Source organism: Giraffa tippelskirchi, chromosome 13, assembly GCF_054371585.1.
Source record: "Giraffa tippelskirchi isolate mGirTip1 chromosome 13, T2T-mGirTip1v1.2.pri, whole genome shotgun sequence".
Classification (NCBI taxonomy): domain Eukaryota; kingdom Metazoa; phylum Chordata; class Mammalia; order Artiodactyla; family Giraffidae; genus Giraffa; species Giraffa tippelskirchi.
In genome coordinates this window covers 57,794,098-57,938,276 of record NC_137287.1, presented here as the reverse complement: position 1 = coordinate 57,938,276, position 144,179 = coordinate 57,794,098, and positions in this window count along the sequence as shown.

The window sequence follows — 144,179 nt, the reverse complement described above, 5'->3', positions numbered from 1 at the left end:
TATCAATAACTTTGAATGGAAAAAAACTCTTGATTTTAGAAATCCCAAATTTGCCCCTTCAGTAGAGAATGCCTTTATGTTGATGATTTCTAGCAACATTGTTGTTGTTTCAAATTGTATTTTTTTTTACCTGCATGATACTTTCTGTTCACAAAAAATACTGAGTTGGCCAAAAAGTTCATTTGAGTGTTTCCATACCATGTCATTTTATGGAAATTCTCTGACGGACTTTTTGGCCAACTCAGTATTTGTCCTATATCAAGTTGTTAAAAAATGTATTGATATTTATTTATATTGTTAAGTATAAAATTAAACTGTTAAAAGTGAACTCTTTCTTCTTTCTGGGTGTGACTGGTTTAGAAGATGATATTTAGGTCACATCCTATTTTACTATAGTAAAACAGAAAGATATTTCAAAGTCTAGTGTTGAGAAAGCACCATTTCCAGAAAAGCAAACTAATAGTACATAAGTTGAAATGCATTTATTTTTCTAAGGTGGCTCACAAAAGCTCCCCCCCCCACCAGAAATCGCTCTTATTATAGATGTGACAAATAAAATTGGTAAGCAAATCAGGATATGAAAGTGAGTGTATGTGAAATTTGAACTGAGATGCACAGAGAAATACATGTTATCTAGAATAATTATAATCAGTCGAAGTTTTATCCTAGAACTAGCTTGTGGTTTAATTAAAATGGAGTTTTTTTATAGGGAAGAAAACTCTCTTTTAGTTGAGATAAATACACATCTACTCCCTCAAGGAAAATAACTTTCATAAATGTAGCCCTTCTTTGGTTAGATCAGAGTTTCTGCCCTCAGTCAAAGGTGCATCCTTCTGTACTCTTCACCTAGAGACAGCCACTGACAAAAGCTGAAGTCGAAACAGAGATGATACTTTAAAGTAGATTTAATAAAACTAAGAGTGTACTCTTATAAAGGAGCTATTTAACAAACACAGCACAACAGATGCTCACCACAGGATGTAGCTGGAAGGGCTTTTTTAGCTCGTTATCTGATATTGAGTCTAGAAGGATTAATGCAGTCCTTTTTGGTATGTCATGTACATTTTTGATTGCAGTGATTAGAACCATGATTAAATGACCCCACACAAAGCAAAAGGAAGAAAAACAGAGCTTGCCCTCTGACTTACATTTCATCTGTTGAGATTTCCATGCTTTAAACGTCTCATGGCTATCTTTTAAATGTGTTTCAGTTGTCTGATCCATTTACACTAAAGCTGCATTAATATATTGCTAGTATTTTGATGATTTTACTTTAATATACTCAATGGTGTAAATCTCTTGGCATATAAAATTTTTATATGAAAAAATGTAGTGGAAAAATGCATAGGAGTTGAGATTTTTGCAAAGGAAACAGAGTGTTTGGCATGGTATTCTCTAAAGTTATTCTGAGATAAGATATGGCAAGTATACTTGCTGCTGCTGCTGCGGCTAAGCCACTTCAGTCGTGTCTGACTCTGTGCGACCCCATAGACGGCAGCCCACCAGGCTCCCCCGTCCCTGGGATTCTCCAGGCAAGAACACTGGAGTGGGTCGCCATTTCCTTCTCCAATGCATGAAAGGAAAAGTGAAAGTGAAGTCGCTCAGTCGTGTCTGACTCTTAGTGACCCCATGGACTGCAGCCTACCAGGCTCCTCCGTCCATGGGATTTTCCAGGCAAGAGTACTGGAGTGGGTCACCATTGCCTTCTCCAGGAAAGGATACTTACTAAAATGAAAAAAGATTGGAAATAATTTTTGTAGAAACCAATTCACTCTAGTATATTGCAGTGAATTATATGAAGCTCTATGACAAATATCAATAATATCCAATATTGTTTTTATTGTGTAGTTTAATTTCCACCAACTAGATTTCCAAAGACATATATGTACATGTTAATTAACCTACCTTTTAATATGATGGGCTGCATTTCATGACACATTTTCTTTAGGATTTAGGGAAATACGATTTATTTCCTATTACACAGAAATGCTGTTTTAATTAAGTTTTACAATATTTATTGCTATTCAGAGACAAATATTTAAGTTATGCATCAGCAGTATTTGGTGTAATTGGGATTAAGGTAAGAGGAACATAATCAGTTGACAAGTTAAGACACTTCATAATTTTTCTAAATTCTAAAATAATTTTATTTATTACTTCAGACTTATTAGTTTGTGTTAAGTGTTAGTCACTCAGTCATGTCTGACTCTTTGCAGCCCTGTAGTCTGCCAGGTTCCTCTGTCCATGGAATTCTCCAGGCAAGAATATTGACATGGGTTGCCATGCCCTTCTCCAGGGGATCTTCCCAACCCAGCGATCAGACTGGGGTCTCCTGCATTGACAGGAGAATTCTTTACCATCTGAGCCACCAGGGAAGGCGCCATAAAAACTACCATGTGTGAATCAGGAAATGATAACGCTGCTCTTTGGACAACAAGCAAGCATTGAAGCATAAGTGTTAGAAACCCACTCAAACAAACCCATAACCTCGTAGTGTCTCAGTCTTTGGCTTAGGAGAAGGTTTGGACAGACTTTGGTAATATCAATAGAACTTTCTAACAGATTGGAAAGAGAGGAATCAAGGACTACTATTTCCACTTGGATACCCAAGTTGATGCCAGTGCCTTTTGTTTGAGAAAGGAAAAATTGTCAAAAGAGAAAGTTTTCAGTCAAGGGATGGAGAAAAAGCAAGAATTTCATTTTGGAAATAGCAAGTTAGCTCAGTTCAGTTCAGTTCAGTCGCTCAGTCATGTCCGACTCTTTGCGACCCCATGAATTGCAGCACGCCAGGCCTCTCTGTCCATCACCAGCTCCCAGAGTCTACCCAAATCCATGTTCATCGAGTCGGTGATGCCATCCAACCATCTCATCCTCTGTCGTCCCCTTCTCCTCCTGCCCCCAATCCTACCCAGCATTAGGGTCTTTTCCAATGAGTCAACACTTCGCATGAGGTGGCCAAAGTACTGGAGTTTCAGCTTCAACATCAGACCTTCCAATGAACACCCAGGATTGATCTCTTTTAGGATGGATTGATTGGATCTCCTTGCAGTCCAAGGGACTCTCAAGAGTCTTCTCCAACACCACAGTTCAAAAGCATCAATTCTTCGGCGCTCAGCTTTCTTCACCATCCAACTCTCACATCCATACATGACCACTGGAAAAACCATAGCCTTGACTAGACGGACCTTTGTTGGCAAAGTAATGTCTCTGCTTTTAAATATGCTATCTAGGTTGGCCATCACCTTCCTTCCAAGGAGTAAGCATCTTTTAATTTCATGGCTGCAGTCACCATCAGTAGTGATTTTGGAGCCCCAAAAAATAAAGTCTGACACTGTTTCCACTGTTTCCCCATGGAGTGATGGGACCAGATGCCATGATCTTAGTTTTCTGAACGTTGAGCTTTAAGCCAACTTTTTCACTCTCCTCTTTCACCTTCATCAAGAGGCTCTTTAGTTCTTCTTCACTTTCTGCCATAAGGGTGGTGTCATCTGCATATCTGAGGTTATTGATATTTCTCTGGGCAATCTTGATTCCAGCTTGTGTTTCTTCCAGCCCAGCGTTTCTCATGATGTACTCTGCATAGAAGTTAAATAAGCAGGGTGACAATATACAGCCTTGACATACTCCTTTTCCTGTTTGGAACCAGTCTGTTGTTCCATGTCCAGTTCTAACTGTTGCTTCCTGACCTGCATACAGGTTTCTCAAGAGACAGGTGAGATGGTCTGGTATTCCCATCTCTTTCAGAATTTTCCACAGTTTATTGTGATCCACACAGTCAAAGGCTTTGGCATAGTCAATAAAGCAGAAATAAATGTTTTTCTGAAACTCTCTTGCTTTTTCGATGATACAGCAGATATTGGCAATTTGATCTCTGGTTCCTCTGCCTTTTCTAAAACCAGCTTGAACATCTGGAAGTTCACGGTTCACGTATTGCTGAAGCCTGGCTTGGAGAATTTGGAGCAAAAAATAGCAAGTTAAACACCCCTTAATTTAGATTTAGTTCTCTGGAGGCAGAGGCTGAGAAAGAGAGTCTTTTTTAAAATGCCTTATTGAGAAAGAGGTTTCTGGAGAAATCTCGAAGGAAGTGAGAGAGGAAGGATAGGAAACAGGAAGCAGGTGAGCAAGGATGTGGTTTTGTTGGAGTTGAGTCTCAGTGGGATCTATGAGTAGTTTTGAGGCATGATTTATGCCCAGAGTAGGTCCTGTCTTGAGGACATTGCCTCCTTAGTGGGTCATTGAGGTGCATTACCTGTATTAGTGGATCACTGACCTCAAGTATCTTTTGGGAGAGGTTTCTCTGGTGGCTCAGGCTAAAGAATCTGCTTAATCTCCAGAACTTGATGGCTCCCAATAGCTGAGATCACTTCCCTAGAGAAGAATGAAGTTTCTCTATCAACCGACAGCCAACACTCACAGCCTCTGAGATATGGATGCCGTGGCTTGGTAAAGAATAGGGCATTAATTGTAGCCTACTACAACATCCAAATGGCATCCAAGAGACAAACCAAAACTAGAGATAAATGTTTGCTACCTGCAGGTAAAAAGAATGGCAAAGTGGCCTCATAATTTCTAGTTTAAACTGACACCTGACTTTTCAACACTATTAGAAATAATCCTTCCGTGATTTTTACAAAAAGCCTATTCAGTCATTTAAAAGCCATTCAGTCATAGAATCCCCAAAACTTCTACTTGACTTGGGTCTTGGAGCTCACTCTTATGCTATATCATGGGCTGAAAGTGGGCAAGTGTTCCCATTTACATTTACAATTATATTTTTCAACCTTTCCCCTAAGATGCTCTATCTTAAGTCACCTGATTTTGTCTCTCTACCTTCATCATTGCTGTTATTACCAACCATGCAGCCAGTTGTAAGCATTTATTGGTATGTTGAGTTTTAGAGGTCATGATCTTGTTTTTCATTTCAATCTCCATTACCATTCGGTTATTTCAACCTATATGTCGATAACCCATCAAAACATAGGTCCCTCAACTTTAACAATCATTGTCTATACAATTCCCATAATTCTGCACTTGGCTTTGTAAGCATGGCTTTTAAAATCTTGACTAAAAATGTCCTCAAGTCTAACTGACACCTCCTGTTCTTCCATCACTTATTTTATGTACCCTTGATACTTTTTCATTACTTTTACTTCACTGAGACTCTAAATTAATGGACCCTGAATCTTTTAGTCTAGACATAATTATCCCCTTCATGACATATACTTAACTGTCATCTATTCTTCAAAATCCCTTCCTAGCCCAAATTTGTTTCTAGCTAAATTCCCATTTATTTCCCTGTATTCTTGGCAAAGCTTCTTGAATCCGTTTTCTATAGTAATTGTCCCTATCTATCCTTGCCATTCTCTTTTTAGACATCTTCAGACTTATATCCTCACCAGCATGCTAAAATGTCCTATAAAGTGTGCACATGTGTAGCATATTCAAAAATTATCACAAAGAGAGGTATTCCTTTACTTCTAGTGTGTTTGATTTCTTGTTTCTAAAATAGAATCAAATTAAATATACTCTTATATACTGGCATATGTGTTCACTGTGAAATTGGTGTATTTTTTTAAATCTGTAAAAATATCTTTTTCTCAGTTGGAAAAGGGATAGAGAGCCTAACCAGAATCTTAAGGTATAAACATGAGAAGTAATTGTCTAAAAAATTGATGTATTTTAACAAAATTAAGATGTGCTCAAAAGAACAAATAATACATATTCAGATTTCTATTTCCAGCTGAAGCTGAGAAAGAGGGGTTGGATTCTATCTTAATTTAACAAACACACAAAAAATATGAAACAAATGTGTCAGATAAAAAGGAGAACAACCTTTCAAATTAGGAAATCAAATGAGATGAGCCCGTTTCCTACACTGAGAGCATTTCCAGGCTGGAAAATCTAAGGAAAAGAATTCTCCCCTACAGACTCTGCCAAGGAATTCAGCCTAGCTGACACCTTGATTGTGAGACCTGTGTTAGACTTCTGACAGACAGACTATAAGATAAAAGATTTATATTGTGGTGAGCCACTGAATTTGTGATCATTTGTCACAGCAGCAATAGGGAATGAAAACACTTTGGTTTTATTGGGATTTGAAGAGGAAGCAAACGTAGACTCACATGTTGAATCTACCATCTTACCTGGAAACACTTCTTTTTTTTAATTAAAATTTTAATTATTTAGGCACAGGTAATCGATGTACATGATTTAAAATTCAGGATGTTCTAAAGTGTACATGTAAAATTTTTTTTTTTAATGCTCTTATCTTCTCTCCATGGAGATCACAAATGTTGGAAGTTTCTTGTGATTATTTCAGAAACAGTCTGTCAACACAAATAAAGATATCCTATCCAATAAGTTCATTTTTTCACACATTTACATGTATTCTTTTGTCCTTTGCTATTTAAACTTCTCAGTATATCTTAGAGTATGTTCCATGCCAGAACATAGTTTCCTCATTCTTTTTCCCTGCTTTAGACCTGAGTATAATTTATTCAACCAGTATTCTACCAATGAGCATGAATTCAGTTGCCAATCCCTTATGATCTTAATGATGAAACTAATATCCTTATAATAAATCAAATTATATGTTTCAAAATTCACATTAGTCAAATTGTAAGAAATGATGGATGGATTAAAAGGTGAGCACACATGTAATTTTGATAGATATAATCTTTAAACAAGTAGATGTCAAACTCTAGGTAACATAATAATAATGCAGTGTGAAATGATGCAAGCTGAAAGGAAATATACTGAATTTAAATCTAGAAAGGACAGAGATATCTCCTCCAATTCTGTTACTCTCAGACCAAGGCATAATCATTAAGACATCAAAGACAACTGTAGATATAGGGCAAATAAGGTACACTGCTTAACTAGTAAATTTATAGAATTTATTGTAGACTGCAAATGTAAGTAAATCAATAGTGACATAGCTGTGGGACACACATAAGAGCAAATGCTTATTAAATTCTCCAACAACATACAATACCAGGGGGGAAGGCCTGAGCTTTCTCAGCTATGCTTCATTGAAGGAAGTGCAGTGTGGCAGGAATTAGGGTAAGAAAAATGGTGGTGAGAGTGGAGAGGCCAGGGTAGAAAGATTAACCATTTTAAGGAAGTTGGACTTTATCTTAATAGTAAAGGGGAAACTTCAGCAAGTCTTGTTTGCTTTAGGTTCCTTTTTTTTTTTTTTTTTAATAGTGGGGTGGTTTGTTTTCTTAATAGGGTAAAATGTGGATTTTCCCCTATGAACTAAATTAAAAAATTCAAAAGACACTGATTCCTGAAATTAAAGTGAAATAAACTATAGAATCAAAAAAGAACCGTTTTCACTTAAATAAACCAAGATGCATCGATACCGGTAAAAATTACCTTGAAGAGAATATAAGAGATTTGGAAAGTTGGATAAAAGAAAGGACTGGGGAAAATACATGGATTGAAGTTAGCAAGCACAATCACAGTCAATGTTGAAAGACTGGTATTTTACTCAGGAAATGAGTGTGACCATCCTGTGGACAAATAAGATGAGGATCTGATCTAAGATTTCAGTTGTTTCTGTAAATGGTAGATATCACTTTGAACCCCTATTACCTTTAGCTAGTGTGCACTCACATTCATAATCAAAAATAATCCTTGACATTCACTAGATGTTCACAAACTTCTGGAAAAGCAAAGCAGTAGTAATTGTTTATTATCACTCTTACACATATAAATTTATATAAAAATTTAAAAAAATTAGTATACATAAAATTCATTAATTACGCAGTTTTCCTCTAGAATTTGAGTCTATCTGTCTAGATGCTTTTCTGTGTCTCTCTTTAAAATTTGCCAAAAAAACCCACATATATTTCCCTGCAATGAAAGCATCAAGCTCCTACACACAGAAACCCATTCCCACAGAACCCAAATAAAAACATAAAGAATATGTCGGTAGACTAAATACATTTTAAACCTTCACCAGGCTTCTATTTAAACATACATTCTGATTTTCACTTAGTTGACTCTCCTCTATTAAGCCCTGGTCATGTGGACCAGGATGCACTTTTGTGGCTTTGCAATAGCAACGATGACATTTAAGGCTAAACAGGCTCCCGTTAGATCTAGCAGTGCCAGGAAATGCAGGTTAGACAGATATTTTATTGGAATACCAAAAAATGGATACTAATAGAATCTTGCTCAGTACCAGCCCCTGGACTTAATGTGCACTTAATAATTGCTTGGTGCATTATGACTGAATGATCCCTGAATATTTATATATTCCATGGTTTGAACCTAAGGAGACACAGGAGAGTAGATAACAAAAGCAAGACTGAATTTTGTTTTAGAGTTAAGTGCATCCTAGTTTTCAAGCTTTTATTTGTATAGCTTCTGCCTGCTCTTGGTTTTGACTGACAAAAATGAAAATTATTGAGCAAAAATGATGCTGCATTGACTCCTGTATCAATTTTTTAAATTATATTTTAATAGTTCATTAAGACATCAAATTGCATTTGCTTTTGTATATTCTTCTCTTGGGGCTTCCCAGGTGATGCTAGTGGTAAAGAACCTGCCTACCAATGCAGAAGAAATTAGAGATGCTGGTTGAATCCCTGGAGAAGGGCATGGCAACCCACTCCAGCATTCTTGCCTGGAGAATCTCAGAAGAGCTTGGTGGGCTACAGTCCATGGAGCTGCAAAGAGTCTGACACAACTGAAGATACTTAGCATGTATACATCTATTCTTCTTTCTTGTTTTGTTTTTTTTTTGATAATGGACTTTGCCTATGAGATAATGTAAGATCTGAGATGAAATATAAACTTTAAGGTGAAGAAGAAGATGTATGAATGTTGAGCGCACATGTGATAATGTCACATCAAAAGAATTCCTGAAATGAGATGTTTGAGAAAATTTTCATTTTTTCCTCAATTCTACAGCCATAAAATGTGGTTTATTTAGAGGTTGTTAATTGGCTTTTGGAATGAGGGATGGTCTAGTTATCTTGATGAAATAAAAATCACATGACAGCTGCCATCAAATAGTCTACAGTCATGTGAGGAGCACTGACATTCAAGATGTGATTGGTAATGCTATTTAGGTGGTAAAATAGAGTTTAATGAATTCCAGAAGTGGGAGAACTTTCTGAGGTCCTTATATTGTGTGCAGTTCATGGCAAAGATATGGATGTTGTTGAAGAAGTCTCTAATGCTCAAAGAAGCAAATGATGCATAAATACTAGCAAAAAATTTAGGAAATCTGCAGTTGTGATTACAAAGGCTGGTTCGTTGCAAGCCCCAGAATAATACCTACACTTGCAGAAATCTTTGAGAGATCTGAATACAGAGCTGTTCCTGGAACTTATCCAAGGAAACCTGACATTCACCATCTTTTGATGCCTCTCAAAACCTCCAATTTATGTAAAACAACTATTAATATATGTGTGTGGAAGGAGGTATCAAATTTAATTTCTAGTTTAGAAATTATTAAATATATTTTAACCTTGATTAATTTAGTGAAAACATATATTTTAAATTTGACTTTCCATCTGAACTACCCCCATTCAAGACTTTTATTCAACCCCAAAATGTAGTTGTAACTTTAAGAATTTTTGATTCTATGCTAATGTCTCTTTGAACTCCCACCCATTTGTACCAAAATTCTAACAGACCTTTGACAATGGTGTAAGTAGACCTTTGGCTGAGTATTGCTGCAAAATTTAACTGAAAATTCTCCAAGTGTTACCCATATACAATCTAGAGCTTTTACCATGATTTTCATGCACTCTTGAATACAAATTTAATGATATGACCTTCCTGCCAGGTACTGGCCTGGACGTTGGGGGTAGGAACTTCTGTTCTAGAGGATATAGATAGTGAATACAATACAGAAGTATATTAAGCATTATACAAGGGCATACAGATGTAATGAAACCTGGGGTAGGGAGAAAAAGCAGGGAGAGGATAGGAAATAGTAGAAAGTTACTCAGTGTTAAATGGATAAGTCAGAGATTACTGAAAAGAATATTTGACCAAAGACTTGAAATAGGTGAAAGACAGCCATCCAGATATGTGGGAGAAAACCACACTATGCTGAGGAATATCTAAAGATAAATGTTCCTTGTGTGTTTGTAGAGAAACAAGGTCCTATTCTATCCACTCCCATTACCTCTCTGGCTTCATTTTCTACTAATCTCCTCTGTGATCTTTGCACTTTAGGTAATGGCAACCGATAGAGAAGAGGCTCATAATGTCTGGTCAAGACGTCTGCCTTTATTTGCATGAAATAGGGAGCAGTAGAGAGTTTCGAGTTGAGCAGTAATATGTCCCTAAGTAAACTTTTTTTTTCCCTCAAGGCTCTGATTTTTTATTTTACTTTTTTAACTTATTTATTTTAGTTGGAGGCTAATTACTTTACAATATTGTAGTGGTTTTTGCCATACATTGACACGAATCCGCCATGAGTGTACATGTGTTCCCCATCCTGAACCCCCTTTCCACCTCCCTCCACATCCCATCCCTCTGGGTCATCCCAGTGCACCAGCCCTGAGCACCTGTCTCATGCATCAAACCTGGACTGGCGATCTGTTCCACGTATGATAATATACATGTTTCAGTGCTATTCTCTCAGATCATCCCACCCTCCCACAGAGGGAGGACTCCCACAGAGTCCACAAGACTGTTCTATACATCTGTGTCTCTTTTTCTGTCTCGCATATAGGGTTATCGTTACCATCTTTCTAAATTCCATATGTATGCGTTAGTATACTGTATTGGTGTTTTCTTTCTGGCTTACTTCACTCTGTATAATAGGCTCCAGTTTCATCTGCCTCATTAGAACTGATTCAAATGTATTCTTTTTAATGGCTGAGTAATATTCCATTGTGTATATGTACCAGAGCTTTCTTATCCATTCGTCTGCTGATGGACATCTAGGTTGCTTCCATGTCCTGGCTATTAGAAACAGTGCTGCGATGAACATTGGGGTACACGTGTCTCTTTCAATTCTGGTTTCCTCAGTGTGTATGCCCAGCAGTGGGACTGAGGATCATTTTTAGATAGTTTATTAAGATGGGACTTTAAACGGACAGAGGTAGAAGAAGGGAGATGGTTGCTTGGACCAGAAAAAGAGCCCTGGAAGTTGTGACAAGAAGTCAGATTGTGTAGCTTTGCATGACAAGTATAATCCAGGGTCTCTGTGTGGACTTCATCTCCCATCACCACTGATTTCAGAAAGATTACCCTCTGTGTGACCATACAGCTTTTGAGTATCCCACTCCAGGAAATCTACCATGAGAAAAATGGAATTTCTATTTTCATTAAAATGTCATGGAAAAAAGTAATTGGCTCAGACTGAATCATATGGTCCTCTTCTAATAGGGCTCCTAAGTATAATAGAATGTAAATCCCTAAATTCCTGAATTCTCACCTGTCAGCAGACCTTATAAAGATATCACTGGTAAAACTCATTTATTTTGGTAGGCACCTTTCAAAAATCACTTGGACCACTTTTCACTCTGTCACCATGTAAGAGCCCATAAATTTTTCAGCTTACAGGCCTTGGAGGGACCAATTAAATAGACATTTCCAAAAGTAATTTTATAAAGAAATTGGCCGAGGAGTAGCAGAGCTCTCTATTTCATCCTGCTCCTCTTCTGCTCATGAAAGAAAAGCTATTTCCGATGATAGAGGGAGAATATCAAAGACTAGACCAAAACTGTGACTGAAAATAAGTTGTATAGTTTATTCATATGCTAATCTGCACTCCAGTGGTTGAGATGTAAAAAATCTAAACTCAGTTACTATTCTATAGTCTATCTATGTCTTGTTCACTAAGTTATTACCAGCACCAAGCCCTGTGCCTGGCACATCAGAGCAAAGCAATAAATCCTTATTGAATGGATAAGTGAATCTTACCACACTGGAAAATGATGAATTTTCAATTTACTCCTTTGTATGCCATTCTCTGGCAAAGACCATAACTTACAGCATGCCAGAGAATAGAGATGAAGGGGGAAAAACTGTATTGCCTACTTGTTTAAAAGTATGCCTTAGCATTGAAAAGATGATTTCAAATTACAATTCATTTTTTGTTGTTCAGTTGCCCAGTCATGTCTGACTCTTCGCGACCCTATGGACTGGAGCATGCCAGGCCTCCCTGTTCCACATCATCTCCTGAAGTGTGCCCAAGTTCACGTCCATTGCATTGGTGTTGCCATTTAGCCATCTCATCCTCTGCTGACCAATTCTCTTTATGCCCTTAATCTTTCTCAACATCAGGGACTTCTCCAATGAGTCAGCTGTTTGCATCAGGTGACCAAAATATTGGAGCTTCAGCTACAGCATCAGTCCTCCCAAAGAATAATCAGGACTGAATTCCTTTAGGATGGACTGATTGGATCTTCTTGCTGTCCAAGGCACTCTCAAGAGTCTGCTCCAACACCACAGTTCAAAAGCATCAGTTCTTTGACACTCAGCTTTCTTTATAGTCCAACTCTCACATCCATACATGACTACTGGAAAAACCATAGCTTTGACTAGACGGACTTTTGTTGACAAAGTAATGTCTCTGCTTTTTAATATGCTGTCTAGGTTGGTCACAACTTTTCTTCCAAAGAGCAAACATCTTTTAATTTCATGGCTGTAGTCACCATCTGCAGTGATTTTGGAGCCCCAAAAAAGAAAGTCTGTCGCTGTTTCCATTGCTTCCCCACCTCTTTGCCATGAAGTGATGGGACCAGATGCCATGATCTTAGTTTTCTGAATGTTGAGTTTTAAGCCAAATTTTCACTCTCCTCCTTCACTTTCAAGAGGCTCTTTAGTTCTTCTTTACTTCCTTCCATAAGGGCGGTGTCATCTGCATATCTGAGGTTATTGATATCTCTCCCAGCAATCTTCATTCCAGCTTGTGCTTCATCCAGTTTGGCATTTCTCATGATGTACTCTGCATAGAAGTTAAATAAGCAGGGTGACAATATACAGCCTTGACATACTACTTTTCCTGTTTGGAACCAGTCTGCTGTTCCATGTCCAGTTCTAACTGTTGCTTCCTGACCTGCATACAGGTTTCTCAGGAGGCAGATCAGGTGGTCTGGTATTCCCATCTCTTTCAGAATTTTCCACAGTTTGTTGTGATCCACACAGTCAAAGGCTTTGGCATAGTCAATAAAGCAGAAATAGATGTTTTTCTGTAATGCTCTCACTTTTTTGATGATCCAACGGATGTTGGCAATTTGATCTCTGGTTCCTCTGCCTTTTCTAAAACCAGCTTGAACATCTGGAAGTTTTCCATTCACATACTGGTGAAGCCTGGCTTGGAGAATTCTGAGCATTACTTTGCTAGCATGTGAGATGAGTGCAATTGTGCGGTAGTTTGAGCATTCTTTGGCATTGCCTTTCTTTGGGATTGGAATGAAAACTGACATTTTCCAGTCCTGTGGCCACTGTTGAGTTTTCCAAATTTGCTAGCATATTGAGTGCAGCACTTTCACAGCATCATCTTTTAGGATTTGAAATAGCTCAACTGGAATTCCATCACCTCCACTAGCTTTGTTCGTAGTGATGCTTCCTAAGGCCCACTTGACTTCACATTCCAGGATGTCTGGCTCTAGGTGAATGATCACACCATCATGGTTATCTGGGTCATGAAGATCTTTTTTGTATAGTTCTTCTGTGTATTCTTGCCACCTCTTCTTAAGATCTTCTGCTTCTGTTAGGTCCATACAATTTCTGTCCTTTATTGTGCCCATCTTTGCATGATATGGTCCCTTGGTATCTCTAATTTTCTTGAAGGGATCTCTAGTCTTTCCCATTCTATTGTTTTCCTCTGTTCCTTTGCATTGATCACTGAGGAAGGCATTCTTATCTCTCCTTGCTCTTCTTTGGAACTCTGCATTCAAATGGGTATATCTTTCCTTTTCTCCTTTGCCTTTCACTTCTCTTCTTTTCACAGCTATTTGTAAGGCCTCTTCAGACAACCATTTTGCCTTTTTGCATTTCTTTTTCTTGGGGATGATCTTGATCACTGCCTCGTGTGCAATGTCATGAATCTCCATCCATAGTTCTTCAGGTACTCTATCAGATCTAATTCCTTGAAACTATTTGTCACTTCCACTGTATAATCATAAGGGATTTGATTAAAGTCATACCTGAATGGTATAGTGGTTTTCCCTACTTTCTTCAGTTTAAGTCTGAATTGGCAATAAGGTGTTCCACAGCCTTGACTATGGACCTTTGTCGCCAGAGTAATGTCTCTGCCTTTCAACACTCTGTCTAGGTTTGCCAGAGCTCTCATGCCAAGAAGCAATCATCTTCTGATTTCATGGCTGCAGATTTCATTTCTGTCACTATTTCCCCTTCTATTTGTCATAAAGTAATGGGGCCAGATGCCATGATCAAGTTATTTTTAATACTTAGTTTTATGCTGGCTCTTTCACTCTCTTCCTTTGCACACTCCTTTCACTCTCATTCATTTTTTAGTCAAAGTAAATTTGATTCAAAAACAAACAATGTGCTTCTTATAACCCTATAGACAAGAACAGAAAAATAATTTTCTAGGCTTTATTCCTTTTAGATATAATTTTATATCAATTAATAATTAATGTGCATCCATTAGTTTTCAGCATACATTCTTCTTTCAAGTGTTTTCAAGCCAGTTTTGGAGACAAGAAACAAATGTATGTAAATTATATATAAGTGATATAATATTGCCGAACAAGGAAGAGTAAGATTATAGATAGAACATGATATTCTGTGAACATGTTTCTACTGTGGGAAAATGGAGCATGGATATTCACACCATTGGGAGCATAAAATACATATTATAAGCTGACTTATGTCCCCTCCAATTCACATATTGAATTCCTAATCCCTTATCTTAGAATGTGACTGTATTTGAAGATAGGGCCTTAGGGAAGTAATTATGTAAAATGAGGTAATATAGATGGGTTCTAGTCCAGCGCTACCAGTGTCTTTATAAGAAGAGTAAGTTTAGACATAGATATAGATATGGAAAGAATGCCATGTGTACATGTAGACAGCTACCTGCAAGTCAAGGAGAGAGTCTTTGGGAGAAATCAACTCTGCTGACACTTTGATCTCAGATTGAATCAATGTTTTTGAACTGTGGTGTTGGAAAAGACTCTTGGGAGTCCCTTGGACTGCAAGGAGATCCAACCAGTCCATCCTAAAGGAGATCAGTCCTGGTTGTTTATTGGAAGGACTGATGTTGAAGCTGAAACTCCAGTACATTGGCCACCTGATGCGAAGAGCTGACTCATTTGAAAAGACCCTGATGCTGGGAAAGATTGAGGGCAGGAGGAGAAGGGGACGACAGAGGATGAGAAGGTTGGATGGCATCACCGACTCAATGGACATGAGTTTGAGTAAACTCTGGGAGTTGGTGATGGACAGGGAGGCATGGCGTGCTGCGGTTCATGGGGTTGCAAAGAGATGGACACGACTGAGCAACTGAACTGAACTGAACTGAACTTCCAGCCAGCTGATTTGTGAAAAAACTGAATTTCTGTTGTTTAAGCCATCTGTTCTGTGGTACACTGTTATGGCAGTTCTAACATACCAATACAGAAAAAATGCTAAATAGATTTCATTCAGGGGAAAATTTTGCAGCAGAGAAGTAGCAGGACATAAAGCACTTTGTCAACTTTCATTTTTCCACAGAACAATGGTGAATTAAGAAAGCCATAGATGAGTAAATTCACTGTAAAAAGATCTTTAACAAAGAAACTCCCACTTTCATAATGCTAAATAGAAAAACAGGGAAGGAAGAAAAGGTCACATCTAGGCAACTCTTTAACAATGAAATCTTTTTGGTTCCCACTGTCCAGTGATCAATTTCAAACAGTTGTGTTGAAGTTAGCTCTTCTAATGGCAACCCACTCCAGTACTCTTGCCTGGAAAATCTCATGGGTGGAGGAGCCTGGTGGGCTGCAGTCCGTGGGGTTGCGAAGAGTCGGACATGACTGAGTGACTTCACTTTCATTTTTCACTTTCATGCATTGGAGAAGGAAATGGCAACCCACTCCAGTGTTCTTGCCTGGAGAATCCCAGGGGCGGGGTAGCCTGGTGGGCTGCCGTCTATGGGGTGACACAGAGTCGGACACGACTGAAGCGACTTAGCAACAGCAGCAACAAACAAGCTCTCTGCTCTTCAACAATGTATGAGACTCACAATTTGTTCATTTGGCCACCAATAAAACTCATGTTATTTAGTTTCCAGAAAAACATCTATTTCTGCTTTATTGACTATGCCAAAGCCTTTGACTGTGTGGATCACAATAAACTGTGGAAAATTCTGAAAGAGATGGGAATACCAGACCATTTGACCTGTCTCTTGAGAAACCTGTATGCAGGTCAGGAAGCAACTGTTAGAACTGGACATGGAACAACAGACTGGTTCCAAATAGGAAAAGGAGTACGTCAAGGCTGTATATTGTCACCCTGCTTATTTAACTTACATGCAGAGTACATCATGAGAAACGCTGGGCTGGAAGAAACACAAGCTGGAATCAAGATTGCCGGGAGAAATATCAATAACCTCAGATATGCAGATGACACCACCCTTATGGCAGAAAGTGAAGAAGAACTAAAGAGCCTCTTGATGAAGGTGAAAGAGGAGAGTGAAAAAGTTGGCTTAAAGCTCAACGTTCAGAAAACTAAGATCATGGCATCTGGTCCCATCACTCCATGGGAAATAGATGGGGAAACAGTGGAAACAGTGTCAGACTTTATTTTTTGGGGCTCCAAAATCACTACTGATGGTGATTGCAGCCATGAAATTAAAAGACGCTTACTCCTTGGAAGGAAGATTATGGCCAACCTAGATAGCATATTTAAAAGCAGAGACATTACTTTGCCAACAAAAGTCCGTCTAGTCAAGGCTATGGTTTTTCCAGTGGTCATGTATGGATGTGAGAGTTGGACGGTGAAGAAAGCTGAGCACCGAAGAATTGATGCTTTTGAACTGTGGTGTTGGAGAAGACTCTTGAGAGTCCCTTGGACTGCAAGGAGATCCAATCAATCCATCCTAAAAGAGATCAATCCTGGGTGTTCATTGGAAGGTCTGATGTTGAAGCTGAAACTCCAATACTTTGGCCACCTCATGCGAAGGGTTGACTCATTGGAAAAGACCCTGATGCTGGGTAGGATTGGGGGCGGAAGGAGAATGGGACGATAGAGGATGAGATGGTTCGATGGCATCATCGACTCGATGGACATGGGTTTGGGTGGACTCTGGGAGTTGGTGATGGACAGAGAGGCCTGGCGTGCTGCAATTCATGGGGTCGCAAAGAGTTGGACATGACTGAGCGACTGAACTGAACTGAACTTAGTTACATAAATGCTACATAATCATCTAGTTTTCATGTTACTAAATATAATACATATCAATTGCTGAAGTGTACTTGTCAAAAGAGTAGCTGTTCTGTTTTTTAAGATATAGAAAAAGATATTCCTTTGTAAACCATAATTTATAAATTAAAATGTGAATACATTTATAGCCCCATTTTATATATATATTTCCCTTATATATATACACATACATATTATATATATGTATATTTTCCTCATGAGTTACCAATTTAATTGGTTAAACACACCTTGTATTTGTAAGTTATCTGCAAGTTGTGTATATATTGCTTAAGTAAATACAAAAGAGAAATGTGAATGATAAAGTTACTTTATTTCCACCCTATAGACTCCAGTGACTCAAGTCACCCGAGAAACCACCCAGTCTGAGGGGAATTAGGAGGTGGAGGCCACTTGAGAATTCAGTTCTATTTGAATTTACTCTAAAGGGAGCTTGGCAGCCATAATTTTGCACTTGTATCTTACTGAATAAGTAGGTCAGCATCTAGCCCTGGCTCAGCATTTGGCAATCCACTGGCCAGATGCTGTCACACAGCTTGGCTTCTTCCTGCCAACAGCTGGGTTAGGTTTCACAATCATCTGCTTCATCCCTGTAGGTTCTGCAGCTCTGGATAGCTGTGACAAAGCTGCTTAAACCCATGGGGTTTTTCCACTTGAGTCTTCTGAACCTGGCATAGTAAGTGGAATTCACCTTTCTTATGTGGCAATGTGACCTAAAAAGACTCAGTGGCAGATAGTTTAGGTACATTTGCCTAAGGACTTTAGACAAACATATTACATAACATTAAAATAATGTTCATCTGATTTCCAGTTAGTTTTGGGAACAGAGCAAGGTGTTTATGTTACATAAGCAGCTGAATATTTAGTTAATTTTAAAAGGATCAGTGCTTATTCAGTCAGTTGCTACACATTTCATGTTTAGCTTACCTTGAAAACAGGGATATACTTAAAGAGCTGTATCATTTTGGAAAGAAAATGACCAATTAGTATGATAAATTATATTGATGGACATTTAACCTTGTATCATGGTATGTTACCTTCTTTATACTTTGCTCATTTCAGCTTGCTACTATTTTGTTAGATATCTTTGCATCTACACTCCTGAATGCTATTGATCTGTGTTTATTTTCTGCTAATGACAAGGTCAGGTTTGGAATCAAAGTTATTCTGGCTTCACAGAATGAACTGGGAAGTAATCCTTCTCTATTTTCTGAAAGTTTGTGTAGAACTGGTAATATTTCTTGGCTCACTAATTGTTTGAATTCACCAAGTAAGGCATTTGGGCCTGTGGATATCATTAAGATAAAAGATTTTTATCTATGAATTCAATTTCTTGTATAAATATAACACTATTTAGATTTTATAATTCTTGTCTTTGTTTGCTATGATGTGCTCATCAGTGAATTTGTTCATTTGTCTGTGCTGTTAAAACTGTTGATATTAAGGTCTTCATAATATCTGTATATTCTGTAATGATGTCCCCACTTGGCATTCCTGATACTGTATCTTCTCTCCCTCTCTTGATTGGTCTAGCTAAGGACTTGGTAATTTTGTTAATCTTTTCAAAAGAACCCATTTTTTATTTGTATTTTTGATTGTCTAGTTTCCATTTCATTCACGACTTTCACCTCTACTATTTTCTTTCTTCTATTTACTTTGAGTTTCATTGCTTTTTCTTATTTAGTTTCTTTAAGTGGAAGCTTTATCATTGATTTAAACTTTTTCTTCTTTTCTAAAGAAGCATTTAAACCTAAAATTTCCCTCTAAAGATCTGCATCCTACCACTTTGGGTATATTTTTTGTCATGAAAATTCAGTACAAAATGTTTTCTAACTTACTCTACAATGTTTTGACTGGTAAGTTATTTAGAAGTTATGTTCTTCTCTTATGTTCAATTTGTGTTAATCTACCCAATGAACTTTTAACTACTACATATATTGTCTTTTATAATTCTTGGGTTTCCATTTTATAGTTTTCAAATCTATTCTGAAATCCTCCATCACATCACTCATTTAAACAATATATCCCACTTTACACTTGTTAACAAATTCATCATAGTTACTTAAAAGTTCTTGTCTACTAACTTCTACATCCAGGCTCTTTGTAGTCTCCTTTGATTTTTTCTCTGGACCCCGTGTCATATATTCTGTTTTTTTCCTCATGTGTTGTAGTTTTGGGTTGCATACTGGACTTTATGGATGATGTGCTGTAAATATCCTCTGTGTTCCATTATCTGTCTCAGAAGAGTATTGAGTTTCACTCTAGCAAGTAGTTGACCTACTGCAGGTCACACTGAATTTTGAAATTGCAGTTCTAGATTTTGCTTATTTTGGATTATGGATTCAGAAAGCTTTTCAGGGGTGTGATGGTCTGAATATTTCCCCTCCCAAGTTCATATGTTGAAATCTTAACTCCCAAGGTGATGGCATTAGGAAGTGAGGCCTTTGGGAAGTCAGAGGTCATAAGAGTGGAGACCTCATGATGAGATTAGTGTCCTTTTAAAAGAAACCCCAGAGAGCTCCCTCCCCTCTTCCACCATGTGAGGACACAGCGAGAAGCACTATGAACCATTGTCCATAACCAGTGGCTATGAACCAGAGAGAGCCCTCACTACAACACAGCCCCACGACTGTGCTGGCATCATTGCTGCCATGATGCTGGACCGCCAGAAGCATGAGAAATAAATTTCTGCTTTTTATTAGCTACCCAGTCTATGTTACCCAGTTATGCTACCCAGTTATAGCATCCCCAAAGGACTAACACAAAGGAAAATGAAGAAAAACACATAGGCTCTTTTCATTTTACTTCTCTCTGTAATAAAAGTATATTTAAACAGTAGACTAATGACAATAATTTATTTTCACAGTGGTAAAAATCTAAGCAAGTACAAGAAAGGGTTGCTCAATGGGAAGCAGATGATTTTGAGATTCTTCAAATTCTTAAGCTATTCTATTGAAACAAAATTCTAACTGTTGTGTTCTTATAATAGAAACTGAACCAGGAATTATACAGCCTAAACATAAATAGCTTTCGGTATATTGTATTAAAAATAAAATGGCTTCAGAGTAGCTCAGAATGAATCAGAGGATTCCAAGTTTATCTCCCCATGGACTATCTTACATTCTCAAGGAAAGTTTTCAAATAAGTTCTGAGGAGTACTATTTTCTTAAAACAACAGAACTTCACATCTATTGATAATTTATTATGTTCCAGATATTATCCTAACTATTTGTAATATTAACTCACCTTACCTTCAAAACAATCTTATGAAGAATTTAACCTTGCATACTTTGTCTGTAACTTTGCATACTTAATAGAACTTTACAAATAAGGAATGTAAGCCACAGAATGGTTAAATAATTATTCCATTAAGGAATTAGCAAATGGCAGAACAAAGCATTGAACCCGTGTCATCTGGTTCCAGAACCTAAGTACTTGAACCACTATAAATACTGCCTATTTCAACTCTCCTCTCCAGAAGATCTAGAAAACATTTGGTTTAATAAATGTACTACTTTTTTGTAACTGTACTATTTCTCAGAAAGTTGTTTAATCTTCTCAGACATGTGTTAATATGTTTATGGGTCCAGCAGGTGCATTGGTTAAAAACAAACAAAAAACATCTCTCACTTGTAGTGCTTGCTGAGTAGTACAGAAACACTGAGTTCAAGCTACTGAAGGTTTAATGACTGGCTCACAGGATTTCTGAATATTTACCATGTGGCTTCCCGGGATAAGCCATCACACCACTATGACTTTCCAAGAAGAAGATACTGATAGTATAAGTAAGTCTATCTCTCTCTGTCTTCTCTCCTCCCTCCATCCCTGCTCACCTACCCTCTCTCAAAATTTCTCTTGACCAATGTAGAACACTTTATTTTTCAAGGCCTTTTGTTTTGGCCAGTTGGATGGTGAAGAAAGCTGAGCACCGCAGAATTGATGCTTTTGAACTGTGGTGTTGGAGAAGACTCTTGAGAGTCCCTTGGACTGCAAGGAGATCCAATCAATCCATCCTAAAGGAGATCAATCCTGGGTGTTCATTGGAAGGACTGATGTTGAAGCTGAAACTCCAATACTTTGGCCACCTCATGCGAAGAGTTGACTCATTGGAAAAGACCCTAATGCTGGGTAGGATTAGGGGCAGGAGGAGAAGGGGACGACAGAGGATGAGGTGGTTGGATTCCATCACTGACTCGATGGACATGGGTTTGGGTAGACTCCGGGAGTTGGTGATGGACAGAGAGGCCTGGCGTGCTGCAATTCATGGGGTCGCAAAGAGTCGGACACGACTGAGTGACTGAACTGAACTGAACTGAACATGGCATGTGGGATCTTAGATCCCCAACCAGGGATCGAGCCCACTGGCCCTTGCATTGAAAACACAGAGTCTTAACCACTGGACCACCAAGGAAATTGCCAGAATATTTTAGAAAAATATTTTCTGAAGATTCTGACTTTCTAAATATAACACTAATCAATAATAAAATATTTAGATGTTTGGGACCTAAAAATCTACTTTAAGAAACTTATGAAAAACAACAACAAAAAGTCAGATCTGATGAAACAAGAGTCCATATAGTTTAATCAGTTGAAGATCAAAAAGTATCATTTTAAAATCAATTATGGCAAAAGGAATTAATGAAAATATTTTACTTAGTAACAAAAAAGGCTATAATTGCCACAGATATTGAATAGAGATGCAGTGGATGAATTCCTCTGGTTTCCTTGACAGTAATCTCCAAAAGATAATCAATTACTTCTTGCTTTTGTAAATTATGTAGTAAACCTCCAAGGAGATATTCACTTATTGTTGTTTTATCCAGTGTGACTAATAGAATCATTCCTCAGCTAAATTTCAGGGACAAAATAAATGATAAATATTTCTCATTGTTTAGATTATTTTATTTAAAGAGATAAATAAGAGAAATCCTATTTCCCATATTAAGATACTAAGACTCATTTTAAATGTTTGGCTTAGTGTTATTTTAAAAAATAGAATCAAAATCATAACTCAAATTATACAAGATCCTATGGTATGAGCTCTCTCCCCAGAGCCAAGGATCTCCTGTGTCAGTGTGACCGGTTATTTATTTAAAATTTTTTCAGTATTTCCTTCTTCTTTGGCCCCTATATTTATTTCAGAGAACATGTGTGTGCACGTGCAGTCAGAGTCGTGTCTGACTCTTTGCAACCCCATGGACTGTAGCCTTCCTGTCCATGGAATTCTCCAGGCAAGAATAATGGGTTTTCCAGATGGCACAGTGGTAAAGAATCCACCTGTAGTGCAAGAGACGCAGGTTCTATCCCTGGATCTCTTGGATCCAGGCTACGGATCCAAGATAGAAATGGCTATCCACTACAGTATTCTTGCCTGGGAAGTCCCATGGACGGAGGATCCTGGCAGACTACAGTCCATAGGGTTGCAAAGAGTCAGGCACGACTGAGCATGCACATCCATTCAGAGAACATACATCTTTAAAATTTTTAAGTATTGTAATCTCATTAAATAAACACAGGTGTGGTGTTTAAATGTTACACAGTTGAAAAGCTATATCTGATTCAGATGAAGGATCCTTTCTGCAAGAGGATTATATTTACTCCGAAAGCAGCCAGACAATGATACAGTGCTTTTTTTTAATGAGCATTATCCAATCTGTTCATGTTACATCCTACTAAAACTGGTTTTAGCAACAAGAACTCCTCAAATTCTTCTGTATTAAAGTGCATTGTATAGTGATGAAAAATCATTCCCTTATAATTCTATTTCCATAGTGCATTCCTAATGATGAGAAATAGTAACTGATGTTTCTAAGGAAAGGAAAAAAAAACCCAAAACTTAAATCACAAATGGTTTCATTGTCATTTCCCAAATTGTATCCACTTTTGGAAGTAAAACTCAGTAACAGCTTGATGAAACCTTTCACGAAACATAGTTTGGAAACTTTAGGGCTTTAATTTCTTTTTAAATTTTCTGTGTGAATTAAACAAAAACATTTATTTAAAAATATATTTTAGAAGTTAAATTTAATAAAAGCTATAAAGCACTGGAATGTGAAGTCAAGTGGGCCTTAGGAAGCATCAGCATGAACAAAATTAGTGGAGGTGATGGAATTCCACTTGAGCTATTTCAAATCCTGAAAGATGATTCTGTGAAAGTGCTGCACTCAATATGCCAGCAAATTTGGAAAACTCAGCAGTGGCCACAGGTCTGGAAAAGGTCAGTTTTCATTCCAATCCCAAAGAAAGGCAATGCCAAAGAATGCTCAAACTACCGCACGATTGCACGCATCTCACACACTAGTAAAGTAATGCTCAGAATTCTCCAAGCCAGGCTTCAGCAATACATGAACCGTGAACTTCCAGATGTTCAAGCTGCTTTTAGAAAAGGCAGAGGAACCAGAGATCAAATTGCCAACATCTGCTGGATCATCAAAAAAGCAAGAGAGTTCCAGAAAAATATCTATTTCTGCTTTATTGACTATGCCAAAGCCTTTCACTGTGTGGATCACAAGAAACTGTGGAAAATTCTGAAAGAGATGGGAATACCAGACCACCTGACCTGCCTCTTGAGAAACCTGTATGCAGGTCAGGAAGCAACAGTTAGAACTGGACATGGAACAACAGACTGGTTCCAAATAGGAAAAGGAGTACGTCAAGGCTTTATATTGTCACCCTGCTTATTTAATTTATATGCAGAGTACATCATGAGAAACGATGGACTGGATGAAGCACAAGCTGGAATCAAGATTGCTGGGAGAAATATCAATAACCTCAGATATGCAGATGACACCACTCTTATGGCAGAAAGTGAAGAAGAACTTAAGAGCCTTTTGATGAAAGTGAAAGAGGAGAGTGAAAAAGTTGGCTTAAAGCTCAACATTCAGAAAACTAAGATCATGGCATCCAGTCCCATCACTTCATGGCAAATAGATGGGGAAACAGTGGAAACAGTGTCAGACTTTATTTTGCTGCTGCTGCTGCTGCTGCTAAGTCGCCTCAGTCGTGTCCGACTCTGTGCGACCCCATAGATGGCAGCCCACCAGGCTCCGCCATCCCCGGGATTCTCCAGGCAAGAATACTGGAGTGGGTTACCATTTCCTTCTCCAGTGCGTGAAAGGGAAAAGTGAAAGTGAAGTCGCTCAGTCATGTCCGACTCCTAGCGACCCCATGGGTCTGCAGCCTACCAGGCTCCTCCACCCATGGGATTTTCCAGGCAAGAGTACTGGAGTGGGGTGCCATTGCCTTCTCCGGACTTTATTTTGGGGGGCTCCCAAATCACTGCAGATGGTGACTGCATCCATGAAATTAAAAGACATTTACTCCTTGGAAGGAAAGTTATGACCAACCTAGACAGCATATTAAAAAGCAGAGACATTACTTTGTCAAAAAAGGTCCATCTAGTCAAGGCTATGGTTTTTCCAGTGGTCATGTATGGATGTGAGAGTTGGACTATAAAGAAAGCTGAGCACTGAGGAAGTGATACTTTTGAACTGTGGTGTTGGAGAAGACTCTTGATAGTCCCTTGGACTGCAAGGAGATTCAACCAGTTCATCCTAAAGGAGATCAGTCCTGAGTGTTCATTGGAAGGACTGATGTTGAAGCTGAAACTCCAATACTTTGGCCACCTCATGCGAAGAGCTGACTCATTTGAAAAGACCCTGATGCTGGGAAAGATTGAGGGCAGGAGGAGAAGGGGACAACGGAAGATGAGATGGTTTGATGGCATCACTGACTCAATGCACATGGGTCTGGGTGGACTCTGGGTGTTGGTGATTAATAGAGAGGCCTGGCATGCTGTGGTCCATGGGGTCGCAAAGAGTTGGACATGACTGAGCGACTGAACTGAACTCAACTGATAAAGCACTAACAGTGAATACAAAAGTGCATTTGTTTAATAAAGTATTTATAAAAAAGTTATACTGTTCCAGTGACTCTAATACTGCCCTCTATTTATTATCTTGGAGAAGGCAATGGCACCCCACTCCAGTACTCTTGCCTGGAAAATCCCATGGAAGGAGGAGCCTGGCAGGCTACAGCCCATGGGGTCGCAAAGAGTCGGACATGACTGAGCGACTTCATTTTCACTATTTATTATCTATTGCAATTATTAATGATATTTCAATAAAAGAGATCAACATTAGTGTTTGGAAAAGTATATTAAAGCACATGTGACATGAGAATTATTCCCCACAATCAATTTAGACACCTCATTGGATTATTTTAGATACATTAGGTGAGAAGAAAGGGACATTTATTGAGTACCTACTATATGCCCAGCATTATTATAGGTAGTTAGTAGTGCTTAGACACTGTTGTGTCCAACTCTTTGTGACTCCATGGACTGTAGCCCCCAGGCTCCTCTGTCCATGGGACCTCTCAGGCAAGAATACTGGAGTGGGTTGCCATTTCATACTCCAGGGAATCTTCTAACACAAGTATCAAACCAACATCTCCTAAGTTTCCTGCATTGGCAAGCAGATTCTTTACCACTGTGCTACCTGGGAAGCCCCACAGGTACTTAACATTATTCTTATTAAGATCAAGAAGCCCAATCACTTGTTGGGTTCAATCATTGTTCAGACATCCTTCGAACCTCAAAGCAGGTGATGACATGGCCGTTATGTGCCCTTCCCCCAAAATGTTTACCATGTCAGAGGGGCATATTGTAATGCACACATATTAAAAATAAGAAGTGCCATGAAAAGTTCAAAGTGCTAAATAAACTAAGAAGAGGAATAAATTATTTAAGATCAGCATGTATTATGGGTTATAGATTTAAGATAAAAAATATAAGATTATGGAGAAGGTCAACTTTGAGTGGGAGCTTGAAAGACAAATTCAATTTGGACAATAAAATCTGAGGAATATAAGTTTCCAGAGCAAGGTAATAATAGTGGCCAATGGGCTTCCCTTGTGGCTTAGCTGGTAAAGAATCCACCTGCAATGTGGGAGACTGGGGTTTGATCTCTGGGTTGGGAAGATGCCCTGAAGAAAGAACAGGCTACCCACTCCAGAATGCTGGCCTGGAGAATTCCATGGACTGTTTAGTCCATGGAGTTGCAAAGAGTTGGACATGACTGAGCGATTTTCACTAATAATAACAAAAAAAATGTAAGCACAAAGACAAAATATGTTTAAAAATTATCATATTGACAAGTTTGAAAACAGCATACAATTAAAAATAGTATTAGCATATGATCCAGCAATTCCACTACTGAGTATATACATAAAATATATGAAAGCAGGATCTCCAAAAGAGATTTGTATATCCATGTCGATGGTAACACTATTCATAGCAGTTGAACAGTGGATTCAATCCGTGTTCATTGACAGATGAATGGATAAGCTTACTATGGTATATACACACAATGGGGGTATTATTTAGCCTTAAAAAAGAAGGAGATATGCTACAACATGGATGAAACAAAGACAGAAATAAAAAAAATTATGAGAGTATTATGAACAATTATATGCCAACAAATCAGACAACCTAGGAGAAACAGATAAATTCCTAGAAACATACAACCTATCAATAATGAATGATGATGGAATAGAAAATCTGAGCAGACTGATTAGTAACAAGGAGACTGAATCACTAATCAAAAGCCTCACAACAAAGTCCAGGACCAGACAGCTTCATTGGTGAATTCTCACAAACATTCAAAGAATCACAACCAATCTGTTTCTAACTTTGGAGAAGGGAAACCTCTTAGAAGAGTGAGAACTCTTTCAAACACATTTGACAAAACTAGCATTACCGTAATATCAAAAGCAGACAAAAATCACACACACACACACACATACAAGTCAATATCCTTTATGAACACAGAGGCACACATCATCAATAAGATATTTGCAAGCTGAATTCAACAGTACATTAAAAGGCTCATACACCATGATCAGGGGCTTCCCCCATGGCTCAGCAATAGAGAATCTTCCTGCCAGGGCAGGAGACTTGGGTTTGATCTCTGGGTGGGGAAGATCATCTGGAGATGGGCATGGCAGCCCACTCTAGTATTCTTGCCTGGAGAATCCCATGGACAGAGGAGCCTGGCAGACTACGGTCCATAGGGTCGCAAAGAGTCAAACGTAACTGTGAAGTGACCACATACACAAAAAGATGGTTTAACATCTGCAAATCACTCAATGAGATACACCACATTACAATAAAAGAAAAAAAAAAGCATTTTCTGCAATGGGTCATCACAGAAAACTAATAGGTAAATATTTAGAAATTCTGTGAAACAATTGTTAAATCATTAATAGATTCAAAACAGTCTTATTTTACTACTTGGGGAGTACTTCAGATTAGGGCTTTTTTGCTTGTTTGATGAGTCATTTTATCAGCACTTTATGTACTTATCCATCAACAGGAGAATGAATGAATAGATTTTCATATTTTAATACAAGAGAACAACACAGAGCAATTTGAATGAAGAAATATCTCAAAAACATTTGTAAAAAATGATGTGTGTGTGCGTGCTAAGTCACTTCAGTTGTGTCTGACTCTTTGCGAGCCTATGCATGGTAACCTATCAGGCTCCTCTGTCCATGGGATTCTCCAGGCAAGAATACTGGAGAGGGTTGCTATGCCCATCTCCAGAGGATCTTCCCCAACCGGGGATCAAACCTACGTGTCTTATATCTCCTGCATTTGACAGTGGATCCTTTAACACTAGCACCACCTGGGAAACCTAAAGAATGTTGATATCAGTTCAGTTCAGTTCAGTCGCTCAGTCATGTCCAACTCTTTACGACCCCATGAACCGCAGCACGCCAGGCCTCCTTGTCCATCACCAACTCCCACAGTCCACCCAAACCCATGTCCACTGAGTTGGTGATGTCATCCAACCATATCATCCTCCATCATCCTCTTCTCCTCCTGCCCTCAATCTTTCCCAGCATCAGGGTCTTTTCAAATCAGTCAGCTCTTTGCATAGGTGGCCAAAGTATTGGAGTTTCAGCTTCAACATCAGTCCTTCCGATAAACACCCAGGACTGATCTCCTTTATGATGGACTGGTTGCATCTCCTTGCAGTCCAAGGGACTCTCAAGAGTCTTCTCCAACACCACAGTTCAAAAGCATCAATTCTTCGGCGCTCAGCTTTCTTTATAGTCCAACTCTCACATCCATACATGACCACTGGAAAAACCATAGCCTTGACTAGACGGACCTTTGTTGACAAAGTAACGTCTCTGCTTTTTAATATGCTGTCTAGGTTGGTCATAACTTTCCTTCCAAGGAGTGAGCGTCTTTTAATTTCGTGTTCATATATCAACAAAGAATGTTGATATAATACTATTTATATAACTTACTTTTATCTTGTTATTTTTTTGAGATATCAGTGATACACCTAAAACTAATAAAATGTTATGTGTAAATTATAAAAAATTTAATATAAAAAATTCTGTGTAACATATGGATTATAGTAAAGTAAATGTAAAAATGTATTGGCAACAGCAATATATATTACCCAAAAAAATCCTCTGGTTAGACTTCCCTGATGTTAGTTAAGAGTAAAATCTCTTTCTATTATATATATATATATATATATATATATATACACACATTATTCTGAATAAAATGTGACAGTTATTAAGCATTTTAAAATGGATGGTAGAGTCACAGATTTTTTAAAATATTATTCTCTAATAACGTTTTGTTTGAAATATTGCATAGTAAAAGCATGTGTTAGTCGCTCAGTCATATCTTTGTGATCCCATGAACTGTATGTAGCCCTCCAGCCTCCTCTCATGGAATTCCCCAGGCAAGAATACTGGAGTGGGTAGTCATTCCCTTCTCCAGGCATTCTTCCAGACACAGGGATCGAACCCAGGTCTCCTATATTGCAGGCAGATTCTTTATCATCTGAGCCACCAGGGAAGTCCAAGTATAAAAATAGCATAATTTTAATTATAAAATAAAGTAACTTCTATTGCTCAATGAATTAATGATATAACTATATTCATAAAATTTAATTATACTCATAATTATGTTTTCATAATTATAGATTAAATTATAGAGTTTTAGAGATGGAAGGAGACTCATAGGTTATTTATCCTTGTTTGAAATTTTTAGATATTGTAACTAAATGCCAGAAAGTTACATGGACATACCAAAGTCCAGTGGTCTACCTAAAGTCCAGTGGGACATACTTTTTTAATTTGCACATCTGATTGTTTTGAGAAAAGACACAAAATCTTTTGATCATATTACTGATGGTTTCTCTGCTCAATGATTCTATCTTGGGAGGTCATAAACAAGTAAGAGAGTTTGGTTTTGATTCCACCCCACCAGTGAATAATATTTAATATAATCATTTCATAATCCATCATCATTTAATTCTGGTTTTTATTTCTTGCTCTTACTCTCCCTTAATCAATGAAAAATAATAATGCATGAAATTAAACTTCACCTTCCACCAATATTGTGAAAGTAAATATAATTAGTCATATGTATGTAGCAATTATTTCAGGAAGGAAAGTTTGATTTTTGTGGAAAGTGAACTAGGAGAAAAGGAGACTTTCTTTTGATTCTTAAAGTTTTCATAAACTATTTGTGGTATTCGAGCACATCTGTTCTTTCTATAAATTTTCTACAATGTTTCTTCTTTTGTCATGAAATTTGTCAAAAATATACTTTGAATAGCACATTGGGGGAACTTTTTAATCTTTTTCCAAAGCAAAAAAATACAAAAATGATTTGTAGCAGGGATAGAATTAGAACCTCCAATTTTTAAGCTTTAGTTCATTTTAGCACCAAATGTCACTCTAATGCAGTCATTGATATTATGTTTATTTCTCTCATTTTATAATTATAGTCTTACAGTAATATAGTAAGCACTGTTGAAATAAGGACATTAAGTGATGAACTGGAAAATAAAAGATTCAGACTTATTCAATATTACTATGACTCTTTCAATTATACAGTTCCTTGTAAATGAGTCAGTTATAGTCATTTACTAAGAGGTCTTGATACTTCTGTATCTTTGAAAAACTGAACTCAAAGAAGACGTTGGCACTTATTAAGAAGTTGCTGTTCAACTTTTCTCAGCCACATTTCATTGAGATTTTCCTGTGTATATCATACAGCACGGAGATAAACACTTCAAAATGAGGGTGTGAGAATCTGGACCAACATGGACTGGGGATAGGATTTTGTCTGAGATGTTCACAAACTAAGAGGAAAAAATGTATCCATGGATTGTTAGGTAAGTCCTAAACTATAATTTTTCTAAGAATTATAAGAAACTAATTCTTACCTGAAGAAATGTTGATCAAATCTGCTTCCCATGAACTTCAGCAAAAAAAAAAAAAATCTGTTCATAAGATAACAAAACAAGCTATATGTGAGGGAAGAAAAGCAATGGATAAACATATGCAAAGCTTATTCACTGCTAAGCACTTAACACACTTTGGTTTAATTCTCGGAACAATCTAGTAAGGTTAGTAAATATTATTCCCATTTTACAGATGAAGAACTTCGGCTCAGAGAGTTTCATTATATTTGTAAGGTCCAGTACCTTATCTAAAGATAAGAGTAAATAAGGGACAGAACCTCAAATTAATACTGAGATATATAACTAAATCTTAAGTACTTCTTTCCTCATGTCATATTTCCTTCTTGCAAAGTAACGTGGCTTTGTTATGTATATCTGTAAATGTATACTCTATAATTGTAGTCAGGTATTGAAAGTGTTAACTCATGTGGAGTTAAAATTTTTTTAAGAGATAAAATTTCTTTTTGTGTGTGTATCGTTTGCCTTTGTGATATTTCTAAAATTTCCCCTAGATTTAGAATGTGTACCTCTCTGATACGGTAAGCCACAATGGAAAATTGGTAAATAAAGTTTTTATTAGGCTTCTGTCAACTTGCCTGGAGGGAAAAAATACCTCTGTGATACTACTACTCTACCCCATCGTCAGACAATTCTGTCTTCTCACTGGGCATTTTTTGGACAGATTTTATAGTAGCCATTAGTTCAGCTATCGAGATTCAAAAAACAGGTTTTAATCCAAGTATTTCAGGCAAATGAGTTTCATAATAAATTCTGTAATAAAGAAACTCATTTTTGTAACTATTATGCAAAAAATTAGCTATTTCCAGAAATTAAGTTCAACTTCAAAATGAAAACATCCATTTACTTAAAAATTAGTATATAATTTGATGCAATCAAACAATACATTTTTTTAAATGTCTGAATCTCAGTGTTCTTGAAACTCCTAATAGATTTTTTCTTGACTAAATTTTATTATTTTGACAATTATCTGTATTTCTATTTTATATCTGGTCCTTCCTGCCTTGACTATGGCATAAAGCTCAGTAAATCTTCATGAATATCTACTTAGTTTATTTGTATGGTGGAGAAGCCATGGCTACATTAAATATACACCAGAACAGGAAAGAGAAGATCTCTCTATAACTTCACTAAACTGGAGAAATACATTGGAAACTAACTAAACTTTTTTAAAGCCAGAGCTTTGTCTCATCCCATAGCATTTAAAGTAGTCCTCGGTACAAAGTAAGGGGTTAGTAGCTGCTTCAGATTATGCAGTTCTGAAAAGTCTGTAAATTATGCATCATGTAGATCTCTATGCTCCTGGTTTAATAGATTCTATTGTATCTAATCTTGTAGAGGTAATATTTTCCTTTGGAACATTCTCTGGTTGATGGATTTCAACAACTTTCTACCCCAACTCCAATAAAAATAAGTTATACATGAATAACATTATAAAATTATTTTTTTAGTTTCTGTTACCTGGCAGCATTCAAAGCAATATGTGGAAACATAAAAGGAAAAGACAGTGTCTAAGTTAATGACATTTTAAGCTATGTAGCATTTTTAAGACACAAACTTTTAAAAATCTAGATATATATTTATAGACATTCATATGTTATATATGTATTTTATATATATATATACGTATATGTGCATGTATTTAATAATACTTCCAGTAAACATATGATTTTTTATTTTTTGTATTTTTATTTTCTTTTAATGCACTATTTTTCAGAGAGAAACCCAAAATTTAATAATGAAAAAATCTAAGCAAAATTACAAGATATATTATGTTTCAGGCTGTTTCCTATATCTTAACCATTTGCAGGAGATTGTCAACTGAGTTGTTAATATACAATTAGCAGACTTTCTATAGTATTTGCATTTTTATCTGTTTCCAGCATCTCTGTTTTTCTTAAGTCTCTCTCTCTTTTCACATGTGTAAATAACATAAATAGGTATATAATTATCACATCACCTACAGACATGTTCATTCACTTCTCTGGGTAAATAAGGAAAGCACTTATATTTGTTGTACATGTATTTCATATATACTTAAACTGCATAAAATAGTACTTTTCCGAAGTTAAAATGGTCAAATATTGACTAGTTCATGGGGCTCAACTAATACAACACAAATTTCTTTCCACTGTATTCTATGATATTAAAATATTTCTCTTTTTATGGCTAATGAAACTATATTCAGTATATGCAGGACTGTTCAGAATTCTTAGATGATTAGTGTTCTATTTTCTGGTTTGGTTAACTCAGTTGAGACACTATATTACTGAGCCATTTAATTTCTCAAAAATATATCTGCAAAAGTAGGTTATTAATACAAAGACGCGTGAATAAAGAGTTATGGGTTTTTCCTTGTTCATCTAAGGTTTGTTTTTCTTATAACAACCTCTTATCCCAAAATGTACACACTCATCTCTCTCTATTTAATGCAAAATCTCAGTTCTTTACCCATTCTTTTTTTTAAATTAATTAATATATTTATTGGTAGCCCTAGGTCGTCATTGCTGCGCAGGCGTTCTCTAGGTGCAGAAGTCAGAGTCTCTCTTTGTTGCGGTGTGCGGGCTTCTCATTGGGGTAGTTCTCTGGTTTCCGAGCACAGGCTCTAGGTGCGCAGTTTCCGTAGTTGCAGCGCGTAGGCTCCAGGGCCTGCGGGCTTCGGTGGTTGTGGCTCACTGGCTCTAGGGCACAGGCTCAGTAGTGGCCGGAGGGCTTAGCTGCTCCTAGGCACGTGGGATCTTCCTGGATGGGGATGGAACCCATGTTGAACGCATTGGCAGGTGGATTTTTATCCACTGTGCCATCATGGGAGTCCTCCACCTTCTCTTTACTGATTATTAGCTAAGTGATGGTTCAGAAAAAAATTCAATGGTCCATAAAATTGCACATTTTTTTAAGAGATTTTTTTTTTTCCAAAATCAAGTTTAAAAATTGGAAGAAATTATCTTTATCAGGATAAATGAAATTCTTAAGATATTTTCATTGTAGCATTCATCTGTCTTTCATCTCTCAAAATATTTTCTACCAATTATATATCTGATTATGTTTATGCAAATATCCCTAAATTTGGTGCCAGTCAGTCCCTTGTGATTCATATGCCCATAATTCTCTTTTGCTCTGTCACATTTGTAAATACTTAACTTGTAACATTATTTTGAATTATATACTGAAAGTATTTATTCATTAATGTACTTATTAATTATGTATTACAGTAGATATGGAAACTACCACAGTGCCAGACACATAATAGATGCTTATACTTTCTGACTAAATGTCTGAATGATTGAAATAGTCCAGTATAAATAAAAATACAAAAGTCACATGATTTAGAAATTAGATCATGAGAATGTCAACTTTCTTGAGCTGGTAAAATTCAGAAAAAAAATATACATAAATAGTTAATAATCCTATGAGAAAAGGTTAAACCTAACTAATGATTAAAGAATTACAAATTAAAGCCAAAAAATACCATTTTTACTTATCAGATTGGCAAAGTTTAAACTGGTTGATAATGTCTACTGCTGTTAAGGATGTGGTGAAATGTTTACACTTATTTTTTTGTGCAGCATAAATGAGTATAACTTTTAAGAGAAATTTGCCTTTTCTTTAAATATTTAAAGTTTCTATTCAGTGACTCAGCAATCATATGTCTAGCTGCTGCTGCTGCTGCTAAGTCGCTTCAGTGGTGTTCAACTCTGTGCGACCCCATAGATGGCAGCCCACCAGGCTCCCCCATCCCTGGGATTCTCCAGGCAAGAACACTGGAGTGGGTTGCCATTTCCCTCTCCAATGCATGCAAGTGAAAAGTGAAAGTGAAGTCATTCAGTCGTGTCCGACTCTTCGAGACCCCATGGACTGCAGCCTACCAGGCTCCTCTGTCCGTGGGATTTTCCAGGCAAGAGTACTGGAGTGGGTTGCCACTGCCTTCTCCCATATGTCTAGATATTTAACCTATAAACCTATTCATACAAGTGAGAGGTGATGCATGTCACAGTTTATATATTGCAGCATTTCAAAAATTTAAGGGAAAAAGCTAGAAACAATAAAAATTTACCATTTTTCTATTTTTTTTAAGACAAACTCACAAATATTCATCCTAAATGGAAACTGATTGCTCTTATGCTTATTGAAGTGAGAGGACTTTGGGATGAGAGGGGCATTCTTTCTTAAATATCCTTCCTATTTAACTCTATGTTAAATGGGCTATAGCTTTTTATTACTGTAGGTAATTTTATTATTCTTTTTTGGACTTTTTTCAGATCATAAGATTTATTCTTTTTCCAGAAATTATACACAATAGGAAAGCTGTAAGAAGTTTTCCTTTCAATTGAAAATATTTTGCGGCAGCTATCAGTCTCTATTTTCAATGTAAATTTCATAGTTAAGATTAATAATCCTAGAAGGAGATGTGGAACTCAATACAACCCCCTCTCTCACTCAGGTAAAAGTTTAAGGAAAACACAAATGAATCATACATTTCTGTATAATCTGTGCTTTTGTCAAAAGGTTGCCATGACTCATTTATGACTTTCCATAGTTTTAAAACCAGTGTTTTTAACCATAGAAGATCGACTTCATGGTCCTATTATGACAACAGTTGAGTCAATAATTGACTCGTTAGTTCATGCATGAATGTTTTTGTAGAAATAAACCAAGTACAACTGTCCTTTGCTATAACTCCTCAATGCAGAATCTGAAACAAAGGAAGAGAGAGACTATAAAACCAAATGCTCTTGTATGTACTATGTTGACTGCTATGTACTGTGCGGGTGGCACAGATACCAACTCATCTGATTTTTTTAAAACTTTTTATTTTGTATTGGAGTGTAGCCAATTAACAATGTTGTGATAGTTTTAGGTGAACAGCAAAGGAACTCGGCCATAGATATACATGTATCCATTCTCCCCCAAATTCCCCTCCTATCCAGGCTGCCACATAACATTGAGCAGAGTCCCCTGTGCCATACAGTAGGTCCTGGTTGGTTATCCATTTTAAATATGGCAGTGTGTACTTAACCTCATTTGATTTTCACAGCTCCCTATGGGATCAACTACAGCTCAAGGGTCAAATAGCTGCCAGTAATACAAAGGACTAGAATTTGAACCCAAATCCATATGATTTAAAATATCACTTACATGACCAAACTATCATGTAATTCTCACTTGATTCGCTTCAATATCTATTTGTTTTTTAGCCAGTCCAACAGTTTTCAGAATTAGATCTTTGGGACAGTATTTTGTAAAATAAATGCTTTGCTACTCAGTTTTAAGCAGTAAGTTCTAGTATTAGAAAAACAGTATCTATGCATGATTCTAAAGTACCATTTTAGCCAATGGTCTTATCATTGTCCTATTTAAGATAGAAGGAAACAGAGATAAAGTCAGTCCTCTGGATTTTCAGCACCCTTTGGGTATTCTTTTTAAACCATCCTTCTTTAGGAGGACTGCTTTAAATGAATTGACTTTTACTTGACCATGAAGAAAGGTAAACTGACTTCAACAGTTCAAAATATATCAGGAGCTTAATTCCTTCAGAAAAAAATCATTTGTCTCATCTTTTCTTTGAGGTCCCTTTTGGGCTAGATACTTTAGCTCCCAAGACTGAACACACACATAGAAAAAATAATAACATTTAAAACAAAAGGACATTATAGAAATTAAGAGATAGTACAACTGTTTCCACTATCGTATGTCTTTATGTCTCTTTAAAAACAATAATAGGCTCATAAACATGGCTAACAATGAGGACAAAATCCCATCTCTTAACCTATATCACATTTCTTGTATCAGAGCACTTATTTAAAAATCATGTTATTGTTTTCTTAAAATTATTTAACCCAGAAGCTCTGACTCAAGCAAAACATGTCCCTAACATAAATAATGATATATTGTGACTATACAGGGATAAAGCTTAAACTCTTGTGCGTGCCAGAAATTACGGCTCTGTGATCTTAAAGTTTTTTGGTCCCCTGTTTTGTTGTTTGTATTTCAGACAGGCTGTATTTGAGAAAGAGAGGAAGTAGGGTGTGGTTATGTACACAGTTCCTATGGTTAATAAACTAAAGTAGGTTCCTGATATCTTTGTTACTTCAAACATCTAGATTCTAGAGTTCTTGGTTGGAAAGAGAAAAGTAAATAATTTTAGCATAAAAAATTAAAATTAATCGCAGCTGTATGGTTTGAGCAGCTTGAGTTCTTAAAAACCATGCTCACATTGAGAAGCTTAATTAAACCCAACTTTTTGGATCTCAAATACTGAGAACTGTAATTTGAAGGCTTTTATTCATTGTTTTTGATGCCACTTAGGGTCCAAAATGATCATACTGAGATTTCTCTCACTGATTCACCTTCAATGATGAGCAAATAAGTAAATTATTATCTAATAAATTATTATTAGATCATCCAGACATTTCTATTTATCAATCACTTCTTGTCACATCTTTGCTAAAAGTTGTCCACAGCTATAAATTTTCACAAATAAAAAGGCAATGTAGTAAAGGCAGGTATCACATACTGTAGTCTTAAGCTCTTTCTGAGAGGCATTCTGTTGAATTACTAAATTGGTACTTAAAAATTAGGTTCTCTCACAAGGCTCCAGGAAGGAGCTAGTAAATCACGTGGAAACTCCCCTAAAACAGCCATCATTAAGTAGAATTTCCTAAAGTTAGAAAAATATAAAGTGCTCATATCAAAGATCCTTAAGAAAGCCCATTCAAATTATGATCAATTTAAATCAAATAGGAAGTGCTTGAAATTCAAGTTTGCATTTTTTTTTCCCTCAGAGCAAATGATTTAATTAAAGAAGAAAGAGAAAAAGCTATGCCTCTCATACTTACCAGTTCCTTCATTCATTTACGGACGCTTCCTCCTACCTCTTAAATTCAGATATTTCTCAGGGATAGGTCTGTGTATGCACTCCTTTGAAGGCTCCATCTTCTGTGTTCCTACCCAACTAGCATCTCTGAATACAGCCCTCCAGTTCATAATTGTAGCTCTGCTTGGGATCCACATGCTAAATGTTTGCTGGATATGGATCAACCTGAGCTCATGACCTGCTTTCCAAATTTCTGCCACTAATTTTACTTGTTAAAAATACTTACAATAAGTATTACTCATGAAGCAGCTATGTTGTAAGCCCTTTCCATGCATTTGCTTATTTGATTCTCACTATAAACAGTAAAGGATACATTGTTATGGTTCTTGATATACAGAAATGGAAACCGAAACTTAAGGAAGGTTAAGGTTAAGCTGCTGCAAACTGACCCAGCTAATGAGACGCAGTGCTGGGACTTCAACCCAGGTGGTTCTTCCTCGAAAGCCTGTGGACCTGACCACTAGGTGGCTAGAAATCACCCTTCTCACCCTGATTTGAAACCTCAGGCATATTTTGATGTCTCCTTTTATCCATCGAATTATCTTGCTAGTCTAGAGGTAAACTAAAGATACAAATTTTGAGCCCCATAAGAATACTACTATGTACATTATATATATGATGTCTTATATATACACACACACACACACATATATATATGTGTGTATAAACATCCATATCACATTGTATAGTTCTGAGAATTAGGTGAAAATCAGTTGTGTTTGTTGAGTAAATAAGGCTCATTTTAATTCTATTTCAAAATTTATTTCCTACATATTTCCTCTTTTGTACATTCTCTGTCTTCCATAGTTCAGTCAGAACTTTCAATCCCTTGACCTTGATTTTTCCCAGTCTTCAACATTCTGCTGGTTTCAAACCCCCGCAACCCTTAGCTCTAGTTGGTCACAATACAGTGCTCCTTGAGCAAACTCGCAAAATGCAAAGTTCTGAAGCCCTGCCAAAGCCCCACTTCTTGTGGAATAAAAATCTTTAGCTTAGCATCTCTAAGAATAACATCATTTCATTGTCTTATGTCCCTGCCAAGTATGTGGTGCTCAGTTATGTCGGTCTCTTTGCGACCCCATGGACTGTAGCCACCAGGCTCCTCTTCCTCTGTTCATGGGATTTCCCAGGAAGAATACTGGAGTGGTCACCACTCCAGATTCTTTACCACTGCACCACCCACATGTCTCAGGCAAAATAGGGCATAAAACTGTGGCTTTCACACACAGGATCCATTCCTGTGCTTTGCCTCACTTCTGTGAATCAGAGCATGCCTTCTCAGAACCATCTGAGCTGAGCTTTTCCAAAAGATAGCTGACTTTTCCAATAGGAAGGAATGAATGTACAGGAGCACCTCTCCCAAATGTTTATCAGGTTACCCTTAGTGATTTTAGTATGCTTTAAATTTTAAATATGTATTAAATAATTTATATATATTTCAGTTCAGTCACTCAGTCGTGTTCGACTCTTTGCCACCCCATGGACAGCAGCACACCAGGCCTCCCTGTCTATTACCAACTACCGGAGTTTACTCAAACTCATGTCCATTGAGTCGGTGATGCCATCCAGTTCATAATAGACTAAGCCCTTTGGAATCTTGATCAGTTTCTGTCTCATCTTCACATGTTCCATGAAGTTTTGATGATATTGGTTACAATAAGCGTTGCTTGACTGAATAAATGAATAAGTGAATGCATGGTTGGAGGGAGGAAGGGATGGAATTGAATGGATGAATTTTCAGTAGAAGAGAGCATGGGGTTGGACCTAAATATCTATCACATTCTTGACTCCCAAGAGAAAAAAACACTTATAAAACAAAGTGTAGCAGCATTTATTATTCACTCAACAGAGAGTTAATGGACCCTACTACATGATGGGAACTATGCCAAGTATTTTGTTATCATGCCTGTACTCATTTGTAAATATATCTTAGCTAGCAGAACATTTTTGCATATTTCAGGCACAAAAGAGTAATAAACTGTAGCCTAAGTAAGCTGCCACTTAACGGCTCTATCAAAACCAATATATTTAACTCCCAATGTTAAAAATGCAAGCAAACCTTTAACTTCCAAGATCAATTACACTTGTAGAAAGAGGCTTGCTGGGAACAGCATTCTGTCTTGTCAAGGACTCCTTATCATCAAAGAAGAATAAACACTCTAATTATTTTTTTTTTACTTTTTTTTTGTTTTCTAATTGGATCATTCATTACTCTCTTGAATTCAAATCAACATCAGATTTATAGTTGGAGGCTATTGAAATATTGATTTGGTTATAGAAATGTCACGCTTGGCAGGTAAGCTGTCTTTCTGCCAGAGAAAGCTTTTGCTTTAGTAAACTTGTTTTAAAAGGCAGATGGAATGTAATCAGTAAGTAATTTGCATTTGTATCAGGCATGGAGAGAAGTTTTTAAAATTTAAAGAGTCTCCTTAGCATCCCTCTGATGCCGGATTCCTGGAATTAAGGTAACAAACTTGAACCACAGTATACAAATCCTGGTTATTATAAGGTCTGATGTTGATCTTTTTCTGCAGACCCGTGCTACACTTAGAGTGAATTACAGGGGCCACTGAACCTTACAGGGTGTCATTATTAGGACAGACAGTGTGTCACTCTAGTTAGATACAAATTCTACCTGGTTCTGTAATTTCTGGCCTGATAAACATAAAACATCAAATCATCTTTCCATAGATCTTAGTTTAATAGTCTCTAATTTAAGAAGCACAGCTCTTCCCTGTTTGTCTCTCACTGTTGTAGTGAGAGGAATGAATATATTTTCTACAAGCATCCTCCATCCTCTGCACTTTTTAAAATACACATTTTACCCTTGAGAAGACATTATGCAATTCTAGTATAGATATGTTTCTCTATAGAAAAAAAATAGTCATTTACTGTCTTCCTGATGAGCTAATCAGGGAAAAAAATGAGAAGGAGGGACTTTTAAAAGAAATTAGGAAAAGAAGGAACAGACAATGATATAAAAAGAAAGAATGCTAAATACCTACATGGGACTTAACGTTGAAGAGTATTTTGGTGTGTTGGAAATTATTAGCTACTCTACCACTTTGGGTAGATCTTATTATATGAAGACCTCTTTCTACCCCCTCAAGATACACATTGAGTACACTTCTAATTGACAATTAATTCTCCCTCACGCCAAGTGAACAAAAATGAACCTCTACTTGTCCATAACACATATGTGAGGAACAGACAGATGACCCTAGGAAATTAATTGCCTCCCAACCCTTGTGGCTCAGTTGGTAAAGAATCTGCCTGCAATGCGGGAGACCTGGGTTCGATCCCTGGGTTGGGAAGATCCCCTGGAGAAGGGAAAGGCTACTCACTCCAGTATTCTGGCCTGGAGAATTCCCTGGACTGTATAGTCCATGGAGTGGCAAAGAGTCAGACACAACTGAGTGACTTTCACACTCACTACACTCAGCCCTTCCTTAGTTTTGCTTCTTCCTCACACGGTCAGGAGGGAAAGTGTCCTAAACCTCCTTGAGTTGGTGAGACTAAGTCCTCTGCTAGTGTCATAATGAAGAAGGTAATGAGTTCCAGAATGGGATGTTGAAAATTTTGTCCAATTTCAGTGGAGAGAGTCATAAACCATTTGCGATTGTAGCTGTTGTTTTCCTCCTCTCCCATAACTAGGGTTTGCAAAGAAGTGTTTTAAATCGAGATAGTATGCCAACATTTTTTTTTTTTTTTAATGCTGGGAACTGAGCATCTTAGCAAACTCCTCCAAACAAGCCCTACAAACTCTCACCCTTATACACCCCAATCTGATGATTCAAAAATGAAACCTTTTAATCTCAGCCCACTGATCAGCTAAGATATTTTAATGTTTTAGCTGTGAGTAAAAATGATTGCTTTCTCAAAGAGAATACCTTCAGTCTCCAGTGGCCTCTAGAATTAAGACTGGAAAAATCAGCCCTGGGCTTCTCTTTCTGCCCACAGTTTTCAAAATAAGAATGACGTCTTCATACTTAATGAAACAACCTTTCATGGCTCGTAAAGAGGACTCAGGAGGTCGACTCTCCAGTCCCATGGCAGTGTAGTGTAAGTACCTTGCTCAGTCCTTTTAAATGCTAGCAGATATTTTCTCCACGGAGATTAGAGCTTTGGAAATTTTAATTTTTAATCTGCTATCCAATCCAAAACAGTATTTTCACAAAACTAAAATGGTAATTGAGTTGCTTTTTCCCTTTCTTTTGTGATATTCTTCCAAAAATCTGAAAGATGTTCATTAGGAGAAATTATACATTAGCAAACCACCCAAGCACGCAGTTCATTCTGAGAATATGCATTCAGCAGTAGGGTCTTGGTACATATATGTGATGCTGCTATTGTAGAAATATTCATATAAGGAAAATGGATTTGTGGTTTCGAGACCCTAATTGAGTTGTCTGAGAAACCAGGCATACCAATGAGGCATTTCCTGTATCCTACGCATCAAATTTGCAGATTAGATGAGCTGTAATTCTAAATGTACAGTCTTAGCTTGTTTAATTCCTTATTCAAAGAAGTAGTGGAAAAGTTGGGTATCATTTGGGTCTACTATTGCAGATTATTGTAGAAGTTGGTTTCTCCTTAAATTACTATATTTGGTTTTGTTTATATTTTCAGAAACAGAAAAAAATGCTATGAGAATCCTATATACTGTGAGAGCGTATAGATGAAGCTCTTTGTACTTTATACAATGTGATGAAGGTACAAAGAGCTAACTGATGTCCATAAATGGACTGGGCTGGTTGTCGCTCCAATAAGGTTTTAGATTTGGGGAGTCTGCTCTTTAGGTGGATGGGTGCTCATCTGTCCTCATCTCTAAGTGGCTGACACTACAGGGCTGCCCTCCTCCTGCACACAATTTTAGGCTGGATTCTCTCAGGTCACCATGCTTGCTGCTTCTATTGCTCTTCTGTTTGCTTGCATCTTTGGCATTCTGGCCATTTTCCATCTTAAAAGATCCAAATCTTCAGTTTAACAAATTCACATGACCACTGTCTGTGACACCAAGCAGCAGGTTTCCTAAAATAGATAATAACGGCCATGTTGTGAGGCCTCATTATTTTCAGTTTTCTTAATCTTTTGAAGTAGAACTATTTGATGAGACAAACATGTTTTTTAAAGACTTTAAAGGAATGGTGGGTTAGAATCAAACTCTTCAATATGCCCTCGCTTTAGAAATACTTGATATAATTTATATTTGAGGAGACTAGGTTCTGAGAAACAGCCATCATATTATCTATAAGCTATGTAACCTTGGACATCATGACCCTTTTCAGCTGCATGTTCCCTGACTGTAACATGGGAGTTTGGAACAAGTGATTTCCATGAGTCTTCTCAGTTCTGCCATTCTCACCACACTTCACCAAGAATCATAATAGTAAAGAGACTGTCAAATCAGACTCATGAATGTAGAAGTCACAGATATATAGACTCTTTTTGTACCAACCCACAGGGTAACTGTTCTTTACGTTTTGTCCTTAATTCTAACACTGTACTTGTAGAAAGTATATGACAGAAGGAAAATTTGGATGTATAATTAATTAATGACCCTACAACAAGCATCTCAAATTGATTTGATTCTCATTGTTATATATTCTCATTGATCTCAATAAGTATGGATCTTTTACACTTATTGGGTTAAAAAAGCCCCCTATATTATCACATCTTTACTGTACCTCAATCTGAATTTGTGCACCAGGGGTGAATTTTTGCTGACCTCAGGTAGAAATTTAAAGAAGAAGAAAAAAAGAAAAAAGTAGATTTATCAATGCAATTTTAAAATGTCATTGTGATCTATAGTATCTACAGATGATATTTTAACTTCTAAAAATCATTTTTAAAAAGTGAAAGCCATTTTGAGTCTCTTAAAATCACTTGCTTAAATGATGACAAACTTTCTTGAAAACACTAAACCCCCAAAACAAAGTCTTTGCTCTGTTAATCAATTACACCATTTAACAATATCTCACTTACTACAGGAATGGTTAAGCTGCATCTCAGAGGCTGTCTCCTAGAATCAAGTAAATTCAGTTAAATCAAGCACCACATATTTACAGTCCACTATAGTAGAGCATTTTCTATCATACCCCCATTTTCCTCTCTTCTCTGTTCTTGAGCAAAACAGAGTGTCCTCAGTTCTTATTACTAAACTGTTAAAATGTGTCACATTTACCTAAATTCCTCTATGCCTATTCATTACTATATGTAATATATTTTTATCAAACAATCCCCCCACAAGTAACCATGTTGTCCAATATATATTCAAGCCTTTAAGATAGTCTGCACAATTGTAAGAGTAACAAGTTCAGTTTTTAGAAGCATCAGTTTAAACTGTTAGGGTCAGATAAGTTGCTATAGTTAAAAAATGACTTAAAGTTTTAAAAACTGCTTGATATTCTAAGAAAATATTAGCTCCATTTTATTTACACCACATTACCCAGGAAAAGAAGAGCAGAGGCTTCCAAAGGAATTGAAATTATTTTCTGTAAGTGACTAAGGGACTTCAGGCAGTGTGATGATTGCATAGAATAAATTGATACTTCTGATAAGATTAATAAATGAACATTTTTTTGAATGAAAACGTTTCTATGAAAACAACTGTCTGCTGTCCTAAGGATAATTTTTAAAAATTCAGACCTTGAATTATACAGAAAAATATCCTTTGTATCTGTAAAATAGTCAGTTGTGTATAAATTTGGGCTCAATCTTTGCATGCCCCATGATTTTTCTTAATTAAAACCACAGCTGAGTGATTCATTTAGAGAAGTTAAAAGAAGAGCTTGAGGGTCAGCAGGATGACTTAGTGGAAACTGTCAACTGTTGTCCCCTGGTATGTTCAAAGTTTGGAGGAGACCATTTCCTGGTTGAGTTCTACCCACAGATCTCCCATAGAAATTCAGAAGAACTAATGAGCCCTATTAGTGTATCAACAAGAGCCTGTGTCCCCAGAGAGTGATTTAGTTTGGATTTTGACTTCTACATCTTCCTCTTCAAAATACTTGACTTCTTGGCCAAACTTACATCACCTCATTTTTGTTCTGGGAACAAATCTCAAAAAAAGATTCATCTTCAGCTGATAGCAGAAAAGAATGGAAAAACTGTTGTGATAGAGAGGAAGCAGTTCAAATAAGTGCTAAGATAGTCTCTAGGGCTGTGACTAACAATAGTTTCACTTGCATAAAAGAACTAAGCCCAAATCTGTAACCTTAAGTAGGAAGAATCATCTTCTTTAAGCAATCAGCAATTCAGTTTAAAGATTACTATAAATTGAAGGTGAGAAAAAAAAATACTTTTCAAAGGTATTTGCTAAGCTTAAATTGTCTCTGGCTAAACAAAAACCTTGAATATTTAGTTAAAAAATTCTATATGTAAACTATGCAGACTGAGCTGGGTGTGGGGGCAATATTGTTGATGTCATTGTTGTCACTAGTCATGTTCAACTCTTTCTGACCCCATGGACTGTAGCCCGCCAGGCTCCTCCATCCTTAGGATTTCCCAGGCAAGAACATTGGAGTGGGTTGCCATTCCCTTCTCCAGGGTGTCTTCCCCACCCAGGGATCGAACCTGCCTCTCCTACATTGGCAGGTGGATTCTTTACAACTGAGCCACCAGGGAAGCCAGAAGGGGTAATATACCCTTTCTGTAATTACCTAGTTCTGAAACGAGATCATTTACATGAGGGAATCTCATTTGATGCCCTGCATGGCACTGTTGCATCTGTTAAATGAGAAGAGATAAGGATGACTGGGATGTCTTCAATTTTAAAAGAATATATCTTATCCTCCCAACACAATTTAGCTGAAATTGCAATGTGCTAATTTTTTTAAAAAAAGGTTACTTTGGCAAGTGGTCAAACATACTGTGTGAAAAATCTATTTTACAAATGATAGCTCCACTTTTTGTGATTTAAAAAAAAGAAATACACAGGACAGATTCAGATATATGCAAGGTTGTGTTTTAACTGAGAGGCTAATGACTATTTTAGAGGTTTGTATCACCAGATAGTAAATTAAAGTGTTTGTGGTTAAAAGACAGTGTATTTTTAAGGTCTCAAGATGACTTTCATTATCATACTGTGTTCTTGGTCACTGACAAGCTTCTGAAACTCTTGTGTGTGTTTTGAGTCTACTCAAAGTTAAGCTCTGTGTAGATAATGGGAGGCAAATAAATCCAGCTATTCTGAATTACACAAAGAATGGGGAATAAGGCAATTTTGGTGTTCTTTCCTCATTGGATATTATAAAAATAGCTAAAAATTTTAAATGAATACTTGTTGACCTAAAGAAAGGAATAAAGAAGTTAAATCTCAGGGGGGAAATGAGTTTAAAATAACAATATTATAATAGAAAAAATAACATGAGTGGAAATACGTAAAAGAAAATGCTTCAAGTGGAATGTTTGGTTTTTGTTTGCTTAGTTGCTAAGTCATGACCAACTCTTTGCGACTGCGTGGACTGGAGCCCACTAGGCTCCTCTGTCCATGGGATTTCCCAGACAAGAATACTGGAGTGGGTTGCCATTTCCTCCTCCAGGGGATCTTCCCAATTCAAGGATTAAACCTGCATCACCTGCATTGGCAGGTGGATTCTCTACCACTGAGTCACCAGGCAAGCCCTCAAATGGGATAGGATTTAGTAATTTTGATTACAATATGTATTACAGTGTCTTTTTTCTGACAGAGTGTGTCAAGTTTATAAAGTTTGTTATATCTGTTCTTGGTGATTAACATATATTTTTAAGTAGATGAGATAAGATTTGTCTACAGCATTTGCTTGACCCTATATAAGTCCTTCATTGGAAGGACTGATGTTGAAGCTGAAACCCCAATACTTTGGCCACCTGATGTGAAGAGCTGACTCATTTGAAAAGACCCTGATGCTGGGAAAGATTGAGAGCAGAAGGAGAAGGGGACGACAGAGGATGAGATGGTTGGATGGCATCACTGACTCAGTGGACATGGGTTTTGGTGGACTCCGGGAGTTGGTGATGGACAGGGAGGCCTGGTGTGCTGTGGTTCATGGGGTTGCAAAGAGTCGGACACGACTGAGCGACTGAACTGAACTGATATAAGTCCCTTGGCCTGACTTGTTTCTGGGGCTAAAAACCACCATTCTAGGGCCAAACCTCAAGAGGTCCTGCTTTAATGTGAAAAGATTAATAGAGACACACATAACTCAAAAAATCAACCAAGATGCATTAGAATATTAACAGAAGACTGAAGGAAGTGTAAGAACAGTGTAAATTGGGAAAGCAAATATTGAAAAGATACGACATTGAAACTCACTTCTCGTAAGTTTGGTACAAATCTCTAGTAAATTCTTAGTGTTCATATTTTAGAAAAGCAGTACCTGTTCCCATGTAGGCACCACTCTAAAGAATTCCAGAAAAGATAATGTTCTAGAAACTAAATAATGTATCAAAGCTGATATTCTTACCACAAAGCTTGGAATTATTTCTATGTGATTGCTAATTTATTTGATTATTAAAAATATTACAATTGGGATAATTATTAAGACCAAGAGCAAAAATGGTAAAGCTGACTATAATATTAGTTTATTGGACCAGACTAAGTTGTTGACTGGGAGAAATATCAATAACCTCAGATATGCAGATGATACCACCCTAATAGCAGAAAGTGATGAGAAACTAAAGCACCTTTGATAAAGGTGAAAAAGGAGAGCAAAAAAGCTGGCTTAAAACTCAAAATTCAAAAAGTTCATGGCATGTGGTCCCATCACTTTATGGCAAATAGATGGGGTAAAAAATGGAAACAGTGACAGACTTTATTTTCTTGGTCTCCAAAATCGCTATGGAGGGTGATGGCAGCCGTGAAATTAAAAGACACTTGTTCCTTGGAAGAAAAAGCTATGAAATCCTAGACAACATATTAAAAAGCAGAGACATAACTTGGCTGACAAAGGTCTGCATAATCGAAGCTATGTTTTTTCCAGTAGTCATGTATGGTTGTGAGAGCTGGACCATAAAGAAGACTAGATGCCGAAGAATTGATGCTTTCAAACTGTAGTGCTAGAGAAGACTCTTGAGAGTCCCTTGGACTACAAAGAGATCAAACCAATCAATCCTAAAGGAAATCAACTGTGAATATTCATTGGAAGGACTGATGCTAAAGTTGAAGCTCCAATACTTTGGCCACCTAATGCAAAGAGTCAAATCATTGGAAAAGACCCTGATTCTGGAAAAGATTGAAGGCAGGAGAAGGGGATGACAGAGGATAAGATGGTTGGATGGCATCACCGACTCAATGGACATCAGCTTGAGTAAACTCTGAGAGATAGTGAAGGACAGGGAAGCCTGGTGTGCACAGTTCATGGGCACGAGGAGTCAGACACGACTGAGCAACTGAACATAAAAACATAAAAGTTGTTGACTGCTAAATCCTTTTAAAATACTGACTGAAAAGTTTTAAATTTAGTGAACCTTCTAAGACTGTGAGAAGTTTTAAATTTAGTGAATCTTCTAAATTTTATTTGCAAATTGCCCAATTCCTGTATTTTTGGAAATGTGACATTATCACTGAGATTTTAGGCTACTGTATGTATATGAGCATCAAACAATTTCTAGGTAAGTTAAAACTAGAACTCCTAGTAAGATCATTATTTTTGTTTTCATTTGAAGAATCTGAATTATATAGGATTTTATACAATATCCTGTTGCCAAGAAAGTAAAATCCTTAATACACATGAGATATATTTCTTTTTATTTTTTCTAATTGGAATATAGTTGATTTACAATGTTGTAAGTTTTGGATGTGCAGCAAAGTGAATCAGTCACATATTATAGTCATATATATATATATGTATATATATACATATATCCCTTTTTTTAGATTCTTTTTCCATATAGGCCATTACAGAGTATTGATTAAAATTACCTGTGTCATACAGAAGTCTTTATTAGTATCTATTTTATATATAGTAGTGTGCATATACGGGTCCCAGTCTCCTGATTTACCCCTTCCTTAGCCCCTGATAACCATAAGTTTGTTTTCTGCATCTGTAAATCTGTTTCTGTTTTGTAGGTAAGTTCATTTGTACCCTTTACTTTTTATATTCCACATGTAAGTGATAATATATGATATTTGTCTTTAACCTCTTGGTCCATCCATGCTGCTGTAAATGGCATTACTTCATTCTTTTTTATTGCAGAGTAATATTCCATTGTATATACGTACCATATCTTCTTTATCCATTCCTCATCCATTTAGTCAGTTCTATGTTCTGGCTAATATAAATAGTGCTGCAATGAACACTGGAGTGCATCTATATCTTTGAATTATGGTTTTCTTCAGATGTATGCCCATAAATATAGGATTGCTGGATCATACAGTAGCTCTATTTTTGTTTTTTTAGGTAACTCCATATTGTCCTCATAGTAGGTATTAGCAATTTACATTCCTATCAACAGTGTTGGAGAATTCCCTTTTCTTCACACCCTCTCCAACATTTAGCTTTTTTGATGATGGCCATTCTGACCGGTGTGCAGTGATACCTCATTGTAGTTTTGATTTGCATTTCTCTAATAATTAGTAATATTGAGCATCTTTTCATGTGCTTTTAAGCTAGCTATCTGTATGTCTTCTTTGGATAAATGTTTATTTGGGTCTTCTACCCATTTTTTTTATGAGATAAATTTGTCTACTAAATATTTTGACATGCTGTTTATGGATCACCTAATATATGAATTTACTGGCATTCTACTGATGATTCATAACTGTATAGTTCAGACCACATTGTTTCTTAGGGTCTTGTTATAAACTCTTCCAGTTCCAAAATCATTGGTTTAATAATTTAGCATTTGCTTGATATAAAGCTATGCAGTATAAGACTTCTATGGTTTGAAGAGATTATAGAGGCCACATGAAATTGCTATATTTAGAGATGAACAAACCAGCTCCTAAAAATATCTAGTGACTTTTGAAGCTAATACATATGAAGATAACTAAAATATAAAAATATATGATAAATATTTAGAAAAAATAGAGACATACTACTTATTTCCTTTAGTCATACATTTCCTCCCTCCCTTCCTTCCTTGCACTCTATCTTCTTACCTTTCTATCTTCCTTCCTTTTCAAAGGATTATTATAATATTTCTGCATTGCTTCTAAATCCTTGAAGAATAAGATATAGTTTATGTTTCTTGGCAGCAGTTTAAAAACCTAATAGATGGTCATATCAGCCTTGTGGACTGGCTCATATTGTTAAATATAATTTTTACCTTACATTGTTTGATTCTAAAACAGATGTGCTCTCTTAAAATAATTGACTTCTCTTTTAATCAAGGGGGTAAGTTGCAGATGGATTTCAATTGCCAGAATCTACTTATCTCCTAAAAAAATAAGTATATGAAAATGAAATTATAGTTGATAAAGAAGATTAAGTAATAGAGACTACTATTAACACTTGAAGGTAAATTTCTTCCTAAAAACAGATATAGTTATGAAAACCTTGACAAAATTAAAATTAAATGGCATTTCAAGAAACATGATCAAAAATGCCATTTAGCTAAATAATTTATGAAAAATAAAGAAGATTGAATAGATAATGGGTAAAATGTTCAGGATTTTGGCTGAAAGTCTACTATCAGATCTGTCAAATACTGAAAAATATTTTAGAAAAATCCACCAGTTTTCACTGTTTTTCTCTTTTTTATGCTAAACCATATTCGGGGAAATATTTATTTGAAATTTTTGGTTCAGTTCAGTTCAGTTTAATTCATAAACATACTATAAACTAATGAAAAAATTTCAATTATGGTCTAAGATTTCTCTCTCATTCAACACTTCAGAGCATTTGAGCCCACATTTCCAGTGGTTATTTAACAGTATATTCTGAATTACAGTTATGTGTGGACTTATCACATCCTTCTTCCCACAATATATCATCCAACAAATGTTTATTTTTGAATACGATATGACTATTAACTTTCAAGCTTTTAAATGACTTGCATTAGTAAGTTCTTCAGAAATAATTTTTGTTTTAACTGAATAAACATACCAATATATTTTATCTAAATCATATTTAAATATAATTTTCATTATAATACAAACAGTTCAAAGATCCATCAACTATCAGAGCTTCAATGAATGTTCCTGTGCTTGATTTTTTGCTACAATAATTCAAATAATAGAATGTTAAAGCTTCTTGCAGTTTTTATTTCCAGGAAATATAATCATACAATGTTGCTGTGATTTTTTTAAGCTATCTGACTAATTTATGGATGTGTAACTATTTAAAATCTCATGTAAATATAAAGTTTTCCATATGACATTGGGATTTGTATCTAGCCAAGCAGGCTTTCTAAATATCAGGACAGTCACCAGGGGTATTCTTATAATTATCAAGAAGCATTTATGAATTTTCTACATTCCCTGATATATTCCTTTGCAAAAAAATGTGTACCAAGGCAGATTAATTCAAAGTAGTTAAGTAACCAAAGCCATGAAGAAAGTAGATGTGTTTCAATATCAGGACAGCATTGATTTTAAAATAGAGAAAAAGAAAGTTATTGAGTAGCCAGCCTCTGGGTTTCATTTAAAGCAAAATAAAGCTGAGACCCAAAGCTGGTGTACTTAATCATACTGCTGCATGGCAGGAAGTGGAAACATGGTCGAGATTATAAAGCAATACTATCTGTGCCTTTCACCTCTCACTTTGAGGGCTGTGTGGTGAAATGCCACAGCATTTTTTTCTTTAAACTTCCCTTTCAGGGCAATAGACTAAGCTGGGGAGAAAAAAGCCTGGCAGATAGGTAAAGGTTCATCTGTATATCATTGCATAAAGCAGGGTTAAACTGAATAAAATTCCTGATCAAAACAATACTTTTAAAGCCTGGAACAAAATGAATTACATTAATACTTCCATAAACAGTATCAATACACACATACACACACCTTTCAAAATGCATCTTTTAAAATGAAGGATATGAGATTTTTTTTCAGCTTATAATTAGTGAAGACCTATATTCTTAATGTTTCTTTACAAAATTCATATATAACATCAGAGAATAACAGTTTTTGAAATAGAGAGTGCAACAAAGAATTCAGAGACAAGTTGTTTTTCTGCTCACTTGATTTTAAAAGAAAGAAAAAGAAAAAAGATATGGCTACTACTTTGGGAAGTAGACTCAGAGAAAAGGATTCTCCAAAAAGAAAGATATCCTGGAACTCAATGCTTTTCCTGTTGATTTACTCTTAATTTTATTGCTCTTCCACTCATTCAAGATCATACTCAACATACAGTGAACTGTGTAGAAGAATGCAATCCCCCTTTCTAAGCAGCAGCAAATCTTAGAGCTTGAACTATATTCAAGATAACTACAGATAATCTCATAAAACTGGTTGGTTTCCAAATAGTCCAACATCAGCCTTCCTGCTATTATCAAGGTGGAGTTTTCCTAAAATCTACTTGTTAGAATCAGTTTCCTTTCCTTTATGTCCTAATCCTAAAATGGGCTTTTGTATTAGACTATTGCATAAATTCTTAGAGCTCTGAGGCTGTGGTTACTCTGATTAGATTTTCTATTCTTGTAGCATGATATCTTGCTCAGAGGACTTGAGCATACTTTAAAAAATATGTAAATACAATGTTTCAGGTATACAGTAAAGTGATTCATATATATGTGTGTGTGTGTGTGTGTGTGTGTGTATTTTCAGATCTTCTCCTTTACAGGTTATTATAAGATACTGAATATCGTTCCTTGTCCTACACAGTAGGTCCTTATTGTTTATGTATTTTATATATAATAGTGTATATCTGTTAAGGCCAGACTCACAATTTATTCCTCCCTCTTCCTTTCCCTTTGGTAACCATAAGTTTGTTTTCTGTCTATGAATTTATTTCTGTCTTGTAAATAAGTTCATTTGTATCATTTTTTAGATTCTACATGTAAGTGACATCACATGATATTTGTCATTTTCTATATGACTTACTTAGTATGATAATTTCTGAGTCCATCCATGTGGTTGCAAATGGCATTATTCATTCTTTTTTTTTTATTCATTCTTTTTTAATGGCTGCATAATATTCCATTGTGTATATGTATCACATCTACTTTATCCATTCATCTATTGATGGACATTTAGGTTGCTGCCAAATCTTGGCTATAGTAGTACTGCTTTGAATATTGGATGCACTTATCTTTTCAAATTAGAGTTTTCTCTGGATATGCCCAGGAGTGGGATTGCTGGATCATATAGCAACTCTATTTTTGTTTTTTTAAGGAACCTCCACACTGTTCTCCAAAATTTGACCCTACATTTTAAGCATCTTAATCTTTTTCTCAATCATGAAAATTAGAGAGGAAAGATCTCCTGGATGGTCTTTCTTGGGCATTGAAGAATCACACATTGAAATACCTAGCCTTTGGTTATCTTTACTACTACTACTGTCTAATACTACTGAAACATTAGTATTAACCTTAGACTTATAGATGCTAATCACAGATCCCTTTCTCTGCCCTGGGGTTAGAGAAAAATGGTGATGATATCCACCATTTTCACTGATCACTATGCTTGGGTAACTAGATTAGGTTGAATTTGTTATCTCTTTCCTTTAGCACTTTTCTGTATAGGTTCTGTTTAAAGCTAAGAGAAGAATACTTCTCTCTAGAGAAATAGTCTTAGGTAAAATGTGCATGGGAATCTGTGTTTCCCTTCTGCTCCAACTTTCCACTGACTAAGAATACTTTAACATCTTGATAAGAATTTGGAGGTATAACTTTAAAGAACAATAGCATGTTGCTTTTTGCATTAACATATAAAAGATTTAATAAAGACTAAAGAGCTGATATATTGAATGTGGGAAATCTTACAGAATCTCAGATTTTGATGGGTTTGACATTGGTCTACATTTTGGAAATGGTGTCCAGTGCCTCCTCAGTTCTAAGAACTCACTTACTACTTACCACCTTGAAAAAGGATATTGTTGGTCTAGATATATACCTCTTTTTATTTTATGGGGCATGTGCTGAGGCAGTAGCCCATTTTTTCTGTGTTTTTTAACTATGGTGCCAAAAATACCTGAAATGCTTTTCTGAGTAGTTGTGTGCAGAGCAATGTCATAGCAAAAACTATATACAGCAAGGAGTCTACATGTCTTATCATAACACCTTCATGGTTGATCACATGTGGGAATTGTGGGTGGCTCCAGCTTGTGTGGGGCTTCAGTATTCACAAATATAGTGCTTGGATAATACAGACTGGGTAGACATATACACAGAGGAGTATTTGATGTCCCAGACCTGACACAGCACTGAGCAAAACAAGAAGAGCGGAGGGGAAACGTTGATCTAGACAGGAAAGGGGTTAGGCAAAGTTAAAAGACAAAGATGAAGACAAACACGTCTATTTGTTTTGTTGTGGTCCCTTGCATAGAGTGCATACTAGTTCATGTAAGAGCTTTCATTTATGTAGCATTTAACATTTGCCAGGCATTGTTGTAAATGCTTTAACAAATGGTAACTTCAGTAATCCACACAATAGGAAGCAAGTACTAACGTTGCCCCCATTTCACAGATAGAGAAATAAAGAGTTTAAGTAAATTCAGTTTAGATTTCTGAAACACAAGCCTGAGTCTCTGGGTTCCTCACACTCACAGAGAAAGCCAGAGGCAGAAACAGGAATCAAATCCAGCAAGTCGTGCTCCCCAATCTGTCCTTACCACAATGACTTACAACCTTTCACACAGGCACACCGCACAGCCATCTGTGAGTCCAGGAAAGTTCTCTTTTTATTTTAACCATATTCTACTCTCTTTTCAGTGAAACACAGGAAAGGTCCATTTTCCTCTCGATTTCCACCACTTTGAACTGCCCTTTTTTACCAATCAGTATGCGGAATCATTCACATTACTAGTCATTTTGCAAAGTGAAAGGATGTTTTTAAAAACTGCTTTATGATTAAAAACAAACTGTGCTCACTGAGAAAAATTTGGAAAGTGTAAAATTATAATTGAGTGGGAGTGGAAAATATATTTCTTTCCCCTTAAGCAACTGATTATTAATATTTTGAAATAGTCCCCATTAAACATTCACTATTAGTTTATAATCATAGAGACATGAGCTTGGGCAAACTCTGGGAGATGGTGAGGGACAGGGAGGCCTGACATGCTGCAGTCCATTGGGTCACAAAGAGTCGGAGATGACTTGGCAACTGAACAACAACATAGTAAATATGTAATATTTAACTGGTTTTTAAAAATTTAACATTAAATTATTTTTAAAAGTTACCTTGATTTCAAAGTCTCCTCCTTTGCCTGGCCTACATATTGAATCCATCACATTAATTCATTCAGTAACAATTTGGTGTTTTGTGTTAGTCACTCTTCTCCAAAACAGATTTTTCAGAGAATAAGACATATTTTCTGTCCTCATGGAGTTGAAATTTCAGTGAGCTTGCTGTTTAGTCGCCTAGTCATGGCTGACTCTTCGTGACCCCATGGACTATAGCCCGCCAGACTCTCCTGTCCATGGGATTCTCCAGGTAAGAAAACTGTTGTGGGTTGCCATTTCCTTCTCCAACAGTGAGCTTGACTGACCATAAATTTTTCATTAAAGGTAGTCTAATTATTTAATAGCAGATATCTCAGTTTTGATTTATGATAGTAGGGTTTAACTTTTAAGAAATATATTCTTTCTAAATAAAGGGAGTAGAATACGATTTTTCAGTTTATTATTCTAGGGCTGGGTAATAATGGTGAAGAGTAGTCTATTTTTTTTTAACTTTTTTCACTGGTAAGGGATGCTTTCCAGTTTTAAATAAACTGTGGCATTGACAACAAATTTAAAGATTATCCCCAAATTTTTACTGATTGCCTGGGGCTTTTACAGTATAAGTATTTATGTTCAAAACTAGTCAAGATTAAAAGGAAACTCATTTTATATGACATTTATGCATCATTTAATTCAATCATTTTTCACTTTTAATGTTCCATGTTGCTAAAATATTTTGGTCCTACAATGTATCCTTTTATGATGGATCACATAAGTACTGCTAAACTCTAAGCATTGTGCCCTAAACATATTAAACGTCTTTTATTGAAATGGATTGGGCTGAATTGCATTGTGGGAATTCATGTTGAACAGGAGCCTATTTCTCTGTACACAGCACAAATTATGTTCCATGCTCTCAAAGTCAGAAGTACATTGTAAGCTGATGAAATGAATTTTTGCAAATAATATGTGGTTGAGTGTTCATTACTTCTGAATCATTCCATGGAAACTAATGCTCACTGTCATTCAGGCTTGATCAGCTTCTTTGCCTATTAAGGTATAGTTGGATAGCGTTGCATTCTGGTGGCGGCATTTGGTAAATTTTCCATTTGCTAATGGTTTCATGGGATTTCTTGTGGCAGGTGAGCAGTTCGAGTGCTTTAGGAAAATCAAGAAGGACTGAAACCTTCTAGAAAGTTGTGTCTCAGCTTTCTTCTCTTTCCTGCCCAACCTGCCCACCAATGATTTCTCCTCCCTGTCCACTCTGCCCACTTTTCCAGGACCATCCTGTGCTGAAGAACTCTCTCAAGTTGACATGAGAAGCCAAGGAATTAAAGAACATTCAGCTAGCTTTTTAGAGTTCCTAAGAGCTTTCATCTTCTGGAGCACTAAAAGTCTCTAGTGTTATTATCCCTCTTTGTCAGACCAGGAAGCTGAAATTTGGACAGAAGAGACTGAACTAAGTGGCAAGAGGGAGAGTTGACCTCATGACTGACTCTAAATGCTTTACTCTTTCTGAATGAACTTGTGGTCTCTCAGGAAAGAGTCTGGCAGGCTACAGTCTATAGGGTTGCGTGGGGTTGGACACAACTGAAGTGACTAGGCACAGAGAGCTCTCAGGAAAAGCCCCCAGCTATCAAGGGCCATTTGCATCTCTATGTGAATTGCAATTACCCCTGGCTTCCTCTGTGCCATTTTGTATTTTCCACTCTTAATTTTCATTGTAAATGTAAAGGTTTGGAAAGAATATCTCACTTCTACCAAGTAGAAGTTGGAGCTCGGGGCAAGAAGCTTTTCCCCAGGTCTTTGTCATCTCCACCCACTCACTCCCTGACCCCCATCCCTGGTGTGCTGGCCGCAGCCAGCTGAGACCAACCTCCATCACTGTGGGCAAGAGACGGTAAGTACCAAACAGAGTGGGAGGTATAAGGACGTAGTCTCAGGGAGTGTGCTTGCATGCATTCCTGCGAGATGGGATTTTTCAAGTGTTATCCAGGTTATGATAACTTTCTTGGCCAACTTGACCTTTTAAAACCAAGAAATGGCAAGGATTGGTGTGCTTGTCATGGAATAAAATCTGTTTTCCATTTGAAAGCTGAAAGACAGAATATTTGTGTTCTATATAATCTCTGAAAATTCTGATAGGCTGAACTAACCAATATAAAGGAAATTTGTAGACATCATAGATTTAATTTAATAATAACAAGAGTATAACACTGTGCTGCAAAAAATTTTCATGTTCTCTTTATCTATTATGTTCTTCATGCATTTTCAGTAGGTGCATAAGCATCATCAGAAGTTATGAGGATTCTGTTGAAAGTGCACAGGTATCATTAAATCACCAACTGAGTGACAGAGTTGTGAGAAATCGTGAAGGAAATTTCTAATACAGCTCTGTGGGAGTAAAAGCTGTCTGCCTATGGAGCAACTGATACAATATTATCCTGCCAAAGGTATGATTTTGGTAAATGACTGTGACCTTCAGCTATAGTATAGCCTTCATGACACACATTTACTTGTAATAACTTCCTTTCTGGAAAAATGTGTTTCTACCATCCTATTTTTCAACAGTATTATTGCAGTATCAGTTTAATTCTGTTTTATGTACATCAAATGAGTTTGAAGAATGAAATAGATAAATACATATGGAAGTAGATATAATATGCTAAGCAGAAAAATGAAGAGCAAAGCACATATGCATACATGTAAATGAAGGATCAAATTAGCTAACAATGTAGCCACATATAAAGATATTTCTTTGGGAAACATATTAACGTTTTCATACACCTACATTAACAAAAGTGTGTTAGTCGCTCAGTCCTGTTTGGGATTAACAAAATTAGTATAAAACAAAATGTAATGTTTTCAGTTAGGTTGTTTGATTGCTTGTTCAATTAAAATAAATGGGTCTGTGGGGACCTAGAACATTCCATTTCAACTGGTGGCAACTTTTGTACAGTAGAACTACAGTTAAGTTGCTGCTTCAAACAAGTTTATGGCATTGTTAGTAGCTTCTGCATATCTTCATTTTTAAGTAAAAAGAAATGCTACCGGAATGCATTCATTGACTTAGAGTTATTCATGATATTAAGCAACATATAGCCTCTTATTTTTCACACTAAGTTCTCCTACATATTTTTGTAAATTATTTGGCGACAAAATTACAAATTTTGTTTGAGCACAACTGTGTGCAAAAGGAAGAAGATGCAAAATTCATGATTATATAAATCTTGTATCTGTTATATAAAACCTAGAACTACTTAGGTGTTCCTCTCACATATTAGATATATTCAGTAACTCAGTGTAGACAAATACATGTCAAAGAAACAAGACACACATGGCTGTCTAGTGAGAAAAAACTTCAAATGACAAATATTTTGTCAAGGGAAAGGTGTTGTGGGAACTAAACACGTTGCACTGTAATTTGTGTAGCAGTTGACTTGAGAATAGTTTCTCACTTTCTGGTTTGCTGGAAGCCTTTCCCCTCCTCACTTTCCACTGGCCAAGGTTTCTCTTTGTGTTGTAGCTATCCTTCCTTTGGGTTCCTTTGAAATGCTTAGGTGGTTTAAAATGACATGCACTGCACTATATTCAGAATATAAAATAAAATCATTGATTTCTACATCTCTAGAGAAGAAGGAATGTGTATATACTATAATTGTCTTTTTTCTTTACCCCATTCTTAGATAGTTGTTCCTGTATGAAAAGTGCTTCTTAGATGTCGTCTTGAAAGGTCTATTGTATCCAGTCTTTCCCCAAATACCCATTTGATTACTAATTTGAAATATGAATCAATTCTTCATTCAAACAAAAAAGTTACAGTTAGAATTTAAAGAGAGTATATATTTGAGAGTATGTATTTGTGATTGATCAGGTAGGAAACAACTTTCTACTGACACACACACATTTTCTTACATACTCAGACACTTTTTTTAGGTTTTCACAACAGAGTCTAATGGGATAACTGACATTAGAGTTATTACATAATTGTCAGGGATCTTACTGTAGAAAATTTCACCTATAATTTTTTTCTATGCAATTCTAGAATTCAGTTGGAGGAGGAAATGGCAACCCACTCCAGTATTCTTGCCTGGAGAATCTCAGGGACAGAGGAGCCTGGTGGGCTGCTGTCTATGGGGTTGTACAGAGCCGGACACGACTGAAGCAACTTAGCAAGCAGCAGCAGCAGAATTCGGTATTTTTCCTAGGATATTTAAATACATGTGTGAGGTGCTTATTCAGTCTTTACATTTATTTACTCACTGATTTCTTAAACAATTTTAGGACCACTAATCTGTCCTAGGAATTATACAAAGGTTTGTTAGTACAAAATTGAATTTCTCCCTAGCAGTCCAGTGGTTCATTGTCATGGCCCAGGTTCAATCCCTGGTTAGGAAACTAAGATCCTGCAAACTGTGCAGCCAAAACAAACAACTTCTTATTTACTTTCTCTTTAGTATGTTTTGAAGCAAATTATTAGAAATAGAGGGAGTAATAAATGAAATACGCATTACATGTTAAAGGAGCACAAAGTACACTATCTTTATTACAGAGTGACAAACAGAACATAAATGCAGTCCCCAGCTGGCGCATGGTGTAGTCTGTTTGGCTTCTATCTAGATCAGTTTCTCTACCTATAAAATGGAGATCACAATTCCTATCCCTCAATATTATGATATGGATCAAATAGAAAGTATTTAGTGCATCAAGTAGGCATTCAGTATATAAGAAGGCTGAGCACCGAAAAGTTACGCTTTCAAATTGTGGTGTTGGAGAAGGCTCTTGAGAGTCGATTGCAAGGAGATCAAACCAGTCAATTGTAAAGGAAATCAACCCTGAATATTCATTGGAAGGACTGATGCTGAAGCTGAAGCTCCAATACTTTGGTCACCTGATGTGAAGAGCTGACTCATTGGAAAAGACCCTGATGCTGGGAAAGATTGAGGCAAGAGGAGAAGGGGACGACAGAGGACGAGATGGTTGGATGGTATCACCAACTCAATGGACATGAATTGAGCAAACTCCTGGAGATAGCGGAGGACAAAGGAACCTGGTGTCCTGCAGTTCATGGGGTAGCAAAGAGTTGGACATGACTTTACAACTGAACAACAACAAGGCACTCAGTAAATGTTCATTTTCCTCTGTCACTTCCTCACTCTTGCCTTGAAATTTATGATGTATGATCCAACTACAGGTTAATTGACTTGTTTCCAGAACTTGAGCAGGGGATGGAGTTATATCTGGAAAAAAATCCAATGTGATTTGTGCCAAATACAGCAGATCCTTAGACACAGCAAAAGAGTTCCAACAAAATGACAGATGGTTTCAGGTTCAGCATGGCATATATTGAGATTACTGTTTATATCAAATAATATATTAGCCACTCATTTTTTTTTCACAAAAGCTATAAACTCAAAGTGCCATTGCAAACTATGAGAAATCAGGGTGCAAACTGTGAATAAAGTTCTCCAAAAGGATATAAGGAATTCTTGAATCTAGGAGCCTTATGGCTCAGATGATAAAGAACTCTCCCTGCAATGTAGGAGACCCAGGTTTGATCCCTGAGTTGGGAAAACCCCTGGAGAAGGGGATGGCAACCCACTCCAGTATTCTTGCCTAGAGTATTTCTGAGCATAGGAACCAAGTGACTGAGAGCCTCTACTGTTGAGATCTGGGAGCCACCTGAATAAAAGTCTATTGGGTGTTCAATGTGTGTCTCACAATTCAAGTCAAACATACTTTGTGGCCCAGCAGTGGAACTGCAGAAATAAGGGAGAGATTTTTAAAAATAATGAAAGAATTCAAGTTGTCTCTCACGTATATTATCCTGAGGTGCCTTCAGTCGTGTCTTGCCAGTTTTTCAGACAAGAGTCCCAAATCTATTGCAAAATTTGAATAAAATGTAGGTAGTGAGAAAAAGACTTGTTCATTTAAGGCAGCTGAAGCTTTCCTGGGAAGTCACATAAGGCAGAAAGAACACTCTCTGCTATTGTACAGGTGATAATCAACCAAATTTACAACTCAGATTATTTCCTTGAAGACCTCTGATAAGAGGAAATGACTATTACTAAAATAGTAAGCAATTATTGTTGTTCAGTGACTCAGTCATGTCCAATTCTTTGTGACCTCACAGACTGCAGCATGCCAGGCTTCCTTGTCCTTCAGTAACTCCCAGAGTTTGCTCAAACTCATGTCCATTGGGTCGGTGATGCCATCCAGCCATCTCATCCTCTGCTGCCTCTTTCTCCTCCTGCTTTCAGTCTTTCCCAGCATCAGGGTCTTTTCCAATGAGTGTGTTGTTGACATCAGGTGGCCAAAGTATTGGAGCTTCAGCTTCAGCATCAATCCTTCCAATGAATATTCAAGGTTGATTTCCTTTAGGATGGACTGTTTTGATCTCCTTGCAGTCCAAGGGACTCTCAAGAGTCTTCTCCAGCACCACAATTCAAAAGCATCAATACGGAACAGTAAGCAATGTTGTTCTTCCAAATTTTGATAACTCTAATCAATGGAAAGTTCTTTGTTATTAATCAAAATCTTGACCCTTCTTGGGTTGTTCCCCTTCAGTTATTTTTCAGGTAGTTCTCATGTCCCCCTGAGCTTACTGTTTTCTTGAACTTGCTTAATATTCCCTACATGAGGAATTGCTTGGAGTCTACTCATGATTGACAAAGTCATAAATTGTGACATGAACATTGTACTAAAGTATGATTTGATGGGCATGTAGTAGAGTCCACCCACTTTAATGCATTATTTAGTCTGAGATAGCTTTTACATGGCAGCCTATTGTAGACTTGTACTGAACTCATCATCAACACAAATCCTTACATTGTGTTTTATTTGCTACATTTGCTGTTAATTTGCCTATCTTTTTAAAAGCCTGAGCCTAACATTTATTCAACCAATTAGATGTAGTACATGTTTACAACTCTTCTAGTTTGTTTTGTACTCATATTCTGTCATACAAATCCAATTCTTCCCAAATGTGTGTTTTTATTTTAATATTTCGTTTGTAAGTGAACCCACTTTATTTGAATTTTCAAGGAATATGCTGTTTCTTCCCAGCAATTGTCATTGAAGTGAAAGTGTTAGTTACTCAGTCATATCCGGCTCTTGTGACCCCATGGACTATAGCCTGCCAGGCTCCTCTGTCCATGGGATTCTTGAGGCAAGAATACTTGAATAGATTGTCATTCCCTTCGCCAGGAGATCTTCCTGACCCAAGAATAGAACACATGTCTCCTGCATTGCAGGCAGATTCTTTACTGTCTTAGTCCCCAGGGAAGCAATTATGTTTTAGACCTCTTAATTAAAGGGTTAATGTTTTTCTGAAGGAAAATGGTCAGTGTGATCTATCAAAATTTCAGGCCTGACAGACTTGGAAAAATTTGGCATTATAATGTTTCAATGTTTCTGAGTGTTTGGGGCTCAGTAGAAAGCCTCAGTCATATTTTGCCCAAAGCAAGTCTTAAATTTTTAATTATGTGTAATAAGCCCAAGCATATTTAATCCACATATTTCATGATTCATTTACACTTCAATCACTATGTTGTTGTTTTTGAAGAACGATTTGATGTCTATAAGTCCTTTGAGCCTTTAAAATATGCTTATAAAACCCAATCCTTCCCCACACACATACACATTATTTGAAAATAGATCATTATATTTTGCCCAGGGTTAAAAAAAAAATCAAATGTCTATACTAGGATGTGGCTTTAATTTTTATATTATACTTGACTACATATACTCAGCTAAAAATAATTCCTATAGGAATTCTTTGCTTAAAAAAATATGTTAAAGTTTGAATGCTTTAAGTGACTATTTCAAAGACTTATATGACTAACCAAACAGGCAAAAAAATGCTAGCTAAAGGTCTAGGAGAGATTTTTATAAGCCCTGCATTTCCTTTCACATATCAATAGAAGCATTTTAGATACCATTCTCAGTTGTATCTAAATACTCCTGATATTTAGAGCAAAATATAAATAATTTCCAACAGACCAAACTGCAACAGCAGGCTGAGCAGACCTAAGGAACTGTTTGGTGGTCGCCTTTCAGGATGCACTCAAGCACATTGTCCTTTGGGGAGTTATTGTTGTCATAGCTGCCCTTTTTAAAAGATGTAGAACCCACCATAAATTTAAGACTCTAAGGCTTTATGTTTCAGCTCCAGTTGGATGTTCAGATTCAGCATGTCCACATTAAGGAATCTTTTACTCCCATCACCACTGCTATTCACACTGCTGCCACCATCATCATCACCCTCCTATAATATCTTTTCCCCTTTCCAGGTTTCTAACACTGCAAAAGCTATTATATTAACCATACACCTGGTTGCCCAGTTGTAAACCTGGCAGAATTATAGGTTGAGGGAGAAGGATTCTTACATCTTATTCTGGACATCACCTCCTTTATGAAATCTTAGCATTTACATCTTCAAAAGACCTGTAATCCACCCAATTTCCTTGACTCACCGCAATAACTTGAGTTCAGTGGAAACATTCATGCCTGAATTACCTTCATAGAATTCAACATACTCAATCTAATTGAAGAGCACTAATAAATTCCCAACCCTTAGAGTGTCATCAAAAGTACAAACACAAAGTTAGAAGGTGAATTAGCTAGCTTCTAGATGGACAGCCTTATTTTTAGAACAAGTTATAAAGAGCTATTATAAATTTCCTCTCCTCTCATCCTCCTCTTTCCTCACATAAGAAAATGCTGTTACTGCATTAACTTTGTCGGAAAGATTGAGGGTTATGAGAATTTTAACCAAATTGTGTCTTAGCATCTTGCTCCGATATGACTTAGACATTAGAAATATGAATAGTTTCCAACAGATCAAACTACAAAAGCAGGCCAAGAAGACCCAAAGCACTCTTTGGTGCCTTACATCTTTAAAAGATGTAGAATCCACCCCAAATGATAGTATTTAAGACTGTAAGGCTTTATGATTCAACTCTTATTTGCTCCTACCCCAAATGAGAGAGATGGGTATCCTAACATTAGTGTGGCACTAAGAAGAGGAGATTTGACAAAGGAGCAAAGAGCAAGTGTTTGGGAAAAAGCACTGAGCCATAGAGAGAGAAGAGGTACACCTCCGTATAAAAACCGAATTGAATCTTGTTTAGTGTTTAGTGTTTCTGGTGAAGTGATCTGAAGTCCTTAACTCAGTTGCCTAATGTGCATAACTAGAATTTTAAATTTGCCCTAGTCATTTCACAGGCAATGATTAAACTCATAAGCAATAATAAAATAATTTTTAAAAAGTGCTTGCAAAGTGTAGAGTAAATAATGACTCAAAATTCTACCTGAGTCCTCTTCTGGGAACTTGGGCTTCACGCTGATTATAAAATGAATAGATACAGGTATTTGAATGCCCACAAATTCTACATTTGAAAATGAGAAAGATGAGAGCAATTTCACAACTCATCTATTACAAATAATTTCTTGATGAAACATCAATCTTTCCTTAATATTCTTGAAGGCATTAACTGGAGTTTTGGAAAATATGCATTTAAAGAGTTAAGCATGTACACTTTTCTTGATAAATAGATACATTACTAAAATTTCCTAGGAAATAATATCTCATTGACTTCTGGCCTATATAAAAATGGAAAGCCACAAATAATTCTGAAGCTGATTAATTAACTCCTGAATTTTCAGGAATTATTTGTTTTTGTTGTTCAGTTGCTCAGTCGTGTCCGACTCCATGGACTGCAGCACACCGGGCTTCCCTGTCCTTCACTATCTCCCAGAGTTTTCTCAAACTCATGTCCATTGAGTTGATGGTGCCATCCAACCATCTCATCCTCTGCCACCCTATTCTCCTCTTGCCTTCAATCTTTCCCAGCATCAGGGTCTTTTCCAATGAGCTGACTCTTTGCATCAAGTGGTCAAAGTACTGGAGCTTCAGTTTCAGCTCAGCATCAGTTCTTCCAGTGAATATTTAGGGTTGATTTCTTTTAGGATTGACTGGCTTGATCTCCTTGCAGTCCAAGGGACTTGCAAGAGTCTTCTCCAGCTCGAAAGCATAGATTCTTTGGCACTCAGCCTTCTTTATGGTTCAACTCTCACATGGGTACATGACTAGTGGAAAAACCATAGCTTTGACTATATGGACCTTTGTCCACAAAGTGATGTATCTGATTTTTAATAAGCCATCCAGGTTTGTCATAGCTATTCTTCCAAGGAGCAAGCATCTTTTAATTTCATGGCTTCAGTCACCATCTGCAGTGATTTTGGAGCCCAAGAAAATAAAGTCTGTCACTGTTTCCAATGTTTCCCCATCTATGTGCCACATAGTGATGGGATCCGATGCCATTATCTTCATTTTTGAATACTGAGTTTTAAGCCAGCTTTTCCACTCTCTTCTTTCACTTTCATCAAGAGACTCTTTAGTTCCTCTTCATTTTCTGCCATTAGGGTGGTGTCATCTGCATATCTGAGGTTATTGATATTTCTCCAGCAATCTTGATTCCAGCCTGTGCTTCATCCAGCCCAGCATTTCGCATGATATATTCTGCATGTAAGTTAAACAAGCAGGTTGACAATATACAGTCTTGACGTACTCCTTTCGCAATTTGAACCAATCTATTGTTCCATGTCTGGTTCTAACTATTGTTTCTTGATCTGCATACAGGTTTCTCAGAAGGCATGTAAGGTGGTCTTGTCTTCCCATCTCTTGAAGAATTTTCCACAGTTCGTTGTGATCCACACAGTCAATGCTACCTATTTTTATTTTCAATTTCCTACCTTTAAGCATTATCAAAACAAGATACCAATTTAGGGACTGGAATTAAGTAAAAAATTAACTCAATTTTATATTATTTACTTTATAGGAATTTCTTCTCTGAGCATGAACAGATGAAATCATGTGCTTATCCTTAAAATGTAATGACAGGATGAAATAATTCTCTATGTTATTGACATTTATCAGTCTAAGATCATTTTCTTTTTGTTCCTATTATCAGTTCTTTAAAGAGTTTATATAATACACTTTGCAATGTCATCTGAAACAATATATATATATATATTTTTTTTACCATTTACAGCATCACTGGAAGGAAAAGTGTTCTCCCAATTTTACAGTCTAGTACTGGAATTATGTGGCAAGAGAAATTTTTTTCTTTTTTTTTTTTCAGTAGAAAAACCACTTTAATCACATGATGCTGTTTGGAGCAATTGACTGCAGACATAGGTTTGATGCTGCTGGAACCACAGAAAATCTATCAGAATCTGTCTTCCTATCTCATGGCTACAAACTGGGAATCACAGCTCTGACATTCAGGAATCATAGCCTCAGAAACCTACTCTGGCCACTGGCATTACTTTCCACATTTTACATCCTTCTGCCCTGGAGATCCCCAGGACCAGTCACGGGGAATCTCTGGGGAACCCCTAATGGCATCGTCACCCAAGGGGTTCATGAGTAGCCCCTTGACTCACATGGGAATATCCCCAGGAACTCCCCCACCACTGAGAGGGGTGTGAAGAAATTCATTCTCTTCATGTTCAAGCCTAGCCTCTTGATTCAGTTAGTAGTACTTCCCTAAGGCTATCTTCTTGGGACCAAGGTGCCCCAAAGTCATTGGACTTTGCTTTTTAAAGCCTATTGCACCAGAAACATCATCCTATTTAATAGGTAATGCTGCCTTCTCTCTCACACCTAGATTCACCCAAAATTTTTTTTGGAAAACAACACATGTTGAAGAGAGATTCCTAGCCAATCCCTCCAGGAAACAAAGAGTCCAGATAACTAAGGGACCGCCTCTCTAAATAATATGTCAATTATTTACTTATGAAGTAAGTAAATTAACCTATATAGTACAAATAAGTAAATGAGTCTATCAGATTAATTGATTTAAGAATACAAAAAGATGTGTTAACTATAATTCCCCTGGTGTGATCTTCTATTTCATCACAGACCTCAAGAAATTTCAATCTTCTAGTGCCACTCATCTCACTTCTAATTAAAGTGACAATGTAATTTATCATTCAAATCATGCTATTTTGAGAATAAAATAAGGCACTAATAATAATTGCAAAGAAAATGTGTATAAACCAGAACTTTCCCTCCAAACTGGAACGTCTAGTCCCTCTAACTGATGGAGAAAAGCTAAGTGACCAGCTTGGGGAATGAGTAACCAAAGGATAATTAAATATTCTGTTTGGCGTTTGGTAGAATCACAGTGTTCCTTAAAATCATCTAACAAAATATGTCATGAGAGATAACATTTTTGTTATCTTCAGGAAAAAATAATAAATTTTTGACATAGTTGCACTTGTTTCAACCTGCTTTTCTATTTCACTTATTTTCATATCTATATCCTTTACCGCTTCATGGTAAGTACCTCAAATAGTTTTGTGGATTTTTTTTTTTTAATATGGTAAAGAGCTGTTGGAAAGTAGATTCTTGATTTCCACCTCAAAACTTCTGAATCAGAATCTCTGGAAGTGGGACCAGGATTTTTATTTTCAAACAATTGTCTCTACAGAAATTTATGCCATAGCTAAGAAGAATTTCATGGGATGGAAAATAGAGGTTATTTTTGAAGAAAGGCATGTTTTGGTTGGATGAAGGATTTTGTTTGTGTTGTTATTTACCTTCACCTCCTTCATACAGTCAAAGGCAGTTAATTCTTGGCATTTGAATACTGAACCATTGTTCCCAAGGGAAATATAGGATTAGGTTCCTGTGAGCCTGGGTCATGTTTTCTATCACACAATCAATATATAACCTTGGTTTATGTGGGTTTCTGTTTAAAGACACCTCACTTAATATATGGTTGATTCACTAACATTGGACTCACAGCCAACAACATTACAACTCATGCCTGTGTGGAACTGAACTAACACACAAATTTTCACTGTAAGGCACATCTACAGCCGTGTTACCTTTAGGAACACTAAACAGCACTTCTGCATCACACTTGCAGTCCATTTTGGACAGTGAGATAACCAACAAAGGCATAAAAATGAGAAAAGTGTGGCCCACGTAGACTCCATGAAAACTGCTCGTTTACATGTGAGAGCTGAGACAAGAAGGCAGGGTGTCCCCTTGCTCCACCTCAGCTGGGACCAGGCACAGAGAGCGACTCAAATCACCCACTGCACTGCACGTGTCCTTGAGTGAGCATGAAAGCACTATGAGTATTGATCTGAGGTGTTGCAAATGATTCACAGCGAGTAGGCAAACTTGCAAATCTGGAATCTGTGAGTAATTGGGATCGACTGTAGGATGTTACCTTAATGCTGATGTGCATCTTCACTTACAGCTGGGTTACCCAAGTAGATTCTGAATGGCATTCAAGAGGTAAATCAAAAATGGAGAGCTAGCGACCGCAGGAAATACAGATTAAAAAGATAACTTTTCAAACTGTTTTCCCACAAGCAGTGTGAGCCATACGAGTTCTCTAGATCCTCCTCTGCACTGGTGCCATCACTATTTTAGTCATTGTGATAGGTAGGTAATGACACCTCACTGAGATTTTAATTTGAAGCTCCCTAATGGCTAATATTTAGCAATTTTAAAACAGTTAATCATATGACTACCACCCTTGAGCATTTATTCCAGGCAAATAGAAACTCTGATCCTCCCTCCCAAAACACCTGTTTGTGGATGTTCTCGGTGTCTTTATTTGTAATAGCCCTAAACTGGAAATAGTCTGGTATTGTTTAATGACTGAGCAGTTAAAAAAAAAACACTGGTACAACCTACTGTGGATTATGACTGAACATTAAAAAGGAAAACTATTGGTACACAAGACAACCTGAATGAACCTTGAGAAAGTTAGACTGAGTTTGAATAAAGTCAGTTTCAAAAGATTACATACTCTGTGATTATTCCATTTATGTACCATTCTCAAAATGAGAAAATTGTAGGGATGGAGAACAGATTAGTGGTTGAAAGGAGGTGGTAGGAACAGGAGAGCAGGTGGGTGTGTCACAAAAGGGCATTTTGGGGGATGCTTGGGGTGATGGAAACATTCTGTGCCTTGGCTATATCAAAGTCAATGTGCTGATTGTGATTGTACCATAGTTTTCTGAGATGTTGCCTACCACTGGGTGGAAAATGGATAAAGGGCACATGGGAGTTCTCTGCGTTATTTCTTTGAGTTATGTGAATCTACGGCTGCCTCAAAGTAAGAATCTTAGTGAAACATACTGGGGAAATGCTTTCTCAGACAAATAAAGAGAAAACTTTCCTTTTTCCAAATGTCAGTTAATTTTTGTTTACCAAGTAATTTAACAAGCTCTTACCTGTTAAAGAGACTAAGGAAAGACTAATTTTACTTCATATGGCACAACATTCTTCAGATTACTTGTTAAAAAATATACGCCAAACTTACAACTTCGTGAAAACAAAACTTTGAAAGTAATAATATTGAAGCTCTAGTTCTGTCAGTGTATTAAATCAAATATTTAATCACCTAATTTTTATTTCAAAATAACTTTTACATGAAATAAAATATATACAGTAAAGTGGACAGTATTAATTGTAATTGGTTCTTTTTGAATGAGGAAACTGAGGCTCAACTCCTATGTGAAAGTTGATAACATTGTTAATACTGAAGGTTTGGTTTGCAAAGTATCAATAAATGCACAAACCCAAGATCTATGATCCTGTGCAAATCAGAATCTCTAGGGCATAAGCAAAGTTTTAATATGGTATCCTACTTCATCTTCTATGTGTGTGTGTGTGTTTGTGTGTGTGTGTGTGTGTGTGAGTGTGTGCACTAAGTCATTTCTGCTGTGTCTGACTCTGCAACCCTATGGACTGCAGCCTGCCAGGCTCCTTTGTCCTGCCATTCCCAAGGATCAAATCCAAGTCTCTTATGTCTCCTGCACTGGCAGGCAGGTTCTTTACCACTAGAGCCACCTGGAACACCCATATATGTGTATATGTAGGTATATATGTATATACATGTGTATACATTTCATTTTTTTTGATATATAAGGAAGGGGCTGAGAATAATTATTAAGGATACATAGAACAAGACTTTCTTTCTGAAAGGGATGAGAATGGGTCTTTTCAAGTTAGGACTTGTATTAGTTTCCTAAGGCAGCCATGACAAAGCACTATGGGCTGGGTGGCTTAAATCCTTAAAAAATGGAATATAGTCTCTCAGTTTTGGAGACTGGAAATCTGTGCCTTCCATTTTGACTGTGTGGATCACAACAAACTGTGGAAAGCTCTTCAAGAGATGGGAATAACAGACCACCTTACCTGCCTCCTGAGAAATCTGTGGGTCAAGAAGCAACAATTAGAACCAGACATGGAACAATGGATTGGTTCCAAATTGGGAAAGGAGTATGTCAAGGCTGTATATTGTCACCCTGCTTATTTAACTTATATGCAGAGGACATCATGTGAAATGCCAGGCTGGATGAAACACAAGCTGGAATCAAGACTTCGGGAGAAACAGCAATAGCCTCAGATATGCAGATAACACCACCCTTATGGCAGAAAGTGAAGAAGAACTAAAGAGCCTCTTGATGAAAGTGAAAGAGGAGAGTGAAAGAGCTGGCTTAAAACTCAACAACAAAAAACTAAGATCATGGCATCAGGTCCCATCACTTCATGGCAAATAAATGGGGAAACAATAAAAACAATGGAAACAGTGACAAACTATTTTCTTGGGCTCCTAAATCACGGCAGATGGTGACTGCAGCCATGAAATTAAAAGATGCTTACTCCTGGGAAGAAAATCTCTGACCAAGCGAGACAGCATATTAAAAAGCAGAGACATTAGTTTGCCGACAAAGTTCATCTAGTCAGTTCAGTACAGTTCAGTCGCTCAGTCGTGTCCAACTCTTTGCGACCCCAAGAACCACAGCACGCCATGCCTCCCTGTCCATCAACTCCCTGAGTCCACCCAAACCCATGTCCATCAAGTCGATGATGCCATCCAACCATCTTATCCTCTGTCGTCCCCTTCTCCTCCTGCCCTCAATCATTCCCAGCATCAGGATCTTTGCAAATGAGTCACCTCTTTGCATCAGGTGGCCAAAGTATTGGACTTTCAGCTTTAATATCAGTCCTACCAATGAACACCCAGGACTGATCTCCTTTAGGATGGACTGGTTGGATCTCCTTGCAGTCCAAGGGACTCTAAAGAGTCTTCTCCAACACCACAGTTCAAAAGCATCAATTCTTCGGCGCTCAGCTTTCTTTATAGTCCAACTCTCACATCCATACATGACCACTGGAAAAACCATAGCCTTGACTAGATGGACTTTTGTTGACAAAGTAATGTCTCTGCTTTTCAATGTGCTGTCTAGGTTGGTCATAACTTTCCTTCCAAGGAGTAAGCATCTTTTAATTTCATGGCTGCAGTCGCCATCTGCAGTGATTTGGGAGCTCAGAGAAATAAAGTCAGCACTGTTTCCACTGTTTCCCCATCTATTTGCCATGAAGTGATGGGACCAGATGCCATGATCTTAGTTTTCTGAATGTTGAGCTTTAAGCCAACTTTTTCACTCTCCTCTTTCACTTTCATCAAAAGGCTCTTTAGTTCTTCACTTTCTGCCATAAGGGTGGTGTCATCTGCATATCTGAGGTTATTGTTATTTCTCCCGCAATCTTGATTCCAGCTTGTGCCTCCTCCAGCCCAGCATTTCTCATGATGTACTCTGCATATGTTAAATAAGCAGGGTGACAATATACAGTCTTGACGTACTCCTTTTCCTATTTGAAACCAGATGAGTGCAATTGTGCGGTAGTTTGAGCATTCTTTGTCAAATCTATGGTTTTCCCAGTAGTCATGTATGGATATGAGAGTTGGACTATAAAGAAAGCTGAGCGCTGAAGAATTGATGCTTTTGAACTGTAGTGTTGGAGAAGACTCTTTAGAGTCCCTTGGAGTGGAAGGAGATCCAACCAGTCCATCTTAAAGGAAATCAGTCCTGAATGTTCATTGGAAGGACTGATGCTAAAGCTGAAGCTCCAATATTTTGGGCATCTGATGTGAAGAACTGACTCATTTGAAAAGACCCTGATGCTGGGCAAGATTGAAGGCAGGAGGAGAAGGGGACGGCAGAGGCTGAGATGGTTGAATGGCATCACTGACTCAATGGACATGAGTTTGAGCAAGCTTCAGGAGTTGGTGATGGACAGGGAGGCCTGGTATGCTGCAGTCCATGGGGTTGCAAAGAGTCAGACACAGCTGAGCAACGGAACTGACTGAGAATGAACCCTGAGAGAGAATCTGTTCCATAACTCTCCCATAGTTTCCGTTCATTTGCTGGCAGTTTGGCGTTCCTCTGCCTGTGTATCTGATCTCTGCCTCCATTGTCATGTGGTGCTTTCCTTATGAGCCTGTCTGTGTGTAAGTTTCCCCTTCTTGTAAGTACATCAGGAATACTGGATTAGGGTCCATCCTGCTCCAAATAGTATGACCTCATCTTAACGAATCACATCTGCAGCAATCCTGTTTCAAAATAAGGTCACATGCTGAGGCACTGGAGGTTAATGACTTCAACATATGAGATTTTTACTCAACAAATCAACCACTCAACTCATAATAGATTCCTTCTCCCATTCTTACCCGATGCATGTGATAAAGCTGCCAATATGTTATCAAATTAGCTATGTGTCCAAGGTGCAATGGTAGAAAATTATCCCAAATGGTAAAAAAGTAAGCAGTCATTTAAATAGATATATTTTGGCCTTATTTTATCTAATTCAAGAGAGTTAAAGTATTCTGAATTTGTAAAATACTTGTGGTCAACCTTATAACTTTCATTGACATTGATAACAGAAAAATGAAACATTTTCTAAAAGTTGTATTATGGTCTTTCTAAAAGTTTTGAAAGTGCCAATGTAAGTTTTGCAACTCTTTTTAAATGTAAGTAGAAGTGCCTGATGAATATTAATACATTTTTCAATCAGACATGTTTTAAACAAATACTCCAATACAAACCAGGTTATGGAAATAGGAGTATCATTAGAATTACTCCCAAACTATTTATTTTAGGGAAGCCAAATACACTAAGAAATAAAAACAAATATCAAAATGTTTGGTAATGGTCATTGCTTCTTTATCATGAGCATGTTGTTTAAACGTGTACATATTCAGGTTGATGGGAAACTTACATGCTACACTCAAGCTGAGTTGTCTTTATATTCTGTGTGCTTAGTCACTTAGTCATATCCAACTCCTGTGACTCCATAGACTGTAACCTTCCAGGCTCCTGTGTCCATGGGATTCTCCAGGCAAGAATACTGGAGTGGGTTGCCATTTCCTTCTCCAGGGGATCTTCCTGACCCAGAAATCAAACCCAGGTCTCCTGCATTGCAGGCAGATTCTTTACCCACTGAGCTACAAGGGAAGACAGAACAATAATAAATTGAGGGAAAAAATCCAAATAGGTTTTTGAAAGCCAGGTGGACCAATGTGTTGACTGACTGCAGGGTTTTTTCCCCACTTTTGAAGATAATATGCTGACATCCTGTATACATATCCTGAGATGATTATTCAAAGTGCAAATTAATGTTGAACCCACACCATGAAACCTCCTCTGACTCGGGTTCTTCTGGCCTCTCACTCCTGAACACATCAAAGGTGCTCTGTAATGGGAGTAATGGAACTTTGTGCCTCGAGAAGATGAATGAACACTTCTGCAGAATACTACTCTTGAGCCATGAAGACTAAAACTGGGTGGGTGGCTTCAAATGTAAGTCGGGGGGAAAAACAGATTCTAAGAAGTCACAGGGCTTGGTACCCATTTGGAAAGACAGGAGCTATTTTTAGGTGTAAAGAGGATGTGGTGATTAACATGAAAGGCAAAACCATGTAAATCCAAATGCAGCTGCTTTCTATATCAAATGTGCACTGTTAGACTTACCATTCTACCAAGATATGGGTAAGCAGAAGAAATCAGTTTCCATTTTTAATCCTAAAATGGCTTTCAGATATAATTTGGAGATATTATACATTATTAGGTAGATAGAGAAAGCGATCTCAAAATTTCTAATTGGTACAAAATAGTGAATATGTAAAGTATTAAAAACAACTTTCTAAGAGAATTATGTGTTTTAAATGCTGTGTGTGTATGAGTGATAGTTGCTTAGTCGTGTCGAAGTCTTTGCGACCCCAAGGACTGTAGCCCACCAGGCTCCTTTGTCAATGGGATTCTCCAGGCAAGAATACTGGAGTGGGTTGCCATGTGTGTGTATGCTCAGTCGCTAAGTCATGTCTGACTCTTTGCAACCTCGTACACTGTAGTCTGCCAGGCTCCTCTTTCCTTGGGATTTCCCAGGCAAGAATACTGGAGTGGATAGCCACTTCCTTCTCCAGGGGATCTTCCCAACCCAGGGAACAAACCGGTGTCTCTCCTGCATCTCCTGGGTTGGCAGACAGATTCCTTACCACTTGAGCCACCTGGGAAGCCCTATTTTAAATGTTGAGAGTAGCTAACTCCTAAATATTAGTCACACAGGTCTAATGGAGGTAGAATTATTTTGAGGCTTAATATTTTCTAAATTCCACCTACTAAGAGCTAACCACTTTTCATAGATGAAATCCTGGGGCTGTTGACTCTCGTTGATTGTCTTCCTGAAAACACCACCAATCAACTCAAGAAATTCTGTGCCAGGACAGTGCCCTGAACCTGACAGTGGTGCGTTCTTAAACTGCCTCCTCATACCTTGTAATCTCTCCTTCTCCTCCTCTCCCGTCCACTGATTCAATTTAAGTTCACAGCCCTACACTGCTAGGGCTTAGGTTCACTTTAAGAAGGTTTCAATGAATAATTAAAACTTGGAAGTTATTCCGTACACATCCAGAAGAAAGGGAAATTAAAAAGAAATGAAAATAAAAAAGAAGTGCAAGAAGATAGCCTGACAATGAGACAGACCTAGTTAGAAATTGCAAATATTGCTTCACATCTCTGAGCCTTTTTACCTACATATCTACAATATATGGATAAAGATTCTTACCTCCCAAGTTATCGTGGAAATTAAATGACATCATATGTAAAGATTCTTGTGAATGCTACCAACAGCAGGATTATTATGATTCTGTAACTCTTGTGTTTATTATTGTTGGTTGATGACACCACTCTGGCTGTGATTAAAATCACAGATTAGTTCTTTGCAAATTAGAGGTGAGAAGTAACAAAGAGGCAAAGCAACAGTAACAGTGTGCCCAACTGTCTTCTGGCACAAAATGGTTAATCAAATATGAGAACTTCCTTAGTCACAGTTTCCACTGAGGGTAACCTCTTTTTAAAATAATCTCTTCTCTTATGAAGCTAGATGGTCAACACATTTAATATATTTTATTAAATGTGCATGCATTTATCATCATTTTGTAAAACTGTCTAGCTTATTTATACCAATGAACTGGAGGTAAAAAATCCATCTTTTATATCCTCACTTTTTTGTTTAAAATTGTATCAAAAAAGATTCCCCAATGAATCTTTCTCTGAGGCATAGGAAAAAATTAATAAGAAAATGCAAAAAATACTGTTTGTTTTATAGAGGTGATACAATCTCTCAAGAATTGTGTCTCTTTTAGTCAAAAAATGACTAACATCTGAGCCTTACCTTCTCTATTTGATCTACAGTGTAAAGAATCACTATCCATTATTGTTTATAGAAGGCTTCTTCTATCTTCTCCATGAAGACTTTGTTAGGATTGAACATAGATAAGCCTTCTCTGCTGACCCTAAAGTGTGCAGACACTATAGCTAAAATTGTTCAGCTCAATGGGCAGAACTCTCTCTCTCTCATTTTCTCTTTTGTTCTTCACAATAGAGAGGTGTGTAAATCCATCAATCCTAAGGAACAATGCCACAGTCCTAAAGAATCCCTACCACACTCCTCATATTGACCTGGCATCCAGGACTTTGGGAAACAGATTATCATGCACTTTAAGCAAGTTCCTTGTTCACATTCTTTCTGCTAAGACACAGAAAATTACCTGAATCTCTTTCATATCACAGCACAAGGGGAGTGTGAAAAGACTGCAGTTCACATATATTAAATATATTTCTCTTTGAGAAATAACACTGAGTGAAGTTCTTGATTCAGGATTCTGATGCCTTAGATTCTAACTTTCTCATGAAAGTCAATGGACATCTTCAGTTCAGTTCAGTTCAGTCACTCAGTCGTGTCCGACTCTTTGCGACCCCATGAATGGCAGTGCACCAGGCCTCTCTGTCCATCACCAACTCCCGGAGTTTACCCAAACCCATGTCCATCGAGTCGGTGATGCCATCCAACCATCTCATCCTCTGTCGTCCCCTTCTCCTCCTGCCCCCAATCCTTCCCAGCATTAGGGTCTTTTCCAATGAGTCAACTCTTCACATTAGGTGGCCAAACTATTGGAGTTTTAGCTTCAACATCAGTCCTTCCAATGAACACCCAGGACTGATCTCCTTTAGGATGGACATCTTATGTTATAGTAAAACCATGTAACCTGAAAAGTAGAAGAACTGAAAAAGAATTAAGGAAAAACTTTCCAGAAGTGAAAAAAAGGGGGAGGGGGAATCCTATAAAAGAGAAATTACATTGTTAATCACTTAACAGAGAAAAGCAAGAACCAAAGCCTGTCATTTTTCAAGGGCAGCAAGTGGTAAGAGACAGAAGAGACAGACAGCCTTTGAGAGTAGAATTCCTGGTCATTCCATTTTGGGGCCAGCATTTTCTTAACTACTTTTCTGGGCTTAAAAATCTGCACAGGCTTCCTCTTCTAACGTATCTATCAAGCTGAGTGGATATTTTTAAATCTATCAATACACTAATTTAAATAAATAAATCCATATCTCATGAAACAACAGAAACATAGGGAAAAGATTCCTAAACAGTTTTCTTGTTCCTGATATGAATCTTCAAATACTGCCATTAGTCTGCTCTGCTCCGTCTTGTATCACATCTGTGCATACTGAATGAAGAATAATTTCTCAGAAGACCTTTCTACACAGCTGTTGGAGGATGAGAGAGTTTATAAGCTACCATGTCACTGACTGTAAAATCCTGAGCAGGGGGGCTTTAATCTGACACATGGCACCCTGCAGTCCAGGGCACTGTCCCTCAATGCCAGATTGCAGAGTAAATGAGACTCCCAATTTGAACATAAACTGGATAGAAGTTGAAGACTTGACCCCCATGTATCTCTCAAATATTTTGATGTTTGGCATTTTTACACTTTTTTTGGTAAATGAATCATTATGTCATTTTAGAGAAAAATGATACCATCTCTGCCAAATCAGGTTTTCATCTTTTATTTTTTCCAGAAGAGTTTTATAAGGATAACACCCATTTGACATATGGCAACACCTAGATGCTTTTATTTTTCTTTCTCCCCTCTTCCAATACATTGGTCTGTTGACTAAGAGACACTATCATCTAGCTACTCGGTGTCTTTCTTTACCTTCAGAAAAGACAGTCATGGTTCACAAACTACTTTGACAGTCTTTCCTGGAACATTCTGTATAAAGTGCAAAGTGTTGTCATTTGCATTTTCTGCTGTTGGTGTGAGGTGATATGTACAGGTATTGAGTTTACAGTGGTAATATGAATAAGTTCTTTTTCTAAACTCGAGGGAGACACTCAATCATGAAAATGGCACAGAGTGACTCCAAGGGGATAAAACAGAGTTATCTGGATACTCTGTCTGGGGCATTCTAATGACTCTGTTGGTGACAGCTTGTCTGCTGTCTGGTGGTATTAATAAAGAGCACTTTTTCCGGGGAAATTGTTGCACTGGCTTGGCTTTCATGTGACCTGCCAAGGCGTATACCCTGTCACTTTGAGTCACTTTGCATTACACTATGGACAAAGGTCCCTTGGAGAATGGTACCTGGGAGTTTCACTGTCCTGGTACTTTGTTTTTATTCTCAAGAGGAACCTGTAACCATTTAAGATAAGTATTTGCCTCAAGCAACCAAAGAAAAACCAGAACCAGCTCATTTACATATTTTAGTTTAATTATCGCTACTTCACTGAGCATACAGCATGTATACTTAACGGGACAGAACTAAAATATATCTTCAGAATATAACTGATTACACTGGTAGTAAGATCACATCCTTCGTGTTCAGTAAACAAACCTGAGAAGCGATGGGTGCAGGACTGGGAATTTGAGAGGTATTCTCAGGAACAAGGGACTCAAATGGGCTTCTTTTTAATGGAGCAAAACTAAACTGATTCAGAAGTAGTGACCCAATTTAGTCTTATCTGAGGTTCAAAACAGCTTATTTCATGTGTTTTTGACAGTTGTACATTTTGTTATCCTATAAGGTTAATGAGAGGAAGTCAAGGTTATAAAAGAATGACAAAAGGGAAATACCACACTAAAGTCTGTTTTTTTGTGGTGATTTGACCTAAAGAAAAAGCACTTAGCTTCTGAATTCTCATAAAAGCTCATTTTTAATAAGACTTGTGATAGTAGTTGTGAGAAAAGCTAATCTTTGAAGACTTTATGCATAATTTTTTTATATCACTGAGATTGGTTGATGTAGATAACCTACCCTGCAAATATACATTTAAATTCTTACTCAATAACCTAAAAAAAAAAAAAAAACCCAGAGTAATTAAACTCTATTTATTATTGCATGGCACAATCATGCCATTATTTCAAATAGGAAAAAGAAATGAGAAAAACAGAGGAAGACAGAGAGAAGAGAAGATAAAAGACAAGAGATATTTTAGTTGTAGAAGCTCAATAATTTAGCTCATGTAGCTCATTTATTTAGTTAAGTGACCAAAATGCTTACTATGACTCATGGATGCGGTTAATTTGAAAACCAACATATTAATGAGTAATGTCTGTCCATTTAAACCTAAAAGCCCAGTCCACAAGCAGCTGGCATGTGAAGGGAGCGATACCTGAAACTTACCAGAAGGCAACCTTTTCCGTTTCAAAGCAGAAGTCGGAGAAACAGCACACAGCCAACACAGCACAGTAAAAGCCCTAAAGAATATTCACCAAAACAGTAGGGCTTCTACCTCTGACTAGTTCCGGGTCAAAAGAGTTTTCAGTCTTTTCAAAAAGTTATGTAGTAAAAATACTCAAAAACTAAAAGAGGGGAAAGGAGTATACAAATTTGTCCAGATCTGCGGAGAGAAACATTAGCCTTATTCCTCTTTCCTCATATTTGACTTCTCTCCTGCACTGTTTGATTAAAGAGAACTGTTGACAAGATGCTGGATGGGAGATCGTACCTGATTGAGCAGTACCAGGATGACAGAACTGTGTAGAGTAGTGGGAGTGGGGAGGGGGGGTCTTATTGAACACACTTCCTTGACATCCCTCTGAGAGATCCCCTTTATCTGAACAAAAGTTAGCTACAATTTCCTGAAATTGCGTATCCAACTCCTTATATTCCTTATACAGGTTTCTTATATATAAAAGGGAGAATTGTTGCAACATATGCTTCCATCTGATGCCAATAAGTAGACTAGCCTTTCATCTGCTCAAATGAGATGACAATAGTGCAGGGACTGATGAAGGCTGATTATCTATTAATAAAATGAATGAAGGTAGAAGTGGATGTGTGGCATAGTCTGTATTTATGAGCAAGTTCTAATATGAATTAAATGGTGAAAATGGAGAGTGAGACCATACAATGAAGAAAGTCACCTTGCACAACACTTTAAAAAAATTAAAAAGTTATAAATCACCAACCTATTCAGTCTCTTATTAATTTGGAAATAAAAAATCTAATTTTCACTGAACCATCCAATTCGAAGGATTAACTCAAAAGTAAACCATTCCCTGGTATCCTAAGTGTATTCTAGGTGAGTAGTGTATTAGCTTCTTACTTTCAAGAGGGCAAAATGCATTTGAGAACTTATATCCTCATGGACTCCTTCTTGGTTTGGTTTATTTTAGTAGAGGATTGGACTAGAATTTAAAGTTGTTTCAGGGACAAATCAAAGCAAATTTACCAAAAACTGTTTTGGTTTGATTTTCTTTAGAAGAGTAAGTTGGAACAATTCTTCCTTTTATAAATATGACTCTTCTAGTTGATTTTCAGTTTCTTACAGAAACTTTTATTTTCATCCTACCTGTTGTTCTGAGCCAAAAGCTATAATTTTCAACCAATTAGTTTTTATCATTTTGTGTATTTTTTTATTATAATTTCAGCTTTAAAATATATCTCCTTAAGTCTGGGTTACATTTGTATATGTATGTGCATGTGTACATATACATGTATATGTATTTTGAGCTATCATATATACATCTGAACTAAATAATGGTAAATATATATTCATATTCTAGACCATATGTGCACACATACATATACTATCTCTTAGTTCAACATAACATAAAATCACAATATTTTGGAGTAAAAATGTTACAACCTTTTATCCCTGCTTGATAGCTTAATGCAGTACTTGTATTTCAAAAGTAAGGTATGAAGAATATAGTCCAATCATTTTCAATTAGATTCCAAATCCACTAAAGTTATAGGAGCTGCCTTAAAATTCTATGTTTTGAATACTATAGTATGTGAATAGAAACAAAGTCTGTCACACACAAGTAGAAAACAGACACTAGAGTAAATTCTTGGCAGCAGGCATTCAACATGCAGTTCTTTTCCTGCCTCAGGTCAATCGAGCCTGAAAGCACCCTCACACGTGCTCACAAAAAAGGCAGTGTGTCAGAAATGCATTCCCTTATTTTTGTGGTATTTGCTAATTAGATTAGTTTAAAATCTGCTATTCCACAAACATTTTAGGAGGTACCTCCTAGAGATAATTATTAAAGGATTACTGAGCATTTACTGTGGGCCAAGCATAATGCAAGGAACTGGAATAAAATCCTACAAATTAATAGAGTTTACAGAATTATTCTAAAAGTTTCTATGCTATGTTATGGAAACAACATTTGCACAAAGTTTAAGAGTAATAGCAGACCTTCTTCTCTCTATGCTTAGCTCACTATAAAAAAGAAAAAACACCCCACACATATGAGAATGCAGAAAACACATTCACACAAATGTCTTATGTACAAGATAAGATCAGTTGGGAGAGGTGCATACTTCTGCCTCCAACCTTTCCCAACATCTTGGTCTTTTCCAGTGAGTTGGCTCTTCGCATCAGGCAGCCAAAGTATTGGATCTTCAGCTTCGGTATCAGTCCCTCCAACGAATATTCAAGGTTGATTCTTTGTAGGTTTGACTGGTTTAATCTTGCTGTCTAAGGGGCTCTCAAGAGTCTTCTCCAGCACTTCAGTTCAAAAGCATCAATTCTTATCTGTCTACGCTGAAGCAATTGTATTTAAGAGTAAAAGTAATATTTTTAATAACTGTAGAATTATTTATATTTCATTTGTTAATGCTGAAATAGCCAAAAAGTACTATCTAAGTATGAGTCCCAGTTAACATTGCCGTTCAACTATTACATAAAGTATGCTGCATCCAATTAATAAGAAAAGACTCCAGTTACTGACATGTTTTCAGATGGTACAGTGTATTCATAGATCACTATGCCATTTTACCTATGCATGTACACATTGACTTTCTCTCTCTTTTGTTCCTTCAGCCCCACTTCTTTTCTTTTTGGAAGTCGTTCCCTTCTTAATCAAGCAAAGTGAGAATACTTACCTAAGCAGGGCGTTGCTCTTTACCATTCCTCTGGTATCCTCTGAATAACAGGAAGTGCTCCCTAATCCAAAGACAGTATCACTCCATCCTGTGTAGGCCCTGCTCCTGCTCCCCCTCACCTAAATTGTTGTGCTTATTTTGTGTTAGAGACCCTTCCTCCCATAAAGTTTCTGGAAGTTGAGCATCATTACCAGAAGTGAAAACCAGGCATTATTTCATGCTTTTGATAGTCCACCTTTTTATTGATTCAACTAACTCTTACTGTACACCTAATATGCACTTATCACTGTGCTAAAAGCCACAGAAGAAAACACAAAACAAAACCAAATAAGGCGTAGTCCTTCTTTTCTAGGAGTTTACACCCTGGTAAAGGTGAAACACACAGACAAGCTAGTGGCATCAAGTCAAAGAGTTAAAGAATTAGACCTCCAGTGTCAGAAGATCCTAAGTTTGAACCCTGCTTACCAGCTGTGTGACCACCGGCAAGCTACTTTGCCTTTCCATACAACAGTGTCTTCATTTGTAAAATGCAAGTGGTGTCAATAACCTACCTCCTGTGTTTGCTGTGAGGATTTGAGTAGCCTACGTAGTTAGTGCAATTCATGATGTGTGATTAGCTTTCAAAAGTGATGTCTTGTTATGATAAGATGGGCTCAGCATGGGTAAAGCACAGATTAAGGCAAAGGCAAGCAAGGAGTGTCTGCTTAGAAACATTTAGAAATCACCTCTGGTGGTTGCTCAGGAAGGTCTGGTCATACAGTGACATTTAACCTGGAAAGAGTTAGAGACACACTGAAACACTTTCATCCCCTTTTTGTTGAGAAAGAAAACATTGGCCCCTTGAATTAAACTCTCTCTCAGTTGATGAAGTTAAATGACCAGGATGACTCAGTGTGGGATTATTGGTACACTGTGAGGCATCAGAGCACAGGCTTGATGCTAATATCTTTTATCATTGGCTCCTACGGGCAGGTGCCTCCGCTACCATTCAGTCATAGACGATAGCTGGGAAGATAAATGAACCCGGGAGAAGCAAAGAACAATACAGCAGTTTTTTAATCTGTCACAGTTCTTCCCCCACTTCAAAGTTGACTTGACAACTGCATTTATTTCACGTCACAATTGCCACAGGTTAATAATATTGTTTTATCAGGAAACATTTATCTTGAGGAAGAAAGTTATCCTAATGCAGCAGATAACTTATCCAAGGACAAAGAGAAACGGGGATGTGTCTTGAGGGTAATGTTAATGCCTGGCATGCTATAAAAATAAATGAAATCTGATTAACACTATTGGGGAGAAGAATAAGTCATAGCATCTATGAAATATTATTTTCCTGATTGGAACCATTTCCAGTTTTTGTCAGCTTAAAACATTGTATTAAAGATGAGATGACTTTAGAACGTTGACAGATATCTCAAACCCTATGATTATAAATGGTTGTTATAGGCTTGTAATCCTGAGGGCTTAGTCTAAAGTATTTTCCTCATAAATTGAAAGAGAAACACACTAGGAATTCACAAGATTTTAATTAAAGTCGTTCAAAAAAATTAAATGGGAATTTTAAAAGCTGGTTCATGAAGCATTTTTAGTAATGAGCTTAATTTATAGATGAAATTTCCTAGCAAATTTGGTGATGCCAAAAAAACCTTCAAACGCACAATATATATTTTCACAGAAGCATTATTATTAATTACTCTGCTTTTACCAATTCACAAAGTACAGTTCATTTTCAGCTCCATTCAAACATGTATTCTTAAGCCTATTTTCTAAAAAATGATAACAAATGCTTTTTTTGTAGGAGGAAAATAGACCACAAAGAGTTGGACACTTATCATAAACATGAAACTAATTTCTTTTCACTAGTGTACATGGTGAAAGCAGTTTGGGCTAGAAGTAAAGAAAGAAGGGAAGAGTATAGTTTATTTTGAATTGGCAGCTGAAATACATCCAGTATAAAATCACTCCTTCTTGTTTTTCTGTAAAATTGCCTGCAGCATCACGCACCATCCTCAGGACGTGTTACCCAACTGTGGAGCAGGGAAGCTGAGCCAGGCAGAGGCTAATGTGAAAGCCGGGGTGGTGCAGAAAAAGTAGCTGGTGGTTTATAGCCATGCAGATGCGGTTTTAGTAATAATAATAATAGCTTGCATTTATGCAGAGCCTTTCTTTATGAAGCCCAATGTGTTTTTAAAATATGAGTCTGTTAATTCAGAATGCACCCCTGTGACTAGAAAGAGGGCCGGTTTAATTAACTCTGTTTTATGGATGAGGAAACTCACAATGTCCTCCATTGATAGCGTGCTGGATTCAATATTCTTTTTCTGTTGCAAGTTAGACCTTCCTAAGGCAACAATAGGCCTCAGCTGATCACCAAAGTGATGACTGAAAATGGGGACGATAAAGGGAGAACAAAGTGGGGATGTTGAAGGGAGAACAAAGAGGGCTTATGCATTTTGAAATGGTTGTAGAAAATGTTCCAAATAAACTTATTATAATGAACGAAGGACTTTGACAAGCCCCACCATGTACACCAGTGGGGACCTTGGTGGAAGGGGTCACAATGTGACTTTTCCTTGAAATATCAGCATCTTTTTCCAAAATTTCCCCATAAGGAGACAACAAAGAAGTACATACCCCTGGAACTCAGAATCTTTTGGAGAACAATGGAAACCGTGCATTTTGGTATCAGCCTATCCTTTGCTGCATTTCCAGCGCAGTTGTCTAACACAACAGTTGGAACATTTGCATCAGAAAATCCCAAAGACAGTGGCGTTAAAACAAAAGAAGCAAGATACCTGTAACTGGATTGTTTTAGATGCACCCAAGCTTTGATGTACACAAATCAAAAAATGGCGGTCCTAATGGATCGTTATAAAACTCTTAATTTTTTAGTCATCTGAAAGGTGGTACACGCTTATTGAAAATTAGTCATTCATTTTATTATGAGTTAATTCCTCAATTGGCTCTTAAGTTTCTTAAGAAAGTGGGAAGGGAATAAGTTAACAAGTCAGAAGTAAAAAAAAAAAAAAGGCCGTGTGGGGAACCCTACCAATGTCTGTCTTTCCTCAATCTTGGGGAACATGTACTTTTTGCTCATCACACAAATATATGAAGACTCTTTAATATGATTGGTATTATTAAAGACAGGGCAATTTGTTTTATTCTGCTTTTCAAGTTAAGTCTAAGAGCATGTACTGTTTTATGATTTCAATAGATTGGGGCAAATCTTTAAAAATAGGGAAAGTATATTGAATCCTTTATAAAATTTGGCAGAGTGTTCGAAATCATTTGACATGATTGAACTCATTTAATTCTCTTAAAAATTTGCAAGGAATAAATTCCCCTCACCCCATCGTACAAATATTGAAACACAAGTTTTGGAAGTGCTGGCAGCATGTAAAACATCCCACAGTTGCAGAGTGGAATATGCAGGATTTGGGCCTGAATTTACTGAATTGGGGCCTCCAGAATTCACTGAGCACTATGTGGTATCACCTCCATCACGTGGGTGCATAGACATTCACTGGGGAACTTCAGCTCTTAAAAATTTCTACAAATTACATGTTGTCATCCTCACCTAGGAAAACCCAACTGACTACGTTACACAGTTTGATAGGTGATCATGTTGTTTCTCTGTTCAAAGTGAGTCTTTCCAAGCACTGTTTACTCAACCTGAGGCTTGGTCATTTCTCGCCATCCAGGGGTATGTCTACAGCCTCTTCTTGATCCTTGAGAGCTCTTCTTGGCTCTTGACCCCTCCCTGAGCAGGAGCTATCACTCTTGTTTCCTGAAAGTATGAATTCAGAGACAGTTTCTATGGGAACCAGCTTTATTCACTCCAATAGGGCAGTGAGGGATAAATTGTAAATATTACAAAGGGAAAGAAACCACACAGCATGTTCTCAGTAGGAAACACCATGTCTTTCACTTGCTTTTTTCCTTTCAGAAAATCACCTTTTAATCCTATGGAGCTGAAGGAACTGCAACGTCTTTACCTGATAAACTTAATAAACGCTCTCCTTTATCCATCTTCACAATATCTAAAACCAAGGAACAGTTTCTCTTCCCAGAATATAGGTTGATGCACTCTCTAGCTTTCCTCATCGCCTGAAGTAGATATTACAGTAATGGAATGTATAGAATGAATTTCTTTATTAGGATGGTCTTGAATCTTGGAGGATACGCAGGAAGAAGGAATGAGAAGTGACAACTGGGAAAACCGTTGTTATTATTCTTGTCTTTATTTCTGGATGTCCATGCTTTCCCCATAGCACAGTTCAGATTGTATTCAAAAATTAGAAGAAAAACTAATACATCATATTTTTAAGCCTAGATTTATACATTCACTATTCACTGTTGGTCCTTTAAAATATATTAAGAGAAATAATTTCATTTTAGCCTACATTTTTAAACCTAACAATTGATAAGTATCTTCAGTTTTTTTTTTAGAATAAATGATACAATCTCCTGCAGAAACCAATATCTGACAAAATATTTTAGTATATCAAGAAATCAAGAAATAATAGTTTCAGTGCATTTTATTCTAAAAATATTTCATATATTTGAAAAATAATTTTTGTGTCCTTACTATCAACATACAAACCACAATGGATTTATCATAACCTAGAAAAACCCCTGAAATTAACGGGAATGTGAATACATGCAAATATTTTCCAAAAGTTTATTTTGGAAGTCAAAATAACTATTAAAAACATGAAAATAATGTTTTTCAAGGGACACTCTTTTCTGACTATCCTTTCTTTAAATTTCTGGAAATTTAAAATAATGACATTAAGAAAATAGATAAATTATTTCCTTAATTAAGACATGAAGTCAATGTACAGATTGTTATACTTTATTAAAAGATGAAATTAAATTCTTGGTTTATATTAATAGAGTAATAAAAGAGTAAAATGATAGCAACTGGCATAAATGGAATTGGATGTGAAAATTTCAACATAAAAGTAAGAAAGTTATGCCAGTAAAAGTAATCCCCAAAACAAACATGTTTATTTCTTTAATTGCACCCAGAATTACCTTTTTGACATTTCAAGTAACCATAGATAATTGATTTTCCCAGTACATAAAAGCTTCTTAATCAATTTCTTTGTGATACAGTTTACAGTTGTTGAAAAGAACTAGTCCCATTCCCCTCCATTAAGATAAGCCCATCCCTAAACTATCAAATGCTGCTGCTGCTGCTAAGTCGCTTCAGTTGTGTCCGACTCTGTGCGACCCCATAGATGGCAGCCCACCAGGCTCCCCCATCCCTGGGATTCTCCAGGCAAGAACACTGGAGTGGGTTGCCATTTCCTTCTCCAATGCATGAAAGTGAAAAGTGAAAGTGAAGTCACTAAGTCATGTCTGACTCTTCGAGACCCCATGGACTGCAGCCCACCAGGCTCCACCGTCCCTGGGATTCTCCAGGCAAGAATGCTGGAGTGGGTTGCCATTTCCCTCTCCAATGCATGAAAGTGAAAAATGAAAGTGAAGTTACTCAGTCGTGTCTGACTCTTAGCGACCCCATGGACTGCAGCCTACCAGGCTCCTCCGTCCATGGGATTTTCCAGGCAAGAGTACTCGAGTGGGTTGCCATTGCCTTCTCCCAAACTATCAAATAGTTGTACTTATTTCCCAAAACTCCCACATCTTGCAGAATAAAAAAGTGCTCAGAAAGATACTTAGATTCACCATGAAGCTGATTACAGTGTGTGCCATTCCTTTTGGACCTTTTCCCAAAGGATTTAATTACTAAAGTGCCCCAAGCATGTTTGCCTTTACATTATTGGTTTTGCAAATAAAATAGCACAATGATAAATAAAGATGATGACAGTGCTTTCAGGTCACCATTTTATAACTTCAAATAGTAAAATCTAGTTTTGGTCCAAGTTTATGCTAGTTTTACATACTACAAAAATATTCAGTGTTCTGTGTCATAATAGCAATGAAAGTCAACTAATACTAAAAGAATAATCAATGTTAGAAGGATTTAAAAAATGTACTGAAAAAAATAAAGGTTGGCGATTTAAGAAATCTACCCCCAAAGATTTTAAATTCTCACATTCATAATGACTTATACAGGAAACTCAAATTATATTCATCATGACTAACTTTAGATTTTCTAAACTTTTTGTATTTGTTTGTGTTGTTTGTATTTTGTGGCATTTGTATTCCTAGATTGAATACATTTTTAATTAGTACTGCTATCTAGCTACCTTTATTATGGTCAGTGGCTCTCCTTTAATTATCTTCTTACAACCACTATCACCCTTTTAAATTTTCTTTGATGTCAGTTTGAAAAAGTGACAATATATGTAGGGTTAACTATTATTTCAACCATTTTGATTACACACTACGCCTTTTGACCTTCTGGAAATCACCTGACTCTTACTTAAGACCTTTGCATAATTACCTACCCAATTTTCTTATCTTCTTCTTCCTTTATCATGTTTTTTTCCTTCTCTTAAAGTTCCTGCAATACAGCTGTGGTCATTGCCAAAGTCATGGTAACCTTGTTAGGACTCTCCCCAAAGTCTTCACAAGATAACCAATTAATGACTTATTGCTTTATCTCAGAGTCAAGTCATTCCTAAAACTATTGTTTTTTTGTTCTTTAACAAAATGTTAATTAGCTTGACCAACTTTCCTTTCTATTCATTGTTTAGGAGAGAGTAAGACCAGCACACAGTGTTTAGCTCCTGTACTTCATTATGTAGATAGGTTTTTTACGTGACTATGATAGTTTTTCTATCCATGAAAATATTTACTACATTCGACATCTCTCTCCACTTTGTAAAAGGAACATAGTTACATTTATATGAAAAAAAAAGTTGAATTCCACAGCAATAGGACTATGATTGTAAGATTTTCGGATATGCATTTTATACTCATGATATCTGGAAGATTTTCTTAAATGATGTCTAAGCCAGTGGTTCTAAAAGTAGGGTCCTCTGACACCTGGGTGTTTCTGAGACACTTTCGAGGGTCTTCAAATTCAAAAGTATTTTCATAATAGCAAAATATTATCTACCTTTTCACTTTTTTGATACTTGTACTAGCGATGGAAAGCTGTAGTGGGTAACTGCTGGTGCCTTAGCCTGTATTAAACTGTGGTGGTGATGGTTGTTTAGTCACTAAGTCATGTCTGATTCTTGTGGCTTCATGGACTCTAGCCCACCAGGCTTTTCTGTCCATGGGATTTCCCAAGCAGGAAAACTGGAGCGGGTTGCCATTGCCTTCTCCAGAAGATCTTCTAGGTCCTTAGATTTAACCTCTGTCTCCTGCACTGCAGGCAGATTCTTTACTGCTTATTCACCAGGGAAGCCCTGTATTGAACTGTGCTAGGAGTCATAAAATTCGTTAAAGATTGTCCTAGATAAAGCAGTAAAAATTATTAGTTTTATTAAATGTCTACTCTTGATTACATATTTTTTAATCTTGTGCATAACAAAATGAGAAGAATGTGTAAATCACTACTGCATTTGAAGTCCCTTATGAGTATACAGTAGAAGTGACAAATAGATTTAAGGGACTAGATCTGATAGACAGAGTGCTTGATGAACTATGGACAGAGGTTCGTGACATTGTACAGGAGACAGGGATCAAGACAATCCCCATGGAAAAGAAATGGAAAAAAGCAAAATGGCTGTCTGAAGAGGCCTTACAGATAGCTGGGAAGAGAAGAGAAGCGAAAAGCAAAGGAGAAAAGGAAAGATATTCCCACCTGAATGCAGAGTTCCAAAGAATAGCAAGGAGAGATAAGAAAGCCTTCTTCAGTGATCATTGCAAAGAAATAGAGGAAAACAACAGATTGGGAAAGACTAGAGATCTCTTCAAGAAAATTAGAGATACCAAAGGAACATTTCATGCAAAGATAGACTTGATAAAGGACAGAAATGGTATGGACCTAACAGAAGCAAAAGATATTAAGAAGAGGTGGCAAGAATACACAGAAGAACTGTACAAAAAAGATCTTCACGACCCAGATAATCACGATGGTGTGATCACTCACCTAGAGCCAGACATCCTGGAATGTGAAGTCAAGTGGGCCTTAGAAAGCATCACTACCAACAAAGCTAGTGGAGGTGATGGAATTCCAGTTGAGCTATTTCAAATCCTGAAAGATGATGTTGTGAAAGTGCTGCACTCGATATGCCAGCAAATTTGGAAAACTCAGCAGTGGCCACAAGACTGGAAAAGGTCAGTTTTCGTTCTAATCCCAAAGAAAGGCAATGCCAAAGAATGCTCAAACTACTGCACAATTGCACTCATCTCACATGCTAGTAAAGTAATGCTCAAAATTCTCCAAGCCAGGCTTCAGCAATACATGAACCATGAACTTCCAGATGTTCAAGCTGGTTTTACAAAAGGCAGAGGAACCAGAGATCAAATTGCCAACATCTGCTGGATCATCGAAAAAGCAAGAGAGTTCCAGAAAAACATCTACTTCTGCTTTATTGACTATCCCACAGCCTTTGACTGTGTGGATCACAATAAACTGTGGAAAATTCTGAAAGAGATGGGAATACCAGACCATCTGACCTGTCTCTTGAGGAACCTGTATGCAGGTCAGGAAACAACAGTTAGAACTGGACATGGAACAACAGACTGGTTCCAAATAGGAAAAGGAGTACGTCAAGGCTGTATATTGTCACCCTGCTTATTTAACTTCTATGCAGAGTACATCATGAGAAACACTGGGCTGGAAGAAACACAAGCTGCAATCAAGATTGCTGGGAGAAATATCAATAACCTTAGATATGCAGATAACACCACCCTTATGGCAGAAAGTGAAGAACTAAAGAGCCTCTTGATGAAAGTGAAAGAGGAGAGTGAAAAAGTTGGCTTAAAGCTCAATGTTCAGAAAACTAAGATCATGGCATCTGGTTCCATCACTTCATGGGAAATAGATGGGGAAACAGTGGAAACAGTGTCAGACTTTATTTTTTTGGGCTCCAAGATCACTGCTGATGGTGATTGCAGCCATGAAATTAAAAGATGCTTACTCCTTGGAAGGAAGGTTATGGCCAACCTAGATAGCATATTTAAAAGCAGAGACATTACTTTGCCAACAAAAGTCCGTCTAGTCAAGGCTATGGTTTTTCCAGTGGTCATGTATGGATGTGAGAATTGGACGGTGAAGAAAGCTGAGCACCGCAGAATTGATGCTTTTGAACTGTGGTGTTGGAGAAGACTCTTGAGAGTCCCTTGGACTGCAAGGAGATCCAATCAATCCATCCTAAAAGAGATCAATCCTGGGTGTTCATTGGAAGGACTGATGTTGAGGCTGAAACTCCAATACTTTGGCCACCTCATGCGAAGGGTTGACTCATCGGAAAAGACCCTAATGCTGGGTAGGATTGGTGGCAGGAGGAGAAGGGGACTACAGAGGATGAGATGGTTGGATGGCATCACTGGCTCGATGGACATGGGTTTGGGTAGACTCCGGGAGTTGATGATGGATAGAAAGGCCTGGCGTGCTGCGATTCATGGAGTCGCAAAGAGTCGGACATGACTAAGTGACTGAACTGAACTGAATTGAACTGATAATATTAAGGAAAACATTTTATGTGATTGTCAGATTTATGATCTTAACCCAGCTGCATTTTTCATAGAAAGCCATTTACCCATGAAAGGATGACTGATAGACGAAACTATGGTATTAGTAGACATTTTCACAAAAAAATCCATAAAGGAATCTGTTACTTCAGGCAAATTCTTTTAGCATTTGTTGCCAATTATAAAACTTGAGCCTTCCTGTAAGACTTAAAGATTTGGAGAACTGTATCAGCTACAATAAGTTTGATAAAACTCCAGTAGTTACAGAATTTTCTCATGAAGTTGTTTATAATAATAATTAATGTATTTTTCGATGTGTGTAAACATTTGGAGGATCTGCATAACCCAGTGAAACAATATTTTCCAAGTGACCCAAGGTTTGATGTTATAAAATCATGCATGAGTAAAAGATTCATTCAAAGTGTAAAATCAAAGGGTTTTAGTGCAACAGATATGATTTCATACTCCACATTGTTACTAATTTTTAAGAAACTACTACTTGTCTAGTTTGAATATTGATTCAAATATCTGAAAAATTATCTATTAAAATATTTCTCCCATTTCCAATTACCTATCTTTGTGAGGTTGGATTGTCTTCATATATTTCAACCAAAGCAACATATCCCAACAGATTTAATGTAGAAACAAATATGAGAATTCGGCTATTTTCATTAAGCTGGGCAATAAAGAGATTTGTAAATTGTAAAGTAATGCGATACTTCTCACAGAATTTGGGGGGAGGGCATGAGATAGTTAATTTGTATAAAACTGTTAAGTTAGCATATAAATGAATTCTTATTGTAAATGAGTCAATGAATATATAGTTTGTTTAAATTTTAAATTTGAATGTGGTAAATATCAAGACATATAAACCATATAAGTAAAAGTTTAGTAATTTTTCAGGATGCAAGGGGGTCCTGAAACAAATGGTTTGAGAACTGCCACTCAACTTTGATTTGCCCAAATCTGGGTTCTCAGATTTCTGTTTCTGAGAACATTCATGCCTAGGTATATTAATCTCATCTGTGCTATGGCTTTAAACGCCTTCTCTAACCCAGTAACTCACAAATACATATATTCAACCCTGGCTTCACCCTTTAACTCCAAACTTATGTAAATTACTGCCAATGAACATTTCTACTTGGACATCTAATAGGCATCCCCAAATGAATATTGTCTACACTCTAACTCAATATTTCACTCTAAAACTGTTCCTTTCCCAATCTTCCTTGTTCTTGTACCTGGCAAGGTCCTGACTTCAAGTGTTCTAAGAAAAACCTCATCTTCATCATTGACTCCTCTCTTCTATCACACAGCAGAGCCAACTCAGGGTCGTCAATCTTGTCAACTCTACCCACAAATTACATCTCAGATCTGACTGATTTCACCGCTTCTGCTGCTACTGCCCTGACCTGACACAACATCATCTCTTACATGGATTATTTCAATTTCTGAACTGGTCTTTCTGTACATGCTTGCTTCCTCAATCACCCACGTTAGGCTAGCTTATACTCAAGCAACCAACACTTCCAGAAGTCTGATCTGTCTATCTATCTGCACGTACGTGTGTGTATATATGGGCTTTCCAGGTGGCACTAGTGGTGAAGAATCCACCTGCCAGTTCAGGACACATAAGCGATGCGGGTTCAATCCCTGGGTCAGGAAGATCCCCTGGAGGAGAGCATGGAAACCCATTCCTGTATTCTTGCTTGGAAAATCCTCATGGATAGAGGAACATGGCGGCCTACAGTCTATAGAGTCACACTGAGTCAGACACGACTGAAGCAAGTTAGCATGAATATATATATATATATATATATATATATATATATATACACACATACATACATGTAATTACACATAATTTGTGGGTCTCATAAATGCAGGAGACCCAGGTTTGATCCCTGGGTCAGGAAGATCCCCTGGAGAAGGGAATGGCAAAGCACTCCAGTATTCTTGCCTGGAAAATTCCATGGACAGAGAGGAGCCTGGTTGGCTACAGTCCATGGTGTCGCAAACAGTCAGACATGACTGAACAACTTTAACTTTCATAACATATATACATCTCAGAGTGAGAAGATAAATCTAAAATTCATCGCAATTCAGCTGGGAATTTTCCTCCATATTTCTTCACTCAGATGCAAGCTCTTGGAACAAAGCCTCATGAGTGACTAGTCTCTATGGGAAAAAGAGGGATCTCTAGTGGATTTCACAATAGTGATTAAATTCTCCAGCAGAAAAGTGACAGGCAAGACTGCTGCTCACAAACCACTGGCTACAACTCGTCATGTGATAGTACCCAACTACAGTGAACCAGAACACCCATCTATGCGCAAGCCTAGAAGGCAGACAGCTGTAAGTATTTGGTGGTGGTGGTGGGTTAGTCACTAAGTGGTGTCTGACTCTGGCGACCCCATAGACTATAGTCTACCAGGCTCCTCTGTCCATAAGATTCTCCAGGTAAGAATACTAGAGTGGGGTGCCATTTCCTCCTCCAGAGGAGTATTTGGTGAACAGCATGCAAATAAGAAGTTTCCATATAAATGCAAGAAAGGAAAGATGAATTGTTCTTTGACTGTAAACAAGTAACTTTCAAGTGATTTTGAACTTTTCCCAATAAATCAATCTATTGTGAACAGTTTATTGTCTTGTCCCAAGAAATACCTTATCTTTTGAATGCATAGCTTAACAGCCATAAAAGAGAATGTTCTTAAAAATATATGTAAGGTTACATAAGCACAGCTGAATTCTACAGGGGAAAAAGCCGCATAATTTTTCAAAATTAAAAGGGTTAATTTAAGATTTTGCAATTATGTGGTAACTACATGATGCCTCAATGTTTCATAGAATTCCTGCTTGATATGTATATATGATATGTTATTCTACTATATATATTTCATATTTATATGCAGATCAGTTAAGGAATATGCACCATAAAATTCACCCATTGTAAGTATACAGATAGATGGGTTTTAGTAAACTTATGTAGTTGTGCAGCCATCAACACTTTGGAACACTTCTATAATCTTATAAAGTTTTATATGACCCTTTACAGCCATTTTCTGCTCCTACCCTGAGCCATAGGCAGTCACTGATCTGTTCTCTGTCTTCACACTATTGCTTTTTCTAGGAAATTAGAATTCTTGGCATTCCCTATGCATATATAAACAAAATAATAGGTCTCTAACATTTATAAACATATATCTCAAAGGAATAGTGCATAGTTGTCCTCGATGTCAACTGAGGGCAAAATAAGTTTTGCCAGGTGAACTTTTTTTTTCTTATTTGGCAGATTTCTAATGTAATTTCCAATAGATTTAGGTGCATTTAATGATTAGAGCAGGATTACAATAGCATGACAGAAATTTAGAAATCAGACAAAATCTTTAAACAGAAAAGAACTCCTTAGCCCTAGGGAAATATTTTAGAGCATTATATAAGATAATTAAGAAACTTTCAGGGAAAATAGTTATATTTCAAGAAAGGCTGAAAAATAATCATGTCTGAAATCAGAGTTTCCTTCAACTTTTTACATCCACTGTATAATATCCAAGGTCATTTTTTAAATGCAGAGTTTATAGCTGGAAAACTTGCCAAGTAAGAGAATAGCAACCATACATCACTGAAGTCATAGGTGCTGTCATAGAGAATCTCAGCATGATTCATTCCCAAATAATGAAGCAAATGAGTGTGGTTAAAGAAGTTCACCTTCAATTATCCTAAAATATCTCCCACACTATTCTGACCATAGTGCTTGGGAAGAAAATACCTTTAGAATAAAAAAAAAAATCTTTGTCCTTCAGGTAACTCAAAGATAGGTTATATATTGCTAGTCTCTTTGCTTAAGAAAGTTATATTTTCTTAGATTATAGATGTAGGGACTGTGATCTATTCTTTTAGGTGGATAGTCATTGCCTGAGTACAGTGGCATCACTGACTTGATGGATATGAGTTTGAGTAAGCTCTGGGAGTTGGTGATGGACAGGGAAGCCTGATGTGCTGCAGTCCATAGGGTCACAAAGTGTTGGACACAACTGAGCGACTGAACTGAACTGACATACAAACACTAGATATCCCCAGGAAAAGTGAACTGTTCTAACCAGCTGATAATATGCTTTACAGAACACAGAATCTGAGAGAGAATGTAGAGAGGGGAAAAGTGCTGAGTTCTTTAAAATAAACTTAATGTAATCTTAAAGATTGTGGCCAATTATTAACATTTATAAAATGAACTTATTTAAAATGAGGACAAGGAGAGGGCTGACTTCTTTGGGGAGAGTTAGTTGAAATGATCACTTCCACTATGATAAATTTTGTAGCACCTAGTTTATTTTAGTAGATTTTTAAAAATTAACCTCTCTCTCTCTTTAAAATTTTCTCTCCTGAACAAAATGAGACTATATCGAGTAAAGATCACAATATCTTATCAGGAAACTGTAGTCAGTGGGATAGTAAGAAAGCGAAGTGAAAATGTTAGTTGCTTAGTTGTGTCTGACTCTTGAGACCCCATGGACTGTAGCCCCCCAGGCTTCTCTGTCCATAGAATTCTCCAGACAAGAATACTTGAGTGGGTTGCCATTCCCTTTTCCAGAGGCTCTTCCTGACCCAGGGATCGAACCCAGTTCTCCTGCATTGCAGGCAGATTCTTTACTGTCTGAGCCACCAGGGAAGCCCCAGTGGGTTAGTAAACTTATCATCAAATGACAATAGTCAAAAAAATCCCATAGAAACACATTCAGCACGTGTAAGACATTGGATGAAGACATTCAGCTATGACTGAAGAGTCATCTTCCTTAAAGCTGACACATTCATGGCGAGCTAGTGCCAAGACAAATGCAAGCAGAACTATACCCTGGAAATACTTAAACATATTATTTGAATTCTCAGAAGTATCATTTTTACTTAAAGTAAACATTGGCATGCAAAGCCAATAGTCTGAGTAATCCGGTCTCGAAGTGTAACTTTATTTGTTATGGGGATTTGCTCAGGGAAGAGAAGGGGAAAAAAATAAACCCAACCTTTCTTCTTCTACTACAGAGAGAAAATAGTTGTTTCTGCAACATTGGAGATATTCTTTGAAGCCATGTAAGTGACACTGCCTCAAGCTACTTTAACAGTTCACAACTAAGACTTGATTTAATTGTTTTTAGTAAAATGTTTCATTGGCACAGGCACTGGGGGTTGATTGTTGTCTCTCTGTTAGCAGATGAATAATTAACAGATGAATAATAAATTCTACAGTGAGAATCTCATGCTCTGACCAAGTAGCTGAGTCACAGACACTTTGAACCCAACACAAATAGCTCTCTTAATTCTCTGATGAATCTCTTCTCTTAAAGAAAGTGGAGCTGATGCAAAATTTAAAAGCTAAGGGCCATCAACTTGTGATCCATGGTCACTCTAGACCCCACGGGGCCTCTGCAGTTGTAAATGAAATTGTTTGTGAATGTGGGTGTATTTTTTACTGTTCTGGGGTAAAGTGTTCATGACTTTAATAGGCCTCACGGAGAAACGTGTGGTCATAAAGTTGTGTATTTGGGAAGCACTTGCGTTTTAAGCCTCTACCCTTGTTTTGACTGACTCCTCCCTCATCTCATGGCTCCCTTAGGGAACAAGTCAACATCATTAGTTGCACCCTTGTCTGCCTTTCAACACTTGTCTTCCAACCTTTAGATTCTCCTTCACTCCTATCACATTCTAAGTTGCCCCACTGTAACAAGAACAGCTTCAATTTCAAGGTTTGTTTTTCCATTATAGGTACACTATAAAGCATTCCTAAAAATACTCTCTATTCATTTCTTACAAGCTTTATTCTTTCACCCATTCTTCAAGCTTATTGTGTTTTGAAATTTCCCAATTTGGGACAATTGCTTTTAAATTTGCCACCTGAATATCTTTCCAACTGTCTAACTACTCTTTGTCTTTTTCTTGAATCAAAGCTGACTCCTTCATAATCAATGCTTACCTTCAATCCACTTAAAGTTATCTGGTCAATAAGTCGTTGTACATTATTTGCCTAAAATTGATATAAAGCTTACCAATTTGTCTTTTCTTCTTGTAAAGATTCGCATTAGTCAATTTCTACCTTTCTGATGCTTATACACTGCCCATTATTTCTCAAAGATTATTCTGCAAATTCATTCACAGGTTTTTAAAATGTGTTAAATTTTGCTAAAAAGAAGACATTTTTATTATTTGAGATTTTAATCTAGTTTTAGTGAAGGGTAGGCTAACAGCTATTGCATACAATGCCCAAATCTTTGTGGCTTAGCATAATCAACGTTTACTTCTCACTCATGCAAATCCCAGCATGAATGTTTATAGTCATGCAACTCTACTCTGAAGTCTTTCCTTCTGGAAAGATAACTTGGGATTCAACTTCTTCCATCCAGTGACACTTTTGTGTTCTTGAGATTCTGTTCAAAGAATCTGTTGGATTCTGTTGGATTCTGTTGGATTCTGTTCTGTTGGATTCTCTGCCTCTGACTTGCAGTCAAAAGAACAAGGGGAAGGTAAACTGAGACTCATGCAGAAAATATTGGGAGCCCAAACTCGAACCCCTGGCATGCAGGACTTTCACCATCTTGAATTGCTCAGAAATAAATACGTGGCTGGGAAACATCATTTTTCTCTATGTCAGGAGCAGCAATGAACTGATCGTGTACACTTAGCATTGCTTCAGGCAAAAAATGTCTTCCTTGTGAAAGTTTTTTCTGCTTCTTCAGATTAAATGCACATCTTCTGATGAAGAAAAAAAGTAAAACTGGAAATGAAATATATTTTTGCAAACCTATCAGAGTTCTTCCCTCAGTTAAAACATTTTTAAATAATTCCTTTGGGTTGACATTTTCACATTTTTGAATTGCATTTTATTCTGAGTATTGACTTTTCTGATGCAGTTCTTATGGGATTTTGCCTTTGTATCAAAGGGCATGTGTCCTTCTTCTGTCTTCTATATGTGTGTACTTTTGAAAACTGGGTTCTCTGTGCAGCGAGAGTTCCTGAACACTTGTTTTAATCATTGCTTCTTTACTCCTGTCATCAGTCAACAGGGATTTCTCAAAATCATGCTCATTTCCACATTTCAGACTATGGTATTCTTGGATTCAGAGTCTAGTTTGCAGTAGTAAGTACTTTGCTTTTCTCTACCTACTGCAACATGACCTTCATGATCTTGACATTATACTGTTCCTTGGTTGTAAATCACGTGACCATTAGATGTAAATGCACAATGCACATACACCATCTGTGCTACCGTCTATCCACCCAGCAGCTCTCTCCTCACGTACTGTGTAGTCAGGACTTCCCACTCTCATGCAGGTTAGCATTGTCATCTGTGATGCCTCGTTGCTGGGAAGTCCTGCACAAGGCCTTCTCCATCCTCTTTGGAGACAAAAGCAAGTCTCTTGAAAACCCATAGGTTCTTGTATATGTTGGCTTCTGTCTGTAACCCCCAGGTTTCCTCACAAGCTTCTGAGACTTCAAAGTTAGAAGCAGCCTTTGGGCAATGTAATTAAAATAGAAATGCATTTCATTGAGGTTGAAAAGTTGCTCCTAGTAAGCAATACATCATCACCCTCTGTGTATAGTTGTAAGATACTTTGGGGCCCTTTCCTTGGAGGAAAGTTATAAATAGACCTTTTTTTCCTATAATCTTTGAAAAGCAAAGCAGCATTGGCTAAAAGTGTTCTCTGTCCTTAAATAAAATAAAATAAAATAAAGTTGAGAGTTTTCGAATTTTAATGACTGATTTTAAATCAAACAGTTACCCAGAAGTAGAGCAGTGTACTGAAATTTCTGTGTTCTTTTGTTTTCCCAGGTGTTAGCAATCCCTCCCGGTTGAACTGGCTCTGTGTTTATCCCATCCTTTGGATCATTAATAATGACAGTAAATAAAGCCCAACCTAGGAAGCTAGTTCTTTTAATCTGACAGGTACTCAAGAAGTAGTCACGCCTCAAAATGAAGAAAAACCCACAGCCAGAACTCCCTAAGTTTCCCATGTAATAGCTGAGCTAGTCCTCACTAAAATTCACTTTTCTTTAGATGTTTTGTAAGAGTCTTGGCAGAGAATCCCAGTCCCTGGTCCCCTGCAGCCCTGGGCACTGCCTGTCAGTGCCACTCACCCCAACCTGCAGCTCTCATACAAGTAGGACATCCCTGGAAAAGATGGCACAGAAGTGGTGTTTCTGATTGCTGCTTGGTCTTTAAAAGTGAACTTGTTTTACCTTTATGTAATTTTAACATCCACTTAACAGAAGACATACATTTCATAACAATTAGATAATTTGTAAAAATCACTCATAATTCCACCATCCAGAGAAAACTAAGGTTGTGGATTTTAGCATGTGTTATGATAAAATTTTTCTGCTCATATTATTCCAAATGCATTCTATAAATATATTCATTTAATTACCCAAGTGGTAAACTATAATTCATTTTCCATTTTTATTAAGAAACAAAATACTGTAGATTATATTAATAACCAAATCAACAGCAATCACATAGGTAAGAAATAAAACACCATCAACACCATCTAATTAGCATGTGGACCTCTTGCTGTGCCCACCCTCCAAGTCGCCAAAGAATTTGGCATTTCTTTTTTCCTCATTGTATTGTTTTCCTTGTGGTTCTACATGCGTATATATAAGTATTTACTTATTATTTCACTGTGTTTATATTTAAGCTTCATAAAGATGATGCTATAGTCTAAACTGTGTCCCAAAAATTCATATGTTGAAGCCCTACCACTCAGAGTGACTGTGTTTATAGGTATTCTTTAGTAAGCAGTTGAGATAAAATGAAGTCATAAAATTAGATCTTTAATCCAATAGGACAGTGGACTTAGAGGAAGAGGGAAATCTCTGCCATGTGAGAATACAGCTAGAAGACAGGAGTCGGTGTGTAGTCAGGAAGAGTGTTCTTAGCAGGAGCCTGTTTAGTTGGCAGCTTGATCTTGGACTTCCCAGCTTCCAGAATCATGAGAAAATAAGTTCTATTGTGTAAGCCAGTCCACTAGCCTGAGGTGACTAAGACAAATGACTTGACTTTTTACTGTTATTTGTAGGCTTCTTCACTCCACGTGCGTGCTCAAGCTCAGTTGTGACTGACTCTTTGTGACCCCATGGACTGTAGCCCACCAGGCTACAGGACACCAGGCTCCTCTATCTACGGGATTTTCCAGGCAAGAATACTGGAGTGGGTTGCCATTTCCTATTCTAGGGGATCTTCTCAACACAGGGATCGAACCTCTGTCTCCTGGGTCTTCTGCACTGGCAGGTGGATTCTTTACCGCTGCGCCACCTGGGAAGCCCTCATCACTCAACATCATGGCTCTAATGCCGTGCATGTGGTGTACAGCTGTCACAGAATTCTGTTGCTTGATGATAAGACAACTTATTTTTTCATCCTTATATTGATGCATTTACAGTTTTCTGCTGTTATAAACATTTTATAACTGTCTCCATTAATTCTCATCTTTACCAACACCTGGTATTGTTCAAATTTGGTTTTGGCAATCTAGTTGTAGTGAAATGGTATCTCATCATCTGTATGTGCATTTTTCTAACAGATTGATTCTTTACCTCATTTTTTTTTATCACCTGCATTGCTTTTTCAAGAAGTATGTACTTAATGTTTTCTGTCATTTTTCTACTAGCTTTTTTATTTCCTATTGGTTACTGTGACTCACTACACTTTCTGGTTATTTGTTAATATCATACAATCGAAATATTTTCTTTCAGTTTGTGGCTCCTCTTTTTACTCTCTATGTGATTATCTTTGGACAAAGGATTTAAAATTTTATGGAGTTGAAATTGCTGATACATCCTTTGAAGTTTCTGATTTTCTATTATATTTTAACGATACTCCCTATCTAGAATGTATAAAGGCATTTTATGGTGTCAGGTAAAGAATACATTTTCCCACCAATGGAACTGTGTTTCCTAAAACCATATAGCGTATAATTCATATTTTCCCTGCTAATCTGTAATGCCATCTGCCATCTCTGCCATATACCTTATCTATATACCAATCTATATCTATCTATGTCTCTCATCTTTATGTGTTCTATGTTGTTTCAGTACCAACTTTTCTATCTTTTTCTTGAGAGCACTGTCTTTAAAATAATATTCTTACTATTTTAAGTTATTATAAATAAATAATGTTATTTTAAGTCATGTCTTTACGACCCCATGGGCTACAACATCCCAGGCTTCCCTATCCTTCACCATCTTCTGGAATTTGCTCAAACTCATGTCCAATTGCACTCATTTCACACGCTAGCAAAGTAATGCTCACAATTCTCCAAGCCAGGCTTCAACAGTATGTGAACTGAGAAATTCTAGATGTTCAAGCTGGATTTAGAAAAGGCAGAGGAACCAGAGATTAAATTGCCAACATCCATTGGATCATCAAAAAAAAAAAAGCAAGAGAGATCCAAGAAAACACCTACTTCTGCTTTATTGACTATGCCAAAGCCTTTGACTGTATGGATAACAACAAAATGTGGAAAATTATAAGAAATGGGAATACCAGACCACCTGACCTGCCTTCTAAGAAATCTGTATGTAGGTCAAGAAGCAACAGTGAGAACTGGACATGGAACAACAGATTGTTTCCAAACCAGGAAAGGAGTATATCAGGCTGTATACTGTTACCCTGCTTATTTAAATTATATGCAGAGTACATCACGCAAAATGCAGGGCTGGATGAAACACAGGCTGGAATCAAGATTGCCGGGAGAAATATCAATAATCTAAGATATACAGATGACACCACCCTTATGGCCGAAAGTGAAGAAGAAATAAAGAGCCTCTTGATGAAAGTGAAAGGAGATTGAAAAAGTTGGCTTAAAACTCAACATTCAAAAAATTAAGATCATGGCATCTGGTCCCATCACTTCATGGCAAATAAATGGGGATACAATGGAAACAGTGACAGATTATTTTGGGGGCTCCAAAATCACTGCAGATGGTGACTGCAGCCATGAAATTAAAAGATGCTTGCTCCTTGGAAGAAAAGTTACAACCAACCTAGACAGCTTATTAGAAAGCAGAGACATTACTTTGCCACCAAAGTCCATCTAGTCAAGGCTATGGTTTTTCCAGTAGTCATGTATGGATGTGAGAGATGAACTATAAAGAAAGCTTAGCACTGAAGAATTGATGCTTTTGAACTGTGGTGTTGGATAAGACTCTTGAAAGTCCCTTGGACTGCAAAGAGATGCAACCAGTCCATCCTAAAGGAAATCAGTCCTGAATATTCATTGGAAGGACTGATGTTGAAGCTGAAACTCCAATACTTTGGCCTCCTTATGCGAAGAACAGACTCACTGGAAAAAACCTGATTCTGGGAAAGATTGAAGACAGGAGAAGGGGATGACAGAGGATGAGATGGTTGGAAGGCATCACTAACTGGGACATGAGTTTGAGCAAGCTCCAGGGGTTGGTGATGGACAGGGAAGCCTGGCATGCTACAGCCCATGGGGTCACAAGGAGTTCGACACGACCAAGCAACTGAATTGAACTGATGTCCATTGAGTCAGTGATGCCGTCCAGCTCTCTCATCCTCTGTCACCCCCTTTTCCTCCTGCCTTCAGTCTTTCCAGCATCAGGGTCTTTTCCAGTGAATTGGCTCTTCACATCAGGAGTCCAGAGCTTTGGAGCTTCAGCTTCAGCAACAGCCCTTCCAATGAATATTCAGGGTTGATTTTCTTTAGAATTGACTAGTTTGATCTCCTTGCTGTCCAAGGGACTCTGAAGAGTCTTCTCCAGTTCAAAAGCATCAATTCTTCAGCTCTCAGCCTTCTTTATGGTCCAACTCTCACATCTGTAGATGAGTACTGGAAAAATCATAGCTTTAACTATATGGACCTTTGTCAGTGAAGTAATGTCTCTGCTTTTTAATACATTGTCTAGGTTTTTCGTAAACCTAGGTATTTAGTAGCATAGTTTTCTCTTCCTCTTTAGATATCTTAGCTACGTTTGGTTCATTGCTCTTCCATCTATATTTTAGAATCAGTTTGTCAAGACCTGGATGAATTTGTTGAAATTTTCACTGGGAGTGCAGTGAAGCTGTAGCTAGATTTGTACAATGTATGTTAGTCAGGGAAGCCAAGGTACAGAAAACTGTGAATACTTTGACACCATTTTTATAAAATAAAAGAGCCATACAGTTGTACACATATGTGTGTATGTATGGGGAAATTTTCTAGAGCTAATAAGTCATAAGATTTCTTAGTCCCACTAGAGGATTTTGAAGTTTCTCCGTTTCCCCATCCCAAGAAAGTGCCCCTTGGGTCATCCTCCTGTCAGGCACAGTAGAAGACCCTGTCGTGGCAGGTTTTTGTTTGGTTGGTCTGACTTTCCTTAAGCTTCCAGCCAGAGAAAACAATCCTGGACAATGTCTTCTATGTCAGGGAACAAGCTTTAAGTAGAAAGATTCTTTTCTTTTTTGGGCTCAGCCCCAAAGACAGCCTTCATTCCTCCATAATAAAGGATATAAACAGGGTCTGCAAAGATATTTCCATTTATTTTCCCTTAAAATAACCACTTTCTGAGGGTGCTAATTTTGTGCTTACACATAGTAAATGCTCAATAAATATTTACTGAAGTAAGTAATATGACTTAATCTGTACATGGCATAGTAGACATTCCTTAAAAAAATATCTGGCATGTGGATGAATTTATTCTCAATGCACATAATAAATACTCAGTAAATATTTACTGAAATGAATAAAGAAATTAATCCATTTTATACGATCTATAAAGGACACTGCTTATAATATGTGCTATGTGATGTCTCACATAGTTTCAATGTTAATAAAGTTTTTACCAATTTTTCTTTTTCCTTGTTATTCTTATTTAGTGAGAGAAAAAATAAATGCTTGCTCACACATTATCATCAAAATCACTCATCTCTACTACACTGAACTCCTTAAGAATGATATACACTTAATCTGGAAATATAACACAAGTCTCGCTATTTTTACTTTTTTAAAATTTCAGTATGTTTCCCACATTAATAAGCAGCATCGCTTAACCTCCATACTGAAGTTGTAGAATTATTTTTGAAAGTTTTAAGATTACTAGGTACCCTGTAGTGCCCTCCAGGGTACAACTTAATAAAGGGCTACTTTAGGCTTATGGACAGCTACCTTCTCCCAGCTCCACCTCCTAATGAAACATCCAGAAGAACCTCTCTGAATAGCCAGTGTACTCAATGAGTAGCAGACAGCGGAGCTTTGCTGTTGATCTGATTATTTTAGCTAGCAAATAATCTTAACACATGTATTTTGAGAAAATTTTAATTATATTCGATTTGGAGATAAATGAAATAATGGAAATTATAATTTTCTGTGACCCTAAATGGCAGTTATTGCCTCTATGTTATAATTCTTATATATTATTATTTTCCAGATTGTTGAGTCTCATTGCAGATATTCTAGGGGTGGGATAAAGAGATACCTGCTTTTAACAATTTTCTCTGGACTCTATGCTTGAAGTATTTGTTGTTGTCTAGTGCCTTGGTTGTGTCTCACTCTTTGAGACCCCATGGACTGCAGCACACCAATCTTCCCTGTCCTTTGCCATCTCCTGGAGCTTGCTCAAACTCCTGTCCATTGAGTCGGTGATGTCATCCAACTATCTTGTCCTCTGTCACCCTCTTTTCCTCCTGACTTCAATCTTTCTTAGCATCAGGGTCTTTTCTGAGTCGGAGCTTCACATCGGGTGGCCAAAATACTGGAGCTTCAGCATCAGTCCTTCTAATGAATTTTCAGGATTCATTTCCCTTAGAATTGATAGTTTTGATATCCTTGCTATCCAAGGGACTCTCAGCAGTCTTCTCCAGCTCCACAGTTTGAAAGCATCAATTCCTAAGCATTCAGCCTTCTTTATGGTGCAACTCTCACATCTATACATGACTACTGAAAAAATCATAGCTCTGACTATATGGACCTTTGTCGGCAAAGAAATGTCCCTGCTTTTAGTATGCTGCCTAGGTTGGTCATAGTTTTTCTTTCAAGGAGTTCAGTTCAGTTCAGTTCAGTCGCTCAGTCGTGTCTGACTCTTAGTGACCCCATGAATCGCAGCACGCCAGGCCTCTCTGTTCATCACCAACTCCCGGAGTCTACCCAAACCCATGTCCATCGAGTCGGTGATGCCATCCAAACATCTCATCCTCTGTCATCCCCTTCTCCTCCTGCCACCAATCTGAACCAGCATAGGGTCTTTTCCAATGAGTCAACTCTTTGTGCGAGGTGGCCAAAGTATTGGAGTTTCAGCTTCAACATCAGTCCTTCCAATGAACACCCAGGATTGATCTCTTTTAGGATAGATTGATTGGATCTCCTTGCAGTCCAAGGGACTCTCAAAAGTCTTCTCCAACACCACAGTTCAAAAGCATCAATTCTGTGGTGCTCAGCTTTCTTCACCATCCAACTCTCACATCCATATATGACTACTGGAAAAACCATAGCCTTGACTAGATGGACTTTTGTTGGCAAAGTAATGTCTCTGCTTTTAAATATGCTATCTAGGTTGGCCATAACCTTCCTTCCAAGGAGTAAGCATGTTTTAATTTTGTCACTGCAGTCACCATCTGCAGTGATTTTGGAGTCCAGGAAAATAAAGTATAATTTATATAAATATATATATATATATATATATATATATATATATACACACACACACACACACATATATATAGATGGATATATGTGTGAAGCATAGTTAATATAAGAATGCTCAAACTACCTCACAATTGCACTCATCTCACATGCTAGTAAAGAAATCCTCAAAATTCTTCAAGCCAGACTTCAGCAATACGTGAACCATGAACTTCCAGATGTTCAAGCTGGTTTTAGAAAAGGCAGAGGAACCAGAGATCAAATTGCCAACATCCGATGGATCATCGAAAAATCAAGAGAGTTCCAGAAAAACATCTATTTCTGTTTTATTGACTATGCCAAAGCCTTCGACTGTGTGGATCACAATAAACTGTGGAAAATAATTCTGAAAGAGATGGGACTCCCAGACCACCTGACCTGACTCTTGAGAAACCTGTATGCAGATCAGGAAGCAACAGGTAGAACTGGACATGGAACAACAGACTGGTTCCAAATAGGAAAAGGAGTACATCAAGGCTATATTTTGTCACCCGGCTTATTTAACTTATATGCAGAATACATCATGAGAAACGCTGGGCTGGATGAATTACAAGCTGGAATCAAGATTGCCAGGCAAAATATCAATAACCTCAGATATGCAGATGACACCACCCTTATGGTGGAAAGTGAAGAGGAACTAAAAAGCCTCTTGATGAAAGTGAAAGAGGAGAGTGAAAAAGTTGGCTTAAAGTTCAACATTCAGAAAACTAAGATTATGGCATCTGGTCCCATCACTTCATGGGAAATAGATGGGGAAACAGTGGAAACAGTGGCTGACTTTAGTTTTTTGGGCTCCAAAATCACTGCTGATGGTGATTGCAGCCATGAAATTAAAAGACACTTACTCCTTGGAAGGAAAGTTATGACCGACCTAGATAGCATATTAAAAAGCAGAGACATTACATTGCCAACAAAGGTCTGTCTAGTCAAGTCTATGGTTTTTCCAGTAGTCGTGTATGGATGTGAGAGCTGGACTGTGAAGAAAGCTGAGCACCGAAGAATTGGTGCTTTTGAACTGTGATGTTAGAGAACACTCTTGAGAGTCCCTTGGACTGTAAGGAGATCCAACCAGTCCATTCTAAAGGAGATCAGTCCTGAGTGTTCATTGGAAAGACTGATGTGGAAGCTGAAACTCCGATCCTTTGGCCACCTGATGCGAAGAGTTGACTCATTGGAAAAGACCCTGATGCTGGGAAGGATTGGGAGCAGGAGAGGAAGGGGACGACGGAGGATGAGATGTTTGGATGGCATCACCGACAATGGACATGAGTTTGCGTAAACTCCGGGGGTTGGTGATGGGCAGGGAGGCCTGGCATGCTGCTGTCCATGGGGTCGCAAAGAGTCGGACACGACTGAGTGACTGAACTGAACTGATAGTTAATATTATGTGTATATATGTTAATGGATATATGTATGAATGTGTATATATATATATATATATATACATATATATATAGACACGAATGGAAAAGAAGTTGTAACATATATATACATATATATATATTAATGGATAATATATACATATGACACATTCTTTTTTTTCATTCATCTTGTCGAGAAGTGTTTAGGTTGCTTCCATGTCTCAGCTATTGTAAATACTTCTGCAGTGAACATTGGGTTGCATATATCTTTTCTTTTTGAATTGGAGTTTTATCTGGATATATGCCAAGTAGTGGGATCACTGGATTTTATGGTAACTCTAGTTTTAATTTTTTAAAGAAGCCTTTATACTGTTCTCCATATTATGTATAGTTTGGAAATTAATCCCTTGTTGGTAGCATCGTTTGCAAATATTTTTTTGCCAGTCCATAGATTGTCTTCTCATTTGGTTTATGGTTTCCTTTGCTGTGCAAAAGCTTTTATGTTAATCAGGTATCATTTGCTTATTTTTGTTTTTATTCTCATTACTCTAGGAGATAGGTCAAAAAAAGATCTTGCTGAGATTTATGTCAAAGAGTGTTCTGCCTATACTTTCCTCTAAGAGCTTTATAGTGTCAGGCCTTACATTTAGCTCTTAAATCAATGTCTAGTTTATTTTTGTGTACATGTAGCTGTCCAGTTTTTTCCAGCACCACTTATTGAAGAGACCTTCTTTTCTCCATTGTATATTCTTGTATTTTTTTCATAGATTAATTGACCATAAGTGTGTGGGTTTATTTCTGGGCTTTATCCTGTTTCATGGATCTATATGTCTGTTTTTGTGCCAATATCACATTGTTTTGATTATTGTAACTTTGTAATATAGTCTGAAGTGAGAGTGTGTGATTCCACCAGCTCCATTCTTCTTTCTTAAGATTGTTTTAGCCATTTAGGGTCTTTTGTGTTTCCATACACATTTTAATTGTTTTGTTTTATATCTGTGGAAAATACCATTGGTAATTTGATAGGGATGGTATTGAATCTGTGGATTGCCATCAATAGCATGCTTACATAAATAATACTGATTCTTCCAATCCAAGAACACAGTGTATGTTTCCAGCTGTGTTGTCTTCAATTTCTTTCATTAGCGTCTTCTATTTTTCAGAGTATAAGTTTTTTGCCTCCTTTAGATAATTCTGGAGAAATTAAATTATAAATATGAGGATCTAGAATATGATTAATATACTTGTTTTATATTGATTAGACATAAAACTACCTTAGTTGGCAGATTTTAGGTGTATTTGTTTGGAATATCCAAAGCAAAGACAATATGTATGCACTGTCTTTAATTGATGTGTGTATGCACTTTTGTGGAAGCATATAGAACTAGTAATCTCAAAACATCAATACATATTACAATATCCAGAATATGAACCAAAATACTAGGAAATTATAATAATCTATCCAACATCAGAGTATATATTGAACACAAACTGTTTCATTGCTAGTGGGAAACACTGAAAATAAAGTTTTATTTTAAAAAATACAGTGTGGTAAGTGTTGCTGTGGAGATTGGCAAACAGGAATTCAAAAGGATGGTGGGAACCAATAAAGCCAAATTTCGTATTTCTAAACTCATTTCAAGGCTAACCTGATCACTGAATTCATGAGGGTAACAGTAATGAGTAAGATTGGTAAGTGGAAACATGGTGATCTGGGCTAAGCAAATCTGGTAAATGCTCAAATTGTGTTTTTTCCAATTTTGAACATGTATTTTTAAAAGCATTCACAGTAATAAGTCAGCTGCTCATTTGTTCAACTAAACTAAACAGAATAGAGTGTGAATAGGTCAGAATGTCCAGTTGGAGCTCTTAGTAGGTTAAAGAAAACTGGTAGAAATTATTTTGTCCCCTTAAGGTAGTTTTTTTCATGATTTTCCTGGTAATTGAAATTTTCTTTGGTTGTTAAGGAACCATTAAAAAGCTGTTTCTTCATCAATTAGAATCTTGCTGCCAGATTGTATGACATTTCGTGAACCAGCTTTAATTTGTTATACATTGTTCCAGAAGGTGAGATGAGATTAGAGGGACTTGTGTGTTAGTTGAGAGATGTATTTTACACTGACTTCTCATGGTCCCTTTCTAGTAATTCAAATATAGCCACATGATCTTGATTAGCTAATCTTTCCACATCAGCATTTTCAATGGTACTTCATGAAATTTTCACTACAATTAAAAATGCAATTAAAATGGATTATCTAAATCAAAGTCAATCTTTAATTACTGCCTACTATCTAGATCCTTATTTCATGATAGAACAGATAAAATTCTAACAATTACAGTGCTAATGCCTTCATTATTAAAAACATAATAATACCAGTCTTTTGAGGCTCATCTCATTTCCTATCAGTTCTTTTTCACATTGTCAACGAGAAGTTTGCTTCTTTTAACAACCTACTGCCTACTTAGTCCTGAGCTGGTTTTTATATACTTCTCTTAAGAAAAATTAAATTATACAAATTTCATCTAATTAATCCAAGTCCTTTCATGTAAAAGGAATGGGTATCTCACCTGAACTACTTGTCTTAGTCCTTTTTCACTTCTCCGTTGTTAGCTACTGCAAAAAAAAAAAAGTAAGAAAATTATGGGGGAGGGAGGAAATGCTTTTTTCCTTTTTAGAAGGTAATTCTATTTACTGTAACATCAGTCTTTAGTTGTTTTTTAAACATTGTCAATTTGCATGTGATTGATTCACTAGCACAGTTTGCCTTCTAAGTGTGTCAGTAGTGTTAATATTCGGTAGTGAGGTGAAAACTGATGGATCTAAAAGTCAAAGGGCCCCTATGTCAATGTCCATGTGCTATTTATGTCACAGTAGGAAAGTCCCCTAAGCTATGTGGATCTCAATGTCCTCGTCTTTAATATGAGGATGCAAAAGTACGGACCTAGAGACATTATTGTAAAACTCAGAAATGACTTATTAAAGTTCTGAGTATGTACATAGTGGAGAAGGCAATGGCACCCCACTCCAGTATTCTTGCTTGGAAAATTCCATGGACAGAGGAGCCTGGTAGGCTACAGTCCATGGGGTCGCTAACAGTCGGACGCGACTGAGTGACTTCACTTTCACTTTTCCCTTTCATGCACTGGAGAAGGAAATGGCAACCCACTCCAGTATTCTTGCCTGGAGAATCCCAGGGACGGCGGAGCCTGGTGGGTACGACTGAAGCAACTTAGCAGCAGCAGCAGCAGCATGTACATAGTTGCATGTTGTTGTTATTTAGTCACCAAGGTGTGTCTGACTCTTCTGTGACCCCATGGACTCACCAGATTCCTCTGTCCATAGGACTTCTCTCCAGGTAAGAATACTGGAGTGTGTTGCCATTTCTTTCTCCAGGAGAAAGAAATTCCTGCCAACCCAGGAACTGAATCCACATCTCCTTCTTTGTAGGCAGATTCTTTACCACTGAGCCACCTGGGAAGCCCACATAGTTCCATAGTAGGTATTAAATAAGGGTGGCTATTTTATTATATCTTAGTTTCTTCCGTATTGCAATACAACCTATTTGCCTATCAAGATAGCATGTTAACCTAGGAGTCTATAAATATTACATAGTCAAAAAACTTAATTGGTGGATTCTGAGCTTGAATATGCTGGTGTTTTTCCAATATCTCAATATTTGCATATATAATAGTTTTTACCAACTGGTTGAAAGCATCTAACCAATATTTGAAGTTTAGCATATGTAATCCTGAAACGTCTTTATGAACAACCTAACCAGATATGGCACATCAATCTTTTATAAAAGCTATATGGAAATTGCCTTTATCTCTTGGCAACTTCAGTTCAGTTCAATTCAGTCACTCAGTCGTGTCCAACTCTTGGCGAACCCATGGACTGCAGGATGCTAGGCCTCCCTGTCTATCAATAACTCCCGGTGTTCACTCAAACTCATGTGCATTGAGTCGGTGATGCCATCCAACCATCTAATCCTCTGTCATCCCCTTCTCCTCCTGTCTTCAATCTTTCCCAGGATGAGGGTCTTTTCAAATAAGTCAGCTCTCTTCACATCAAGTGGCCAAAGTGTTGGAGTTTCAGCTTCAACATCAGTCTATCCAATGAGTATTCAGGACTGATTTCCTTTAGGATGGGCTGGTTGGATCTCCTTGCAATCCAAGGGACTCTCAAGAGTCTTCTCCAACACCACAGTTCAAAAGCATCACTTCCTCAGTGCTCAGCTTTCTTTATAGTCAAACTCGCACATCCACACATGACTACTGGAAAAGCCATAGCCTTGACTAGATGGACCTTTGTTGGCAAAGTAATGTCTCTGCTTTTTAATATGCTGACTGGAAAAGGTCAGTTTTCATTCCAATCCCAAAGAAAGGCAATGTCAAAGAATGATCAAACTACCGCACAATTGCACTCATCTCACACGCTAGTAAAGTAATGCTTAAAATTCTCCAAGCCAGGCTTCAGCAATACGTGAACCATGAACTTCCAGATGTTCAAGCTGGTTTTAGAAAAGGCAGAGGAACCAGAGATCAAATTGCCAACATCTGATGTATATCAAAAAAGCAAGAGAGTTCCAGAAAAACATCTATTTCTGCTTTATTGACTATGTCAAAGCCTTTGACCATGTGGATCACAATAAACTGTGGAAAATTCTGAAAGAGATGGGAATACCAGACCACCTGACCTGCCTCTTGAGAAACCTGTATGCAGGTCAGGAAGCAACAGTTAGAACTGGACATGGAAAAACAGACTGGTTCCAAATAAGAAAAGGAGTACATCAAGGATGTATACTGTCACCCTGCTTATTTAACTTATATGCAGAGTACATCATGAGAAATGCTGGGCTCGATGAAGCACAAGCTGGAATCAAGATTGCCGGGAGAAATATCAATAACCTCAGATATGCAGATGACATCACCCTTATGGCAGAAAGTGAAGAACTAAAGAGCTTCTTGATCAAAGTGAAAGTGGAGAGTGAAAAAGTTGGCTTAAAGTTCAACATTCAGAAAACTAAGATCATGGCAACCGGTCCCATCACTTCATGGCACTTAGATGGGGAAACAGTGGAAACAGTGGCTGACTTTATTTTTCTGGGGGCTCCCAAATCACTGCAGATGGCGACTGCAGCCATGAAATTAAAAGACACTTACTCCTTGGAAGGAAAGTTACGACCAATCTAGGTAGCATATTGAAAAGCAGAGACATTACTCTGCCAACAAAGGTCCGTCTTGTCAAGGCTATGGTTTTTCCAGTGGTCATGTATGGATATGAGAGTTAGACTATAAAGAAAGCTGAGCACTGAGGAAGTGATGCTTTTGAACTGTGGTGTTGGAGAAGACTCTTGATAGTCCCTTGGACTGCAAGGAGATTCAACCAGTTCATCCTAAAGGAGATCGGTCCTGAGTGTTCATTGGAAGGACTGATGTTGAAGCTGAAACTCCAATACTTTGGCCACCTGATGTGAAGAGGTGACTCATTAGAAAAGACCCTGACTGGGAAAGATTGAGGGCAGGAGGAGAAGGGGACGACAGAGGATGAGATGGCTGGATGGCATCATCGACTCGATGGACATGGGTTTGGGTGGGCTCAGGGAGTTGGTGATGGACAGGGAGGCCTGGCGTGCTGTGTTTCATGGGGTCACAAAGAGTCGGACATGACTGAATGACTGAACTGAACTGAACTGTGGTTGGTCATAACTTCCCTTCCAAGGAGTAAGCGTCTTTTAATTTCATGGCTGCAATCACCATCTGCAATGATTTGGGAGCCCAGAAAAATAAAGTCAGCCACTATTGCCACTGTTTCCCCATCTAAGTGCCATGAAGTGATGGGACCAGATGCCATGATCTTAGTTTTCTGAATGTTGAGCTTTAAGCCAACTTTTTCACTCCCCTCTTTCACTTTCATCAAGAGGCTCTTTAGTTCTTCTCCACATTCTGCCATAAGGGTGGTGTCATCTGCATGTCTGAGGTTATTGATATTTCTCCCGGCAATCTTGATTCCAGCTTGTGCTTCATCGAGCCCAGCGTTTCTCATGATGTACTCTGCATATAAGTTAAATAAGCAGGGTGACAGTATACATCCTTGACGTACTCCTTTTCTTATTTGGAACCAGTCTGTTTTTCCATGTCCAGTTCTAACTGTTGCTTCCTGTCCTACATACAGATTTCTCAGGAGGCAGGTCAGGTGCTCTGGTATTCTCATTTCTTCAAGAATTTCCAGTTTGTTTTGATCCACACTGTCAAAGGCTTTGGCATAGTCAATAAAGCAGAAGTAGATGTTTTTCTGGAACTCTCTTGCTTTTTCAATGATTCAACGGATCTTGGCAACTTAAACTCCAGGAAAACATTAATATGTACTGAGTTATTAAGGGTTCAGAATAAATAGCCAACAAATTGGTTAAGTACTACTGCATTTGTTAAAAGACCAAATACTTTTAAAGAGCAGAGAAGTAATTTCTGGACCTGTATATCAGTGAAAATCCCATTCTTCCATGACACAAAGAAAGCTTACTTAGCAATATGAAAATTCTGAAACTTCTGACATATTGAAGGTAGATAAATGTAGGAACCTATGGGTGGCATAACAAGTGAAAAGCTAGTGAAAAATGTATAAACTATCATAAAGACTATAGACAGAATTCACCTAGTTCTGTGTGGTAGTGTGAATGACATGGAAATCACAGACAGGATACTGATAGAGCAAAGACTGAGCAAGACATGAAGAAGAAAATATTTACAGTGAAGCTGAAAACAATAATTAGGATTTATTATTTAGTCTGCAAATGATAGTCTTGTTTGACCCAAGTTGATGCCAATGAATTTATGGCTAGTTTTCTCTAGACTGAGCAGTTAATATTATTTCTTCACATGGTAGTTCTCTATAACCAGCTTCAACTTGAGTTAAAGAAATGTTAATCATCATTGTTGTTCCTTTTAGCATGGAAGAAAAAAATAGATTCCCTGAGGATTACTGCCTTTGTATCATGATGAGGCTTAAACAAAAATAAATGACTCTTTCAAAATGTTTTACAGATGGACATTTTAGTTCTCATGCTTTCCTTGGAGATTAAATATTCTAAGAATCCAATAGCCAGGTATATATTATAATGTCACTGAATGCTGTGTAAATACTGAGTTCAATGTTGCATCTTTTCAGTTCGCAGTGGAAATCCAACAGCAATATTCTTCTGCTAGAAAGAATAGCAAATAATCAATAGACAACACAAAACTATAGGGCTTCTGGCTGCATGAGTAGCTTGTGGTATCTAAAAATAAAAATACCACTTTCAAGATCCATAAAGAAAAGTTTTACAAAAGAATTCCTCTTAGTTTAACTGAATTTGAAATAAAAAAGTCATTTTGCTAATGAGAAAAGTGTGTGAGTAGTGACTAGTTTTTGCATAAATTTCTAATCACTAATTTAATTTTAGGGATAATTAGTGTAAAATTAAATAATGTACTGCTCATGTAATAGGAGATGCACCCTTGGTTTCTAAAATGAAAAGAAAAATATGTACTTTTTGGAACGACCCAAATATTGATTATTTCCCCCCTCTGGTTAGCTTTACTCACCTGATTTGTGTTTTATTCTGTACTGTAATATACCTTAGGTTGTGAAAGGCTCTTATTTTATATGATTTTTCTTTCCAGGTGAGAATGTTTTTCTTTGAATAGGACTTTACTTGAAAACAATTACATACTTAAATATAGTCAAACACTTTCAGTGAATACTAGTTTTGTTATAATTAGCAAGCTTTTTAATCAGAATTTCTTAGAAAATTCAATAGGTTAAGAGGAATTGTGAATCCTCCCTAAACTTGTTACTTTATTATATTATACTTCATTGGAGAAGGAAATGGCAACCCATTCCAGTATTCTTGCCTGGAGAATCCCAGGGACAGCGGAGCCTGGTGGGCTGCCATATGGGGTCGCACAGAGTTGGACACGACTGAAGCGACTTAGCAGCAGCAGCAGCAGCAGCACTACATGACATGGGACATAAAAACAAAACAAAAACTGTTGCTTTTATTTATCACAGACAAAAAATGCCACAAAATGAATTTTTAATTTTTGTCAATTTTTTTGTTTGGAATGCTTAACCTGTAAGCATGATGATTTATGAATATAAATCAATTTAAGAAAGACCTAAAGATGATCAAGTCTCTCATCACCAGTGCCTTGTATCTATGTCTGCTCAATGTGTACCTTCTAATTTTCCAAACTGATTTAGTTCAGTGATTTTTCTTACCTATTTTGATGACTGTGTATAGGTATTTCCATAAAGGAATATTTTGTTTACTTGTTTGCTTGCTTGCTTGTTTCAGGAGGGCCAAAAATGTGTACAATAAAATTTAAATATAATTGTCATTATATTTAATGGATGAGTGTCCTCTGATTTTTAGTGTGCACATTACTGATCACTTAACCAGGTTGCCTGTTTGTTCACTCAGGATTAGGGTTAGGGGTTCCCCAGTTCCCCAGTGTTCCTCAGCAGACAAACACCACCAAGACTTACCACAAATACAAACAGCCTTTTTTGAAGATGTGATCAATCTTTTCTGCCTAATTAGGCTACAAAAAAATGATCAGCGTTTTTCTAAAGCAATTATTGTTAGGAAACTTTTTTTTACTTAAAACATTATAGAACCAAATATATGTTAAAAGGAAACTCTATCTCTTAAGCACAGCCTGTCTTGGCCTGGCTAATGCAAACTTAATAAAATACTCTCCACTGTGACTTCCACCATTTTTAAAGCTTCAATTTTGACTGGCACTGGCCGTAGATATACGTATAAGCTAATATTTTTAGGTGGTGATGCTCAGTGGGCCATACTCTAGATTTAGGTTATTTCTTGGCTTCTACAATTTCTGAGGCCATTTTAAGCCTCATTAATAAAATTTACTCTCAAGCAAGAAGAAATCATCTGGCCCTTCAAATAACTTTGCAATCACCCTCGTCATGGTTACTTTAGCACCAGGCTCCAGGAAGATTAGATTTCATTTCTGGTCTCTCCATGACCTGTTTTATTTACCACTGCTGCTGCTGCTGCTGCTAAGTCGCGTCAGTCGTGTCCGACTCTGTGCGATCCCATAGATGGCAGCCCACCAGGCTTCCCCCTCCCTGGGATTCTCCAGGCAAGACACTGGAGTGGGTTGCCATTTCCTTCTCCAATGCATGAAAGTGAAAAGTGAAAGTGAAGTCGCTCAGTCATGTCTGACTCTTCACGACCCCATGGACTGCAGCTTACCAGGCTCCTCTGTCCATGGGATTTTCCAGGCAAGAGTACTGGAGTGGGTTGCCCTTGCCTTCTCCCTTATTTACCACAAGCACTGATTTATTGGGGGAAAAAAATTTAAGGCTAAGTCTACTCTTCAGTAAAGTTCAACTCCTCCATGGCTTATGCTAAGACAATGACGGAAACTGGTCTCCACATTTGCCTTGATATTTTGATTTTGGTCTCTGCAGAATGCCCCCATCATCAACTTCCCCCTAAATAGGGTGGCCATAAAATTTATTGTCCAAATGGGAAGACTTTTGAGAACGAAAGTAGGTGCTGTCGATAGTCTAGACAATAGCCTTAAACCAGGACTATCCCAGGCCCCCTGGGACACAGCATCACCTTGCTTTAAGTGCATGGTTACTGAAACAGCAGAGTCATAGAGAGCCCTAGTCAAGGAATGAGGGGCCGTGAACACTTAGTATAAATGTATCTTTTAAATAATGGCACATGGTGAGCTCAGAGAATATTTAGGTAGGAATAGGTTGTGTTTATCTTACTCTCTCATTTCTCCCTGACTCAACTTCCTGTTGTACCTCCTCACTCTTGCTTCTTTACATCACACCAGCATAGCTGTCCAGTTGAAAAATGTGCCCCTGTGCTCATTTTAGAATATATGGAATAGAATAAAGTGCATGCATGTTTTCCAAGATTCTAATGTGATCTGTGAAGCAGGTCTCTGGGGAGCCTTTGGAGAGACATGGTAGTCTTATGACAGCTTGCAAATTTACTCTTGACTTTGGCAGATGCCAAAGACTGACTTTATCTGAACTATTTGTAGATTGTCTCCTCATAATTTGGGTATATGTACCTTGGAACTAAGCTTACTCTAAGATAAGAGCATTGCTAACCTTTGCAGTTTTACAACTGTTACCACATAGAAGAAATCAGACAATCTACTCTCATTACTATATTTTACTAGTGAAAATAAGGTCTTTCCTTTGCCTACAAACAGTCCTCCATATAAAACAGCTCATCACCTTGTTGGCAGTTCTGTTTTAAATGTGGTGCCTGCGGCTACATGATGCATAGTGCACCTAGATTGAATCTATAAAGAGAAATTTTAATCCTCTTGTTGGTATCTTTCTGATAACAGCAACCTTTGTTTCAAATTTTCTGTATCTCCATGAAAAACATTTTTTTTTTGCTGCAGTTGAGAAATATGAAATCTGATCATTTCAATCAGATGGATCTTTGGCAGAGATAAAAACCACAAAATTATATGCCTAAATAAATGAACCTGAGAGAGGGAGAATGTGTGAAAGATCATGTGGTTGAACCAAGCATAAATCCACCACCATGTGTGTGCTTGATTCAGAGAAATTTGAATGGAGCACAAGAGAGTGACTAGAACAATCATTAATGTATCATCCTGGTCAAGTATGATATTTATTATTACTGTTATTTTCTTATGCTCATAGATTAGGAGTAAGTGTGAAGTTGCTATGATCCAGTTATTATTCAGGATTCAATTTTGAGGTTCATGTTAATGAGTGAAAAATTTAGAAAAATACTTAAAGTGCAAAAATCACTTAATGTCCCAATTAATGTCTTATCACTTAATCACTAATCACTTAATGTCTTATCACTTTCTCCATCCCAAGTTTCAGCTGAACTGGCTGCACCATTCAGATCAATATCAGCATCTGGGATTAGCAGATGACATCCATCAGCCTCATCTTTAAAATGAGACAGACCCTCTCCTTGTTTTACTTTCTGTCTACATGGGCTTTGGTGTCATTTTTAAAGTCATTCATTGTTCATATGTCCAGATATAGCCTTTAGTGAAAAAGTTTTCTTTTCTTAGCATCACCATTTTTTTAAAAAGTAACATACAAAATCCCTTGAAACTCATACTCTATTTCATATAATTTACTGGTTTACACATCGCCTAAAATCAAGAGCATATCAGCTTGTCAATTTCCTGCATCTGAAATCCTGAGTGTAAAATCTGTATATGAGATGGAATGGAAAATGCAAAATTATGATTGAGCATTTAAAAGAACAAGTAATGAAATAGGAGGATTCTGAAAGAACTCTATTATTCCATATTAAATATGAAGTAAAACTGAACCTCTCTTTAATCTAGATATACTCGTGAAAAGTGATACTCAAATTGGATTTTTAGAAAAGCAATATTTAATCCTCTAAAAAATTCAGTGTTTTAAAGTCACATCGAATGAATACCTTTGTAAAACAAATACTCATCCCTTTATTCGTTTTATGTAATATTTTACAATTCTAGTTTACTTATGTGAAATACATCTAGATTCTGGATCCTCTCTTCTTCTTTAACTATATTTCTGACTAGGGAATCTTACCAAATGCCATGGATTTAAACAGTGTCATCCTGTTGTTGGCACCCATAACTGTGTCTCCCTGAATTCTTTTTTTTTTTTTTTTTAATTTATTTATTTTAGTTGGGGGCTAATTACTTTACAATATTGTAATAGTTTTTGCCATACATTGACATGAATCAGCCATGGGTTTACATGTGTTCCCCTTCCTGGACCCCCCTCCCACCTCCCTCCCCATCCCATCCCTCTGGGTCATCCCATTGCCCCGGCCCTGAGCCCTTGTCCCTGAATTCTTAATTGTGTCTCCCTGAATTCTGCCCTGATCAGCAGAGTTTGCCTCTGCCTACGTTGAAATGCCCAGTACCCTCCCAAATCTGATACACTAAGGTGGGGTTTTCCATACTATTAACAAGGTGACATCCTCCACCTGGTTGCTCAGGTAAAACCTAGAAGGTAATCTTAATCTCCCCTCTTGTCTCTTATTTACCCTCTTCTTCCCAATTCTCTTATCCACTTTCAAGTTTACTAGCAAGATGTATTTTGAGACCAAGTTTTCTTGCCACTGAGTCTAAATACAGTAAAAAATCACTATTGTCATCCCTCTTAAAGTAGTTTAAAAACTTCCTGGCTCATCTGCCTAGCATTCCTATTATTAGTATTTTACTACTGTATATTTTCCACTTAGAAGCAAAAATATACTTCTTGGAATACAAAAAAAATTGTATTGCTCCCCTGTTAAAATGGGAGAAAACCACCTATAGATTGATAAAATCCAGTCATTAAAGAGGTAAATACAGATACCATGTTAAAACTTTAGGGATCACCAAGATTGAAATTTAGAAAGTAAGGTATAAATACTCTCACCGTAACAAATCAAGCATATGTGTGATAGATAAATGCAGGCATAGGTAGAGAGTTGAGAGATATCTAAATGATATGATTACAGATGGGAAAAGAAACCAGAGACAATTAATTTATTCAATTTTTCATAACAAAGATTCATTTGACACTACTGAATCATCATGCACCATTTTTCACAAAAGAAAATGAAAAAAATGACAAATTTCAAACAGGGAGAAGAAACTTCTAAGATGATTCTAGAGCATTTTTTTAATGCCAAAACCTAAAGAACTGCTCAAAGAATGAAAATCCAGCAAAATGACAAGTCAGTCTGTAAGAGCTTCTATTGGCCAAACTTAGGAAATTTGAGTATAAACATGACAGAAGTTGTAACCTGAGTAAAATAAGAGTACAAGCTCCCAAGCTGCTAACAAGCAAACAAATGTAGGTGCACACATAAATACACACATAAATATATGTATATTAAATAAGGGAGAAATGAAAGTTCTTGTCTATGATAGAATACCAGCTAATGAACACAGAAGACACAAGAGTTAGAAAGTCACCACTTTGAAACATTATAATAATTATTGGTCCAGAATGTATATATAAATACTGGCTACATATTAGGAAATAAAAGGTCACTTTGAATTCCAAAAAGTAAAAAAATCACATTCAGCAATGTCTGATCTGAGTGCAATAATAAATCTAAAAACCAATGATAGCATTAAAAATGTAAGAGGAAAAAGGAAAAAAAGGAATAGGGGAGGGAAAAACAATGTATGGATATTGAAAGGAAAGAAAAAAGAGGGAAAGGAAGATAGAAGAAAAGAGTAAAGGAAGAAAGGAGAGAGGAAAGAGAATTGAATTTACCTGGCAGTCTAGTGATTAGGACTCTGTGCTTTCACTGCAGGGAGCACAGGGTCAATCTAAGATTCTGCATGCCATGTAAAAAAAAAGAGAGAAGAGAGGGAGGATTCCATTTTGATTTATATACGGTGTTTTTATTTATGTCGTACTTTTACCAATAAAGTGTGGTAGAAAATGTACCTTCCTTTGTATCTCCTTACTTTATACTGTTTTTGATCTAATTGTCTTAGATATTTTTCCTACATGAATTTCAAACCATGTCAGTGCTACAATTTTTGTTTCGGTTGTTAAATATAATTTAGAAAACTCAAGAAGAAAAGTTTACTGTGTTAACCCATATTTTTGCTTACTCTGTTATTTTTCTTCTTTCTGGGGTCCCAAGTTTCCATTTTTATTGTTTTCTTTCTGTCTAGAGAACTTTTCTTTAGCCATTCTAGTGTATGTTTCTGACAGCATAGTATCTTATTTTTCTTTCATCTGAGAAAGTGTTGAGTTCTTATTCATTCCTGAAGGATATCTTTGATGGATATAGGATTCCTAATTGACAGTTCTTTTCTTTCAATAACTGAAAAATATAACTTTTTTCTGGCCTGCATGCTTCCCCATGAGAAATTCACTGTTATTTGAATTGTTTTTCCTGTATAGATAAGATGCTGTTCCTCTCTTGATGCTTTGAAGTTTTTTTTTTCTTTGTAGTTTTAAAAATTTTGACTATGATGTTTCTTGTGGTGGATTTCTTTGAGTTTTAGCTTGTTTGGAGTTTGGTCAAATTCTTGAATATGTGATCTTGTCACTCTTACCAAATTCAAGACTTTTTCAACCATTATTTTTCAAATATGTTTTTATCCTTATGCTTTATCCTCTCCTTCCAAGAATTCAGTTAATGAGAGGTAGATCTTCTGTTATATGTAATCCAGCAGGTCCCCAAGGCTTTCTCATTTTTTTGTCCAGCCTATTTTCTCTCTGTTGTTTACACTGGATAATTTCTCTTATTCTATCTCTGGTTTACTCACTCTTTCCTCTGCCCCTTCCATCCTACTGACAAATCCTTCTCTTGATTATTTGGTTTTTTTTATTTTGGTATTGTGCTTTACAAAATTTCTTTTTAGTTCTACTTTATTCTTTCAATTCATTATTGAGACGTCTTACTTTGCTGAGATGGTCTCTCTTATTTGTTTCAAATGTGTTTGTAGTTCTCTTTAAAGCATTTTTATGACTGCTACTTTAACATCTTTGCAGATAATTCTAACATCTCTATACTTTGATGTTAACATCTGCTGATTGCTTTCTTTAACTCTGTTTGAAATCTTGGTTCTTGGTATGATGCATAATTTTTGATTGACGTCTAGGAATTCTGCTTGTTATGTTATGGGAGTCTGGATTTTATTTAAGATTTGTACATTAATGAAACAATGATTCTTATACCCAAGAGCTTGCATTCTGTAGGAGGTAGGTAAGGGGAGAGAGGGAAACAGACAATAAAAAATAAAACTAACAAGTAGGTATATATTTCAGGCCATGTTAGTAGGTAATATGCTATGACATTTATATATATATATATATATATATATGTATATATATACACACACATATATATATATATATCCATAGCAAATTGATAAAATGCAATTTTAAATAATGGCATCACAGTAGGATATGTTGAGACTGCGAGATTAGACCAGGGACTTGAAGAAGGAAAGAGAGTTAACCACAGGGAAATTGAGGGGACAACATTTATAGCAGAAAAAATAGCCAGTGTGAACATCCTAGTGCAAGAATATATCTCCAGTTGAGATGGAGAAGGAAGAACACAGTGTATAAAGTGGATGATGGAACAGGAGGTCAGAAGAAAATGAGGAATGAATTTCTCAGGCCTTAAAAGGTATTGAAAGTAATTTTCTTTTTACCCTGAAAATAGAAGTCACTGCAGTACTTTGAACATAGGAGTGATATCAACTGTTTTTTTCTCCTCAGAGCCTCACTCTGGCTATATTGTTGAAGATAGGCTACTCTGGCTAAAGGCCTATTAGGAGGTTATTGCAGAAATTCAAATACAATATTATGGTGAAACCAGAGTAATATCAGTGAAAGTCGTGAGAAGTGTTTAGGTTTGGGATATATTTTGAAGTTAAAACAAATAGGACTTTTGGACTGGTTGGATATGCAGTGTGAGGGAAAGAGAGATAGAGCGGACAAAGACAATTCTAAGAGCTTGCATTTGAACATCTGGAAAAAGAGATTGCCTTCAGCTGACATGAAGGAACCTGGAGGCAAGAGGGTTCATGTAAAAGTATCAGGAATCTAGTTTTGAACAAGTTAAGTTTCAGATGACTGTGAGATATCCAAGTAAAGATATTGTGTAGATGGTCAGATAAGGGAGATTGGAATCTGGGGTCTAAGGGCTGGACTGGGGCGCATTCCACAGTTAAGAAGATAGGAGGAGAAACTGAGAAGATGGTGACCAGAGAGATAGGAGAAAAATCCAGGCCCATGTGGCAACCTGAAAGCCACACAAAGCAAGTCCATCAATAAGGAGGAAATAAGGTACTGTGTCAGATGCTGCTGGTGGTTCCAGAAAGATGAGAACTAAGAATTGGTCATTCAGTTATCATCATGGAATCACCAGACCTTGAGAGGAGCAGTTTTGTTGCAGTGGTGTTAGGGTAAAATAGTGACCTGAATAGATTTGTGCAGGAATGAGCAAAGAGGAACTGGAGTCAGTAAGAATAGACAAGACTTTGTATGTGAGTAAAGAAGAGGAAAAGAAATGAGTGATAGTTGGTTCAGAAGAACTTGTCAAGGCAGAATTTTTTTTTTTTTGGTAGAAGATAAAGCAGTATTTTTGTATTATGATGGATATTCTACAGGAAAGCCAAAAATTACATGTAGGAAGGAGAGGTGAAATTGCTGAGTGATGACCTTTTCTAGTAAACAGGAGCTGTTTTGTAGTGCCAAAGGAGAGATATTGGCTTTGAGCAGAAGCATGGACAGCAGTCAATGGTAATAAACAAAAATGCAAAATATTTGGGTATAGATGGTGGTAGGTCTGTAACTGGGGGTTCTGGAAGTTCTCTTCTAACTGCTATAATTTTCTCAGAAAAGTGAAAAACAAGGACACTGGAGGACAGTGGAGATGAGAGGAAGTGTTAGGTATTTAGAGAGAAGAAGAATGAAAATGACATTTGGAGAATGGCTTTCCATTCTCCTGGATGATTAACCTAGGGACTTAGAATAAAATTACCAAGACAGCATTAAATGACTCTCTTGGGGTTCAAAGTCATGAATTTAAATGAAACCAGACAGCATGGTTGATTTAATTTCTTAACAGCTGTTAATTGTTGAAAATTTCTTATTGACTCAAAGTCTGCCTCACCTTTTCCCCTACTCCTGTTTGATTACATAGAAAGCATTTCACTCACTTTTTCCCATTTTAGCCCAACAACTAGTTGGAAATCACTATTTCAAGCCACCTCTGCCTATTCTTTCCTAGACTAAGCTTACATGTCTTTCTTTGGCATGTATTCAGACCCTTCACTTCCCTGCAGATATACTTCTCATTAGTAAAGTCTGTCCTAGGATGTAGACCACACTAACAATCCATACCTCCCCATTAACGTTAAACTGGTCTCTCCAGACTGAAAATATGGGGACCATTGTTCAGTAACATTGAACACCACAGGGGCTTGTGTGTTATTCGCTCAGTCATGTCCGACTTTGCAACCCATGGACTTTAGCCTGCCAGGCTCCTCTGTCCATGGAATTCTCGAGGCAAGAATACTGGAGTGGGTTGCCATTGCTGTCTCCAGGTGATCTTTCAGACCCAGGGATCGAACCCAGGTCTCCTGCATTACAGGCAGATTCTTTACTGTCTGAGCCACCAGGGAAATTACCTTGCAAATAATGAAAGCGTTCTGTGCCACCATTTTCTATCCTTTGGCCCCAGGAAATGAATAAGCTAGTCCTACAAATTAAAACCATTTAATTTTAAAAATTGTAAATTTAAAATTTAATTTAAAATTTTTAAAGTTCTAGCAACTTCATCAGAATACAGTAGAAAGTACATTTTCCTGGGTGTCAAGAGGACTGGGTCCTGACCCCAGCTCAGTGTAATCTGATTCATATATGGATTTGAACAAATAACTTTCCAGCCTCCTCACTCTCATGACTGCTGAACTGGATATCACTACAATCTTTTCCCACTCTATAATTCCACCATTTCTTCTGTGCCTTCAATTCTCTCACATAAATACCACCAGAATGGGAAATTGCAAGCTAAACTAGCTTGGAGGTAGAGTTGACTGTTTCTTTTTTCAGGCTGGAGATATAATAAAACCTCTTTCCCCAGAGCATGACTATTTGAATATGACATGATGAGAAAATAGTTTTAGTTTCCAGCATGCCTAGTTTCACGTTATTGGTGAATCTGAATCTATCCTCACCTGGGTTACACTAACTGTTGGAAAATTTCTGTTATAACTTGCCAAAACACATGAGTATACTTCTACAGAAATTATAGTTTCATTCTGTATAATTCTTTTTTTAGAAAGTAAACATCAAATATAACCCAGGAAGGAATAAGAAATTGATGTGTAAAAATTGATGGAAATTTTCTATAATATTCCAATAATATTTCTAAATTTTTAATTGTTTTTGCACCATGTTTCTTATAAAATACCAGGAAGATTTTTCTGGCTATTTTAAAAATAGTAGAAGTATTAAGTGCAATTTTATTTTGTTCCAGGCTCCTGTTTTAAAAGTTCACAATATTTTTGTTCTCAATATATAATTAGATAAAGGAGAAGAGATCAATTGCATGAGTTCACAAGAGTGAGCTCTACTATTTTTAATAATTCACAGGAATTTTAAAAATAATAATCAGACTTTGAAATCCAGCCAATGTTGGCATTTGTCAAACACTACATTTTCTTAATAAATAGATTGGAAATCACTCTTTTAAAATCATCTTGAATTCCAGAATCTATGTGTCTGGAACACTTCTCAACTCATCTTCTGAGAGTATTCGTAAGTAACATTTAGGTAACAATACCTAAATTAGACAAAGACATCACAAGGAGAAAAACCAATATTTTTCCTGGACATAGGTACAAAAGTCCCTAACAAAATATCACTAAACCAAACCCAACAATTAGTCTATATAAGGGATTATACCCCGTAACTAAGTGAGATTAATTCTGGAAATGCAAAGTCGGTTTAATCCAAAATCAACTAGGTGATCTTTCAAAAGGGTACAACAACAGTTCAATTAAGGAAATAATAAGTTTTTAATAAGTGGTGCCAGAACAACTGAATTTATTTGTATAAAAACAACAACAACAACAAAAACTTCTCCCCTACCTCACACCACACATAAACATTGCCTGGAATGTGGATCATAAACCTAAATGTAAGAGCTAAACCTATAAAACTTCTAAAAAAAAAATAAAACATGACCTCAAGGACACAATCCAAAAAAGAAAAAATGATAAGCTGGACTTCAGCACAATACCAAGTGCTTGCAAGGCTGTGGAACAACTTGAATCCTCATACATTTTCAACTGGAATATAAAAATTTGAAAACACTTCAACAGTTTCTTAAAAATTTAGACGTGTATTTAAATCAACCGCAATACTTCACTCTTGGATCTCTGCACAACAGAAATGCAACATACACACAGTCTTATTTGTGGCTGTTCATGGCAATATTGTTCATCCCAAACTGTAAATAATTCAAATGTCCATTACAGATGAATATAGCCAAAAATGTAATGTATCTATACAATGAAGTGGTATTAACCAATTCAAAGGAAGAAACTAGTGATCCAGTCCACAACCTAAAAGTCAAAATGAATTTAGACACAAAAGACTACGTATTTTATGATTCTACCTATTTGAAATTTCTGAAAGACAAAACTATAGAGACAGAAAGCAGATCAATAGTTGCTTGGGCTGAAGGTGAAAAGTAGCATCAGAGAAATTTATGGAGTGATGGAAGTGTTCTAAAACTGGATTGCAGTGTGGGTTGCAAAACTCTATAAATTTGCTAAAAATCATCAAATGATTATAAATCAATGAATTTTATAGTACATGAAGTTTACATCAATGAAACTGTAAAAAGAAGTAGACTGCTATAATAAACCAAAAACATGATTAAACCTTATAATATATGTGACTAGCAAGGATAGCATTTGAAGTATTATTCAGAGTTATCAGTATTTAGTTACAATTACTGTGAAGATTCAGTTTTATTTTTACTGCAAGAGTAGAAATAGTGATGATAGATATTTTTTCAAAATTGTCCTTGGTGCTTCCACTCTTTACTGCTACACTGTGTAGTTTACCATCAAATTCTTTAGAAATGACAGAAATGTTTATCACTGTGACATCCCCTCACTTTGAACAAACTCTCATTGGGCAACAACCTTCTCTGGGGATGGGTACCTAATTCATATTATTCCCTATTTGTTGATGCCAGTCCTCTTTGGTCATGGCAATTGATCAGTGGATTAATTTGAAAGAGCAGATACTCAGGCTTTTCCACAGTAGAGCATAAAAAAATCCATATGAAAAATATGCACAGGGAGTGCAATGAGGATTCAAAGATAAAGTATGACAAAGCCTTTGACTATGTGGATCACATCAAACTGTGGAAAATTCTTCAAGAGATGAGAATACCAGACCACCTGACCTGCCTCCTGAGGTCAGGAAGCAACAGTTAGAACAGGACATGGAAAAACAGACTGGTTTCAAATAGGAAAAGGAGTATATCAAGGCTGTATATTGTTAGCTTGCTTATTTAACTTATATGCAGAGTACATCATGAGAAACGCTGGACTGGATGAAACACAAGCTGCATTCAAGATTGTTGGGAGAAATATCAATAACCTCAGATATGCAGATGACACCACCCTTATGGCAGAGAGTGAAGAAGAACTAAAGAGCTTCTTGGTGAAAGTGAAAGAGGAGAGTGAAAAAGTTGACTTAAAGCTCAACATTCAGAAGACTAAGATCATGGCACCAAGTCCAATCACTTCATGGCAAATAGATGGGGAAACAATGGAAACAGTGACAGACTTTATTTTGGGGGGCTCCAAAATCACTGCAGATGGTGGCTGCAGCCATGAAATTAAAATACACTTACTCCTTGGAAGGAAAGTTATGACCAACCTAGACAGCATATTAAAAAGCAGAGACGTTACTTTGCCAACAAAGGTCCGTCTAGTCAAGGCTATGGTTTTTCCAGTGGTCATGTGTGGGTGTGAGAGTTGGACTATAAGGAAAGCTGAGCACCGAAGAATTGATGCTTTTGAACTGTGGATAAGACTCTTGAATGTTGGATAAGACTCTTGAACGTCCCTTGGACTGCAAGGAGATCCAACTAGTCCATCATAAAGATCAGTCCTGAGTGTTCATTGGAAGGACTGATGTTGAAGCTGAAAGTCCAATACTTTGGCCACCTGATGTGAAGAGTTGACTCATTTGAAAAGACCCTGATGCTGGAAAAGATTGAAGGCAGGAGGAGAAATGGACGACAGATAATGAGATGGCTGGATGGCATCACTGACTCAATGGACATGAGTTTGTGTAAGCTCCGTGAGTTGGTAATGGACAGGGAGGCCTGCCGTGCTGCGGTCCATTGGGTAGCAAAGAGTCTGACATTACTGAGCAACTGAACTGAACTGAATTGAACCTTTAAAATTTTAATGGAATAGGTATATATAAAATGTTGTTAGTCTGAAATTTCCATTTGTTACTGATTTTCCAAGAAAACAAAATAAAATGAAAACTAATCACATATGTTTGTATATACACAACTTGCATATACACACATGTATGTGCCCATACCCACATGCCTATACCTATATCTACATGTGTCCGTGCAGGCACACTCAGCTGTGCCTGACTCTCTGTGGTCCCATGGACTATAGCCTGTCAGGCTCTTCCGTCCATGGGATTCTCCAGGCAAGAATACTGGAGTGGGTTGCCATTCTCTTCTCCAGGGGATCTTCCTGACCCAGGGATCAAACATGAGTCTCTTACATCCCCTGCATTGGCAGGCAGGTTCTTTACCAGCTGAGCCACCAGGGAAGCCCTATGTCTACATAGATTTGCTCTATCTTCAAGTCTCTCATTGTCACAGGTTGAATTGTGCTCCTAAAAGTCATATGTGGACCTCTTAACCCCCAGTACCTTGAAATGTTACCATATTTGGATTCAGGTTCTTATAGGCATAATCAAGTTAAAGTGAGGTCATTAGAGTGGGCCCTAGTCCAAAAAACTGGTGTTCTTATAAAAAGGGGAAATTTGAATGCACAGAGAGAAGACATTGTGAAGAAACAAGGAGAATGCCCTTTGCAAGTCAGAGACCTGGAACAAATCCCACCCTCACAGCCTTCAAGAAGGACACAGCTGTGCTGCTGCCTTGATCTGGGACTTCCTGCCTCCAGAACTATGAGACAGTAAATTTCTGCTGTTTAAATCACTTAGTCTGTGTTATTTTGTTATGGTAGCTTTAGCAAACCTATGCACTGGCCTCGGTAGGGCTCCGTAGAATAGACACTGAAATGTTTTATGTGCAAATAAACTAGAGTTTGCTTGTTAAATTCAAATTGATTTGCTACTGAAATGACAAATAGAGTTGGAAAAAATTGCAAGAACTGCAATATATTGTACCTAAAAGAGAAGAAGGAAAGATATACTCAATGTGTAACACAAATTATGACAAACTTTAAGCCTGTCATCCCATATTAAAATTCTATCTGGCTTCGTGGATCCTATTGGCAGAAGAAGTGTTTAAGAGGGGGATTTAGGTGGAAATAAAAGTCGTTCATGTGTATCTACAATAGCTTGAATTTGGAATAGAAAGGCATTCTCTCTATTTCTTACATTATGCTTTTCCCATGATATATCTCTGCAAATTCCTGTAAAGCCCAGCAGTACATAACATTCACCTGGGCAATTGCTTATCCTAAGCAGATATTAAATGTAATGTAGTAACAGAGGTGGAGACATTACTTGGAAACATTTTGAAATGTCCCCTTCTTAGAAAGTTTTATGTTGTTTATTAATAATTAGAAGGGAAGCAAAGGATGCCTTTGTGTGTGTATGTATATAAATATACATATATATGTATGTACATACATACACATAGACATATGTTTGGGTAAATATTCTATCAACCACTAAGAAAGGTAAAAATACTCAGAAATTTATTTTAGCTGTCTTTTTCCAGATTTTTTTTTTTGTTATTGCAAAGTGATAAAAGAGAAATTATTCCATTACTGAAAACTTCCCACTCCAAAATCCATTCACTTTCATCATGTAATAGAGAAGAAATAAGAAGATAAATTTTAAAGACATTGGATCTTAAGCTCCTAGCTAAAAAGTGAGATTTAAATTACCTTGGACACAGACTGTAAATGGAACAACTATACAACAGGCCCTCTTATCTGCAGGCTCCAAATCCATGAATTCAACCCAATGGAGATAGAAAGTCTGTTGGTCGAATCCCAGGGTGTGGAAAATAAAGATAGGGAGGGCTGAGTTCACTAGCTATTTTTTGTAATGGACTTAAACATCTTTGGATTTGGGCATCTGCAGGGAGTCCTAGAACTACTCCCCCAAGGACATGAAGGCTCGACTGTATTAGAATGTGTGCATTTCACTCAACTTCAAATCTATAGATTTGTCTTTGCATCACTCTCTTTATCTATCTATCTATGATCGTATTGTTGATCTTATTCTCTAAATAACCTAAATGAGTGTCATGATATTTGCTTGCTCTATTACTCTGTCTCACTCTCTTCCTCTCTGACTTCAGAGAAGGAAAGTTTTATAGACATTATTGAATTATTCTTCCACTTTGACTTTGAGAAAATCTCTTATTCAATGGCCTCTTATCACAGAGCCTTTCATTATATCATTGCCTCTTTGATTTCTCTTGGTGCCTATGTCCTAGAGACTTTAAGAAAAGCACATACAAAAGTGAGCTTACAGATACCGCCATAGGCCCCTAGTCTATCCTTTCAGGTACATACATACAACAGAATGTTACTCAGCCTTAAAAAATAAGGAAACTCTGCCGTTCGGGACACATGGATGAACTTAGAGCCATTATGCTAAGTGAAATAAGCCAGTCACAGTAAGAAAAATACTGTATGATAATGCATATATAAGGGATCTAAAGTCATCAGATTCTTAGAAATAGAGTAAAATGACATTGCCAGAGGCTGAGGGAGGGAACACGGGGAGGTCCTAACCAAGAGATATAAAGTTTCAGTTATGCAAGATGGATAAGTTCTGGAAATGTACTGTACAACATTGTACCTGTAGTTAGTATAGTGTTCCTAAAAAAACCTCATGAGAATAGATACAATGTTAAATTTTTTATCACAACAACAAATAATAAAAATAAGTTGTAACTTGAATCTTCTATTTAAACTGCAAATATTGATTTGACAAAAGAGGAGAGTGAAAAAGTTGGCTTAAAGCTCAATGTTCAGAAAACTAAGATCATGGCATCTGGTCCCATCACTTCATGGCAAATAGATGGGGAAACAGTGGAAACAGTGTCAGACTTTATTTTTTGGGGCTCCAAAATCACTGCTGATGGTGATTGCAGCCATGAAATTAAAAGACGCTTACTCCTTGGAAGGAAGGTTATGGCCAACCTAGATAGCATATTTAAAAGCAGAGACATTACTTTGCCCACAAAAGTCCGTCTAGTCAAGGCTATGGTTTTTCCAGTGGTCATGTATGGTTGTGAGAGTTGGATGGTGAAGAAAGCTGAGCGCCGCAGAATTGATGCTTTTGAATTGTGGTGTTGGAGAAGACTTGTGAGAGTCCCTTGGGCTGCAAGGAGATCCAATCAATCCATCCTAAAAGAGATCAATCCTGGGTGTTCATTGGAAGGTCTGATGTTGAAGCTGAAACTCCAGTACTTTGGCCACCTCATGCGAAAGGTTGACTCATTGGAAAAGACCCTAATGCTGGGTAGGATTGGGGGCGGGAGGAGAAGGGGACGACAGAGGATGAGATGGTTGGATGGCATCACCGACTCGATGGACATGGGTTTGTGTAGACCCTGGGAATTGGTGATGGACAGGGAGGCCTGGCGTGCTGCAATTCATGGGGTCGCAAAGAGTTGGACATGACTGAGCGACTGAACTAAACTGATGATGGACTCCATGAAATGGGTTTTGACACAGTAATGACTAATTAGAGTCATTATTTAGACTCCAATTAATTAATTTTGATTTGATCCTTTCTCAACTTGCAACATGCTCATTTTAGACATTACTCACTAATCCAAGTATTATTGGGTTAAAAGTACAATATTTTATTTTAATGGCTCAGATCAAATTTGGTTTGCATCAGGCATAGTGTTTGATAGCTTGCCATCACCAAGTGAAACATAGAAAGGATTTTTAAAGGCTGCATTGTCATCAGAAAAATATACAGTCCTACCATTAGAGCCCTAAGAAAAGTATCGCAAAGTCCACACAATATATATATATGTATGTGTGTGTGTGTGTGTGTATATACATATATATATATATAAAACATTGGGCTGGAGCGCGGGTATTTTCAACTCAAAATAAACTAAAATTCTTTACCTCACAAATAAACTGGTAGTCCCAAACATCAAATAATGTTTCAAATGAGAAATAACGGTGAATATTCATTTGAAAATAAAGACAGAATTTAAGCAGGTGGGATTTAATTAGCCAAACTGGAATGTAGCCAGACCTCTTCAGCTAACATCTCTGCTCATTAATAGATAACATTATTCCTGCCCTGCTAAACCCAATGTCAGGAACAGAAAACATCCTCGCTTAACTTCCTCATTGGTAAATATCCAAAATTAAATAGGATATTAAAATGCACAGATTTCAAATAAAAAACATTTCTCTGTAAGATAGGTATAGCCACTTTTCCACTATTAAACTATTGACATGGAAAAAATTCACGTATCAGCAATAATATCCCCATACTTTAAAATATGAAGTCAAGTTATTTGTTGGGTACTGCATACTATAGCAGACTTGTCATGCCTTCTTTAACCAGTTCCTGTCCCTTTCTCTTCTTCTCCAAATATCACCCTGTTAAAAAAAAAAAATCTGTTTTTCCCATAGGTTTTTCAAATGATTTTGTTATAATGGCACTTGCTTCCCTGTCCACAGTGATAATCCAGCAGTGGATGCACCATTCAAGCTAGGCTGTTTCCCTGGGTATTTCAAACTGCATGTAGGAGAAGAGTGGCCATTCTTTCTGAAAGGGAATTTGGGAAGCTGTATTCCCCATGGAGCTGGTATATTTTCCAGCCTCATAGAAAGTTGTCCTGAAACGCTGAAGCAGACACAGAAGATCAGCTGAAGAAACAGCTGAGAAGACAATCAAGATGGTCTGGGAAGATGAGATTCTTGTTCTTAAATTTTCCAGAGTTGCCTTTATTTCTGCTTTCCCAGATCTTGATGCTTTAGTTATTCTAGAATATAATTCTATAATTGCTCCCAGTAATTACAAAAAAAAAAAAAGTTGCTGTTCAAACTAATTTGGCTCAACAGTAAGGAATCCACCTGCAATACAGAAGCTGCAGGAGATGCAGGTTCAATCCCTGGGCTGGGAAGTTCCCCTGGAGGAGGGCATGGCAACCCACTCCAGTATTCTTGCCTGGAGAATCCCATGGACAGAGGAGCCTGGTGGGCTACAGTCCATGGGGTCGCAAAGAGTTGGACACGACTGAAGCGACTTAGCACGCATGCAGGAGCACACTGGTGCCACAGTGGGATGACTAGAGCTGCTGGGACCTTGTCGGGTTTATTTCTCTCCATGTGGCTTTCTCTTTGGCTGGTTTGGACTTCCACATAGCATTGAAGACTCAGGGTCAGTATGAGACTATGAATGAGTCTCAGAGGGAATTATAGAGTGTCCCCAGAGAAAACATCCCAAGAATTCCAGGTGGAAGCTGTGAGACTTCTTAAGACCTAGCCCTGAAGTAACTTCTCTTGCATTTTGTTGTTTGAAATGTGAGTCACAGGACCAACCCCGACTCAGGGGAGGAGTCTAATAAGGGCATTCACACTGGGAAGTACGTTTTGTTGAGAACCTGTCTTTGAGATGAGTTTGCACAATAAGTAGAGGTGGTAAGAACTTAAACAGTTAACCAGGCATCAGAAATCGTATGTTTCATAATAACAGTATATTGTCTTTCATTTCAATATCTTACATGTGTTTTCATTCCTCAGTGCCTAGTGCTGTGTCTAGAACATAACATGTGCTCAGTGGATACTTGCAAATTAAATAGCTAGATGTTAGTTTATACATTCTGTTTATCTTTGCCTATAGCATATAGGACCTTCATTGTGAGATCAGTGTAACAAGAATTCCTAAGTCGTCGAAACATTCAAATCACCATATTCTGTACTATAGGGAATATGATAAAATTTATACCCCTTGAAATCAGTAGATATGTCTTATTCTTCTTAGATTTCTCATTACTGAGTGTGTGTGTGTGTGTTAGTCGCTCAGTCATGCCCGACTCTGCGACTCGATGGACTGCAGCCCACCGGGATCCTCCATCCATTACTGAATAGTGGTGTAGTATTTACTTAGTATGCATCTGATAAATATATAGGTACAAAAGGAAGTTTAAATTAAAATCTTATAGGTAAGAAAATTTGGGATACAGCCCAGGAAGTATTGATTCAGACTTCCAGGCCATTATACAGGGAGAGCTTAGATTGGTGGGAATGGGGTTATAAAGCAGCAAATAGCAGCATGTTATATCACCTTTCCTGCTACGCATGTGTTTGAAGTATATTCTACCTACCTGGCCAGCAGGTAGCTGGAGAGATGCTATGATTCATACAGCATATAAAGTATGTCATTTGTGATATAACTCCCAAATTTTAGACACCCATGTGGCTTATGTTGCCAGGCATGCCTTACCTTTCTGTTCATCTTACAGTAAACTAAAGGGAATTGTGGCTGTTATTTTCTTCCAAAGATTAACTAAAAAGACTACCACTCATTTTAAATAATCATCGCTTCTAAAATACATATAGGCATAAGACATTTGGTATGCCTTGAGGACGTTATTATATGGAAAACATAATAGCATTTCATAGAGACAAATGGCAACATTATTTTGACTGCCTACAGCAATCAGAGAAAACTTTACTGAAAAATTCTCATTTTCTAATTATCGCTATGTATAGACAGGACTGTCTCCTAGAGGATTTAGACTAATATTCCCACTGGGGTTTCATGCTAGAACAATAAATGAAATCTTGATTTTTACCCTCTTTCTAATATCTGAATTTTTCCTAATTATTTTCAGAGAAAATTTTAGCTAACAGAAAAATATAAATTTTTATGTGGGACCTGTATAAGCCTAGCATAGCAGAAAATTATCACCCATCTTCTGATTTCACAGACTGCTAATTAGTAGCACATGAAAGTACAGAATCTCTTCACTCAGAAAAAATTCCATAATTTAAGCCAATCACTGCTCTATGAATGCTAAGATCTTCCTCATGGTGTCACTGAGAAACACTGAGTTTTTACTTTTAAACCGCTAGGAGCAGTGTTTGGCACATAACTGTTATTAAATATTGAAAATTCTTATCATCTACATCTTTAAAATTACATTTTTCACACGGTTTAGATTTTCCAATACAACTCTAATTTTTTAATACAGTCATATTAGTATCATTCATTATCATGTCTTCTTAATGCACTATTTTTTAAGGCAGCACTACTGAATTGGGTTTTAATTAAATACCCAAAGATGATATCCCATAAGCTTCCATTTTCCAAAATGTAAAAAAAATATATAGTTTAAATCATAGTCATTCTCAGTTTGCACTATTGTCTGGAAATCAGCTTTCTGTCTAAAGCACACTGGCCTGACATATGAAAAAAAAATCATAAATAGGTTTTCATGGGTTTTCATAAAATGTAACCAATTATTGATTTGAAATCCTGCTTAGCTACAACAGAATACTCTGTAATCAATTACATTTGGGGGTTTAACCTATAGATAGAAGACATGAAAAAGCTGAGTTAATGACTTTTTTAACCGGCCAAATGATATCCTTGGGGGGTGAAATGTAATCCCTAGACTGTCAGTAATTTCCAATTGTCACTGCCACACTTGCTATTGGGGGAGTGGATCTTCCTATTACCGAGCCAACAAGCTACTCTAAACCATCACTTATGTTTCCAAAATAAAAGACCTATGCAAGCCATTTTTTCGTCTCTTCCAAATACTACTGATCTTCCTATTTCCATGGTAACCTACTCCTGCTGGCATGATCAAGAAAAGACTGATTTGGGATTTTAATTAATTGCTTAGAAATGGAAATGTAACAGGGACTGGCAGTTCAACTAAGCACATTTTGCAAAGTGAATAAAAATAGAGTTTCTGAAATACTTGAATTTGTTTCAGTGGCTGTGGCACATCTTTTGCTAGACACCTTAATTTATTCCATTCTCCAAATAAATCTGCCAAAGACACTAAGCCATTTTGTCAACACAAATCATTTTGGCAAATACTTTAATCCCTCTTCTAAACAAAATACATTGTAATTTTAAAAATCTAACCCATCAGTGTGAACCCACTGGATCTCATCTGAGATATTAGTAGGTCATGTTTAAAGGACCTGTCATCTCTTATTTGTAAAGAAGTGCCCCTATTCTTATTACCTGCTAAGGAGAAAATTCCTTGAACTTCACCTACCATAGCAGGGTTCCATGTTCCTACCATTAAGGATGGCTTTCTGTGTGTGTACATGTGTGTGTCTGTTCAGTCGCTCAGTCATGTCCAGCTCATGTGGTCCAAGGACTGTAGCCCACCAGTATCCTCTGTCCATGGGATTATCCAGGCAAGAATACTGGAGTGGGTTGCCATTTCCTTCCCCAGAGAATCTTTCCAGGGATAGAACCCATGTCTCCTGCACTGCAGGCAGATCCTCTACCACTGAGCCACCAGGGAAGCCCCCAAATTGACAATCAAATAATCAAATGAATTTAACCGCAGTACATTAAGGTAAACTGAGTAAGAGTTTTAAAGAATCAGAGCTATTGGTTATAGTTAATGCCTTGTAATCTAGATGTTTCACCTCTATGGTCAGGAAGTAGAAAACATGTCACAGGAAGAATTTCCAAGCGAAAAACTAAAGCACCCTGTGATACTGGTTGCAGGTAATGATAGGTCTACTAAAATTCAGGAAGATTCAAATCAGATACCACCACAGCCCCAACTTCTAGTCAACTGATAGCAAATATAAGGTTCAGGAACCCCAAAGTGGGTTGGGATATAAGACCGTGCAGTTGAGTCATCTCACTCGCAAAGCAGGCTTGTTGACTCGGCAGGAGTCCAGTTCAAGCGGTGGTTTGTCTTCTTTTTCTTGTTTTTTCTTGAGTCAACCACCAGAAAATGAGTGATGAGAATAACTAACGTCAAAAGCAGTTGCATCTTCAGAGCAAGAAAACTACACTTCAGAAAATGATTCTAAGCAAAGTGAGGAAAAATTCCACCAGTTACACCAAATTTTTGTATGTGTTTCTACTCCCTGCAAAAGACACTTGGGGCAAAACGAAATGAAATAGAGCTTTAGACTCTTGTCCTGGGAAGATCAAGCAAATTCCCCACAATATCACTGCGTGGACTACTGTTTAATGAGAAACAACAGGACCCTGCTGACTAGATACAGGAGGTGTAGACTGTGCATACGCTCTGCTCTATTTTATGCCCCTTGGCAAGAACTAATGTACATGACAACACCACTGGATGATGTAGTGGAACAAGAAACTAATGGGGGAAAACAGATAAGGTGAACGAAACTTTTCCACATTTAAAATATGCTGGATGGTAACGTCAATGGTGTCATATTCTAATGGAACTCATTTTTATATTTTCAAAGCCTTATGGTTTTTTCAACAAACCTGAACTTTAAAGAGAAAACATCATACATGCCCTTAATTAAAATACTTATAAAATAAACCCTTGAATAAAAACATCAATATTTGGTAAGTGGCAAATATCAAAGGTATAGAAATTAAGCAATAAGTAAATGGCTGCAAAACACAAAGGAATGATTATCCCGAAATGACAACAAAAGTTTTCAGACATAAAACTATCTTTTAACATACAATCTTTGTTAAGAACTATATATGTAACAGTTCACATAGGATTAAATACATTTAATTATATATAACAGTATGCTTCTCTGTGTGTATATATGTATATATGCATCCATACTAAGCATTTGTAATTCCTACCTAGATTTTAACACACTATTTTGTCTAATCCCAGATTAGCAGGTAGATAATGTTATAATCATAAGAATTAATGATATGTTTTTACTCTAAACTCACTTTCTGCTATAGCCTGACATAACTTTTGGTTTCACTCTGATCTTTGACCTGGTAAATCTTTCTGAACTTTATTTTACCTTTTTTGTTTGTTTTCCTAGAGGGGTTTGAACCTCCTTGGGGCCATTGTCTCTCACAGGAAGTATTATGGTATGTGTGTGTATGTGTGTGTGTGTTTGTATGGTAGGGGGTGCAGAGTGTGGGTGTCAGAGGAGGAGAGGGGAATGCGTGCATGCTCAGTCATGTCTGACTTTCTGTAACCCCATGGACTGTAGCCTGCCAAGCTCTTCTGCCCATGGAAATTTTCCAGGGGGAAGAGAACTACTAATTTTGGGTGCTGTTATCATGCCAGTCCCTATGATAGGCTGGCCTTTGTTTGTTTAGTCACAAAGTCATATCTGACTCTTTTGCAATCCCATGTACTGTAGCCTACTAGGCTCCTCTGTGCCTGAAATTTCCCAGGCAAGAATACTGGAGTGAGTTGCCATTTCCTTCTCCAGGGGGAATCTTCCAGACCTAGGGATCAACCGTGCATCTTCTGCATTGGCAGTTGGCTTCTTTACCACTGAGCCATCAGGGAGACATTTGCTGGACATCTTTACTCAAATATCTGCCAATCAAACTCTACTTAAAAATACTTAAACGCACAGAAGCTTTCTCTTTCTATTGTCATCCTTTGACCTGAACTCTGTTTCGCCTGATATGATAAAATGAGCTTGCATGTAGCTTCAGAACTCAAGTCTAAATTGAGAGCATTCGTTCATATATTCATCCTAAACATCACACTTCTTACCAAAAAAGAGCCTATTGGAATTAAGAAATTTTCTTTGCTGTGATTTTTCTTTTGTTTATTCCATTTTTTCCCCTGAAAGTACATTTTGCAAGTCAGAGAGCGTGTTCATTTTGAATTTCTATTACTGCAAGAAGAGGCTGCCCAGTTCAAAGTAAGTCAGGGACCAAGGGTGGTATGTGCTGTGGATTTCTCGCATCTCTGTTTGCATCCTTGTTCTATCTCATCTCTTTCCTCTCTCCCTTGATTCACCACAAAGCAAATATTTGATAAAGGTGAAGCTGATGAAGGTGGCTGCTTTGTGGACTGTCTCAGGAGAAATCTCCAGTTTCCATTCCAGACCATTCCTAGAGCTCTTGGTATTCTCATGTAGCATAACTTTTCAACTTATGCAAACGTATCTATTATGTGTGTGGATTACTGACTCTACAGTTTAGCGTGAATTTTAAAATGGAATACCCTGTGACATTGCTTTCAACAGTCTGTATTATCTGACATTATCTTTTAGTCTTCAAGTTTAAAAAAAATAGTAAGAACTTGGCTCTACCTGAAGTTAATAACTAAAAATTCAATATGCTCCTACAGGATATAAATGTATGAGTCTCCCAGAGAAAGATGAAACTAATTTAAGAACTTCCCACATATTGAGAACAGTTCACAGAAATTTACCAGCTGCTTCTTCACGTAAGATAGGATCTCTCGGTTCAGTGAATGTGCTGAATGCCAATTAAAACATTACCTACCTTGAGGGCATTAATATGGAGCAAAAGAGGATGACTGATGGGGAGGTCAAAATAAACTTAGGGAAAGAAAAGCGTCTGATAAAGAATAACCTGCATTACAGTCTACAACAACCCGCCAACTTCCTGAAAATTATTGTATAAGTACGGGTGATAACTATTGAGTTCTTTTGCAACTCACATGTTTCTGTGGCAGTCAACTCCTAATTATAAACAAAGCTTCTTTGGAAACAAACTACTATCTCAATTTCTACTGGGACAATTTTTCCAGGTGTGTCTCAGTTCCAGAAGGAAATGAGACTCAGAGCTTATTGAATTGGCCAGAGTTGAGAGGTCAAGACACATCCACAACTGAGCATCATTTCTACTTTGGCCCAGTTGCTTCATTCTTTCTGGAGCTATTAGTAATGGCCCCCCACTCTTCCCCATTAGCATATTGGACACCTTCTGACCTATGAGGAGGGTGGGTGGGGCTCATCTTCTGGTGTCATACCTTTTTGCCTTTCATATTGTCCATGGGGTTCTCTAGACAAGAAGACTGGAGTGGTTTGCCATTCCCTCCTCCAGCAGACCACGTTTGGTCGGAACTCTTCACTATGACCTGTTCAACCTGAGTGGCCCTGCACAACAAATCTCATAGCTTCACTGAGTTACGCAAACCCCTTTGTCATGACAAGGCTCTGATCCATGAAGGGGCATATTCTAGTTCTGAGTTTTCAATAACCACAGAATGCATTGTCATTCTTAAATTAGATGTGTCTGCATTTAGTCTTTCCTGAAATAATTGCAAATTTGTATGGTCTATGATACTTATATTTATTTTTATGTGTGTGTGAAGTCCTCCACATCAGCACATGAACTTTGGAAAACAACTACATATACTTAAGCAATCAGTTCTTTGTTACAGCTGAGAACAGTGGGTGGGCCGTGTTTTTTTTCCAGGTTAGAAAAAAACAGGCTGAGAAGTGAACACCTCAGGTTGCTTCTGTTTGTTTGAGGCTCTTATCCTCAGGGCTGCGTTCTCTTGGCTGGGTGTACCTGTTGATCGCACTGCTTAACTGTAATTATTCCAGACAGCTTTTTGGCTCACAGCGTTGTTTCATAGGCTTCATAAATCATACAAATTATTACCCAATAGAAAACTGTAATTACCCACAAACCCTGACATGCCAAAATGTGTATTAATTAGATAAGATAATAAATACTTTACTACACATAGATATAATTATTATCTCAAAAGTGACATATATACATACACTATCTTGATATTCTGCAGCAAATGATTCTATATGATGCTTAGTTCATAACAGAATTGTTATCTAATTTGATTAATCGGTTAATGTTTTTGCAAGGTATTTCAAACACAAGAAATGAAGTAGGATTATTGTTTCAAACTTAATGTTATGATCAAATGAGGTTAAAACTATAATTTGCAGAGGGATTTCCTATGGAGATAATTTATAGAAGTTTTTGTTTCTTAGTTCGATATTTAAGTTTGTGTAGGAAGACTTAAGAATGATAATTATACCTACAGTCTTGCTAATTTCATGTCTATAATAGTAAAATATGATTTATTCACTATTAAAATGTGGAAAACTTTCTGGAAGAAATAAGCATAATGTTTCAAAATATATACCTTTTTATGCATGAATTTAGCCTGAAATTTCAATGTAGAAAGAAATTTCAGAGTAGATTTGAAAGAACAGATTTAATTAAGGAACATTCATAAAAATACTCAGTTCCTAACACATTGTTCTTATACTGTTAATGATGTGTATGTTCAGACCTATAAGATAAATGAGACAGAGGAGTGGTATTATAGTCAAGTCTCTACTATATCCTAGTTTATTTGACAGAATCTATAGTTTTTCAACTCAGTCTTTTCAATAAATGCAGACAAAAATGAATCTTATTCTTAATGTTCTAAAATTATGTATAATAATCTCTCTGTATCTCAACTGATACACATGGCACATTACATTGAAATAAAAAATTTCAGACTGAAGAACAAAGAGGAACAGTAAAGACTATTGAAGTGGAATATAAGTCAACTCAACTGTTGTATGATTAAATCTGCCTCCAAAAAACATGATCACTGGCAGCTTTCATTTAAGTAGAGGCATTCTTAAGAAACCCTTAATATGAAGAAATGAAATATAATCTATCTTGTATTTTCCTGTTTAGATAACTATCTCCATGAATCATTTAAAAGTTAGTTCAAAGACAATTGACTCACCTGCCTTCCTTTTGTTATTATTGGGAAATTATTAGGGAGAGTCATATGAAAGGGAAATCATGTTGAAGGTAACACATTAGTTAGTCCACTGTAGAATTTTCTCAGAAATAACAGAAAAGAGATGCTCACAGAGACAGTTAAAGTAGTCTAGCTGTGCAACTAATTTTCTGTATCTAACCTACTCAACCAATGTCTGTCTTTGCACCTAATGTATATTAGGCATCCAATAAATTGGATGAATAAATGAATGCAGCTAAAGGACACTTATCTGGGAGAAGAGGGCTTAATTGACACTGTACTTTATTTGGATTATAGTATCATTATAACATGATGACTTTGGAAAAGTATAAATAACTCAAAGATGCTGTTAGTTTAGAACAGAAAATGGCACTGTAAAGTGTTACAGAAAGAATGAGGAAGAACCATTTAAAAGATGTTACTTTATACACTCAAAATTTGGTTTTACAAAAATTCTTTATATATGACAAAGAAGACATACTGTTAGCAAAGGAACCAAACTTTGTCAATGTGATAGCAGAATTTTTTAGCAATTTCTACGTATGCAAATAACTCTAAACATTAGCCTGTTTGTTATTACTTATGAATAATTTGTTATTAATTTTATAACAATTATGAAAATGCAGCCTATACACAAATTTATTTACTTATAGTTTATTATGCATTTTGTAAAAATTCAAGACACAGAAATTTTAAGGCATGAGCAAGTTCCAGAGTGGAATTCTCTTCTTAAAGCATCTTGTGTGGATTATACTGGCTATGGCAGGAAGGGGCAATCCAAAAGAAATCCATTAAGAAAAGTTATGGATGGTTCCAACTTCTGCTTCTGAGATTAGGTGAGGTTAGGTTATTCATCCCAATCCTTCTACCAAAAACAGAAAAGATGCTGGATAAAATATATTTTAAAAAATTTTCTTTAGAAGCATTATAAAGCTATCAGAAGTCACCAACTAGAATCTTAGAACAGTCAGTAACCCAGAGTGGTAAGTGGAGGACTAAGGGCATATGTTAATTCAGGAAAACTTTAATTAGGGCAAGAGGAACAGAAATAAAATCTCTGCAATCACCCAATAATCAGAATCTAATAAAAAAGCATCATCCACCCCTCCAATAAGCTGAGTTCTTAAAAAGCTGTAACTTCAGAAAAAAATATAAAACAGAAGAAAGTCGCCCTCCTCATACCTGGACAACTGCAAGTTTTCTTGAACAGAACAAAGCAGGGGAAAAGGGAAGGAGGAGAAGACCCACAGTACATTTATTCTAAATAAAATAGACTCACCTCTTGGCATTACACATACTAAATTTATGGCATTGCAAATCATGTCTGGAAATCTCAAAGCAGGACTTGATGTTCACACTTTTCAGTACTCCTATTTACTCTTTTAGGAGGAGTAATTTATTCAATCAATCAATCAACCAATTGTTGATTGACAGAGAAGGCCATAAAATGCTCTCTCTAAACAAACTGCTCTAGGATACAAAACACGCAGGAATTTCTACTATCATTCTCAAGATAATTCCTCATTTTTTTAAACATTAGAGCCCAAATGTTCAGGGTATGGCAAGACTTCAAACAATTTCTAGATCGAGTAAATATAGATGTCCTTCCTGTCACCGAGAGACATTATAATTTTCCTAATTTATTCAAATTCACCTTATTTAACGTTGAGCATCACCTGGTTTCTTTGGTCCAAAGTTCATAACTGTCCTATTTTCTGCACATTCATTTATATGCTTATAGTGTCGTGTTTAGAATCCAGATCTAGTCATAAAATTCAGCTTAAGTCACCCAAGAAGTGGTGAACCTCACAAACACATTTATTTTCAGGGAGCAGTTTAGGTGCTGGTGAAAATTTGACTTATAATTGAATAAGGACTTTTGTCAGAGCTTAGTATAGAACTCAAGAAATTGTAATAGGTGGAACTGAGAAATCTAAAAGGCCAAAGATCTCATCTTCATATCAGTTGAGATTTCACTATTAAACACATACTAATTGAACTTTTTATCTGTGTCAGAGACAAAGCTCATAATTATTACAGAAGACAAGAAAGAGTATTTACCCCAATAGAATTGCCTGTTTTAAATAGGCTTATGTAATCAATGTTTGTGTCACTCTATAGTTAATTAATCATTGAAACAATATCATTTTAAATTCAACAGTTGTTTAGAACACGCCTGTTTTTTATTCATCGCTATATCCTCCACACCTACAATACTATTCAGTGCATAGAAGAGACAATAAATATTTGGAAAATGAGTGAATGATTTTAAAAAATGAATGAACAAAACGAAAGTCTTCTTCAGACACTGATATCTACCCATAAACCTTTAAAACCTATAATATTCTACTGGGGGACATATGAAAAAGAACATTGTAATTATTTAAATTCCGTCTAATGATTGCTCATATGGTGGTAATTTTTAATGATGTAAATGCTAAATGATTATTTTGTAATGTTGTAATTGGCATTTGCTGACATGATTCATGATTTCTGATTAAGTCTATCTAATTTTTGTTTCTTTGGGGATACAAGAAAGACAGCAAAAGATGAAAATTAAAAGGAGAGACATAGGTTGTCATTCAGTTTTATGTGAACTGAAAGGTTTATAGTGAGGAACTGTTGGATGCAATTTCAGTAAGCAAGGATTTTGTGGAGAGATTAGATGAGTTACAAATTGCTAAATCTGATGGCTTAGATAAAAATTTTACCAGAGGCTTTAAAAGAAGTAGAACATGTTTTGGGGAGAAGCAATTGCCTTCTGGAGAGTGCACAGAGTATACATTTTTCAAAGCAAA